This window comes from Ceratosolen solmsi, unplaced genomic scaffold, assembly GCF_000503995.2.
Source record: "Ceratosolen solmsi marchali unplaced genomic scaffold, CerSol_1.0 scaffold35, whole genome shotgun sequence".
Taxonomy (NCBI): Eukaryota; Metazoa; Arthropoda; class Insecta; order Hymenoptera; family Agaonidae; genus Ceratosolen; species Ceratosolen solmsi.
The window spans coordinates 8,409,481-8,550,206 of record NW_011948423.1 but is presented as its reverse complement, the minus strand read 5'-3'; the positions used below and the strand labels follow the sequence as shown (position 1 = coordinate 8,550,206).

At 29.9% G+C, this 140,726-nt stretch overlaps 6 protein-coding genes and 4 non-coding genes across 15 annotated transcripts; 3 read left to right on the top strand and 7 right to left on the bottom strand.

Annotated features, from left to right (window-relative positions):
- Positions 1 to 54,790: 54,790 nt before the first annotated feature.
- On the bottom strand, positions 54,791 to 58,675 carry Rab27 (RAS oncogene family member Rab27). Of its 4 annotated transcripts, none has more exons than XM_011499767.1 (5): positions 58,053 to 58,675; positions 57,777 to 57,847; positions 57,439 to 57,553; positions 56,874 to 56,986; positions 54,791 to 55,015 (listed from the first exon to the last, which is right to left on the bottom strand). In XM_011499767.1, the coding sequence occupies exons 1-5, from the start codon at positions 58,194 to 58,196 to the stop codon at positions 54,829 to 54,831; spliced, it is 630 nt and encodes a 209-aa protein (XP_011498069.1). In that variant the 5' UTR covers positions 58,197 to 58,675; the 3' UTR covers positions 54,791 to 54,828. The 4 variants fall into 4 exon arrangements, with proteins under 4 accessions (XP_011498069.1, XP_011498070.1, XP_011498071.1 ...); XM_011499768.1 differs by having other exon boundaries at positions 54,791 to 54,994; XM_011499769.1 differs by having other exon boundaries at positions 58,083 to 58,675.
- A 1,241-nt stretch (positions 58,676 to 59,916) lies between these two features.
- mal (molybdenum cofactor sulfurase) lies at positions 59,917 to 64,128 on the bottom strand. Its single transcript, XM_011499766.1, has 7 exons — positions 63,828 to 64,128; positions 63,218 to 63,374; positions 62,493 to 63,149; positions 61,442 to 62,406; positions 61,178 to 61,372; positions 60,892 to 61,109; positions 59,917 to 60,102 (listed from the first exon to the last, which is right to left on the bottom strand). Exons 1-7 carry the CDS (start codon positions 63,904 to 63,906, stop codon positions 59,917 to 59,919), a joined length of 2,457 nt encoding a protein of 818 aa, XP_011498068.1. The 5' UTR covers positions 63,907 to 64,128.
- A 562-nt stretch (positions 64,129 to 64,690) lies between these two features.
- Positions 64,691 to 64,772, top strand: TRNAS-GCU (transfer RNA serine (anticodon GCU)). Its single transcript has one exon. It is a non-coding gene; the product is annotated as a tRNA-Ser (tRNA).
- A 624-nt stretch (positions 64,773 to 65,396) lies between these two features.
- On the bottom strand, positions 65,397 to 65,470 carry TRNAT-AGU (transfer RNA threonine (anticodon AGU)). The gene has a single exon. It is a non-coding gene; the product is annotated as a tRNA-Thr (tRNA).
- Positions 65,471 to 71,983: 6,513 nt separating this feature from the next.
- On the bottom strand, positions 71,984 to 72,055 carry TRNAW-CCA (transfer RNA tryptophan (anticodon CCA)). The gene has a single exon. It is a non-coding gene; the product is annotated as a tRNA-Trp (tRNA).
- A 2,501-nt stretch (positions 72,056 to 74,556) lies between these two features.
- Positions 74,557 to 113,365, top strand: LOC105362340 (muscle-specific protein 20). Of its 2 annotated transcripts, none has more exons than XM_011499764.1 (5): positions 74,557 to 74,622; positions 92,178 to 92,259; positions 105,840 to 105,969; positions 112,399 to 112,519; positions 113,091 to 113,365. In XM_011499764.1, exons 1-5 carry the CDS (start codon positions 74,569 to 74,571, stop codon positions 113,280 to 113,282), a joined length of 579 nt encoding a protein of 192 aa, XP_011498066.1. In that variant the 5' UTR covers positions 74,557 to 74,568; the 3' UTR covers positions 113,283 to 113,365. The 2 variants fall into 2 exon arrangements, with proteins under 2 accessions (XP_011498066.1, XP_011498067.1); XM_011499765.1 differs by lacking the exon at positions 74,557 to 74,622 and adding an exon at positions 79,675 to 80,172.
- On the bottom strand, positions 77,399 to 77,480 carry TRNAL-AAG (transfer RNA leucine (anticodon AAG)). Its single transcript has one exon. It is a non-coding gene; the product is annotated as a tRNA-Leu (tRNA).
- On the bottom strand, positions 85,647 to 88,727 carry LOC105362339 (muscle-specific protein 20). Its single transcript, XM_011499763.1, has 4 exons — positions 88,593 to 88,727; positions 86,153 to 86,352; positions 85,964 to 86,084; positions 85,647 to 85,882 (listed from the first exon to the last, which is right to left on the bottom strand). Exons 1-4 carry the CDS (start codon positions 88,596 to 88,598, stop codon positions 85,700 to 85,702), a joined length of 510 nt encoding a protein of 169 aa, XP_011498065.1. The 5' UTR covers positions 88,599 to 88,727; the 3' UTR covers positions 85,647 to 85,699.
- A 5,798-nt stretch (positions 113,366 to 119,163) lies between the features above and the next one.
- On the top strand, positions 119,164 to 120,548 carry Taf8 (TBP-associated factor 8). Of its 2 annotated transcripts, none has more exons than XM_011499761.1 (5): positions 119,164 to 119,426; positions 119,511 to 119,797; positions 119,933 to 120,083; positions 120,161 to 120,313; positions 120,366 to 120,548. In XM_011499761.1, exons 1-5 carry the CDS (start codon positions 119,297 to 119,299, stop codon positions 120,521 to 120,523), a joined length of 879 nt encoding a protein of 292 aa, XP_011498063.1. In that variant the 5' UTR covers positions 119,164 to 119,296; the 3' UTR covers positions 120,524 to 120,548. The 2 variants fall into 2 exon arrangements, with proteins under 2 accessions (XP_011498063.1, XP_011498064.1); XM_011499762.1 differs by having other exon boundaries at positions 119,165 to 119,426; positions 120,369 to 120,548.
- Positions 120,549 to 121,663: 1,115 nt separating this feature from the next.
- On the bottom strand, positions 121,664 to 140,240 carry Vinc (vinculin). Its single transcript, XM_011499760.1, is given in 17 exon segments — positions 121,664 to 122,171; positions 123,749 to 123,839; positions 124,109 to 124,348; positions 125,271 to 125,395; positions 126,015 to 126,086; positions 126,455 to 126,560; positions 126,639 to 126,730; positions 127,176 to 127,604; positions 128,610 to 128,976; positions 129,834 to 130,066; positions 130,577 to 130,634; positions 130,636 to 130,824; positions 130,959 to 131,159; positions 131,729 to 132,005; positions 133,026 to 133,171; positions 133,247 to 133,354; positions 140,021 to 140,240. Coding segments are annotated over 17 exon segments (2,961 nt in total). The 5' UTR covers positions 140,078 to 140,240; the 3' UTR covers positions 121,664 to 122,001.
- Between the last annotated feature and the right edge of the window lie 486 nt (positions 140,241 to 140,726).

Genomic DNA, 140,726 nt, shown 5'->3' with positions numbered 1-140,726 from the left:
AAACTTACGTAATTAATTTGTAAATGAAATTTATTATAAATGATAAGAATACAGTAATTTGTACAATTCTCGTTCAGAAAACAATTTTTTCGATATTCTAATAATAAAAAAAAAAAAAAAAAAAAAAAATATGAAGAAATATTTTTTTAAATATCCATTACGAACAAATTAATTTATATATTCAATAAAATGAAATCATGTTTAAGCAATGATAGAACTGTATAAGCTCAAGATAGTAATTTTTGCTGTAGCAGTCGACGATGCAACATGTCGCAAGAGAGAGAGAGAGAGAGAGAGAGAGAGAGGGGGGAAGAGAGAGAAAGAGAATTGAAATTCGCTCTTCATCTTGCGAATACCTGAAAATATCGTCCTCCTATGAACATTGAATTGTACTGTAATATAACAGCTTGACTATATTAGAAACTAATACCAATACATCGTGGGGTTTAAAAGTATCAATACTCGTCGTTAAATCTCTTTTGTTGTATCAACATTTAAATCATATTTAACGCTTTAAAATGGTCAAAAAGACACGTCTAGTAAAGCGTAGAAAATGGAATGTATTGTAAAATATTATGAAGAAATTTATTAAAATTTAGGATATTTGAATAAAATGTAAAGAAGAAAAAACTGCCATTCATAAAATAAAATCATTAAAGGGTAATAGCGAATTCCTTTATTTTTAGCTGAGTTGATAAATGCTTTTGACAAGTTTCAAATTTTAAAATAACAAAATCTCTTGACTATTCTATAAGACATCAAATCATCTTTCTGCATATAAACAATATATACTCTACTTTCATATAATACGTGTAGACTCCAATATCTAAAGATTATATGTATATTACCAAATTCATGCTATGTTCCCAAAGAAGGTTTTGCAGCAACATTACCGTGTACTACTCCACTGATGGAGCTTTGCTTTAACATAAAATTGTTTGCATAACGCCACTTTTATCTTCCCTTAGTCACCAACTCATCAGATGGCGGGAAAAGGGAAGAAATGAGATGCAAAAGAGGTCTGAATTTATGGAAGTGCAATTCTAATGTTAAACCGAATTAAGAAGGCTCAATCTAGCCTCGCAAGTTCTTACGAGTGTGCATAGAAGAAGCCCTAGTCGTTTCCTTACCAACTTCTGCCACCAATGCAAACCTCGAGGTCTTGTAATGGTGGTATGTCGCTGTACGCTCGGGATGGTGAACTAAGCATGGTAAACATCAGGCTGGTCGGTTTCAACTAAAGTCTGTCGAGCAGCTAAATGTGCAAAGAGCCATAAAGCTCCATGAGTGTGTACGCTCCCTGTCGATCGTAGTGAATCTCGGTAAATCACGGATAAATTTAAAGAAAAGTAATTTCTAGGGGCCTCAACGGAAACTAATGCGCCGCATAATTCAGTAGGTATGGAGGGGAGACAGCAAAGAGCCGGCATTCAGTTCTGCACATCTAAAGGTTCGGCTCACTGGTAAAAAGCTTCGATTGCATGCTCGATTTGCATTCTCGATTCTTTTTTTCCAATCATCCCCACTCACTTCGATGCAGCTGCCATGGAAGGTTACTACACCAATGTTACGTACATAATGCCATTGAAGCATGTGCCATTTATATCAAATGTAGGATTTCATTAGAGTGTTTAGGAATATCGGGGGACGTACATTTAGCATTTATCTTGTTATACATGCCTCGTTATACTATGGTACTTGTTTATACAATACTTTTCTATAAACAATCTAACGATTCTGGACTTGTGAATTCTCAAACAAGATTAGACGTTCGCTGGTTACGAGTTTATAATTTTTGCAATTTATGAATAATAAGAGAAGACCTTAACCTTTTAAATATCTAATATTCCAAACTAATTTAAAATCTATATCTATAAAAAAATATAAATCCCATAGATTAAATAAAAATTCTAACCACTATTAATGTATAAATTATGACATTTTTAGTTGTAATTTGGATGTTAAAAAGTAATAGAGAAGTTGAAATCAGTTGGCAGAGAATTTAGCATATACAGAAAAACAAGTAGGTCAGTATAAATTATGCATATATTTAAAATAATAATTATACATTATAAAAAAAAATGCAGTCTTAATACTTTACCAAGGTCGTTCTCAGCCGCTTCCCTTTAACAAATAGGCCTTGATGCATCTCACTTTAAAAACTTTCAATGTCCTGCTCCAAACTGCCTTAATGTAAGCTACAATTTCTTAAACCAGTTTTTCAACAGTAATCCTATCCTTTTAAATTGTAATAGCATCTACTATCTCAGGATAGTGTACTATAAAAGCTCGTTTAGAAAATGTTTTGTATTATAAAATCAAAACGAATATATTGAAAAAGCTGAAGCCAATAAGACGAGAATGAGTGCGCTGATATTCGTGTTTCTCTGTATTTGCCGGGATTTCTCGCTCGCGATACTCACATCGTCAAGCGGCATCAGAGAAAAACCACATAGTGAGCTTTTTGCGTGGTGGCATGTTTCTACACATATTTTATACTGTCGTACAGCCCAAATAAAATGCTCCAACCAGAACTTCATTACCAAGGCCATTTTCCAAGTCAACCCATGGTCTGCTACCATACATTACGTTCTTCGGTTACCACAAACGTTTTCATTCTCGGCTCCGTGCAACTACGATTCAACGAGCTGCGCTTCGCTAAAATTTCATAAATCTAATTTTGTCGGAGGCACGATGCGTTCAATGTAGTTGTTTCGAACTGAAAATCACTATCGATCTGCAAGCGACGTTTCAATTAGATCATCTTGTCTGTATGAGTGCGTGTACTCAAAGAATAATAAAAGTACTCAATTGACTATAGTTTTGATAAAGCAAAACAAACAAATAAAAAAAAAAAATTACTCGAAAATTCAAGAGGATGATTAGTCATTTGATAAACAGTGTGTTACAGTGACAAATGTAATCATTTAGTAAATTCCACATCATCGATACATTCATAATCTTAATAACTGCATGATAAACAAAAAGAAACTCTTATAATTTTCATTTTTCTGTTTTTTTTTATTATTTTTTTTTTTATAAAAATACTTTGATGGAACTTTATTTATTGAATAATTTATCTAATTTATTAAATTTAATTTAAGTATTATTACTAAACTATATTAAAATTTAATTTTATATATATACACATAATTTCTGCAACAATAAATTTGCAATGACATTTTTCAAAAATAAAAGTTAGTCAAAAGAATAAGTGGTACATTAGTAAAAATTGAATAATATACTATTTAGAATATTTTAACTATTTATCTCAATTTGAAAATTGTTATATTGAACCCTTCCGTTTAAAGATGAAAATTTCAACGTATATTTAAATATTTTTCAAAATCAAATTTAATAAAGTAAAGTAGCAGAAACCATCAAAATTGTATTAAAATTTGCTACATAATGTAATTTCCGTTTGAGCGAAGTCATTTACCAGCTTGTGTTAAAACATAAGTATATTATCTATTACAAATTAATGAACATAAGCTTATGATTTACAATTCATATGGTTAATTTTACATATCAAACGATTTCAATAAATTTTTATAAAAAAAAAAGAAGCAATTTTTTCGAATTTAAAGCCTAAATAATCGATGTACTAATTTCATTATAAATTTTATAATTTATTTAGTAGCGGTAACGAATATTTTTATTTACCATCTTTTTTATATACGCTATCAACAATGTTGATTTTACATTTATTTTATTAAATCATCAAAAAGCTATTCTATTTGCTCTAATAATAACATTTTCAAAATGAAAAATTCACTTAAATATAGTATTAAAATTGTAATTTTGAATATTGTTAGATTATATAGTGAATGGAAACTTCTAATAGAAAGAGACTTTTCTTTGAAAATACCAAATATTGAAAAAGATTCAACAACACTAGTTTATACAACTTATTTTATAGCAGATGTGTATAACACGAAAATAAAAAGGTTGTATAGCATTCCTCCAAACATATATAAAGTATCGGAAACTTAAAATACTCGCATCTCATGCGGGCTGCCGTATAAGTGTGACTGAGATATTTCATAGATAACTCGAACAACGAATATTTCTAAAATAGATCTTAGAATATTTAATTAAATTAACTCATACGGACGCCCCTACTTATAATCCGATCGTTCTTGCGAAGATTAGGAGATTGGCTGGCTGCGTGACATGAGGCAGAATTAACAAGAGAAAAAAGAACGCTGAGAATAAAAGGGCGGAAGAAGAGGGATGAGGGGGAGAAAAAAGGGCAAGCGTGAGAGTGATCACCGAGCGTTAGCGCGCGACTTGTGCGTGTTTCCCTGCGCAAGTAGTGAGACACCGCCAGGGAGCAATCCGTCTTTGTAGCGCCCAAGCGGCAACTACTCCGTACGAAGGTGTCCGACGAGGCTTCTTTACAGGAGCGCAGTTTGGCACCATCAACTACTACGCGAGTAACGCAGGCAAACAAAAGCTACGCAAAATAGAGATAAAGCGGAGAAAACTCTCGAGAAAGAAATGAAGAGGAGGGGAGAGCGAGCGAGCGAGATATAGATTAGATAGTTATATAGATACATTGATAGATAGAGGGTGAAAGAGCGAGTGAGTGTGGAAGCCGGTGGTATGAAGGGGTTGACGGTGGAGGGATGGGGAGCGGGAGGTGGGTGATATAGAGAGAAATACAGGCGTGGATACATCTGGTGCCACTGCTCTCCAGAGTGTCACCGTAGAAAAAGAAATACCGGAGAGATACGAGGTAAGTGACCCTTATTAATGACTACGAGTGGCAGAGAACACGTCTAAACGTTCATGAGGCGATTTTGTTCCTATAAAAAAATGTACGTGGTCACAACTTGTTTTTTCGTAGAAAGGTTTGTTGGATAGTAGCACCTAAGCGTTTCCACACTTTCGTAAATACTTTTTCAGCCTATGATTTATGATGTGTAGAGAAGGTCATTTTTAAGCAACTTCTCAATGTGTTGCTTCCAGATATTGCGACCTTATTTTGCAAAGCGTTTCAAGCATTAAATATATAAAGAAAAGTATAATTGATACTGGAAAATCGAGTAAGAACTCACTTTAAACAACGTTTCCACTTTTCTCATTTTTTAACTTCAATTTTACAATTTATCGTATTCTTGCATTACTCTGATTTATTATATTAACCGTTACAGACACACACACACACACACACAAAACATAACTTTTAATCAAATTTGTATTCTTAAAGCTTAAAAATTAAAGAAGATAAATGAATAGACATTAATCGTTATAAATATAATAAATAATTAGAAAGTATTTTTTCATAATAATTATAAGTCGCAATCATATTATCATATTACCAAAAATTAAATTTATATATATTTCGATATATGAAACTAATATTTTGCTATTATAACATAATGGCTTTAAGTAAAAATTTAAAAATATAGGAAAATAAAAATGTTATATTTTTTCAACACATACTAACGTATGCAAGAATAAAACGCACAATTTACGAATAAAATAATAATCTTGTGACATTATCAGTTAAATATTGAATAAAATATATTAATAATAAGTAAATATGGCAATTGTTATAACTATATTATAAAATAGACTAGCTACCAATTTTCTTACTAGTTTTTAGTTTTCCATTATCTTATTTCTTTTAAATATAAAATTATATAAAAAATGATTACGAATTTGTCTTTATTTTAAAATGTTCTAATATTGTCGAGGCATAAGAAATAAATCACTTCGAATATTAATTGCTAAAATAAATAATGAAATATATTTTATTTTCCAATAAAATTCTATTGTAAAAATATCATTGTAAAGTAAAGAATTATCAGAAATAATTTACTTTACTTATATTCTGAAAGTTTCAATTTTATTCAATGTAATCATTAAATTATCTTTTCACAATAGGGTTATGCATATTAGGATGATAGTTTTTGTGATTTTATTCGAAAGTTTATACGAAATCAAAATAAAATTTTACTTAATCAACTCCTACAGTCATTTTATATTAATTTTATGTTTTTTTTAATAATATCAGCGGTACAGTAGTTCTAGGAAGTTTAAAGTGCGTTATTAACTTTTTAGCGAAATCTTAACGATAAAATCGCTTTAAAGATCATCTTAACTCGATCATAAATGGTTGTTCTTGTCGTCTCTCTTCCCTACCCCTTCCCTCTTACAGTTCCTCACTCACTCACTCTTTGTCCTTATTCTTGCGAATGTTTCACTACCAGGCATTCGATATTGCACGATGGCCTTCTGCAACGGACATAATTCCGAAATACGAGGTAGAAGCTGTAAAGCTCCAAAGCAAAGGGCCTTCCAATACTGTTAAGGGGGTAATAGTGTATTATATACATACAAGTGTGCGAAAATGTGCACATGCACACGCTGCATGCAGCTCTGAAATCTTGCCTCTTGCAAGTTTATGAGCTGTCTAAGCTTCGCAAAAGACGCAGTAAAGAATGATAAACAACCTTTTGAGTATTAGTTCTAACAAAGTCGAAGTGTATTCATCTTGAATTCTGGCCATATTAAATTTGATTATTCTTGAATAATATTTGCTTTAAAAAGTAAGTGTTAAGTGAACTATGATACAAATAAACCCAGAAATTCCATGTATGCAGCTATATGCATTCAATATTTATGATATTTCGTTGTTAATAATATTTTACAATAAAAATATTAATTTTATTTGACGAAGGTATATTTTCCGTTATTTGAAAGATATTTAACTATGTAAGTATAATTTTATTTTATAACTAAATTTCTCATTCCAATAGCTCTTATTTAATTAGACCTACTCGTTAAGATATCTACAATTTCAATCAAATATGTAAAATAGTATAAGAAGATGATAATAAAATACACTAACTTTTTAATTTAATTGAACGAGAAAAGTAATTGGTTTGATTTATTCTTTATTCATTGTCCAAAACGTGATTAATGAATTATCAACGCGCTATCGTCCACGGTAATTATAGTTACAAAAATGCATCAAATTAAAAATTTTTCGTATAATATTAAAAAATTAGATATTTTTTAATTATATTGTGAAAATCATAATTGAAGGAAGCTAGTTTTTATTAAGTATAGTTTAATCTATAGAAATTCATTATAAGTTTTAGTAATGATTAATTGTTAATCTTAATTCCAATCATAAGGTCGAATAGTCGATAGAATTCATTACTTTGGAAAATTTTCAAAAATACATTGAATTCGAAATATTGGCGAAATGAGTCGAATAAGTTATAGATTCGTATTCATATTTGAAAAATTGATACGAAGTGATAGAGCAAACATAGAGTATTATTATCTTATAATGAGTCGGAACAAAGACAAAAGTAGAAATAATATTTTAAAAATAAATAGTAACCTTTCAGTAATTGTAAGTTAATTGCTTTTCGTATCAAAAATACCTTTCAGGGGGATTTATAAAGAAAGCGACGAAATCAAGAAAATATCTAACGATAAAAGGGGCAGAAACTGAAGATAAGGTAGGCGAATCGAATGATCGCATAAGAAAGTGGGAAAAAGTTAGGAGACTGTCAAAGAAGAAAACGGAAGGAAAAAACTAAACTAAAGGAATAGCCAAGATTTTGTGTTAGTAGACGCCCGAGTTCGTTACTTCTAAGAGGGTACAGTAAACGAGAGAGTTTCGATGACTTAAAATGACCTCCGGTATTTTTCTTGTTTTTCATTCGATTATCGCAGATTAATAGCAGAGATTAAAAAGCATCTGTAAAAAATTTATCTTAATATGGATAATGTAAGCGTACGATGCCCTCTCTGACCTCTCTTATTTGATAGTTTTGAGATGACGAAAAATTAAACACAATTTTTTAGGTGGTAATCGTCTTAAAAGCTTTAGAACGAGTCGGCGAGCTTGTGAAAAGACAAGAATTGAAACTCGAAGAGCACAAAAGAATCAGGTATAAATACGACCCGAGAGCTCCAGACGAGAAAAGACAATAATTAAGGGTAAGTTTACAAGTTTGGACGGTGAAAAGTTTCTCTGAACAATAATTACAATAGATTTTGACCTCTTGCTGGAGACAAAAGCTTTTCCGAGAGTATTTTTACTTTTGCTTGGTCTTCTTCGCCACGAAGGGTAAAAAATTCTACAAATTAAAAGTAAAATTAAAAAATAGAAAAAGATAGGAGATTTTGATAAAGTGGAGAAATGAAGGTAAAAGAATACGAAAGTTTAGGGAGGAGAGAACAAAAACAAAGTAATTTTATTTCTAGCCGAGGTGTCTCGTTTGTCTAAATGAACGTTGCAGGCGCTAGTTGATGCTGATGCGGAGCAACTCGAACTCGCGGAGAGAAATCGAGTTCGTCCTCGTTCCGATCAGCAAGACAACACGTAACGAGGGTCTAGTCGACTAGCCAGTAAAGGTATAAAAACAAAAAGTAGATGAATAATATCATTGGTAATGGGGGGAGGGGGAGTAGGGTATTATAAGCGGAGGATGCCGACAACGAAGACGTAGAAAAATGGTCATATAGGAACAAGCTCCGTTCTCCAGCTACATTCTTTCTCGTCCCATTTTCCACAACATCCCTCCCCCTCTCGCCACCCCTTGGGCACCCAACGCCCCTACCGCCCCAACCACCCGCCTATGAATTTACTCTCCCGCGCGGCTGTAGAATTGCCTAGAGCCGACCACTCTTTTTACCACTCCTTCTCTCTTTGTCGTTCCAATCCTTTTGGCACGCGTTCAACTGCACTCCGGGCGTCGACTCACGCTGCTTGATAAAAGTATTCTGTTGCGCGCTCGTGCTTTTACCCTTTCCTCGAATGCGAATTTTGAAGATAGAGAGAAGTCGTCCCCATATGCCACACTTTCAACGAAGAATGTACCTGGGCACTGAAAAATTATTAACAATCAATATGAAAGTAATGCTTATTATGCAATACAATCCTGAAACTATTCTTTTTGGCCAGTGTAAACATTTTCTTATAAAACACAAAGACGCTTATCTACATGCACAATGTTATTTTCGTAAATATAATGTTTACATTGCAAACGTATTTAATCATAAGTGTAGTTATTCTGTTATTAATCTAAGAAGAACAATAAGCATGTTAAATAATTTAATAAAATGATTGGAAAATAATATAACTTACAATAAAAACAAACAAGAATCAATGTACGTACAAATTATTCAATTAATTCAGTATATAAAAGAATAAATATATACCAATATAAGAAGAAATTACTAAAAAGTATCTATTTATATATATTTTTTAATCCATGAATTTATATGGATATTAGAACACATTTACACATTAAAATAATTATAAAATTAAATAATATAATACTTTAGTAAGTTGACATTTACTAAATATTTACTTAATATTAATTCGTATTGTTTATGATATAATTTTATAACTATTATACAAAATATCTAAGACAATAAATAATATTTTTATATTTTATTTATTTTTCTATCAAAAAGGCGTTTTTTTTTGTTTTGTTTTTTTTTTTTGTTTATGATAATACTTAATTTTCTTAGGATAACTTATATATATATATATATATATATCGTATAAAATTTTTTTTTTAAATCTAACTTTAAGTTATTTTAACATAGTAATTATAAAGTTCTTATTAATTGTAATTATTGTTCACTGCTTTGTATATTCTATACTAATGAATTTTTATAATTAATAATCTGTTACTGTATTAATACGGTGATATTTCTGTTCTAACAGTTTTGATAATCAACATAATTTTGCTTTCAACTAACTTTAAAATACAAAGTAAAATATACGTTATAATCTCTTTAAATAACTTCATACAATGTGCAAATTATTTTTTAAGGCATTTTACAAAATTCCATAGCATTTCTAAAATTTATTTATAATACATTTGATGATAATATAATTAAATAATATATTTAAATAATATATTTGATAATATAATTGAAAATTTCTTCAACATTCATCATTTAGGTTGTCCAAATTGTTTCTATACACTAGTAATTTTTTTTATTGTAATCAAAATAAAGCAATAAATATTAGATAATAATTAATAAATTAACATTTGCTTAAGAAAAACATTAATTTTCATTTCAATATCTCAAGAATACATGTCTATAAAATAAAATAACTAAGTATTTTACTAATTAATTTCATTACATAATATATTATTAAATATATTAAATGAAGTCAATTTTATTATCTATATCAACTTGAAAAAACAAACTTAAAGAAAAAATCTTTACTATTTCCGTTCTCTAATAACCTGTAATATTAATTATAATAATATTTTACAATAAAACTTCACATTTGCTAAAATATATACATAAGTAACAAATAAGAACTTTTATAAGATTTGATAGATTGTAAAATATCTTCATATTCACATTAAATAATTTTTATTTACACTTCTTTTCATATATTTTTATAGAAAAAATATTTGAAATAATTTTTAAAATTCAATTAAATTGTTTTCTTTGGATTTTAGAGAAGTACGTGTTTTACATACGTACATGAATATAAAACTATGGTAATATTATTATTTTATAAATCCTAACGGTGAAATCACACGACATTAACCTGAATTTTAATGCCTTGATTTTATAAAAATATATTTCTTTAGCTTCTTTTTACTTAATTTTTATATATTATTATTCTCATATTATTTTTAGTAAAATAGTCTTTTAACAAATATCCAAAGTATCTGTTCACGTAATATTTTAAAAAGTATAACTCGAGTTATTTATTGTATATTAAAAGCTATATTTTAATTAAATTTTTTATTTGATTTAATGTATAGTATACTTTTACTTTTTTCATTCTAAGAACTAAAATTCTTCCATATTTTGAGATTCTATATTATTTAAAAAATCTATAAATAATTACTGCATTATTATAATATATCAAATGGTGTGAAATTTCAATCAGTTAGATTGTGTATCAATATTCTCATTGACAATTTTGAACAGTATCTTTTACATAGGATATTTCCTATGTGCTACATCGTGATAACCAAACACTAGATGAAACTTTGTAATATGCATTGACATATGATATCTATGTATTACTTTGTATAGAGTTACAAAATAACTTTTCTGTAATTAAATTTATATAATTCCAAACTATTCCTCCTTTTTTTTCGTCTTAAAAATTTTCACTAATTAAATAATTAAATAAAATACTTCAAATCCTTAAAATACTGACAATTTAGGAATTTATTATTCAATTGAAAATTATAATATGATTAGTGTCAGTTTTGTATTTGAATTTGGGAAAATTATATTTTCTTTTTAGCTAAAAATTTTTTATTTCAAATTTATTTTAGTCGATTTTTAGATTCAAATATATAAATTAAGGAACGCATGAGAAAAAAAATGAAGAATATAAATGTTTTTATAACTCATTAATAACTTGATTACATATTGTTCTAATTCTTGCCTACGGACAAAAATTTTATATCAATTGTAATTAAATTTGCATTTTACTGTTTAAATAAATGTGTATAAGTACTTTAGATTCATAATTAAAATCATAGAATAGTAAAAAAATATGCAAGTATCGTTATATTTACGAGGCTACTTTTTAATTGAAACATCTGAAACGCATACAATAATTACTACGTTGACCAGAGTGACATTGATAAAAAATTTTTTTCTGTGTGACATTAGAACATATCATATCTTCACCACCACCTCGTAAAATAAATCTGCATATTTCCAGATGAAGAAGACATAGCAAATTTCAATTGAATCATTTCACCTTATGAAACTGAAGATCACAAATTCTAAATAAGTTTTCTAAAGATATTAGGAAAGATCAACTAAATATAAATTTAGGAAATATAATCATCGCCATATATCTGAATTGCATTAGGAATTTTTCATAAATATAACTTTGTTAATTTATAACAATTATATACGAAGTGACACTTAAGAATTAGATATTTATGTACAATATAAAATGAACGATACAATTATTTGATGCTCAATCAATAACTCATAAATTTTTATACAAATGTGAAAAATAAAAAGTATAAGAAAATAAAACTTGAATTGTAAATATTTAATATAAAATAAATATTGATAACTTTAATTTGCGTAGAAAAAATTTATTCCCATTAAGATCATAGAATTTAAATATATTTTTTTTATCGTTATAATATAACTGTACAATATAAATTTCTAAAATTTATATTTTTCAAGCTATTTAATTACAATGAATTACTCCATAAATTACTTCACTCACGCAAAACATTTTTCATTAAATTAATAAACTCCTCACAGGTAAATTTTTTATTCGCAACTATATATTCTTAAAACATTTTAACTGTCTAATTCAACAGTGTTTATTTGAATTAAGTAATAATTTATAGATAGGGAAATAATATTAGGTTAATAAATTTTAAAAGGAAACCTTTCGCATTTCTTCTATTATTCAATTATTTCTAGTATTTTTTGCTTTTCTATAAAATCATTAGCAATAGTTTTATTTATACCTTATATTAAATTTAAAAACATTTAGGATATCGGCATAATTCGTAATGTCTTACATTAGTTACTAAGGACTCTAATTATGGTTTAAACTTAATTTGAACATAATTTGTTATTTAATAAGTATAAAAAAAGTTATGATATACCATAATATCTGTATCCTGATTATTATATCATGAAAATCCTTGACGATTAAACTTTAAGTTGCATTTTCCATAGAAATTCAATAACAATAAAGAAATAAAATACAATAAATTAAATAAAATAAAAGGAAAAAAAATAAATATAAAAAACCAAAATAAAATAAAAAAAAATCAAATAAAGAATATATCTGTAAGAAAATTAATAAACATTATTAAGTTATCTCAAAACTTGAATACTAAAGTTTAAATATATAAATTCTCCTATTATTACCACTTACGAAATAAAAATACAGAATAAAAAAGAAACAAATTACTGCTTTTTAACTATTATAGAAAACTTCCCAAAACCAAAACGATAATAAATACATCGATAAGAAAAATACGACTCGATATGAAATTCTTTGTTTAATAACAACTTACAATAATTACTTATTTACTTTTATGTGATTATCTAAACCTGTTTAAGATCACCGCAGCTTTAATGTTTGCACTTCTTCAAATGCATGAAAAGAAAATAGAATTTATTTCCATTTAAATTTTTTAGAATATATATTCTACTACTAAGAATTAATGGAAATGATATTAAAATCCAACTAATTATGAAATTCTATAAATTACATTGTTAATTTTAATATCATTCGGATTTATTAATTAACTTATACGTTGCTCGTACATAGTAATATATTTGAATTAACACATTTCACACTGAAAAATATAAAATATATACAAAAATATGTACACACAAAGAGATATAAAAATAGATTATAAAATGCTCGATTATAATGATTTTTATATGCTTATGAATGTTAATTTATATTAAAGTATTAAAAATATAATAAAATAAATAGATCGAAAAAAATACAGGAAAAACTGAGGATTTAACATTATTTTAATTTTATTGATCAAATAATCTAAATAAGCTGATTAAAGAAATATATGAATGTTATATGGGTTATTAAACAAAAAAGATAAATAATAATATTGTGGTCATGTACCTACAGCGAAAATATATTATAGATTATACATGTCATAGTTCATTAAATATATGACAGATTGAATTTCGTTACTGTTTAATACTTACATATTTTGTTTAATTATATATAATAATCTTATGTATTAAAATCTGTACTTGTATATTATATAAAATTGTAAAATAATTGTAAACTATATATATATATATATATATATATAAACATTAAAATTAACTCCTATTTAAAGTTATATTAATGGTGATTTTTTTATATTTTATATAACTATATTTTGTTAAACTATAAAATATAAATATTTACCTATTTTATGAGAGTTGAGAATAATAAAATACATAAAAAACAATCTATTACATACAATTTGAATTCACTTAAATAAATACTAAGAGCTAACGTAATTAAGTAATCTGCAATTTTTCAAGTTTTTGATTCAGTCTAAACTTGCTCCACGAGCAGCTCTTCACTTCGCTTTGAAACCTAAGCCTCAAATCGAAGACAATAATTAAATTAACTGACGCGACATTGAAGACGCGGCAAACCACGCGGCAACATATATGTTTAGAATATTTCATCTGCTTGTGCGGAAGAGCCTATTTCACGGGAAAATCTAAATTACACCGAGCGAGGTGAGGGAGAGGATACGGAAGACACTACGACGACGTTTATATAATCACTACTCATCACTCTTATTTAAGTGAGGATCCATTCACAATAATGATGTCCTGATGAAATTGCGCACAGTCGCGCTTTTATCGATTCGCCCTCCTCTCGTTCCTATCTCGCTTTACCTATTTCATTATCGCTTGTTATGAGAAGAGTTCGACAATTTTGATCGCAATTTTATTTAAACAGCTGTGGCATAAATTAAAGATGCCTCGAATTGACAAATATTAAATTATCTGTTAATATCACATTGCATATACAATCGAATAAACATGATCTGATTTATTCATATTAATTAATCAAAGATTTACATCAAATAATTTAAATAAACTTCTGAGCTCCGTATATTTTTTGTGTAGAATGAATATAAAAGTAATAAAAAAATCTTGTAAATAATTAAAAATTTTCTTAATATACTTACTTTATCATTTTAATTTAAGAGCTCTTCTTTACTTTCAAATAGTAACAAAACTTAGTAAATTGAATGTAATAATCTTTAGATGATTTAATAATAATTCCTTATTTGCTTGAATAAATAGAAAATGGCAAAATATGTTTTCAACTCGATATACGACAAGTTATAATTATCATTATCATTTATAAATAATAAAGTTTTACTATTATTAACTACTTAGTATCTTAAATCTGAAGAAATAACTACATTATTCCATAGGAAAAATAATTAAAATTAATAAACGTTTAAACCATAACAACTAATAAAATAAATAAATAAAATTAATGAACTAATAAACTAATAAATAAATTATTAGATATTAAAATTATTGTATACACATTTTGTTAGCTTAATAATATCTTACAATTACCAATTAATAATTCTAATTCAACATTATGCTTAATGTATTTTAATATAATATTTTTCCGATATTCTTGTAAATTCTATATAATTACCAAAAATAAATTGATGTTTTTTAAATTTTACACAAAACTTCATTTCCTACTACAATCTTTCTACAAAATTAGAAATAATACACATATATATTTATTGCTAGCTAATTACAATATTGTAATATTTTTTACCGTAGATAGATGAGATAATAATAGATGAAATTAATAGATAAATTGATGATGAAATAATTTAATTGCTCCAATTTTAAATTAACGTCATACAATTATCGATGCATCTTAAGTTATATACTTCACGAAAAATAAAGTGTTATTGCTATAATTATAACTCAGGATCTTCATTAATATAATAAATATATTGTTATTTTAAATGTAATAATTTGGACAAATACATGTTACGATAGATACAATTATGTATAATAATGATTTAATTAACAAGTGCTAAACAAATATTTTTCAGTATATGTCAGCACATCTCGTAAATAATGACATCAGTTTGTTCGAAGCATGATTATCCAGGTCATTATTTTTTGCAGAAACTACTTTGACGGATATTAATAACAGATTGTGATCATCAAAATGTGTTTAGTATTTGATGATGTTGATAAAGAATATATAAATATCTAATTAAACAAAAATTCTACCAATATAATTTATTTGAGTAGGTCATTAATTTTTAAGGCAATTTTTGACAAGAAAATCAATTTTCTCATCATTTACTTACTTTTTACTGTATAATTTCTACTCTTGCAATATAATTTTAACATAATGTTGCATTATTGTTATTCAAGAAATGTTAATAAGAGTATATAAATGATAATTCGGTTATTTATATTTTAGAAATTAATAATATAATTTTAACATTGACTTTATTGACTTTATTTTAATATTTACTTTAAAATTTTTATAATTTTGTCTAAATCTTATTCTAAAATAAATAACGTAATTCATTGGTTAAATATTAATATTTAAACAAAAAAATATATATATTAAAGAATTTCTTTAAAACGACATATTTTTAACATGTATATGCAGTAGCTAACAAAATACGGGTTTTTCGTCAGAATGAAATGTAAAAATGTCGATTCTTTTACATTCTTGCATAATGAAGAGTATTTAGTTTTTTATAATTTTATAAAATAAATTAATGAAAAGTCGAGAAATTTAATTTATCAAATAGAACAAAAATGTTGAGAATCCAGAAATCTTTTCGAAAATAATTTTATAATTAATTGTATTTCGTACCTTAAAAATAATCAAATTTATATGACAAAGTTATGTTAGTAATTTTTATTCCAAAACAACTATTATTTACTAGCATTAAGACTTACAAAGTATTTACTAACAAATTTCACGATAATTTTAATTAACATAGATTCTCAACTACTTTTTTAAAATTTACTTTTTTATTTATTACTTATTCAACGATTTCACGAAAATTTCACTTTATTAAAGAATAAAGAACGTTGGATAAAAATAAAGTTTAAGAAGATGAGCTCTTCCGTGGTATTACGACTAGATATATAGTTCATGCATACGTCAATTTAGAAAAATAAATGACAGGGCGAGAATGTGAAAAAAGGCGAAATCACAGGCCGCAGTGAATTAGCGTAGTCGAGCACAAGATATTAAAAAAGCACTTTGCATTCTTTACCCCACGGTGATGGTACTTATTTACTTAAATCTCATTCAAAATTTATATTTATATTTAAAATATCATTCATGTATACGGAAGTAAGAGGCCGAAGCGCACAAGGCGGAAAGCACAAACCATCTCGGGTAGAGATCGCAACTTTAATGCTGCCATCTGTCTCACGCAATGCGACCCCGGGAAAATGGAACACTTTAACAATAAAAGCGGAGAAATGAGAAATCCCTGCAACATCCATAAAAACACTAACGTAGAATGAGCATCCATTGTTTTTATCTTCTTTCTCTCGCTTTCTCTCCACCCCCGCCCCTCCTCCTCCTCCTTCGTTCATCACACAATCTCTGTCTGTCTTTATTTCTCTTTCACGCCCTTCATTGCGAGGCGTTGTGCGAATACGTATTATATGCCATCATCTTCGCGTCGATGACTTCACATTTCAAGCTACTGCCGCGGAAGCACACTCCAGCAACAGCGATCCTTTAAATGCTTCTTAGACCACACACAAGGTTTATTTTCCGCAATGAAACATCCGATGCATATATATATTGGTGTGTATGTGTCTTACGGCTCTTTTCTTTTTTCTTTCATTTTTATCTTATGTCTTCCTCTTCTCATGATTCACACATACGTATCCCAAAGACAAATAGATAACGATTTACGCTGAATTTCCGTAAATTATACACGAAAAATTTGTATGTATTTAAAAATACGTATCTGTTAATACAACCATCAAGAAAAATTATAGAAGCGTAAATATTTTTAGACGTTGAATCCATAATATTAGATGCCTGAAAGTATTCTTAAAATAATATTTCACTTGTTGAATTAGATAAAAGCTAGTTGCTTTCTGATGTACTTTTTAAACGTGTAAATTTGATCCTATTTTCTGTTTTCATGTTATTCATTTTCATAATGCAGTACAAAATATTTGATGCATACGAGCAGTATTGCTCCTTGAATTATGGATAAAATTCAGAGCTGTTAGTGAAATGTCAATTATGAAATTTGTTCCACAAGGATAATAAAGTAAATCATTACAAAAGTTAAGAGGAACGAGAAGCTTGAAACTATTATAACAATTATACCTAAAGTGCTTTATGTGATTTTGTGTGTGCGTATGTACGCGCGCGTGTGTGTGTGTGTGTGTGTGTGATACGCGCGTGAGTGTCAAAAATTTTAGAAAGGTATGTATAGAAATATTGTTAACTAGAACTATAGTAGATAATATATTATTATAAATCTATAAATTAAACAATGATTTGTTATTTTTTAAAGATTCATGTTATTACACAACCTCAATATTTTAGTTGGAGTTGTAATATTTTTTAATTATGCAAGAAACATAATTATTTAAAACAACCAGATTCAAACAGGCCAAGCAGATGGCAGTTCTGAAAACATCAAATTTGTTTATAATGTGGAAGTATCGTACCTATGTATGAAAACATCTCTATGTGATATAAAAGCAAAAATATTATGAAACAACTTCGTACGTTATAATATAACTTATAAATTAGAATTTTAATGCTCAATTGTTGTACTTAAACACTGATTAGTTATCATAAATGCTTCAATTTAAATTACAAAAAAATTATTAAAAATTTAACAAAATTGAATACATTAGTATCAATAAACAAGCAATTACTATGTAATCAATTCAAGCAATTACTATTATTAAAAGCAATTACTAGTTTCAGTTCAAGATCACAAATCTATTTAATAAATTCGAAAGCTTGAAACGCAATAACAATTCGAAAATATCGAATTGTGAGACTTATAATGTATAAGAAATTTAAAAAAATGGCGTTAAACAATCTACTGCAATGTTAACAAAGTTCAGAAATATGTTTAGTAATTATGTTGCATTAGCAAACTGGATGAAGGCCCTGTTGTTCTGCTGCCATGATGACTTTTACGTTTTAAACGATTCGTCTCTCTCTCTCTCTCTCTCTCTCTCTCTCTCTCTGTCTCTTCAACGAAATTATTTATGTGTAATTCATCCGCTTTGAAATGTTTATACATTTCTCAAAGGATTATAAAAATCTGCAGACTTTCTGTGAAAATGATAACCTTAACTGGAGTTATATATAAATTTAATATGTATTTTAAACATAATTAAATATATGATAATTAAATTTATGCAAATTGTTTGACGAAATATTAAATCATAGATTTAATATAAATAATTTTAACACTCTATTTTTACGAGATAATTAATATTTAAATTTTTGTTTTATTTATTCAATCTAAATTTGATAATAAGCATAGACTAAATTAATCATAACTTATTTAAGTATATTAAATAAAAGATTAATTCCAAATGTTAATAGTTAGTGATGTTATCATAGCACAATTTTTTTCCATATAGCTTATATTAATTGAATTAGTTTTTACTAATAATTGTAAAAATGTAAAAGAAAATAGTTTTTCATTATCAAAATAAATTTTTATTACTATTTTTAATGAATACAATTCCAAAATTAAAAGAATTATTATTTAACATCAACTACTTTGACAATATATTTTTATGAAATTTACACACTGAAAACCCATTGAAAATAATAAACTGTTGATCAAATAAAAATGATTTCTCTCTCCATTCTAAATTGAAAAAGCTTAATACATAGATATATTAAAAAATAAATTCTGAAATTACTGACAAATGTAAATCAAATATAGCAAAAAGTGAATATTTCATCCAATATCATAAATGTACTAAATTAAAGTTAAAAATAAGTTCATTTATATGCTCATAGAAAAATATTAAATGCACTAATATATTTTATTTTAATATTCAATATTGAAATAAGAATATTTAAATAGAATTTTTTCAATATCTAAAATACTATAATAATATAAATATTTATTACTATAAAAAACGGATTTTTCTAAAAGTAAGTATTTATTAACAACTCGTTAAAACAATAAGTTAATATACAAAAATATCTTACATACAATAAAATAAAATTTTGTATGTAAAAATAATATAAACTCATTAATAGAATAGAATGAATAATTACAGTCTCGCGTGCACAAACCGTATATTTAATATTATATAAAATTATTTTTCATTAGAAGTAGCTATAAATTAATAAATTTACATACGCATTTGTGTACATATACATTACATATATACATATGTATTTGCATGCATAGGAACATGCATATTACAAACTTAAATACATAATATATATGCACGACATAAATGCCACAAACATGCATTATACAAAACAAATAACATTATTATTTAAAAAGGTATTATATATTACAAAAATTATACCTAACGATACGTAAATAAGTATATAACATGCATAAATTCATGCGCGCAAACACAGCTACGTGCATAATACAAAATAAAATTCATATATATATATGTATATATATATATGTACAAGTTCAAATACAAATATATACGGCCTATGTAAATATATATACATATATTACATTTATGCGTTCACACGTGTATATATTCCTATAAATATAATAATAACAACAATAACAATTCTAATAATAATTGTGTGCGTGTGTGTGTGTGTGGTTGGGGGGGGGGGCAACCTACATACAATACATATATAACTCATATCACAATACTAATTGTCATCGATTATCATCGATGACTTTCTGTACTTGTTCATAATACAAAAAGGTTAAAGTAAAGATAAAAATGGAAAACCGGCTTAAATACGAGTTGTAGAAAGATGGTTTCTCTTATAAAAGATTCTGACTATTTGAAGTATTAAATTTACCTTTTTAACTTCTTTTTCCAATAACTACATGTAAAGAAGAAATAAAGACAGAATAAAGGGTAGATTTTTTCTGATAACAAGATGCTTTTCTCAATTAAAATAAATTGCATGTACATTAAGAATGTAATTTTACGACTTCATTGATTTTAACTACATCGTTTGTAAATGATTGATGCATACATAAACAATTATACCAATCGTTGGTGGATTAAAATGAATTCGGTACATTGACCATGACAAAATTGTCCATTTCTTGCACATTTTAATAATTCAGTGTATAGTCGAAATAATGCAATTAATAAATATTTGAATGTTAAAAAAAATAGACAAACGTTTTTGAAAATATAATGTTTATTCTTTATTGAAAATATGATGCAAAAATTATCTATCAATATAAATATCCTCATCTATAATATCAATATTACATAGAATAAAAAGCAATTATTTGGGACTAAGATAAATAATGATTTCATTCAATTGATACTCATTCGTTATAAGAGGTCGCAAATGAAAATAAATGAAAATATTTTAAATTTATTTTAAATTTTACAATACGTTATTTATAAGATGGTTTGAAAAGCATTGCTTTAAAAAATTCAATGCTCTTTTCAAATCCTACTTTATTGATAGATAAGTAATAGTATTTGAATCAAAAGTAGACATACTAATGAATTAAACCTCTTGCTTTGTAAAATAAACTATCTGATAATAACATTAATTTTGGTAATAGTTATACGATAAATTAAAAAATATTAATTAATTAAGAACAAAAAATGTTATGAAAATATATTGACTTCTTTTACTTTTGCAAAAAACTTAAAAGCATATCTTTGTACGTAATACTTTTATGAATAAATAAAAGATAATAATTTAATATTATTTACAATTATCAAACATACAGTATGTCTAAAAAATAGTTTTTAAATAATTAAATGTACTGAATCGATCGATATTGAAGAGATTACTCAATTTAACAATGAATAATTATGTAATAAAATTAATGCCTAATTTGTCAAATATTGCTTTTAACTACGGTTTCGTGGGTTATTATAATTAAGTGCGCCTTATCTGTACAAAACAAATAAAACATAATTATATTCTCAAAACATATTTGTTGAATATAATTAATTAATGATTAAACATTTATAAATTAATGTAAATATTCTTATTGTGATGAGGAAATTTGATATTATTCATTATAGTTTAGCGAATAATGTTCAGGTTATTATATATTTTCACTATATTATTAACTTTTCACTTACTATTTTCTAAAAAAAAATTCATTAATATCAATAGTATTCGTTATACTTGTATAAATTAATAGAATATTTATTGTCTACAAATATATTATTTAATAAGCCGTTAGAATTTTACATTTAATTTTCATCATGTTTTTAAAATTTTCACTTTAATTTTGTAATTGCAATATAATAATTCAATATGTTATATGGTTGATTTCAAAGAAATTCTAAAAGCTATATTAAAATAATGAATCTTATAGTCCATAACTCATTCTAATGAAACAGTTTCTCAAATAATTGCTCTATAAGTAAATAATATAAATTATAGCGTACTTCTATGTAGTTACTTAATACTATATTTAAAGAGATAATTCATTTAGAAGTAGTTTGTGTTAAAAAGTTATAAAAAAAAAATTTTAAATAATATTTATATTAAATAAAGTTTAAGGTATAAATTTTATACGTATGTATGTATTCTATCTAATACAAATTAAGCGTAACATTTACTTAATTAAGTATATATTAATTCGTTATATAGTAATTTCACACATTTTTTATAATTGCGATTATTCTTCGATGAAATGAAGTAAATAATTACATTTTCACTGTTGTATATAAATCACAATTTGTAGAAGTTAGAAAATTCAAAACTCTAAGAAAATCAGAAAATATTTTCAATTATGAAAAAAACGGCGATTTTATAAAATAGCCCAATGTATTTTTCATTTCTAAAATACTGAAAATTATTAATATACTTTTTTAACGTCAAAACTTTTTCTTATTTTCTTATTGTATATGTTATTAGTTATTTAATAGTTTGATAAGGTAAAAGTTTGATAACAACGAATAAAAGTATGCAAAAGTATAAAATAATATTATTGTTTTACTTTGTTGTTATGATAATTTTGACGAATATATCAACTTGATAGTTGTTTCTACATAAATATGAATAAAAAATACTGACTTTGTAAAGATTAACTGCATATATATTGTATATTTAGTATCATATAATCATTATATTTATTTGTACCTCAATATTGAAATATTTCTATAGATTATAAATATGAAAATTATTTTTCATAAAACAGAAATTTTAATACAAATAAAATTATAACAAAAATTACTGCCTGAATAGGAATGTACAAATTTTTACACCACATTTATATAAGTTGAAATTAATAACATTTCAAAAATATTATTTTGATCTCTACTTTCAAGATTGTAAAAAAAATTTATAATAATATATAAATCACTTAAAGAATTAATGCTGTTGTCAAATCAATTTGCCTTACTTTCTAATGCTTCAAAAATTATTGTTGAAATAAAACTATGAATTTGTACTAGAAAATTTTATAAATTAGCGTTAAATTTTCTTTCATGAAAATAGTATTTTCTAATGCCGTAATGCTTTTAATAAACCAATTTCGATCATTTCCAAACAGTCGTAAATAAAGACAAATTTTCCATTAAAACCGCAGAGCAAAATGATAAAAAATTACTTTACTTGCGTTAGAAAAACGCATTGATTAATAAAGCTGTTGGGATTAATAATTATCATACTTGTATATAATAGAGCCCTTTGCGATGTATCTATCGAGATAGTTTATATTATCACTTTTCCTTTGCCACGATAGTCTTCTTCTTAAGTAAATTGAAAATAAATGAAAAGTCAGAAATTATTGCAAAGCTTTATATATGCATCCATATACACGTATATGAGTTAACGCAACACCAAACGCGCACGTGTATGTGAAGGCTAAGTCGAGTAAAAGTATCATCATCTTTCTTATTGGCCGGCGCTCCTTCAAGTCTCGAGCAAAGTGGGATCAAACGTCAAAGCAATACGCGTCACTCCTCGATAGGAAAAAGGAATTCTCGTGCAAATGGCGACTGCAAAAAGTTAATTTAAATCTTTCGCAAACATTGCCTTAGCGGATGAAAATTTTCTCCTGATATACGCGTAGTAAGAGAACGAAGAAAAAGCGGCAGCGTTGGACAACGTTGCTGAGTATAGATTTTATATACGTATTTTAAGATGTCTCAAAGGAGTGCTTACTTCTGCCTTTCGTTTTTCCAAGACTAGAAGGAAGAACCTTCCAACACTTACTTTTTACGCCTTTATAACGGTGCCACAGCATCCCTTTTCTCTATTTTTTTCTACTTACTTTCTTTTTTCATTGCCAGCAATGTCATTACTTGTGTCGTTCCAACATAAAGTCAAATACTTATGTTTGCTCGAACCGGAACTTTTCGTCTTCTAAATTTACCTTGTTATACGCTTGTCCACTTGATAAAAATCGAAATTAGTTACTTTCTTATAAGATTAAATATGCTGCATGCTTGATGTGTATATTTTTTTACCTTAAAAACAATTATAAGAAATTATGATACATTAATACCCTTAGTCTATGATTCTTACAACACGACATGTAAATATTTCATAATATTCAATTTCATTCAAAATAAATATTAGTCTTCGTTTTCCTCATAATTTATTATAGAATAATGTTTAAATTTTTCAATATATTATGTTAATATTTTGAATTTAAATTATTTTAAACTATCTAAAATATATTAAATAAGATAAAAAATTTACAATGATATATTACATAAATTAAGCATTTTAAAAGAACATATGTTACTTAAAAATATTACTTATATTATAGCCACTATTGTTATTATATGAGAAGTTAAATCCCAAACAAAGTATATGTTTAAAATACTAATGATTATACTTCTTTTTTTTTTCTAGTAATAATAGAAAATTAATTTGTATCTCGGAATGTGTAGATAGCAAAAATTAAAAAAATTACTTATAAACTGAATGAAATTGCATGTTTGCAATAAACTGCTCTCTATTCTTAGCAAAATCTTGTATTGCAAAATATCCATTTTCAGTATAAAAGACAACTCCAATTACACTAATACTTTTATATTATCAAATGATGTTAAATAAGAGACATTGAAATGTAAATAGTATAGATTATTTATATTATTGTAACTATTTTCGTCTCTTGTAGGTCGAAAAATGAAATCTAACTAACTTATTACATTTATTTAATACTCATTAAATGCTTACGTATTTGAAAACATATATTGAATAATTGACATGAAAGAATTCATCAGATCCCATTGAAATGTAAGATAATTGTAATTAAGGCCTTTTAAATATATACGGTTAATTTATTCATATATATTATAGTTCGTATCCTCTTTCCTCTTTTGTATCTTTATTTGGAAATAAATAAGAAAGATTGTGCTTTAAGATACAATTGCATCGGCAACAAGAATAAGACTCTATAATAGAAGATCATGTAATTACGCAAAAAATTCACCATGATAGTTCTCATATTACTCTTAACTTTTTGCCTTAAAGCACAGCGTTTTCAGCTAATACTCGTCCGAGAGTTCTTAAGCCTCGATCAACTCATCATTGGCACTCGGTAACTCCTACTGCCTGTCCACCGCCTATGCAAAGCTCGTTCTAATTCCAAATGAACCAAGATCCACATTGAGCCCGACTGCACTTAATAATTCATAACCCTGGAGCGAGATTGAAAAAGCAATCCATCCTAGCGGAGGCGCTTCATTCCCCATCTGAGTCTGCGGTTCGTCCGGTCCGAATCCCTCGCGGATAATTTAACATTCGCGAGATGAGATAGTATATGGCTGCGGTCGACGACTCTCATCCGCGTTTTCCGAGTCCCCCCTCGAGAGCCCGATTCGAAAGTCTCCCCACGCCCTACTGCTGAATTACGCAAGGAATTTGCGAGGGAGCCGTGGTTATCGGCTCTCAGAATGTGCAAACGCCGACAAAGTAACGCTTCCATGAGGAGCGATCCCGGATTTCTTTTTGCATTTGGTGGTTTACTTACTGTAAAGATAGGAGGGCTTTAATATCCTTAGACTTTATTAACCTGTTCTGTCAGACAATTTCGTCATCGACATGACTGTGACTCTTCTCCAAGCTTTCTCTTTTCATCTTGAGAAATTGCCCCGAGAGGGAATTCATTATCCTTAATGTTTTCGAGCCCTCGATACGCATGATTTGTAGGGAGCGGCTGTAGCGCCTGTTCGCTTAAACTGACCCGAAAGAGCGTACACTTTTTTTTCTACAATAAAATGTTTCCCGAAGCTCGCTTTAAAAGTTAAAAGACTTTTAATTAAAACTCTATATTATTTATGAGCCATTGTAGCTGCAAGTGCTTAAAAATAAGTGATGTGCAAGTGTAGCACGATCATTGGCCGTTGAATTAAAAGCAGATTTTTAAATCGAACAAAAAGATCACTTCTAAAATGCTTCATTAGGAATAAATAAAATTGGAAAATTTTAATTATATTTAAAAGATGAAACAATCAGACGGTAGTAGTATATATATAGTAGTAATGATGTATAACATCTCAAGATTGAAAATCGTTAAGGAATTGAACGCATATTATTAAGATTGAATTCACAAGTGAATTATTCGTTAATGAAAAAATTTTAAAAAATTAAAAATAATTATTACAATAGTAAACAGTATTTTGTAAAAATGTAAAGAACGTTCACTCAGTCATTCTTACAATAAAAGAAAATTATGGAATAAAGTAAAATAAACTTAATACCGACACAATAGTCAATTATAATTTAAATTCAGCCAAATCAAAAACAAACTCTATTTAGTATAAATATCAATTATTAATGATTTTAATAGCTTCAAATTAAACAGTACTTATTTCAAGAAAATATTTTTTTTTTAATTTTAAATACTCTTCAATTATCTGAAATAGATATGAAATTTAAATACAAAAATCAAATACTCTTCACTTCACTATAAAGAATAAAAACAGTATTTAAAAAAAAGAAATCTATTTTCAAAAAAAAATTTTTCTCAAATATACCTAGTGTTTCTAAAATTAAAAAACAAATTCAACGCTTTAAATTAAAGATAATTTTTAAACTAAGGCCAATTATAGTAATTAGTGATCATAAACTTAATTATGTAATATATCTTGTATACCTTTACCGAGCTCTTCACTAAATTTTCATCTAACTACGTGTTTTACTCATTTGAAATTCTTATATTTCTCAAAGCTGAAGTGTTGAATTTAAAATAGTGTAATTCAGATTAAGTCTTTTATAAACATGAATTATTGGATTACTAATTCAGATTCAAATTTAGGGTAGTTTTTAATCTAATTAAATACTTATATAATTTAAATTAATTATAATAAATCTATATATTAACTATAAAAAATAAATAATAATAAAAGTATTTTCATTTATAATATATAATATATTAACAAAAAGATATCAAATAATATAATAAATAAATACATCTATTATCAGCTTATAGAAACTGAAGAGAAAAATTAAATTGGATCTACCATTTAAAGGCTTCAATAATGATGAATACCACAATCAAATTAATATACGTATTTCGGATTTTATTATAGAATGCGAAAATTTATATTTTCTAGAGTTGTAAGTTTTTTACAACGAAGTTATATATTTTTATTATAAACTACAAATATTCAATTAATACATACAATATATATATATATATATATATATATATGTAAATGGGAATCATAACTTTTAAAATAAAAAATTATTTACAATAATTAATTTAATAACAAACTAACCCACAATTAGATTTAATGGCTATCCTTTTCATTTTTTTTTTCATACAATTTTGTGTCGAGATGAAAAAAAAATAGCAAAGTAGGATAAAGTTTTGTTTGGGCTATGACGAGCTACTCAAGTTGAAATTTCAAAGAGATCTGAGTTCGACATACTACCGAAATAAATTGTTCAAACTATTGTACCAAGTTCAAGAATTTCGTATTAAATCTTTGCGTGGTAAGCAATTTTCTGAAACTATAACATATATATTTCAAATACTGCAACGTAATATAAAAATATTAAAAGTTATTGGATTTGTCTGATAATATTTTTCTGAAAAGCAAAAGAATTTTCTGCTGTTAAATAATGTAAACTCAAAACACTACTTTGTTGTATATTTAGTACACTAACTTAAAGCATACAGTGGAAAACTCAATGTAATGTCGAAAAATAAAATTCATATATAGAAAGAACAAGTAACAATATTTAAATAATTATCTGTATTATCGAATAATATTTTCTTTTAATAATTTAAAATTCAATTATTTAACGACGTTTTCAATATATTTTATTATTAGCTTAGTTAATAAAACATTTAATTATAAATTGTTCTATCGTTTTTAACAATCAATATCCTTATTCATAAAATTGAAAATTTATACAATGACAACAATATAATATTTAATGCAACACAAATTTTTTTTGTTGTAAAAATTCTTATAAGCTCTACATCATTTCATTACTGTGAAAAAAATCAACCATTAATATTAAATCCAAATATCGCTTCAATATTTCTTAAAGTCACTTAAACTAGTACACAATATTTAATTAATCAATCATAATATTTAAAAAATGTTTAATCACGTTAGTATAAATTCCAAAAATTTGAATACATAATCAGTATAAACAAAAGATATAAAATTATAATAAATCAAGAAGATAATATCATATAATAGAATAAAAATAATTATTACAAAATCATTTATATATAGTTAATATTTTAAAAATATTTAAAGATTATAAATACTGATGTTTACAGCTATATTTTTATATAACGAATTTTAAAATGGAATATGAAAGAATCTTAATTTATTTGATATTATGAAATAAAATATCAATGCATAATATGAATACTATAAAATGTATAAACTGTAAGCCGCAAACGAAAGACTATAAGCCAATTTATACGTCTTCTTTTCATAAAAAAAAAAATTACAATTGATAAGAAAAATATTATTAATAATATAAACTAGAATTTATGAATTTCTAGAGAGATAAAAATGTAAAATTTCTTCATATATTTATATACATATGTTTATATTTTAATGAATGTAGTATTGACTTCTATTAAACTTGATTATTATAACAAATTCATTTGATTAAAAAAAAATATATACATATATAAAGACATTCAAGACTGAATTATTGCAATTTATAATTTATAATTCTGCAAGATCAATATTACTGTGAACAATTAATTAGATACAATTAAGGAATAAATAGAATAAGAATTCTAAATTATTTTTACATTTTAGTTAAAAAATACAATTTGTAAAGTATTAAAATTTTTAAACGAATAATATAATTCTTAAATAAAATAATAATCTTAATACTTCATGAAAATATAGTATTTGTTACTACAAAAGAGAAATAAATTATATAAAAATAATAATATTATTAAAGTTGTGTTAATGCATTTAAGATTCTTACTTTGATATAAAAAAAATTGAACCCCTGATATCAAATAAATATTAACAAATATTTCAATTTTTGTATAAGAGCAACAGCTTCTTACATTTTTTTGTCCAGTTAAGCTATTAAATGGAATTTAAAATTTTATTATTTCGAAAACTACAAGAATGACTATTGTCTGTAATTTATTCATAATACTTTTTAAAAAATATATTTTTGCAATAATTATTGAAAAAGTCATTATATATATATATATATATCAGTTGGCGATATTTTATTCAAGCATAAAAGAATATTAAAATATATATTAAGTGAATATTATTTTTATTAACTATATTGTTATATAACTTCTAATAAAAAAATTCATAACAGAAACAGATTTTACAAAATTTATTTTTCAAATATAAGATAACTGTACTTTCCTTTATTTCGAAGCTATTGAGCTCTTTTAAAATTACTTATTTTTATGTAATTGAAACTCCAAAAGTTTGAATTTGAATAATTAAAGTTTTAATATAATGAAATTTATTGAAATTTAATGAAATAATAATGAAATTTTCTATAAACAGTTTCCCATGACATGCATATAAATGTTCTTAAATCATATAAAAAGAAGTTATTTGATGAACGCACATTTTTCATATGACTTGCATATTTAAAAATACAAATAATAGAAATAAGCCAATAAAGGAAATATAATCTTATAATTGATATAGTGATCCAAAGTAATTGTTTTAAGCCACATTTTTGACAACAGTTTCGACAAATGTTTCGAAGTGTATCTAATCGAAAGGATAAAGTGTTCCTAAATCATGGACTTGTCGTATAGACAGGAGGATCTATTAAATATAGCATCGCAATGCCTTCGATGTAAGCGTGGAAAACACTTTTGACAGATGTATGAATTGTGAGACGCAATAGAAATTAATCATCCCGTGGAAAGACTGTTAGACCAATCAGAAATGTCATCCATGGCCCTATGAACGCCTGCATCTCTTCCAAGTTAACGTGACTTAATCATCATTAAAGCTGGTTCGCACTCGTAAGAGATAACTTCTGGCTCGTGTATAACGAGACTTGTAACTTGTTTCGGGCGGGAGAGCACGAAGGTCACAGGCCGTCACTGAGCGAATGAACGTACAATCTGGTGTAACTCACAAATGTCGTCGAGCCTACTCTTCCTATCTTCCCATTTTGTTCATTATTGCCAGTCTCGCCAATATATCGTCATAATCAATTTTTAACGATCTGATTTCCCAATCCCAATGCAAGAATAACCGCTAAAGTTAAACGATTCTGATTAAACTTGATGTTCACTTTTTTGTATCTGACTTTAAGCTAGGACTGTTAGACTATGCGACAACAAGCTTTCAATCCGCTATTGCACCGTTGTGTATTGAAACGAATCAACTGTAATTCATGGCTATGAGGAAACTAGAAAATAAGGAACGAATCTATAAAGCTCGAAGATGCAGGAACAAATGTGCAGAAGCAGACGCCATTATTCGAACTAACGCGATAATAAAATGCGAGCAAATGGTTTTCACGAGGATACGAGTAAAATGCAAGTCGGCTTGTACGAAAACTGCACCAAGAGAGACGACCCTCTTCAAGTGGAAAGATGATCTGGCGATTTACGTTACGGCTAATCTAAGCTTACACGACCCGCGGAAAGTTTCTTTTAACTGTTGCTTTTTATGTACAAATTTCCTGCGTCCGCTGCTGTGGCGGATGGATAATTTTACTCTTCAGGCAATTGGAAAACTTTATTATACTTTTGTTATGACATCAAGTAATAAAAAAACGTATATTTATTTTAATTAAAAAAGTACGGAGTATCAAAGTTTAACTTTCTATAAAGTAAGAGAAGGCATAAAGAAAGGGAAAATGAAATGATTATACTATTATATTTATACTATCAAATTAAATTTAGAATTATAATGGCGCATAATATTGCTATAAAACATATAGAATTATAATTAATTAAATTAAAGATAACTGAATTAACAGATTACATAGCTACTTAAACTCAGTGATTTAAAGTGATTCTTTTCACTTCGGTACTTATCTTTATATTACATATTTACAAAAAATATCTAGTATTAAGTATAGATCGTGAATAAGAAAAAATTAAATCGCAAAATACAATAGCTCTTACATTAATTTATTGAGACGAAATTTTTCAAATTATATTTAAAATATCCGTATATATAATTATTGTCTTAATTAGTACATTTATTTAGGTTTGCAGTTATCTTCATAAATAATTCGATAATTAGATTTATGCATAAACCATCGAATTAGTTCATTTCGAAATTTCTTAAAATAAACATCTAATTCTGAAAACAATTTTCTTTCGTATTCTTTTAATGTATTTACAGAGCGAAGATAATATATTCATACTATAGATAGTATAAATTAATTAAAGTTTAAGTAGAAACATTTACTATAAAACATAACTATTTATGCTTTATTTACACTGAGTTAAAAGCTCGTTCCACTGCTAATATAAATCACACTAGTTATTTGAATATTTTTAAATTTACACTTTAAATGAAAGTGCAATAGATAATTGAACATAATTTATTTGTAATTTATATTTTTACTTTCACTAATAAAATCAATAAACTAATAATTACAGATAAATTAATTTTAAAACATAATTTTTACGTAATAATTTTCTATTAAACACACACACACACGCACGCACACACACACACACACACACACCAAAAAGACACATAAATTATGAAGTTTTTAAATTTTAGAGGCAATATTTAACGTAACAATTTCTTGCAAATATTGAATTCATAAGAAATTTAAAATAGATTATAAATATCGATAAAAGCATAATTTTCATTTTCAAATATTATTTAATTTAAAAGTAGTAAATATTAATACCATTATTATTTGAAATATTTATTTGAAATTTATTTTAAATTAAATTTAAAAATAATATATACACTTAACAGTGTAAAATAAATCTGTCAAATTCTTTCACGGTAAACAAGATGAAATTGTAAAGTAGTGCATGATAAAAATCAAAATATTAAAGATCGACCGATATACAAATTCATTAGTTGCAGTAAGAATTTCTATACATGAATAATTATAAAACATAAATTATCGCATATTGTAGATTTTATAAAATGGAAAAAGTTCTATTATTAATTCCATTCATCGATAAATGCAAATGAATATATATATATATATATATATATATATATTATTTTCTATATATTATTTTCTAATTGTATTTATAAATGATGTATAGTTTTATTAAATACGTATATATTCTGTAAACTAAAATAATGTATACATTGTTCCATTTTCAATATCGATTGTCAGTATAGAAAAATTCTCTATAACCTGGAAATATCTTCTATCTGACCTTCACATTAATGTTAATATAATTATTTAAATAATGTTGAAATTTTCGTTTTTGTATTTCATTGGCAAATGATAAAAAAAAATATAAAATACGAATTATTTATTTATGCTAATTTATATGATAAATATAAAGCATATTAGGTTAATGAATGAAATTATTGTACATCTTAAATATGGAAAATATAACTTTAAAAACGAATATTTATTTTGATCTGTTTAATTTTGTGCAATTGCAAAGTGCCATAATATCAATTTCTAATAAAATTTTACTATAACCTTTTGTAAATGTAGCATTTGAAATAATTTCGTGAGAAGAATTTAAAGACTATTGCTCTAATGGAATCCACATCTATGCAATTAATTATCATGATTTTAAAAACATCTAGGATAGCAAAAGATTATCCTTTGACATCGAATGCTTATTAATAAATAATTAAATAAATATATAATACATATATTTATACGTACATATATAACGTTAAATCTTTCTTTTTTATTACAAACAAACATTGAACAAATCACAAAAATATTTTTTAAAATAATCTCTTTTTAATATATATATATAAAGTAATCTCTTATATATATAATAATCATTATTATATAAAAAAAGATATATATTTTTACCTATTTATATACGTTAGATTACTTCATTATGATAGGATACATCATGGTGCAATGTAAATTCATTATTTAGCGAAAAAGAAATGTACTAAAGAGAAATAAATTAAAAACTTATTAAGTTAAAAATAATTAGAGCAATTATTTGTTCAATTGTTTTTACAAGGGTTCATTAATTTTTTCTGATCTGAAATATTTATAACAGCAACACCTGTTTTCTATTACATATACATGTTGAACACAATTTGTTTATTGCTTTTGGAAAACGTTGTTTTTCCCGTTTAATCATTGAATTCAAAATCAAGACTAAATTATTTCCAATGCAAACCAAGCGGTTAAAATATTCTCATGCCCTGCTCTATATTTGAAAGCGAGCAGCAAATTTTCTAAATCGGAAAATCGGAAACTTGATTAATTACAAATGCGAATAATAAATGCATGCAAAACGCATATCGATTTACTCGCAACAAAGTACTTGTTTTCTCCATCTGGCGCGAATACTAATTGAAAATTATGACTTTCAAAAGCGTAGCTAATACACGACGTATGAGCATAAGGGTGTCAAAAGGCATTATCCTCGGTATTACTGTTGCCATGTACGCTTTATTCACGAGTTTATCCCGTAGGCCATTCGATCGAAACGCCAAAGATATTAGCCCGCGTCCGTCTTTTTGGACAGCCGCCAACTCCTATAATCCGAGACAGGAAATTTAAATGCTGAAACCCGACGGGACGAGGCTTTTATCAAGTGCAAAAGACTGCGATCCAACCAAAAATTTTATATATGCAGGTGGCATCGATTTTAACACGTTCGTCCTCGAACTAAGCCTTGAATCCGAGCACAGCAATTATATTCGTCAATATTATGTGATAGGTATCCGGTCATCTTTATTCACAACTGCTCTCTATCTGAGAGCAGTCGCTTGTGACGTGGCTTACGCCATTCGCGCACGCGACTTCCGCTGTTTCCGCACGAATTCAGAGCCAAGTGACCGTGCCACCAAACTTTGCTCGTACTCTTTTTTCCTCTGATTCCATTTTGTGCAAACAAACAAACCATATAATCAGTGATGCGTTTAAACGAAGAAATGTAAAGCGCTATTGGCATTCAACACTTCATTTTATACTTTATATGCATTATGAGTCGAGAGCACTTTTAGCACATAGTAATGAAGTATGCAATTTTTGTATGAAATTAAAAAAAAACTTGGACCAAATGTCTGTATATACATATTATAAAATATATAATACATAAATACAATTTAATCAAATTTTATTTTAAATGGAAATTCATGTACATATATAATTTGTTGATCTAACAAAGAGGAATTTCGAAAGCAAAAGTATGAACATTTTTAAAAGGATTATTCGTTTCCAGCCAAAATATAATATTGAATGAGAAAACAATAAATTCGTCAACTATAATTATTCATTTAATTGTTTATTTAATAAATTATACAATTACATATTTCTAATATTAATTTGACAAAATTACGTATATAGAATACAATAAGATAAAATTTACATTTGAAATCTAATAAATGTCACTTCAATATGTACAAATTTTATTCTAAATACAAAAAAAAAGTTTTATTGAAATTCATATTTTATAAAAAAACACACTTATTGTCTCTGTGTTGTTTTTAATGTAAAATTTGTTATAGTGACTTTAATATTTTTATCTCCAAACGTTAATCTAAATTAAAAAAAAATATTCTATTTATAAATAATTTATTGCTATTAAATGTTATTCTTAAGAGAGAAAAATGTATTAGATTCTAAACAATTTTTAGAGAAAAGATGAGTTTAAGTGCAATTTCCATCTTATGGCTTCGAAATTCATGCCTAAAAAAGCGTGACATAACGCTTTATCCAAGTACATTGTTATGATTCGCAATATTATAAAAATTAATACTACGCAAATAATGAAGAATATATGTTAGGTAAAAGTACCTCTTTTATTAATACTTTTTAAATATTGACTAAGATTGTATTAACAAAAATCAAATATTAAACGTGCTTGAAAATCAATATTGCTACATATTATTCTCGAATGCATTTACCATAAAAGAAAAATTTGAATTTAAAATCTTTCTATTAAAAATACTGAGGTAATGAATATTTGATATAATACTAATAATTAATCTTGTAAAAAGAATCTATTTCAAAAGAAATTATAGCGATTCACTAAAAACAAAACAAATTCTTTTATAATGATTAGAACAAGTTAGCATTTCTAAAGACTTTTTAGCAAATGAATTATTCAATTCATCAGTGCCCGTTCTTTCTTTGAATAACAGAATTCTTGTAATAATGTAAAAAATCTAAGCTACGTCTAATCTAACGCCTGTTCAATGAGCCGTATTAGTAAGTTTAATTGACCTCGTACTTCAATGTCGGTTGCGTCTCGATTTCAAAATACAGATAATTCGAAACTGTAACCGATCACATCAATTAGTGATCATTTTTACCCCTGGAAGTTACATTTATGCCATTGACGCTTGAATATATCACTTATTTTTTATAAGAAATCTTCAAGATAGCAGTGCTTCTATGATATAACATTTTTCAAACTTTTACATAAATTTACAATAAAAATGATTATGAAATTAATTCAAACTTAGATGTATTTGGCATTCTTTAGCTTCATTTTGGATTTATTTCCTACGCTATTCAACATTTGTTGTTTGTATTTCAACAGCTCAATAATTCAACTATAATACATTGTGGATATTTCAATAATTTCAACAACAAGTTGTTACTGTAACTAATTCGCTGTTGCTGAGTTTTCGAATGTTTTCTTACGAATTTAATGAAAATTACAAAATTAACGATGATTTTCAAATTGATAAATTAAACATTCTTTTTAATTTCATTTCCTTCGCATTATATCTCTAAATCGATCTGAACATTTTTTAATCTATATTAACATGGATAAGTATGTCACATAATTCATTAAAATGCATGTAGACAACAATATAAACTTATATTTATAGTGAAAATTATCAAAATATTCAGAATTTATTATAAAACTAAGTAAATACAATTATTTATTCGTATTTCCGATCATTAATAGCTGTATTAAGATCTTTTTATAAATGGACACAATCATCATCATTATATTTTATTCCGATTCCATTGAAATTACATATCAAATTAATATTAATCTAAGCAAATACTATTAAAAATGTTTATTTGAAATCAAAATAATTTGATATATACATTTCATAATATAATTTTTATATTTTCTTTATATAAATAGTCCAGGGATAAATTTTATACATTCAAGTTTCAGATTAAACATTCTCTTAATTAATTTAAATTAATTGCACGTATGACGAACGCATCATATATGCATGAAAAATTTATTCATTTTAAACTAGAAGACGAATTTTAACTTATTTTAATATTACGGTATTTATTTTTATAAATACTTAATATTGTCAAAGAATAAGTTAATCATCGACATTCCGAGAACAGAACGATATTCTTCAAAACCATAATAAATATAGTAATGAAACAGCATAAAATAGCAAAAATGATAATAAACTTGATAAAATGAAATGTAATCCCTGTAAATTTCCATATCCACCTGCACACAGTTTTCCATATAAAAGCAGAATATCCTTTTTCCAAGACTTTCTCTTGTGCGGCAGTTTCTCTTCTTACAGATATATAACGGTGCAGTAGTGAAGCACTGAAGACTTTTTTATTTCGACATTATAAGCTATTTCACTTTGAAATGGGACAAATGGAATTGCGACCCTGTTCTTCAGCACAGATACATGAGCACGTATCCATATAATATGCATATGGGGGTACGTAGGTGTGTGTTTGTCTGACTAGTAAATGCAAGCACTATTGTCTTTCTTTTCTTCCTTCTTCGTCTTTCGTTTCCCCGCTGAGCTCGATAGTTCGAAGTTTCTTCATTCTTCGAGGGACGTAGCGCCGTTCAATCGGCCGTTCACTTTTGTCGGTATTATGACTCTACCGGAAGTACGACTCTTCCTCTCGTAAAATTAAAATTCTCGGTACTCATATTGCACTACAATTCCGACTATTATATACGTATAGATGCTTTGGTTCTAACGGACAAATTTCTTTCATCTGGAACAAAGTGGCGACTAAAAGATCGTCAATTTTCTTGTTTTCTATTTGACTTCTGCAGTCTATTTTCAATGCCTTCGTTTAAATAATTATTTTTTTTATTACAAGTAGTTGCCTCAACGAATAATTTTAATATTACTGAAAAATGAAGAACATGGCAACATTTATGATAATTATTAAGCTTCGATTGTTCGCAATCTTTTAAAGAGTAATAAATTTATAGATATAACAGCTTTAACGGTGATAACATTTTTAATTAATAAATATTTAAAAATTGTATAAACATATTTAATAACAAATCATATGAAGATGTAAAATAAAAACAAAATTTATTTAACATCGTTCCATTTCAAATACTTAAATTTATCATATATTTAGGAAAATTAATATTTTTTATTCTAAATATATTAAAATATATTATTTAGAAAATTGGATTAATTAATTTTATCAAATTAAGTAAATTAAATAAATGCAATAAACATAAAAATAATTTTAATAAATTATTTTCACAAATGATATAAGCTTATTAAAAATATTCATAAAATACAAAGAAACATCCATAAAGTATTATTAATTAATAACTATATTATAATAAAAGCTATTGGTATGATATATTTATCATAAAAATTTATTCAAATATAATATACCTCTATAATACAACTTTTTTGTGTGAATAAAATGAATTTTAATAAAAGTAATTTAATTAAAATTCAATTGATGATCTAGCCCAACCTCATACAACGATGCATTTATCTCTATGAGTGAAAAAATTTATTTATTAAAATTAAACATACATTAAATACATTCATTGCAAAGCCAATGCGCTTAGATATTAAATTAGAAAATATCATAAAAAACAGCAACTAGAAGCGATTTCAAAGTGCATAAAAATCTCACAGAATAATACTTATGCTTGATAAAATACTTGAGATAAAAGGTTTTTTGCAAATACTTTAAGAGCTGAGTCACGTTCATGCTATGCTGCAGGGCATCAATAACGACTTCGAGCCGCCTTAGTTGTTTGCTTTGTAAAAAGAAAAAATTGGACGATACTCTTTAAAATTTAATTCCTAACTCGACTTTTTGTACCATACTTTTCACAAAGTAAACTAATTTTCTCGTATCTCTATCACTATCTTAGAAAAATTTTTTTTAACAATTATATACAGCGATTATAGATTAACTTGAATAGACATCTTTCAAATATAGATTTGGGTATGCATATTTTGCATGATTTTTCCTTTCTACAAGTGTAGCAAAAAAATATCATTCTCATTGTATAAGAATTATATTTTTGTTATAGAATGCTCAAATATAACTACTGCACTGCCTACTGATGTTTAAACAAATTCTAATACTATATAATTATTAAATGTAAAATCAATAATAATATTATTAAAATTAAATTGCGAACACTTAGCAATAAACAGATTCATTTATGTTCTAAATTATTATAATTAATTTCTTTTATATCATTAAAATACCAAAAGTATTAGTATGACAGGTATCAATAAATTAATTCTAATAGTCTGGACGTTAACTTGGTAATTGTGAATTGATGAAAAAAGAAAATTCTATTCATTAAATTTTTCGTGAATTTAAGTTCATAACAAATTCAAAGGTGACCGCGTAAATTAATGTACAATATTTATATTGATATTTTACTTACTTTTGAATTAAGAATTTTTAAAATAATAATTATTCGAGTCGATTATTTAATCGACGGACGAATCGACATTACAAAATTCGTATGTATAAGTATTTTCTAATGGATGGTATAGATAATTTTTGCACAGTCCTTATTCAATGTTATCAGGAATTATTCGTAAAAAAATATTCATTTACTATAAACTTTTTTTTTTTAATAAAGGCAAGACAGAAATGGAGTCTTTGACAATGGTTTTTAGTAAATAATAAGAGTGTAGGCCTTGGTATTTTAATGATAAATTCGAACATTAGCATAAATAATGTCAATAATATAATATTAATAATAATTATATGCATATTATCTACGTAAATAATCATTAATTTATAGTTGATTAAATAATATGATTTTTATTATGATTGTAAGATGAGTTCACAGCTTAAATTATATATATGGATTTTTAAAAATTAATAGCAAGTAATGACTGTAGTCACTTAATGCCTGAAAAATACTATATAAATTATAGAAAATATATTTCATTTATGTATAAAATTTTTCCCAATTTTTTCATTCTTAATTTTATCAATAATAATAATAATAGTAATAATAATAATTTGGATGAAAAATTCATTAGATGAAAATATTTTTAATTAATGAATATTAATTTTAGTATATAGACTATATAGTGTAGAAATTATTATATTTTGTTCTTATTTTTCATATAATAAAATATATCATACCTTACAGAATTGTCGATGACATTAATAATGATTTGCTTTTTTATAAATACTTAATTGCTTTTAACAAAAAAAAAAAAAAGAACAAAAAAAAAAAGAACAAAAAAAATGACAATAATATCAACGTAATTTAAGCATACAAAGTAGTAGAGTAAAATTAAAAAAATTATACAGGGTGCTGAGCTATCATCAGAAAAAGCCGATCAGATTATTAAAATGGCATCAGTCGTACAAAGTCCGAGTCGTGTAGCGTCATCTGCGTGTAAAATTGAAGAAAAAAGATTATATTGAGCGGAATGGAATTGGGGTGCTGGTGCTCCTACCAAATATCACACACGAAGAATGGGCATCGATCGAACATTTTAATTTGATTAACTTAAAGTTTAGTCCCCAATGCGTATTGGGCCGTGCATGAGAGTAAGGGAGAGAAAGATGATTCATCGTTGCGTGAATGAGCGAGTGGTAGCGGATGCACGAACCCTCATCCACATCGGATATACGAATAAAGCGTAAATGGAGAGGAGAGTAAAGCTGACCGAGGAATATCATCAGAGATCCATAAATGGAAATCCACGGAGACGAGCCATGAATGGAGAAAGAGGTTGGTAGAGAGCGAATAAGTGTAAGAGAGAGAGAGAGAGAGAGAGAGAGAGAGAGAGAGAGTGAGTGAGTGAGGGGCGGTGGGGAGTGTGCGAGATGGGGGTGGGGGAATAGGGGGAGAGGGAGAGAGGACGTTTTGAAACGAGGGAGAAAGAAAGCGAATGAAAATGCAGATAGATAAATCAAAATCAAGCCTTCCATTGAACCGTCTCGGCTAGAAGCGCCGTAGCGGTGTATCTTTGTGCGGTCCTCTTCCTTTCTGCAGCCCGCGTTCGCATATAATATTATACGCCATGCGAACGAGAATCGCGGCCCAATGGCGTCGCAATGTATCTTAATGCCGAGTTATTGGATTCGTGAGATCTTAACGGCACGCCTTGCGAATATAGCAGCGGCTGCGGCCTCTTTGTGCGCCAGCTCTTCTTATTCGGAAAACCGACTCGCTTTGACGTTGTTATGGAGCAGTTGTGATGGAAAGCGGAAAATTGCGGCATTTCGAGCCAGAGCTTCAGCCCGTATTAGTCGGAGTCTTATCTAGGCATGCGGATGAAATTCAAAGACGACTGGGCAACTCCATGCAATTCTTAAGATTTTTGTTTTTAAAACGACTAACGCCTCTTGACGGCATGGATTGAACAACATTCGCAAGAAAAATATGGGCGGTAAAATTCTCGAAATACTTTTTATTGCAAAATTGTCGTTGAAACGACTTAATATCTTTCATAAGTTACTCAGCTTTTTGGCAAACAACATTCGCCTGACATCTGAATGTAATATATTAAAATAGTAACATCCACCTCAAACGTGAATACGTATAGAAAAATAAACATTATCTCCGAATAAAGCTTTGAAATAGATCAAACTTACATAAAGAAAGGTCGTTTACATATCGATTGTAAATGAAAAAGCGCACATGTTTTGTCTAAGTTCTTTTCCCTCATTTTCCGTACTTATCTTAATTTATTACCTTCCACATAACCGTGTAAAATCGGTCGTTAATCTTGTTTTGAAACTATAACTATAGAAAGTTGTCGTTGGTATTAGTAGGGTACGTATATCATATTTGACTCGCATCCAAAAGTTATTTCGCACGCGAGCAAATTTCCCACGTTAGTCATTGACATCTCGTAATACCGAGCGACACGCTTATGAGCTGAAAGGACGACGCCGAGACAGAGCATTCGATGCTAATTCGAAGCAAAGTTAACTTTAACGTGTACAACTACTGAAGTAATAAGTGGATATAATGATATCGAGATAGGGCAAGAAAAGGCAATCGCGCAACAAAGTACTTCAACCCAGTTGGTACAAAGGTTGCGAAGCTCCAGAGCTTGAAGAGATAGTGAGAAACTGAAATCGCAAAGTATTTTCCTCTTAGGATCGATTTAGATTTGAGAATAAAAAGACGAAATCGCTCGCGAAGTGCCCTTCTCTCAAGCCGAATGGATTTTAGTAAACTCCGGGGGGATTCCCCGGCTGCGGTAGCAACCCCGGCATCATCCCATATCCAATCCTCGCTCCTAAGCGGCGGCACATCGTCGCGTCGTTCTATTCCCCAGCAACGTAAAGCTCTTGCTTTCGCGCGAGCGCGCTTTGCCACCACAACCACCACCCCACCCTAAATACCCCGCCCCTCGCCGATCCTCATCTCTTCCTCGCGCTCATCCACACTCACTTACTCCTTCTTACTCTAAACCAGTTTCTCGTGTTTCACAATCTCGAGTGAAACAATTGAGTGCACCGCCGACGTCGTCGACGTTTTCCCCGGGGGTGGGCGCTGCCCGCCCAGATAGTAGAACATTCAACGAAACACGTAAACCTTCGCGTACTATTCATATGCTTTTTATAATTCTTTACGTGTATCTTGTGCCTTATGCAGGTAATTCATAGGCATTAATCGTATCCATTTTTCTCACGAAAACCAAAGGACGATACATCCTTTTTAATTAATACAAAAAATATATTTCTTAATCGCTTTTCACGCTGCTGATATTTTATGTAAATCGTGTTTAAGAAAAGTGTGCGATAAAGCCTTTTGCTGCCCATATATAATTTTAATTAATAATTATCGCAAGATTTACAGAGGAGTGTATAATGTTAAATATTAAAAAAAAAACTTTAAATTTGATTTATATTGGCTTCATATTTTAATGTTAACATTTAAATGTTCAACACTGGGACTAATATTTAACATTGCATTAATATTAACAACGAATGAGCGCCGATTTTATAATTGCATTCATTGATACATCTTCGGATCAATTATTAGAATTTCTCTACATCTTGACAATGATTTATACATCGGCTAAACATAAAAATTATTTAAAACGCTTTTATTTACTTTCGTAATTCTATAAATATCTGGGCATTATTATTTTTTGAATCAATAAAAATTTAATTCAAATTTTATTTATAATGCCAACCATACGGTTTTCTGGATTCGTTAATCAACCATCTGGCACAAATATAATAAAATTGAATGTATTGAATTCTAATTTTAGTTATTGAAGAGCTAATATACTTTTAAACTTTAGCATCCACCATAATATTTATCTCGACAACGTATATTCAAAAATTTTAAATATTATAAAATTTGAACAAAATTTCTAATTAAGGAATTAAAATTCAAATTATATTTCTTTATAATATTAAAAAAAAAATGAAATTTGAATTTTAATCACAGATACATAAACTAATGAAAGTAAATTTACTTTAAATGATGAATGCTAATATAAATTACGGAATACGAAATTTTATGCAAATAATATTTACTGCACCGACATGTTATACATTGAAAATATACATTCCTATAATTATATTTTACATTTGTAATCGTCAATTTTATAAACTATTAAATAAGAGAGTTAACAATGACAACTACGTGAAAACATATAAGTGGAATAGCAATAAAACATTTTAATATATTATAATCATTTAAAGTGTTTTAAATTATTTAATAATAGAAAATATATACATATATATATATATATATATATATATATATATATATATATATATAATGTAATATGAATAAATATTATTGTAATAAAATATGCACTGTTATTTTTAACCGTATCTCTAACTATCGTTAGTAAAATAATATTTGAAATAAATGAAATAATAAATAAATTTTATTTGTATTATGTATCAAAATTTTCATTTATTTTACAACTAATAGTTAAACAAAATAAAATAAAATGAAAAGTATAGACAATATTGATAATTTCGATTTTATGTACTTACGAATTTGCTTCTATTTTAAATTACAATATTTTAATTACATTTTAAAAAATAATATGTAAATATGGAGCAAAAAAAAAATTCTAAATTTCTACATTCATTTTTTCCAGAAAGATACTCCAAATTTTCAAAAGCTAAAAGTATCATCATTCAGTACAGTAATGCATTTTTAAACTTAAATTACTTACATTTCAAGTATAGAGATCTATGAAATGATACTATGGATAATAATAGCTTCCATATATATGCATAAAAAAATCTTCTACGGCGTTACTAAAATTCGTGAGGTGAAGACTAAATTGTCTCGTTGTATATTAATATTATATTGCATTATTATAAAATTTATATTCTGTAACGAGAATATACGCATTATGTGTAGAATACACTCAAATAATTAATACTATATGTGTGATAACTATGTATCGATAATAGAGTAGATACTGCTACATTACACCGAACGCAGTTAATTTATTTAATCGAAAAATTATTACCACATTGACGATTCTATAATATTTGTTTAGAAATTATTCGAATAATTAGGATTTTTAAGCTTAAAAAATTTATACAAAATACGAAAAATTTTTAAACCTTTTTCATTCCAATACTTCGTCTCTTTTCTCGCCTCGCTTATACATGAAATATAGGTACGATCCGATCCTTTTTTATCTCGTGCATTTCTTTTTCCGTTCATGTAGTCTCGTTCGTATGTGGTTCGTTTCGCTCAGGAATTTGCAAAATTCTCATTTCTCGTTTGACGAATATAAAAAGTCAATAATTGCCATTGCTTTTATCTTTCTCTATAACTGTCGAATTTGCCCGGTTTTTGCTACAAGCGAAATTTTATAGTATAAATTGCAATATTGTATTTAAAACTATATAATAACGATTTTTGTTAAATAACAACTACCTTATACAGAATAAATTATAAATAAAAATCTTCAAAAATTGGATACATAGTTTTGAAATTATAGAAAAAAAACTACATTACTCAAAAAGTTATTTCATTAAAATTGAAAATATTTTACCTCTTTGTAAGCTTTCCTTGCAATATTTGGTTTATCTCGTGCACATGCATGGCCAACTATTATTGCAAATTTGACAAAAACACAATTTCTCAAAACTACAAATGAAAATAATTTTGATGCGATTAATTGCTTAATGTAATGGTAGCTTTTCTGATATCAAATATAATATTAGTTTAATATTTTATTTAGAGAGGAGTTAAAAGTTTTAAAAGAACATATATAATTATAGATGAACATAACAATTACTTGACACTATTTCATCAAAATATTTTTATTATGGAGTTCAATGAAAAATTATAAATTATCAAATACGATAAAATGAATTAATCAATCGCTGTAATTCAATTTCTGTGTGATAGGTCATTTACAAGTGTAGTAATAACTTTTTCTGAAACAAATTATTGTTAACCTTTTCATATTATCGTAGAGACGGTAATATTATTCTTACTATCTTATAAAAATAGCGTTATGATGTTATTTAAAGTATCGATATATTAATATTTAATTGACGTATCTTTTAAGTGTGATTCTTATAATATTTATTAAAAAAAATGCATACTGGATATAACTGCCAAACGCCGTTATTATTACAACTTAATTTTGTCTAAATACTCTGTTTTTATATTCAATTAAAAATTTCTATGTAATTAAAAAATCTATTTAACAGATTGTCTCTAGTTAATAGAAAGACAGCGAAGTAATTAATTTCAGATCTGAAGTAACTATACTTAAAAGCAATATATTCTCATGTAATATACTTTGTAAGATAACATAAATAAAAAAAAATCAACTAAACAAATGACTTCAATTTGGGCTTTAATAAATTTTTTTTATAAAAAGTATTAATATTATCATATTAGAGAATGAGGGGAAAGTGATCTAATATTAATATTTTTTACAAAAATTATTAAAAAATAATCCGTGAAAAGAATTCAATGAGTATAATCAGATATGAAAGGTAAATTGCTTTATTAGCGAAATTTTTCATTTGTTTAATTTTATTATAAATCAAGTTTCGCATTCTAATCAATATATACGGTATACTAGTGAGTTATATAGCAAATTAATTAAATTTCAAATGAAACTCTCTAATAACTCGTCAGCAATTACTTTATATGAGAAGTAGAATATTATCTATTGATTTTATTTAAAATATACGAATTTGAACACTCGTGTTGAAATGAAAAATTATTGTATATTTCGGATAAAATTAAATCATTACTATAATTATAGAGCGTCTTTTAACTATTATCGGAGATTATATTATAATGACTAAATTTCCCGTTTATTTAAAACTTGATATTCGTTTGTTGGCATTACAAAACGTTATTATATTGTTTAATACGAGGTTGAATTTTAAATGAACCAGAAGAGAAAATTTAGCAAAACACTCAATATTTTTGTGAACAACAAAGCATTGAATAGGTAAATTATATACATGTGTGTGTGTGTGTGTGTGTGTGTGTGTGTGTGTGTGTGTGTGTGTAAACTTGAAGATAGATGAAGCCTGCAATACATCGCTTACGCATAATAACTATCAGTAACGCACGCATATCGGCGAGAGACAATCGTGCGTCCAAGCAATGAATCACGTTTCCAATGAAAAAAAAAATTTCGCGCATATAAAGCACAATGAAGTTTCCATCGAACGTCGCGCTCTATAAATGCGTGGACGGGGTATGCGGACAATATTGTAGGTGAGCAACCAAGGGGCGGGTTGGAAATGGGGTACTGGAGAGAGTGAGGTGGTCGTGAGGGGGAGGGGGGAAGGGCGCATTGTCAGCCCGGATCCGAGGTGCAGCGAGAAGCCAAGCGTAACCGAGGCTCGGGGAAAATCGCGAGATACCGGGCGGTGGCTGCTGCTGCTTCTTCTCCATGTCCGCTTCCAAAGCGGCCGAGGGGAAATATACCGCGGACGGAAGTTATAAATCACCAGAGCGCCAACTACGAACTAGCAGGGGCTAGATGCGACCTAGAAGCAGAGTCAAGGGATTCGTCGCGCCTTTGACTTCCCTATCGTCTTCCTTCCCTGTCTCTCCCTCTCTGTTTGTTTCACGCGTATACATATACTCCCCTCCCCTGTCTCCGCGCTATCGTACACTCCCTCACTCTCTCTCTCTCTCTCTCTCTCTCTCTCTCTCTTTCTCTCTCTCTTCCCTATCGCTCTTTGTATCGCTCTTTCGCGCACGCGCGCTCATTCTCTCAAATGCGCGAGATGTAATTTCATTTTATCTGGCAACTTTACGCCATCGCTATTGTATCTACAGGAATTCTTTCACAAGCGCGCGCGCGCACGCCTTTATACACATGCCTTTTAAAGAAGGAGGAGTAATTCAGCTAGCTATCAACGACATGACAGCGTCAATAAGGAATAAAAGGGGACGTACTTCAATTATGCGAACAAAGACATCGGATGAATCGTTAAACGAATTGATGGGCATTTGTTGCTTTTTCTATTTTCATTACCTATGTAATAGTGCTTTTCAATCTCTTGCATTTCTTCGAAATTCTCAACTGTTAGAATCCATTATTTGCTTAAATTCTGCACATATTTCAAATGCTCTGGTCAGGTGGTAGCACTTTCATCATTTTTAACATTACCTAATATATAATCTAAATAATGCTAGATAATGCTGTTGTACGCATATTCCTAGATTTATGAGCATTAAATCCATTAATCACAGGATTTTCTTTCACAATACAAATCTCGGTATATCCTACTCTTAATTGAGTGAAAATTATATTTAGTCATTATTCTTTCTTGGGGTAATAAAACTTTCTGCTTTTATTTTGCTTAGTATTTATTGAACCATAGTACCAACTTAAGATAAATTCAGGTTATAAATCAACATTAATAATATTCAAATAAAATATAATAACATTCTTATCAGAAAACAATAAATGATTATTATACATATTTTTTAATTAACTTTCAAGAGCTTTTTGTCCAATACACTTTTTAAGAATTCTATTTAAGCTTTTCTTTAATCGATTATTACTATAACACAAATTCACGGTGCCTGTCCAAAATTAGATAAATATTTATCAGTAAAATGTTTTTAAAACTATAATAACGACCGTATGTATTATATAATTTCGTCTATTTATTATATATTTATCTTACATATTAATCTTAATGTTATAATGACATACATAGAGATGCAATGGGAACGAATAAAAACAATCCTAATAAGTGCAAGCGCTTTATTTATAATTTATATTATAAATTAAATTAAATATAATTAAAATTATAATTTATTACAAAAATTAACGTGATTAAATGCAATTAACTCTTATGTATAAAGTTCTCTATTCTTTAAAGTAATATCGTTTCGGAGTTAAAGCTCTGCGAGCGACCTTTCCATATATGCATGCCATCCGCAGGTACAGCATATGAAGCCGCGCGTAATTTTAGGATTTTAGTGTAATAAATATTTTCCATTAGATTATCTAATTTCACATTATAATAAAATAAAATTTTTGCGCCTGTTTAAAAATATTTTTCTCGTTTTATGCTAAACTGCAAAATAATACGAAACAAAAATGTAGTCCATTTTTATTTCAAATTTAACGTAAATAATACTTTTATAATTTAGTTTCATGATATTTTTATGTTTTACATAATTTTTCTATGAAAATACATAATTATTTAACTGCTTCATTCGTAATATTTTATTGTTTGCATGACACAATTATCCAAATAGCTTATCTAAAACTTATCTAGACTAGAATTATCTAAATTTCTTGAATAATGAATTAAAAAGTGCTCAAAATAATTCTTAACTGTAAAAGTAATTTTTTTATAATTAGTATTCGAAGTTTAGACAATATAACTTTATAATTATCTATTTTAAAGGATTTAACTATTATTATTTGTTATTACACCAAAGTATATCTGTTTTAAGCAAATAAAATCTTTATATACATGGAAGAATGTACAGTTCACTGAATATCATGAGATGCTAAATGTCTCCCCAAAGTACTCACTTAAACGTAAACTGCGATATAAACTGCGGATGTGGCGAACTAAATGGGACATCAATGAGAGGTTACACACGTACAGAAAAAAAAAGACATTTACAGGTGTCAGTAGACTAAAAAACTTTAAAAATACTCAAATTTAAGGAGGCACGAGGTTTGTAGTATCGCAGACGCAAGTCAGTGGATTCGCGCACAATTTGTCGCGAAGCGTTAGAAATATTGAATATCCTAGCGATATTTCCACTCGAAGTATACCCAAGAGATAATAAAACAAAACGCAGTTAATGTTATTTAAGACAAAACATGCCAAACTATTCGCTTGCCTCGCAGACAATAACGATGGTCGAAAGTATTCGTCCATTCCCCAACCACGGCCAAGTGTGCACGAATAGCACACAGAGCGTAAGACGCCACTACCAAGCCAAGGTACGCCGTACTCTTGCCTCCTTGGCCGTTGTAAATTTGCTCCGTCTCGCCTCTTTATTTCCGCTCCATTATCCCCTTGTTCTATTTCTCTCCCGCACGCACTTATGTGGCTTCATCCTTTCCAATCAAGCGGAATGAATCTTTATTTACGTTTCCTGCGGCCGATCCTGCGCGCTTTAATTCCAATGTAGAAACACGCACCCCGCCTTGCTTTTTTTTGAGAGGTGCAGAGGCTACTTGGCAAATTACAGGACTTACAATCGTGAACAAAGAACAGTAATTGCTCCTAATACTCTGCCTCTTTAATTAGTTCCTATATTCTGTCAGAACGTAAAGAGACATAAAATAAAAAGAAATTCAGTTTCTTTGATCATGATAAAAATATAGGAAATTTCAGCTTTGTCAATAGATATACAATATTTCCGATTTTCTTCTTAATAACTCTAAATTTTCGTTCAAATAAGAATGGGTAGAAAAGAAAATCACGTACTGTCGCCACTGTCCGATAAATTATTAAAATATGTCAAATAATCAGAGATTTAGCACAATTTTTAATTATACATTAAGCCAAAAAATACATTTAATATATATAAAATTAATCTATGGAACTCAAAATTACTTAAATTAATTAAATGAATAAAACAACTAGAATAAATCAATAAGGTTATTTTTTACATTTAGACATTTTCTATTCGTATTAATGCAGTATCCATAATGTGCCTTTCACGATACATTCTGTCTATCTCTATTCTAAAATGTTGAACTTTATATTACGTAGATAAGTGACCAAATACAAATTCCTTATTCAATGATATTTATACAAATTTTTTTCATATACAACAATAGTACTTATAAAGACTAAGATATTACATCAATAGTGCTTCCATTTTTTTCTTTAAACGTATTTTTCTATAGTACAATCGCAGACAGTAAAATATTGATTGAACAAAAAATTTACTCAACGTTAACAAAATGCGTTCACTATCTATCACATCAGAAATATTTCTAAATTAAATATAATCAAATTTTTCGTTCATTAATATTTCAATTTTATTTTAAATTTATATAGATTAATATACATTTTTCTTCTATTTCAATAAGAATTACAAAAATTTATAAATAAAATAATACGTCAGATTCTGCGATTCTAAAATAGTAAATTATTTTAATATCTCGAAATTAATTTGGTAATGTTTTTATTCAACCAAAATGAAGTAATGCTTTCTCAATTAATATACTTCAATAATCTACTTAAATAATTAATCCTCTAAGTAATTTTACTTTTGATTTAGATTTATACTATTTAATAATTAATTAACTTAATATATCCTCGGTCTTTAACCTTTAATATTTATACATTTTTTAATATATTATGGATCAACAATTTATATCCGTGAATTAAAAAGAAAGGAAAAATACTTATATTTAGTCATTCTCTGTACTATAATAACATGATAATAACGTCAAACTTATTGAATTTAAAAGCGAGTACATTAAAAAACGATCGTTTATCAAACTTTTGGCTTGTATGTTTTATTTTTTATTAGTGATAATGGAGTAAACGATTATAGCCCTCGGTATACGCATTTAACGATATTGTAAATTAATTGTTTTTTTTGTATTACGTATGATATGTTAGACGATATTTACTATTAGATAATTTCTGCATACTTTTAAATATTTGGTAAACAAGCTTCCTTACATTGTGAAGTAGTATGAAGTAATAGATTTGTAAAAATTATTTTTATAAAGAAATTACACGGAATTAATTGCTTATTTATCGTAAAAAAAATATATAGAAAAATTAAAAAAGACATTCTTCTACATTACAAAGCATAATTGAAAATTAAAAATTTGAATAGAAAGCGACAATATAATAATAATGTTACTAATGATAATAAAAAACAAATTACCATTCGTTAATAAGAAGTTATTTGATATATATGATATATATATATATATATATATATATATATATATATATATATATATATATCATATATATCAAATAATGAACGTCCAAAGATAGAGAAACAAGTTTTTCAAATTTTCGGCTTCATTGAATGACAAATAAATATTGAACAAATAATAGCTTAGAGAATTGATTTCGTTTCTTGATATAATTAAATAATTAAGTTAATTATAATTATTAATAATTATTGGTTTACTTTATTTATAAAATAAAGTTTTTATTTATTTAAATAAAAATTTCATTTCTTATTGAAAATTAAGATTAAGTAAATAGATATATTTTGTCTAAAAAAATTTATATAAATACTAAAAGTGAAGAAAAAATTAAAATTTGATGTGCAAATTAGTATTATTGTCCACATATGCATTCGCGTTAACAATTCATAAATTGTTATTGTTAAAATTTTCATTTAACGTACAGATATCTATTTTGGAAAAGTAAGATCGCGAAAGTTCAGTTTTATATTAACTATGTAATAAATTTTCAATATTTAGTTCTATATTAACACCAAATATCTTTATGTTTTAAAATAATTATAACTGTTATTTTATAAGTTTAACTAAAATTGAAGTAACAATTACAATTGATATTATATAACATATAGTTATATTTATAATTGCTCTAATTACAGTGAATATTACAATAAACTATCATAAAAAATATATCTTTGCTTAAACGTTGCTTTCCATTGTTGAAAACCTTATCGTTACAAATCAAACATTTAAAAGTATGAAATATTATTTCCTAATTAATATCTATTAATAACATTTGAATAGAACATTATTATTTGTATTTTTAATTTTTCATTATGTAATCAATGTTAATATACATAGAGATACAGCAAGCTTCATTGTACCAATTAAATTTATAATAACATATTTAATTTTTTAACTATGAAAAATTAATACTTTTATTCTTAAATCCATATACATAGAAAAAATTTCCATTACTGATCCTAAAAATAAAATAAATCTTTAGTTTTTTTAGAAATACACAAAAATTAAATATGATAAAATGTTTAAGACCACCACGGTCATCTTGAACTCAAACAAGATTTAAATATAATGATTATTGCTATTCTTGTAATATCTAAAATTTTACAATCATTCTTCATTCTTAATGGCAGTATTACTACTTGAAACTTTTTATTTCACAATCTTTACGGTATTATTTTTCTTGTTCTCATTTACAAAATACCAATAATTAAAGCTTACAGTAAAATGTTTTAATATAATTTATTTTTATTATTATTGTTACTGTATTATTGTTGTTATTATTATATTTTATGAGGTGTAAATATTTAATTTTTTATCATCAAAGGATAATTGGTCTAAAATATGAATTTAATCGGACTTAAAAGAATAAATTGTAAGGGAATGGAAAATATTCTTTAAGGTATTGTTTTGAAAAAAAGGTAGAGAATTGTATTATAAAATGTGAAGCATGAAAACAGAAAAGTTATAAAATGAATATATATATATATATATATATTACAAGCTAATACAACATAAATATTGATTTCGATTAATTAAAAACGTAAATTTTAAAAACATACAATAAATGATTTAAAAATATTGTAAATACATTAGTTTACAATATTTACAGCAGTTTTTCCGTTATAAGTTATAAAGATGAGTGTCGTAACAATAAAATACAATAAAATTATATGGGAAATAATATTTGCTTATTAATTATAAAATTAAAAAAATTTTATATTTGTATTTGTTTTGTTAGTTACATAATCTAAATAGCATTTTCCTATAATTTTGACTAATTGAAATAGATTATACAAGTTTCGGTGACCATCTTAAACACTACTGTATAAATTTTTCTCAAAATTTTTCCTAACTGTTTATAAAAAAGGACTAAAATCACGGTTACGCTATCGAACCAACAAATATAAATTATAGTCACTGCTCAAGAGTACAATTTATTAAAGAAGCATAATCTACTACAAATCCAATAGTAAGGTGGTTCCATATTCCATTCATTCATTATGCTACACAAGGGCTGTTATCCCAACCATAAAGGCTAAATAACAAACTTGATATAATGCTCACATAACCAACGAACGAACAAGCACATCCATGTACATAAAATAGAGCATCGGTAAATTTTCAAAGTACATACACACACAAGCATAATCTATCTTTATAAGTGTACGGAAGAAGAGAGCGCTTGAAATATTTTTCAAGACCACATCAATCGCGTGCGATTAAGCACTGTGCGCATTTCATCGACTCTTTGCTGTACTCGCTTGTAATAAATATTTCGATGGAGCGCACGAGGTAACTTTGAGTTCATAGCCACAACATAGCTGCTACCCTCCCACCCACCCACCCCCCTAAACCGCCACACTCTAACACGCGCACACGCTTCTTCCTGTTCGACGGCTCCGTACAAAAGTCGCATTTTGCTGAGCTTCGAAAATAGAGACTTTCGTAACGGCTGCAACAGCAGCTATCGGAGAACATTAATACATACTCTTTTGGTAATTAAGAGTAAGCGAAAGAAAGGGAGTAAGAAGGCGCGTGCACGAAGAAAAAAAACTCGAAAAGTTTGATCCAACTCCCATAACGGCACCGAACTTTCACCCGAGATCCCATCTCTTTCTTTTACACTTACGAACGAACGATTCGAAATCCATTGGATTCGAAAACTTTGTTTCACACGGGAATTCGTGCAACATGCTGCATCCCGAGTATTTTTCGACGACTCGCTACTGTCAGTTTGCTTACCTAAGCCATTTGTGGATTTTTACTCTTACTGCTTTCTCTCCGTTCCTCAAACGAATGAGCCCCTTTAGGGGAGAGGGAGGAGAGATGGTCGCATCAGCAAGTGTCTGGATGCTTTAAACAGCTCTGTTGCCGTTGGGGTTCTCTTTATTGATTTCATTCAGAGTCTTGAGTGCCACTTTATCCGACACTCAATGGAAAATTATTATTGCGTTCACCAGGCCGAAATATACGGCAGCAAGAGCTCGAATTTTTTCTACAACACAACAGAAAGCGGCTGCTTAACCTTGTCTTTTGTTTCAGTATGCACGAGAGACTGAACAGAGATTAATGATCTTCCCACAAACAACTGCACGAAATTCATACAACTCCAAATGATTATAAGCATATGTAAATATTTTTGTTTTACTTTTTCTTGTTGCGAGTATTCATTTAAATATTTATTTAGAAATTCGATATAATTTTGATCATATTTCCGTTTTATTCATTTAATGAATCAATAATACAGTAAAGAAATTATTACAAATATGAACAAAATTGCAAATTGTAAAAATTATGCCTTTACACTACATATTTTCAAAGCAATTATAACGTTTGTATTGAATAAACAGTTAGTTGATTTAGATATTTTAAAAGTCTTTTTTATATAAACTTCTTCGAATGTTTGAGCTAGAACATTATTAAACAATTTATTGAACAGATTTTACTGATCTTAAGTACATATTAATGAATGAATTTAAAAACTCAATAAAACAACTCTCTTCATAGGAGTATAGTTAAATTTTAATATCCAAGAGAGTAAAGAGAGTTGCAAAATACAATGTAATCTTGAAAGTACATAGCATTATTGTATGTTAACAATGATATTTCGCAGGTAACACTACAAAAAAAGTAATTCCATCCCAATGTTACGAATTCCATAATCATTAAATACATATTTAATATATGGCATTGGCAGGCTAATATTTATTAATTTAAATTTCTTATGTCTAGCAAGTACGTCACTAAGTTAATAACTAAATATATATCTCGTATAAAGACTAATATAATACCACTGATAATGAATTCCATATTTAGGCACACATTTTATATCCTTACTCACCTTAATTTATGATCCATACATTTGCATTCAATTTTAATTGATATTAGATTTCATGAACTAAGTAGACCCCTGTAGCATTATTATAAGGTAAATTTAGACAAGTAATTAAACATACAGATTATTACCATTTTTAATTTATTTGCAATAAATTAATAGACTTACAGTTCAGTAAGCGTAAAAAGACGGAAGACAGCAAATGTTCAGCAAAAGCAAAATCTTTTCTTCTTAGTTGGAGCTTCAAGTTCGTGACACCTCAAGAGCTTTTGATGGGGAAGAATCGATCTATCCACGGTCGTGTCTATTCTCCTCATCACACGATCGAGCAAAATGTCAACGGCGCGTTCTACATTCTGCCCGGTAGATGCACTGGTCTCCAAATACACCAAACTAATCAATCAGTACTTAGAATTCATAATATATATATATATATATATATATATATATATATATATATATAATTAAAAATATAATATTTAATTATCATTTTAACCAAGGCGTCAACAGAATATTTAGGAAAAAAAGCAAAATTATTGTAGTGAAAATTTTTAATGGTTTCAGAAAAATCTGGTTAAAGTAAATTTTATTTATTTCTATAAAAAAATAATTAATTTTTATCATTTTAAAAGAATATTATTCAAACTATCAAATTCTTCAATTAAATGACCTATCATTAAACTATATTATTAGAACATTATTAACATATAAAAAAATATTAAATATAAAATATTTTACTTTTATAAAACAAATATAAATAACTCAATTAATTATTGATATATTAAATTAAAATTGAAGTAACATTGTAAATCTCTTTGTAAAATATTATTTTATTTCACTAATGAATGCTAATTTGTAATCAATTTGTAGAAAATTAGTAAAGTATTGAGTAAGATTAGATATAAATTGTTCATTATTTTTTACATAAAAAAATTAATTTTAAAAAGCAATTGAATTCCCTTGGAAATATGTATACAAGATTTTAAATAATTGGAGTAAAATTAGGAATACTTTAATAAAACCTAAATATACGTATACAAATACTACAATTTATATTATTTATATTAATATCGTTTAATATTAAATGTTTATTTACTATAATTTTTTTGAAAATACAAATAATTTGTAAATTATTTTTTGTACGAATTATAATAATCTGTTATTCATGCTGATTTAATAGATATATCGAGTATTAATATTTGCTTAATAAAATATACAATATTCATAAATAATTTAATTGAATTAAATATAAACTAAGTATTTAAATTTAATTTAAAAAATATAAGAAAAAATGTGGTCTCTCATTTTATAGAATTATAGAATTTTAATTTAATCATTTAAAATGTATTTATTAATGAAGAAATTCTATTTGTTTACAATAATTGAGTTCAACATTAAATGAATTTAATTTTAAAATGATTAAAATTCAACCCTTAATATAAGCCGCGATTGCAATAGTGGTTTTAATATAAAATAAAATAAAAATCTTAATTTGAATAGATTAATAAGATAAAAATTTAATTTAATTTGCAACCAATGTGGCTAATTTCGCTCGAATCGCACTTTCGCGTACATATATAAGTGAAAAAGGTATTGTAATTAGCCCACTGATAAAACTATAGTAAAATTATTTTTAAAATGTTTGACGAATATTGCAGTAGTCTCTATTCCATTAAAACGTAGGAATAAAATTATAGGTTTAGCGATTTAACAATAATAATAATAAAATAAAACCAAGGATAAATTAATTGACAGGAGAAAATAATATTTACAAACCGAAATCAATCATATTAATTAATAAAATAAAAAGTTGAAATTTTTAAATTGTACGGTTAAATATATTATATGAATAATTTCCAGCCCGGAAAACTTATCTTAAAGTAAAAGACCACAATTCAAAAAGATAAAATGGAAGTTATTTAGCAATACAGATAATAAACGGTATAATTGCGTATTATTTCATAGAATACAAAATTATATACGACAATAATTTTTAAACTTTTTCTAATTAAATAACATAAATATATATATATATATATATACACACATATATCTAGAATTAACCGTAACTCATTATAAAATGTTAAATACATATTACGTATATTTAAGTAGAAACATTCATGTCTTTAAAAATAAAGCATTTAAGTAGAGCATAAAACCCTCCCTACCTCTTGCACTTCAAAATGTTCTAAAATAAAATAATTCCACTTTTACCCTTAAGAGTCCACGTAATTTCGTTCTCTATACATACTTGTACTTTTCCGCCAACTCTCGAGCCTTCTGCTCGCTAATTATGCGTCTGTCCTCGAGATCCGATTTGTTACCGCAAAGAATTATGTCGGGCTCCTCGCAATAGGCATGCATCTAGACAAGAGTTTCAGCAGAAAACAAAATTAAAGTTTAGCTTATTTGCCTCTCGCATAATGAAAATGCTCGAATGTTGAAAAATTATGTAAAATTAGAATGAGCCTTTTTGACTGAAGCATTTTAACGTTTCTGGGTATATAATTAGCGTTTTATCATGCGATCGCTTGTTACAAACTAGACCTATCCAACCTTTACTAAATCATTGATATAAGTAAACAATAGCAATCACAGTTTTTAAATAAGTATGATCAGAACTTTTACTATTTCAATTGATATAAATCATTAAATAATTGATATTTGTTTTGTTTTGTTTTGTTTTTTCTTTTTTTTTTGTTCATTATGTTTATAAGGAATATTTTACGTTTATAAAAAATACAGTATTATTTTAGTGGAAATATTTTGCTTATACTGTTTAATTTATTCAAAATAAAATAAATTAAGATCAATACCCTAAGTTCATCCAACCAATTTCTTATTGCAAGAAAGGACTGTTCATTTGTCAAGTCGAATAGCAGAAAAAAGCCCATCGATTCTCGGTAAAATGCTGTGGTTAAACTTCGGAACCTAAATAATCAATTAAAATTGACTATTAATATATTATAGAGTAATTTAAGACCTACAATTAACTTTTTAATAATGCGCAAATCGTTCGGTTGAATTTTTCTTCTGCTTCGATCAAGCAGAAAAAGTCATTCATATGTATTAATAAGTTTCATTAATTTATTTGATTAGGTATTCAAGATAAATCACACTGTCGAATAACTAAATAAAAGAATTTATGCCTCGCCTTTCTTGCCCAGCTGTATCCCAAAGTTGTAAATGCACTCTTTGACTCTGTCCATTGGCTGACTCATATACCTGCATAAAAACAATAAAACATATTACATTAAAGCGTCACTGCGAATAAGACAGAGAAAAGAACGATGAAAAATAAGATTTTTAATAAACCAGATAGACTCGATGTGCGAATTCGAATTCGAAAGTTATAGGCATCGATAAAAATGCATTATTAAATCAATGTCAAGCAATGTTATTTAAGATTTGAAAAATGCATTCGTCTCACAATTCGCTTTTCCTTAAAGTCAATGCCAACCGTAGAATGAAAACGAGGATTAAACGTGCCATCGGTATACTGATACAGGAAGCTTGTTTTTCCAACACCTGAATTGCCGAGTGCGAGGAACTTTAGCAAATAATCGTAATCCATGTTTGAGCTGCTGTTTGGAGGGGATACAAAGAGAACTGAAGTTTTTTCTCCTCTCTCGACGGAGCAAATTGAAATCTACACGCTGCAAAAACGCACTAGCGAGCGAATAAATACGCTCACATATATTTCTAATGAACAAATCTTTGCAGTAGCAATATGCAATATGCGTACCGCCGAATTCGCAAAGTGTGCGAGGCTACCTGTTAGCCCTTGGCACTTCCTTATAATTCGCGTACGTGCTTCGTTCTTTTTTAATCCTTTTTAAATCATGCCCCGTCTAAAGTTGCAAACCTACGTATCGCCGGGCGCACTCACTCTCCTTTCGACCGCTCGCTATTTTAATAACGAAATTAGTAGCTCCCCAGCTACGAAACGACAATTGAGCTTTATTCGTAGCAACTCGTTTTGAAAAAAGAACGCACGTTAATGCACAGCTCTGACCTTACGAACTACTAGTAAAGTCTGGCACTAGTGATAATGCCGTGACTTCTCACGAATTTGTACTTTGCGCGCCATCTGCTTGATAAATACACAATGCACAGGTGATTGGAAATTTAGGTCATTATTGATAAGGCTCAGAGGTTTAACGAGCCGAAGACCTCTCCAGGATAACCCATACGAACTGCGAGAAGCGGCTTAACGTACAACGAACTTGCAACACGATACCGGCATTACTAATTGAACTGTCTATAACCGATATAATCGAAATAACGCATGACGCCAACATCATTTGATAATGTAAAAATAATGAAAATATAAAGAAAAATATTAGCTAGCGCAGGGTAATAATAACTTTTAATGAATATTTGTAAGAGTGCGACATTCGGATCTATGCGCCACGATACTTAGATATGATGAAGCCTTAACAAATAAATGCGTTGGATCTATCTCATCATCGTTGTGAGCTTAATAAAGTGCATCTTCGCCCTAATTTTTTATATTATTTAAATTAATGGGCGAATATATTGAATATATAAAAAAAATAAAGATGGATAAATTTCATGTAACTAGGAAAACACGCGATTAAATTAAATATAATTGAACGGCATTTATCAGCTGTTATTTTTCTCATTTAAATTGCAATGGAAAACCTATGGCCGCATATTAATATAAACTATATCTAAATATATTTATAGAAAAGTCTCGTCATATTAAGAATATAAATCGTATTTATTATTATATTGGTACAATATTATCGGATTTTAATAAATGATTGAAATGTAAAAAAAAAATTATTAATCACTAAACGCAGACATAATATATAAGCGGTAATTTATATTAACGAAAAATTAAACATTAGAAAAAAAATATAAGCCAACGAAAATTCGATTATTTGAACAAGGTAATACATTACAAAAGAAATTTCAACATACGTATCAAAGTAATGAATTGTTGAAAAATATATCAAAGGGTGAAAATTAAAAATTGCATTATGATTCTTACAATCAGTGTATAGCTATTAGCCATATATTTTATAATACTTAAAAATACAAAAGTTTTAACAAAAATTATTTATTTGTAGACATTTTAAACGGTTTATACATTATTATAAAAATATATTTAAGTGAATAGCCTCTATTAGTTGATAAATGTTATACTATATAGAGTTTTATAAAAAATAGTTCACTTAATGCTATTATTATTTTTACTTGCCATGCAGCTAATTGCACATATTTATATAAATATCATTTTCATATATTTTAACATTTCAAATTTATTTTCAGTCATAAAATACATCGTCACCTATTTTTAAAACATTATTTTCTTGGCTTTTGCTAACTAAATAAATACCAAATTTAAGCTTTCCATGAAATTTTTCACCTAATGTACGCAAAGGTTCTATAGTTTTGATTCCAGTTGTTTGATCAATGCATACCATTTGACATCTGGTACATACACCTTCAACCTAAAATCATCATATATAATCTATCGATAGAATGAAAAATTATTCAAAATTATAAATACTTTATTAAACATTGTATTTGGAAATTATTAAAAATTATCTTTAAAAGTATTGTCTGCGATTGTATACTAAAATTAATAATTACGATATTGTTATTATTATTAATTTGGCAGTTAAAAATAATCCAATTATCTATTACGTATAACTTAATAAAAAATTCATTCCAATTATATTAATAATTCTATTCATTTATAATTAATAAATTCTTATAAAAAATTTAACATATTATGATTTTATTTCACTGACATGCATTTAAGAGCGTAAGAGATGTAACTAAGTGAAAAAATCAATTTTCTTATATTAAAATTTAAATACATTTTTAATTTTGTCTGATTTTAGAAATTTTTGCCAAACCATATTATAATATAGCTATAATAACTATCGTTATGAATAATAGATAATTATGTTTTTTTTATGAATATTAACTTAAAAGAAAATGTATGAAATGTATTTAATCTTATATTAGTATATTTTCATAGTATATTCATATTAATAAATAGTTGAAATGTACAAAAAAAAAAAAAAGAAAATCATTCACTAAATGCAGAAAAAGTGTGAAAAAGTAATACAATTGTTAATTTATTATTAAATATTAGGTTTATTTATTATGAAATCAATTAATATTTTTAAAATTGATATTTAAAATAATATTTTTTCTCTATTCAAATACCACATTTATTATTCGTTATTTTTATTTATCTTATAATTATGTATTTATTTCTTAATAAATACCTCAAAATGACAATTTCCTATCTGAATTACTTTCCATTTAATTTCTTCAAAAGGTATATGCCCATTAATCAGGAAATTACCACGAAACCTCTGTAAAATTGTATTTTTATCACATTCTGAGTCTTCTGAAATTTGATCGGTAAGCCATAATACACTCGCTGTATTTATCAAAAGGTACTGGCTTTGACTGACAAAAGATAATTTTGGTTTACTGGTTTCTGTAAAGATTTAATTAAATATAGCTAATAAGAACACTCTTATTTTTATAATTTTATAGTTCTATTACGTTTTGATTCGGCTAATTCACTTTGTCTAACAAGTTTGATATTAGGCCTTCTTAAAGCTAGGCTTAACCATTCTGAAATTTCTGCACCACAATATTTGCCTTCTATCTTGTGTCCGCATATCTTCCCTCTACAAATTCTATCGTTATTAACTGTTTCTGATAAAACATTTAATGGAATTCCAATAGATGGCATGCCTATAATATATTTATAATGATTAATTTAATTACATTAACAACTATGTATTAATGTTAAACATTAATTACCAGGAAAATATAATTCTAGTTTATTATTTAGGAAATTAAAATCTGGTTTTATTAAGCATAGTTTTGGCTCTTGTTTTTGAGTTAAACACAGTCCCGAAGATGTCATGATCATCCATTCTCGATCATACTGCAATCCTTTTGAAGTTAATATCCATGAGTTTTGAACTTCGTATCCTCCGCAAGATTTAATTGGATAAACAAATATTTTAGATAGTTTACAATACTTTTTAGTATTATAACTTTTAAATAAATTACTGCTTGTAATAACAGAACATAACTGAGGAAACCAATTTTCTCCGGCTACTACATTTTCACGTTCATTTTTTGTAAATTCATTAGAAACTCCATTTATATCAACATTATTATCATAATTCATTTTAGAATATAGATTTAATTTAAAATTTGATAACCAAGCAGGATATTTTATAACTTCATGTCCATTTACAAAACACTTTTTTAACATGTGCAATATTACTTTAGCATCTTTTATTGTTGACATGTATCCAAAAGATACTCTTATTGCTCCTGTTGGCTTTCCATTGATTAAATCCGTTGTACCACCGCAAGTATATCCAGTATCATAATTTTTCAATATCTCCTTATCCGAAAGTTTTAAATGGCGCTGACAAGCTCCGGGATTACAAAAGCATCCTGTACGTAAATGAATTTTAAACAATGCGGCCATATTAAGAACTTCCATGTAACCTACGTATTCTCCATTTGATCTTAATACGTTAAAAGAAATAATTCCACCTTGTAAATTTTTATCTTCGTAATCTGAGTCGGCATAGATTTTAGTAACGGGAGCACCATTCTCGTGATGCAAAGTTAGCAATAAATGATAAAAATATCTAGCTAATGCAAACACGTGTGAAGATATGAGATCCATAGAAATATCTGATAAAATTTGTAATCCATGCTGGAGTGATATTATTGTTAGAAAAGAAATAGTTCCATCTTCGAATCTGTAAAATATTTTGCAATGAATGGTAGAAATCTAAACTTTTCGAAATCAACAGCAATTTAAATATAGGTATTTATTAATCTCTACCTTTCGTGCAAAGATTCTTTTTTCACGTGGTGCATTTTTGAGCTTAAAATTACATTCACTGTTCCACCTCCGTAATAAACTTTTTTTAAAATTTGTGCACTTTTATTTCTTACTAAAAGAGCCCCAATGCCAGTAGGATAACCAAATAATTTATAAAATGAGAGACATAAAAAATCTGGCTTAACAATAGAAAGATTTAGATCATTTGTTGCTGCATATGAAGCAATATCAAGATAAGTATACCAATTAGATTTATTTCCCACATACGAATTGAGAAGCCCATGTTTTACATTTTCAATCCAATTCAAAGGATACTTAAATCCTGAAAAATTACATTGCGCTGGGTATATAAATAACGAGTTATCTTCATACATGCTGATGGAATGATTTTTATCGGTATTCTGTTGTAAAACTTTAAAAGCACTATTATGATCCAGACAAATTACTTTAGCGCCTCTTTCGGATATTATATCACGCATGCCAAGAACGGATGTATGATTATCCTGAAGGTAAACAAAATTTCCAAATTCTTTAATTGATTCATCTTTTTTGTATGTAAAAGTAAAAGTCTCCGCTACAAGTTTTAACGAAGCAGTAGCACCAGACGTAAAAATAATACTATATTCATCCTGTGTCGTGTGGAAATGATCTAAAATTCTATTAAAAATCCTCATACATATAATACAAAGTCAGTTAACTTATATTACTATTTTTTAATATCTTACCTGCATCGTATATTATCGATTAACTCATCGGTAAGATTACCATTTACTCCGTGAGAATGAGGATTCGTATACAATGATAACACTAAGTCATCAAATGATTTTTTAATTTGATTATCAGAATATAAAGTGGCACCTGCATGATCCACGTAACATTCACCTGTAAAAAAATAATGAAAAATCACTCATAATCTAAGGATAAAATATTAACAACTAATTCATTTCACGCCAAATAGTTATTCATTAAATTCTACAAATTTTTCATTTTATCTTTCATAATAAAAAATACAAGAAATTGATAATCGGAAAAAAGAACATAGGAAAAAAATTTAATCTAAATTGCAATCCCATAGATGAATATTGCATTAAACTTAAAAATTATGTATTAGCTAATGGAATAAGCAAATTTTATACCACAAACATAATTCGTTTTAATAAATAATAATAAATTAATATTATAATACAATCGCTATTTAAAAAATATAATTGCCTTCGAAGCATATAATGTTAAAATAATTGGCAACATTATGACTTATCACTACAATTAATAAACCAAGTGCATTAACTTCATTGTAAATAAATTTTGCCAAATGCTTGCACTCGTAAAATTTACCTTTGATTCGAGAGAATTCTCCTTCCAAAAAGTGTGATATTTTCTCATCGTAAACTGGAGAATAAAGTGCTTCGTCCATGCCAACAGAAGGTTGATCGTGATATGCTGCATAACTCCATCGTTAAATAACGTAAGAAAACTTGTTATTTAACTTGCGACAAACGGACAGTATTTCCTTGTCAGTACTCCAGCATGGTTTTGTAACCTTTCGCCTGCACTCGCTTTATCGGCTTACTCATACTTCAAATGCAAACACAACGAGTTTGTATTAAAATTAATTCGAAACAATGTATTTACCTTGATATGGATATGCGCGGCATTATAATTCGTGCACGTAAAATATAATGAGTATATTTCAAAATAAAAATTTAGCAACGAGCGGACACAATTTTGTTAAATGCTTGCCTTCAATATTAAATTGCGGTTTGTTATCACGTATATAATAGATCGGCTAGTTACGTCGCGATAATTAATATACTTTGTCGACCTTTACGAATCCGCTGCCAATAGTAATAATGCCTACTCGAAGGTGGCGCTATTTATAAATTTAATAGCTAGTAAGCAATTATGAATCATTAGTAATGTAACGCAAAGTACGTATTGTTTATTATATTAAAAAATTTGTAAATATATTGTGAATGAAATTGCATTGAAATTTAAGTATAAAAGTATACAACGAATGTCTGTACTTTATATACATGAATTTACTAGATATTTAAAAAATTCTTTAAAATCTTCGGTCTTGATAATCAGAAAATAAAATAATATTGATAATATATTTTAAATGATTAAGAATAAATTGTCAGAGGGAGATTTAAAAAAATAAACCAGATAATGCACATTTAGGAATGACGTACACGTGGGACGAGGTGGCCGAGTGGTTAAGGCGTTGGACTGCTAATCCAATGTGCTCTGCACGCGTGGGTTCGAATCCCATCCTCGTCGACCTTTTTTCTTTTTGTTTATCATAAAATACAAACGCAACGTCATTATTTTCAATTCTTTAAAATAATAAACTAACTCTCACTCTTATCTCACTGTTCCTAAGCCAATGATTATTTGTTAAAAGTAGTTACTCGTTGTCGTCCTAACTACCATCGCCGCCGCCGCCGTCACCGCAAAGAAGAATATAATAAAATATAACATGGTGGTGGTGTTGGTGGGTGGGCCAAGCGATGAATTTTTAACGGCAAACTTCCTTAGATTACCAACAACAACGCCATAAAATAATATAAACATTACTGAAATCCTAATTATTGATCTTAATCACAAAATCCCCATTAATTATTATGACATCTCGCTTATTTAGAATATTAATTTATAATATTGTATGCAATTACGATTATACTACAAATAATGTTGATAATAAATATTGCTTGAAATATGAAAATATTGTGATAGTGATAAGAACTCTACAATAATGTTTTTCAGTAATCAGAAAAATAAAAACGAAACGGTAAAAAATGGTGATAATAATAGTCGATACATTATTATTATTGTTGTATATTATCAGAATAATTTATTAGAGTGAAGGAGATAAAAAAAATGGTATCTAAAACCCAAAAGCGAAGGCCCCGGGGGGATTCGAACCCCCGATCTCCTGTTTACTAGACAGGCGCTTTAACCAACTAAGCCACGGCGCCTACGACGATTGTGCATTGAATTATATGTGGATTTATATCACCGTTTAAATTATTATTTAAGAATAATTTGATGAAAATATTGAGTGTGTAATTGAAATTCCATCACATACAAAATAACGATAATGAACCTATGCCTATTTATGTACAGGATTAATAAATTAATGAGCTAATTACAAGTTTTATTGTTCATATAAAATTTTAAAATATAAATATGTACGCGATAGAGAATTACAAACAAATCGATGTTAAAAATGAATTATCGTTCGAGTTAGATGTAAAATTGCATTAAAAATTGCATTCGTAATAAACGTAAGCTTAATAACTGTGCCAATAATATACCATAAATCGGAATAATGGGTATCGAAAATTTTAAACAAATAAATTTCATAAGTATAGTGAAAAAAGCACTATGAAAGAATTCAAAGTACCGGTAGTTTTAATAATTATGAAACGAATAAAATAATTAATATCAATGAAGTATGTAGCAGTGCTTGAAATATTTTACAAAAAAGAAAAAATTCAGATTTAATCTATTTAAATCTTTCAATTTATTTTAAATAATCAGATTGAAGAAATATTCAAAGAATGTTCGGATACTTTGATATGCCCATAATATTATTAGTATAACATATAAACTAAAATAAGCTAGTAAGTGATACTGTTTAACAAATTGTTTCGCGAAAAAATTCCTTACGATGAATTTATAAATGATTAAGCCATTATTACATCTTTTTATTTTATAAACAATTAAAAATGAACTTTTTAAAGTTTCATATCGCAACACCAAATTTAATAGCACTAAAGCATTGTACTATGTAAACTTCTTTTGTTTTATTACATCTCTATAACATTGTGCTAACTTTTTACGCACAATATACTCCTATACAATTTATTTTACAAAATTGAGAATAAAAATAAATGATAATAATGTTTTATAGCCCTTATCATATAAATTATTTAAAACATTTACAAAGTATCTATTGTAGAACACCATTTTCCCATAATACTTTTACTTATACATAATACAGTTATTCATCATAATATAGTCTTCTTCGTATTTGAATATAAATAGTCTACATAATGAGATAGGCAACTTACAAATATTGTATAAAAATAACGATCGCTATCCCCTTCTGACTCTTACTGAACAAAGAATTCCAAGAAATTCAATTAATTTACAAAGCGCTATCAATATAACTTCGTATATAATATCTACAGAAAGTTTTCTATAATATTTTAATACATCTTAGCTTATGCATATTAATTAATTAAAATAAAAATTATACACGCATTATTTTCAAGAATCTCAAGTCTATTAATTAAATAATCATAGCTTAATTTATACACTGATTCCATTGATATTTTATATAAAACTATAAAAAATACTTCTTACATTAATAGGCAATTTTTTTATTTTTATTTTCAAAAGTGAATGACTAATTGTTTCTTTTACTTTATTAGATCATAATCGTTTTCAGTTTTGTGAAGTAAAAAATAGAGAAGCTTAAAATAAACTATGTTATAAATGTTGGCCGCTCATTATGTTAAAATTATTTCTTTGTTTAAGAAACATGTTGAATAAACTATTTAATAATACAAATATATATATATTATTGTAGACAATATGAGTATATTAATCTGGCTTATTGTTCTTATAATCAATGTAAACAAAACAAAAAAATATTTAAACAAACAACTAAATTAATAAAACGAAACAAGTATCGTGTAATAGATATACATTTGTACAAAAAAATTTATATTATTTTGATGTTTCTTTTAGAACAAAGTATTTGTCCACTAAAATTTGTCAAAATATTGTATCGATAAAATTACAATAAAACACCAAACAACCGTGGCATTTCAAATCATATTATTTTAACCAAATGAAATATCGCCACTTGTTTAGATAAAGCCATTTGCATACACTTTTGTTTAATAGTTGAAAAATAAACATTTTATTAATGCTTTTTATAGTGCATAAAAAATATTAGAGAACGTTATGCGTTACCAGCTTCTTATATTAAACTTTTGATAAAATATTTAATACAAAAAAATTTGTAAAAAATTTTCTTCATTTAATAAATGCATATATAACAGAATAACTGTATTTATTATAAGAAATTCTATTATTATAGAAAATTAACGATAATTCTTGCCTCTCTTCCGCAATTGCACGGTTATTTCTTAATATAAATTACTTAAAAATCGAACTAACTATTGTATAAAATACAGAAAAAATGTTTGATCGAAATTAAGCATTTCCATATCGACCAGTTCGAACTGGTCACTATTTGTCATAATAAAATCTTATATTCTTCCTCGTCTCTTTTCTCATACTTACAAATTAAATTGACCCTGATATACTTTTGAAAATACATAATAAATACAATAGAATATAATAACAAGTATATATAATAAGTAAATAAAATAAATTAATCATGATAAGTTATCAAAATTACTATTGATGTCTGTAATATCGATAATCCGTAATGTTTCACAAAAGTACGTACGGACCTTGGATTTGGAGTTATATTAATCGCGAAATGATTACTTGCTAATAAATACTATCGTACGATACATACTTAAAATTATTTTCTTGTAATGCGGATGGATGCTGATCTCCTATCCTCGAAAAGAGTACGTCGATTCATACTAACATGGAAATACACTGCGCCATAATATAAACTACTATATATTTATTTTTATAAGCATATGCAACGCAGACAAGCCGCAAGGACTAATTCGGCTTGGCTTTACCTTTCTAACATAGTGGTAAGTCAGGTTTGTGTATTTTTCAGACTGCTGCCTTCTAAACTGCTTTCATTTGTGGCCATGAGCAATGAAAATGCCTATCAGTAGTATTAGTTGTATAGATGCTTAATGAATAAGTAGTTTTTAATCATTACGTCTTTATTTATATTTAATTATTCAACATTCTAAGAGAAAGACAACATCAAACATTATTTTAGTTTATGCTCTTCGATTGCTCATCCACAACATTTTGAACTCGGTGCATAAAAGCAATCTTTAAAGAATATACATCTATTTAATTATAAACATTATAAAAGATTTTTTATACCTTCTTTAGGTTTATATTTTGTATATTAAATATACAATTATAAAAGATAATACCATGTTACATATTATTTTATTAAATTATAAAATAATCCATTACATTATAATAGCCAATTAATATATTTTGTATGAGTTAATGCAAAGAAACGTGTCCATTAGATAAAAAAAGTTCAATTGTTAATTGAGAAATTCTTTATTTTTTCGAAAAAAATTTTATGAAATTGCAAAATATTAATTACATCATATTAAAAATTTTTAATTAGAAAATGAAAAGATTTTAAATATTTTTATTGACAAACCATAAATTATCGCAATTTAACTATACTAAATAGAACTTTTTTACAATATTTGTGTGAATTTTACTTATACATATATATATATATATATATATATATATATATATTTCAATTTTAATGCCAAGTGATGCATGAACATTTAATATATTGAATTTTCTACAAACTTATTTTATTAGACATATCGATTCATTAAAACTATAAAGAATTTAATTAAGAAATGCATATATACACATCGTACAACTGATTCTCAGGTTCGTGTGTTGTATTACGCAACAACGTCCGTTATAATGCATACGGATAGTTACGTCAGCACATACATAACGATCGAACTTGTGGGTAAAACAACAAATATCCAAAGATATTAATTTCAAACGCAATAAAAATTGATTGGATAAATTACATTATATAATTATAGAAAGAAATAGGGTAAACTAAATTTATCAAATTTTATATTTATATTCATATTACTCATCCGTTGCTTCATGTAATAGCAAATTAGTCAAACAGTATTCATAGATAAGACGAAATAGTTGATGTTCAGTCAATAGGTGTCATCAATCAATCAACTTTAAGTCCGTGTACGGCACTTATCTCTTTTTCTATTTATTTTCATATTTGGACAGAATACGATGATATGAGTCTCAACAGTTTTATAATAAATAATTTATTTAAATTTAGTGCTTCATGGCTAAATAAACAATAATTGTAACAATAATTTGCAAAATACCTGTAGATAATAAATTATATAATATGTAAATATCCGATATTATTTTAAGATAATTGAAATGTTCTCGCGTATACCTTATCAATAAACTAGCAATTCTACCAAAGTTAGTTCAATGCATTGGCTGTTTACGAAAGAAATATTTTCTTTTCAGTTTTAAAATTATTATAATACCAAACTTATATAATTTTTTGTATAACAAATGAAAGCTTCGATCACATTGCCTACTTAGTGAATTAAACGAGTAATTAAATTAACTTTATTTTATTAAAAATACAATTTTAATTTGCACTTTCCATTTACTCTAATATATGTTAATAATTCACTTTATGAAGCAAAATAACAATTAAATTTAATTAGAAATAATTAAATTTTCATTTCATGTAATTTTAATTAACATTTTATGTACTATCGAATTTAACATAATCGTACACTGTATTACAATGATAATTTATATTTTCTTAATCAAAATCAATCTACGTCTAGTTCAACACATAAATAATATTTGCGAATTGCAATGTTTAAAAAGCAAAATTTTGTTGTGAGACACAAGACACAAAAAATATATATGTGGTCTCTAATTTTTTATTAATAATTTTAGAATATTAATTACAGGAATTATTACCAATGGCTTCGTAATATGGTATTAATTTGTAGTTTTTCACATTATATATGACATTTAATACGATAAATTTGGGTTCGAAATTTTTTCCTTCTTTGATAAAAGAATGTGATAAAATTTAGAAATATTACAACTAATTAATTCCTGATAAAATGGTTGCTTTTTATCTTATCAATTTACTTTGCAGTGATCACTGGGCACATAAATAAATATTTTATATTTATAGAAGCATAAAATAATTATCTAAGTTTTCTAAAGATCATTTTACACATTTGCTCTTTATTTGATATTTATACTCTAAAATAATCAATCTTTAATTACTGATTTCTCGTGTAATTTCAATTTCTATAATAAAAAGTTCCATAAATGTTAGATTCAAAAACATAAAAGTCCCATTAATATTAAAAAATTTATTAATCAGAAGTTGAAATTACTGACTCAGATAGTGAAATTTTTTAAAATCATTCATGAATTTGAATTTCTTGTATATTCTTTGTAATTTGTCCGTTCAAATTGATATAACATTAAATAATAAATCATAAATATAAGAAATCAAACTGTCGTATGCATTTACCGAATTCAATTATTGTATGTCTTAAATAAAACAGAAATTAGATTTGAGAGTTCATTTATCACTTCTATAGTCATTAAAAAGATTTAAGATAAATTTGTTTTTAAAATCATGATTAATGAGAATTAATGTGTAAATGATCTTTTGAATAAATCAAATGGAAGTTTAAAATGAAGAAAAATTTGGAATTACAAAAAAATTCTCATATTAAAATTTCTCTTATAAAGCATTTTATTAATAAATTTTGTATATTTATAAATTAAACGCGTATGTTTATAAAAACACTAAACATATCTGAATTTATTCTAACGAATAATGTTAAGATTCCTCTGTGGTACAAAAATTTCTTAAATTAAAAAGTAGAATAATAATAATAATAATAATAATAAATGAATGTATCGAATTAAATAAATTTTTTCTCACCATTAAAATTAATTGCAATGTATTTTGTATTAAATGTAATGTTCAAAATTATAAATATGAAATTAAAGAACAAAGAAAAAGGATTTATAATTGTGTTATCTATAATGTAAATTTAGTCACACAATTTAGGGCATATTATTTGTTAAAATTCAATAATCTGTGAAAAATCAAGTTTCACTAAAGCTGTTTTTATTTTATTAAAGTTATTTTGAAAAAGTAAATTTAATGAATAATTGAGTTGCAATATTATTTCATTTATTATTATTCTCATATTACTATGAGATTAATTGTAAATACACAATATGTAAATAGGATGGGATGAATTCGTGTAAGTTAAAAAATAATAATACACACCACTCTACACATACGATGCAGGGAGAGAGAGAGAGAGAGAGAGAGAGAGAGAGAGAGAGAGTGAGAGAAAGAGCTTAAATATATCTTCTAAATTAACCGGTGTACTTAATAATGCGTAATTTCTCAGAATTGCAATGGAATCCCCTATATAATACGTATAATATAATATATATAAAAATTTCGTGTAATAAATACGATGGCGACAAAATTTCTTACATAATGGCTGGCTGGCTACTACTGCTGCGCACACATACTTACTACTTGCTTATTTGCTTACTTACAAACACACACACACACACACACGTACGTACTACTACGCGCGCAAACAAACTGAATTCCGAAGCAGGGCTCAAAAATTTTGTTATTACCTACGTGTGCGGGGGGAGGGCGAAAGGATAAATAAAAGTTTTCTCGTACAGAAGGGTAGGGGGTAAAAAACTATAAAAATTGACCCCGACGTGATTTGAACACGCAACCTTCTGATCTGGAGTCAGACGCGCTACCGTTGCGCCACGGAGTCGTTGGAATCACTTAAACAAACTTTGCCATTTAATGCACCTATACTGTCAACCCTCTTATTTATTCTATAACATTATTTCATTGCAGATTTAAATACGCGATTAGACAAGCATGAGCAATACCGTGATCTTTCACATCCTAAAATGCGCTGCGCACTCGTCGCTCGAAAAAGACGTCGTGCGATGATCTCGGACGGCGGAGTGTCCGTCCGCGATCATTGCGACATCCCCGTCCACAGGTAGCTCGACACATCAGAATCCACACAGCTCAGGAAGGAGTCATTGTCCTCCGACTCTCAGAGGCCGCCTCGATGATACGTGGCTATTGCCACGAATACGATTCGTCAGCGACTCATCGTCATCATCCCCGAAGCGACGCAGTGGCGCGAGAGCACGACGTTCACGTGCGGACAAGCCTTTCGAGGGCCATTGGTCGCATGCACGGGATGCGTGCCCACATCCCGCATGCGAGCTCCCCAGCAACAGGCCTACACGAAGCGCCAGGAGGTGATCGCGCGCCATCGCCCGGGCGAACTTTCGCGCGGGTTGTCTCGCGGAGCCCCTCCTTGCACCAGGAGCCCACGAAAGCGGAGCAGCGGTGCCTCCAATCGCGCCTTATGATATTCTGTCATGGCACGACGTTTGCCGCGAGGAATTTTTTCACCAGGGACGCATGCCATACCGCGCTCGCGGCGATACGCCGCGGCCTTCGCCCGCCTCGGCGTCGTTGGAACAGGCGCCGACAGCCCGGTAGGAGGGAACGGCCACAGAGTCTCCCCACCTAACCGGCGACGATCAATTTTAGGGGAAAGCCGTAACTGAGGTCGGCGGCAGCGGCGGCGGTGGTCCTCCGCGATTTCGGGCGGCGTCGCGCCCACGAGACGGGGACCGGACGCTCTTGGTTCGCCCGGGTTTAGGGGACGTCGATCCGATGAAGGGACGCGGGCCACAATTGGAAGCCGAATCGAGCCCAGGGCGAATTACCGTCGGCCCAGGCGACGCGCAGGCGTTCGTCATTTTTGGGGAAAAACAGTGTCACTGTCCCGCGACCAAGAGGCTTCCGCGGTTGTAACGCGCGAGCCCAGGGCCCCGCCGTCGGACGATTCCGAACCGCCTGGCTATAGCGGAGACCACCAAGGGCGCGGCCGAGAGCTGGTCCTGCCGAAATTTGGCGCCACCGCCGGGCCGAGGAACCAATGGCCGATGGAAAGGGACCTCGGAGGACCAATCGGGCGTCTCGGCGGCGGTTAGGCGCTTAGGGCCCGTGCGGCTCTTCCTCAAAATTCTGTCTTTCCGATCGCCGGCGAACATGATGTCGGAGGAGCCACTGCCTCGTCACAGGCTCGACGATGGTGGCAGTGATGGTGGCGGCGGCGGCGGCGGCGGTGACAGCAGCGGCAGCGGTGGCGACTACTATACTCGGCTCGCTCGCGGCTTATGCTCGCCTGCTCACCAGACGGTTAAATTGTTGATTATGTCCATTCTCGCAGCGTGCTGCATGAAAATTAGGATAAAAGAGGGGGCGAAGAGACACGAAGGCGCAATACAATATGCGGACTGTGCGCGACCGACCGTCTTTTCGCATTCGAGCGCCTGTAAATAAAGAATGTCGCACTCGCGCATATCGGTAGGCGATGCTCGGCTAGCGACGAGAAGGACAGAGAATAATCGTACGATTATCCGTTTATTCCTCGGGCGCCAGTCCACGCTTGGCTCACAGCTTTCCTTCCACCTCGTCCTCTCTGGCCGACTGCCTCGGCCAGTCCAATACGGCCAAGTTGGGATAATTATCGCCCGAGAAAAGGGTATTATTATAATAAATAAACGGAAAGTGCCGGGCTCGAAACCGTAAGGTTTCGGATTAATTAGTAGTCGGAGGGAGGCATAGGGGTCCGGCGCTTTCGATGTCGATAGGCGTGATCGATGAGGTTGGTGGTATCCATCTGGGAGGCGGAGTGCGGCGGTAACGGAGGACGAGTTATTGGCTGACGAGCGAATGTCGTTACTGGTTCATCATTAGAATATAGTAGGTTTGACGAGATCGCGTATTTTGAAAGAGTCCGCGAGGTTGGTCGCGATGGCGTCGCCGTTCTTCGCACCTTCGGATCGCGTGGGTGTTTTAATGATTAACACGCCGTAATCATTTAGGCTCAATCAGCCGGCGTTCCTCATCAGGCAAACATAATGAAGCACGCGGTAGTCCAAGGAGTTAGCAGATAAGGCTGAAGATATCGCGCTGGAGTGATTAACAGTTAAGGGGAAACACGTTCTCTCGGCGCAGTGGCGCGACGCCGGCGCCTCGGCTCTCGACCGCGAAAGCGCGCTTGACACGCAGGATGAGACGCGCGAATTATTCGCCGCTCGCGCTTTCGCGATCGATCATGCGTTTAATGGAAATTTGCATAGAATGGACTCGTGTGATATGTAGTATTTCGGCAATCTGAGGAAGAGAGAGACAGAGTGAGAGTACGTTTCATTGCAATAAGAATGCGAATCGTGAGTGGAGCCAGAGTTGATGCGACAAATTTGCGGGGAAAGACAAACGGCAGCTGCAACTGTGGAAATGCAGGTAGAATCAGAAGAGATGTCGGAATGAATGAGTGAGTGCACGAGTGAGTGGTAGGTGGATGAGCAACACATGGTATAGAGTGGGGATTACGAATGGATGGCGCGCGTGTGCCGTCGAACGAGTGAGACCAAGCGAGGTAGACAGATATATATATATATATATATAGAAAGTGCGTGAGTAAGAGAGAGAGAGAGAGAGAGAGAGAGAGAGAGAGAGTAAGCGAGTAAGCGAAAGAGAAGGTGTGTGTTTGCGTGCCCGTATGTGCGCGTAGGTGCGTAAGAGCCAGTGAGAGCGAGAGAGAGAGGGAGACTGTAGTAGAGTCGAGTCGAGTCGTTTGTTAAGGCGGCGGGTAGGTAAGTAAGGAAAGAAACGGTCGGCAGCGTGCCCCCTCTGACCTTCTGTGCTCCTGATGAAAGGAGGGGCTGAACGAGGCAACCCGCGCGAATTTTGCTCTTGGCTGCATAAGAGAGGAGAAGGATAACCACTCGTGTTTTCCTGATACAACGACGTACGCATGCGGGATGTGAGAACAATTTTCGCGTCATTCCCAAGCTATATGAGAAAAGAAGTCCGCGTCTCAAGTTTGTCACAATGCGCGTGCCACGATCACACACGCATCATCCCGTGCTCTCGTCCTATTAATTTATCATTATAAATAATGAATATTTTTTGTGAAACTTGCAAGATTATCAATGGTTGGTGCTGCTGCTCGAAACGTGTCTCGTCGCATCTAAAATTACTTTCTTAAAATCCAAGTTAATAATACGATTGATTATAAACATTAAGTTTCGTTAATAAAATAGGCTACTATTGATTGATGTGAGGATAGGGATAGAATATAACAAATGCGTTTACGAACTATTCAAATTTAATTGTTGTTCTCGCATACACACGCGTATAATATTTACAGAAGATAAGCGGCATTTCTTGAAGAAGTCAAATTCGGACAGATGTGCCTTTGAAAATATTCAGGGGCGTGGCCCGGGGTGGCATCTTTCGAATAAAACGTCTATCAGGGCAGCACACCGTACTGGAGCCACAATCTCTCGCTCTGTCCTCACTCACTCTCTCGCTCACTCTCTCTCTCTCTCTCTCTCTCTCTCTCTCTCTCTCTCTCTGTCACGCACGCGCACGCACACTAACGCACGTACACATGGACACACACACACACACGCACGCACGCACGCACGCATACTCTCTCTCTCTCTCTCTCTTTCTCCTCTTTTCTCTTCGAGCTATTCATTGATGGTCGTTATTATAATTCATCTGTCTTACTTTCGCCTTTGTTCGTGCGTGGCGAGACTCGGACTCACGCGTGCATGCCTTGATGTATGCACAAAAGGGCCTTGTTGAAACCTTGAAAATAGGTAGGTATGGCGAGCCCCTGTAAACAACATTCGCAACAGGATCACATTCATATATAAGAGCTTGGAATATCCGCGGGTAAAGGAACTGCCTTTTCCTTAATTCAATCTACACGGCATTTTTATAAGCACGCCTGCATATTATAAGCCTTAGTACAAAATTCTAAATAAATTCCGTTTGCTTATTTAAAACGATGATCCTAAGCGTTTTATCCATGCCTAGGAGTGCTCATACGCATCGCTTATGTTTTTTGTACTCGTAATATTAATTACTGCTACTCGCTGTATCACTTATTCATTATAATAATAACAATAACAATTATATCGAATTTCAAAGGCAAATGCGGCCTCCTACATCGAACATTTTCATTTGCAATGAAACGAAATAAAGGATCGATGTATTTATTCGTAAAAGTTATAAATAACGTTAATTTGTTAAGCCTTTTATGTTATTATTCAACTCAAAGGGTAATGATATTAATGGACGTAAGAGTAACACTATATTTTGAAGTCACAGAAAGAATCATCATATTGCGGTAATATATATATATATATATATATATATATATATATATATGAGCAGAGCTCCGATTAAATTAAAAAGAAATCGTCAAAAGTCATAAAGAGCGACGACGATTGAACGCTCACCACCCACTCATCCATTCTCATGATTCTGTGGCAGCACCGTATTGTAAGTGAAAAGCGCCCATCTCTACTATTCTCCTCTTGCGGACGATGACGCGAAGCTCAAAAATAAACGGCCTCGTCATTAGCTTTTGATAAATCCGAACGCGTGCGGTGCGGCGCCACGCACTACTCCTTCCCCTACCGCTGCGCTTTATTGCGTGCGCAGGCGGAACGACGACGGCGGAGCGCGAGACTCGCCTGTTAAGCTCCTCGGACTTCATGGCAGCTTGTTAGGTGTGAACCACGGCGCCGCGTACCGACGCAACCCATTGGACCTTCGAAGGCGTCGCTATCAGTGCGCGGGGCTGTGCAATTTCCGCGGGGCCGCGATGCACCGAGCACGACGGGACAACGCCACGAGGGGTTTGCACTTGCCACCGACACTCCGGAGAACGACTTACACCGGCGAGTCGTCGACTATCGCGACGCCTGCGCCGCCATCAGCTTCGCTATATATATATATATATATATGCATACATATCCTTCACGGTGTCTCCCCCTTCCTCCCAGCTACCCGTCCACAAACCGCAAACCCCTTGCTCCACCGAGCACTGCCGACTGCGCAAAAAGGAATGTTGCGGCACTGTCGGATGGAGGATGCTCCTGCTTCGAGCTATTGGTGTCAAAAAAAAAAACTGTTTTGCTCACTTGAGCAAAAGGGTGATGACAGTATTCACACCTGCAGGGAGACGAGAAACTGTATTTTGAAATTATAAAAAAGAAACTGGCAGCGGTGGGATTCGAACCCACGCCTCCGAAGAGACTGGTGCCTTAAACCAGCGCCTTAGACCGCTCGGCCACGCTACCCCTCGAGCTTGTTAGTACTATTGACGCCCCAGAGATGCCATTATGCCCAAGGATAATGTTTTCCTAATTTTCATGCTCTTTTATTTCGATGGGCCATTTAAAGAGCCTTTACAAAACGTATAGTAATTGACATTTGCTAGTGATTACTTTCTATTTATGTACTGTGATAAGAAATTCTTTGCTTTAGCCTTATTCTTAGTTCTTTGTAACGATGTCACAAAGAACGACGAACTTGTCTTTTTTTTCAGGCTTTCAACTTTTCAACTACTACTAATCTACCACTAACACTACTTTTCCATTTTACCTTGATTTCTAATAACTGATAAATTCATTTCTGTTTTATCCGCGTTTATATTCGCTATAAACAACATTTTATATACATTTATTTGTATAGTAAGTATATAAAAGCTTATATTTTCGTTTCAGTTGAATACTCATGTTGCAGAAATATTAATGATGATACTACACGGAATTGTTGATTTTGACTAAATTTTTACGGATTTTAAACGATTATTAAGAATATTGAAACATTCAATTATTTGCTTTTACTAAGCACCATTCATAGTAAAGTAAAGAAATTTATTGAAAACTTTATCTTGGGTCAATTTTTGTAAAATCTGTTATTTCATTCAAATGAAATCCTTAAAATCCTGTACATTTTTCTGCAACAATATCTTATAAATAAGATAGTATTCAAGGTTCAATTGATATTTAACGTTCATTATTAGAATGCATACATTATGTAATGATTTATTAAATGTTTGCGAATAAAATAGGTAGTTGCATAGTTCGTTATAAAAAGCCTTCGACCAAAGACATTCATTATTGATTTTTTATTTTCCTTCGTCGTCTTTGATACAATAAATTTTGTTTCCCAGCCAAAATCTCGCACATAATAATCGAGTATTTTAAGTAATATTTATGTATTTCTAATAATTCCTGTACTGTACAAAATGTATAAATATTATTATGTATTCAAAAATTCTATGAAATATGTTTATTTAAGAAATATTTTCATTGGATATTTTGTGAAAAAATTTTACTTAAAAGTATACGTAGTTAAAGAATTTTTCAATTTTACATACAAATTCCAAAAATCATCATATTATAAATAATACAATTAATAAAATACAGAGACTAGGCTATATTTGATGGCACAGGATAATGAAAATCAATCCTATTGTTTATTATCCACACATACTGATTATTTCAATAATAATATATGCAGCAGAAACGCATAATGTTTCAATATTATAAGCTAAAATATTTTACGAAAATTTTTGTATACTTGAAAGAAAAATGTATTTTATACAATGTCTGATTTTGTGTCATTGGTAATTATTTTATAATTTCTCATTTAGATAAATAGTTATTTCGAAATATATTTTTAATTAAAAATCCTTTTTTAAAAACTAATTTGTAAACTTTGAAATTTAATCAATTTAGATTTTCATTACATTCTTTTAATTTTAATTTTCGTTTTATTCTTTTTAATAGATTTTGTTTGAAATTTTAAGGCTGCTTCAATTACTGTATACAAAAACTTATTTCGAATGGTCAAATTAGTTTATAAATAATACATGTAAGAATGCCAAATAAAATCTCTGATGGATTTGAAATTAATTATTTCGATCGGCTATTCTTAATTTGATAATGATAATCAAAATTACTATACAATTGATTAAAAACTATTTATAGTCGATGTGAGTAAAACTTATTACATTATTTTTAATTTAATATATGATATAAATATATTAGCATTATGACCTTATTAACGTTAAATTCCAAGAATATAAGACGCGTATAGGATTTTTACAAATTATACTTCAACTTTTATATTTTAATTTTTAATTTAAGTAATCAAAATATATTTGTTAATATTTCAGAAATACACGTTTTTTCAAAGTCTGAATGTAAAATATAAAATTTCTATTCTGTTGTTATCTATCAATCATATTTGAGAATAAATTATTTTACAAAAGCTTTTATGCATTTTATTTCATGAGAGTAACGGAGTTGACTGCAAAATACAATAGTGTATTAATCCTGGGGAAAAAAAATAATTTTAAAAGTCAATTGATTCAAGTGCTTAACTAGTTAAGGGTGAACTTTATATAATGTTATATCCACTTTTAAAAATAATTATCAATATATTACATAATTATTCGAATCGCCCGCTAAAATAACAGATAGAAAGCGCGATCGGAAAGCTTACTGTGGTCTCTCTAAAAGCTTCTTCTCATTCTCTCTTTCTATTTTGGTTCGATGCTTCTAAAGCCGCAAGCTAAATTTTAAAATAATCGAAAGCAGACTGAAGGCGCGTTTTTAAAAGCCACAAGCTTTTAGCTCCGCTAGATTACGATTTTTTTGAAATACAAACGCTAACCACCGAAAAATATCTCCAGTTACCCGTCGTGCTTTCGATGTATAGAAAGAGATTTTCATATGTGCATGTGTGCGGGCAACCAAGTGATCCATATATAGAAACGCCCCCACATTCACTAACACTCACGCACAATTGTCATAGATATATACTCAGCCACGAGCCACAGATCGCACACTTTTTCTGTTTGAGCTACAAAGGAAGAGCAAATTTTACCAATTCAAGTAACATCGACTTTTGCTTTTTTTGACCTTTATAAATACTTATTTGTACAAGACCAACGTCATGCCAGGACGTCCGCTATGGCAGGTAAGAGGACTAATAACGGTGCAAATATTTTTAACATATTATATTTTATCCTAAACTGCCAATAATATTACGGTATTTGCTTATTATCCTTGCCTTTCTACTGTCTCCTCTTTCGTACTGTCAGCGTTTTCAACTTGGATTGAAAACGTACAACTGCGAGCTTCCTTTATAATGCTTCGTGAAGACAAACACATAAAAAAAATTTTAATTGCATTTCCAAACTTGTTTTGCGTATTCTCAAAGAAAACAATTTGCAATATTTTGACATTCTTTCGGTTCATTTATGCGTTTGTGCATGAAAATTGCTTTCAAAGGATTTACTGTCGAATCCTGTGAGAAATGCGGTTATCACTATATCCATGTGTGACAGTTAAGCTGCATTTAACAAGATAAATTTTAGAAGTGAATTGTGCCTTAAAATATCTAATTCATAACGGATTTATTAATAAATTAAATTGGACAATAGTAATGCCACTACGCGTCATTTCAATCAAATAACTTGATTGGAAGCAATTTGCATGTTGTCAAAGAACTCTCTAAAACAGTAACTATTGTTTTTGATTAAATAGAATTTCTATAAAATTTTCTGCACTAGCCGACTCATTATTTATTATATTATTTCTTATACTCTTTATATTGACATTAATTTGAGTTCTTCATTTGAATGAATGAATTTGAATTCATAATTTATATTACGATTTTGTAATAAATTTCATTTTATAACATGTTACTTTGTGAAAGATATTTTCAATATTCTCGCCGATAACAATTTCATAAAATTGTTGCTGATTTAAAGTGGTAATATTTGTAATTTTACTTATAAGCAAGTGAATTTCATCGCGTTCTTGTAATGAGATCAAAAATAACCTTGACACCAACTCGTTGTTCATGAATCACTGCTGACTCATCAAATTTCAAGGGAGGATGGGAATCACGAGCGAGCAAGTATAATTTTTAGTTATTTTGGTTTATGTTGTTGTAATGAACAACAATTATATTATTTTTTCCTATAACTTAATATCGTGAGTTCTTTTTTCATTTTGATATGGGTTCGAGTTTCAATTACAAGGATAATTTTGTATTTTAGAGAAGAATGATTATAATTTGTTCTCATATAAAACAAAATAATCTGCAAATGAATATTAATGACGAAAACAAAAAGTAAAATTAAATACTTAAGCGAGGATATCAAAATTATGAGATATAACAATTTTTTTTATATTTATACAATATACAGGACAACTAAGAAATATGCAAGATATAATTGCGTAGCAATTTATTGAACAATGATTTCTGACTTCTAAGTTCGCGTATCTTCAACATAGTTGATCCAGGAATAACTTGGAAAAGTGACCTCGACTAAATCATTAAGAAACAGAACAGTTGAATCAGAAACCTCAACGCGGTAATGTTAGTGTGTTTATAGTGTCAAGAACATGTAAAGTTTCGCATCGGAGACGAGCGTTCTACATAAAATTATGCAGAACCAAGGAAATTTTGAGGACGTGACATTGCCTTTGAGCCGAACGGCTTTTTCTGAACGACCCTGTTCCATATCGTAATATAAACAAACCTTGGAACATGTTGAAAGAGAAACATCGTCAAATGCGAAGTTTTAAGCTATTAGGATTAAAATAGATATCAAGTATTAGAATTAAACTGTAACATATTAAACAGGCATTCACTGAAATGAGAAAATACAAATAAACTTTCTTTTTCGCATATTCATTTTGCACACAATTCATGCATTAAAATATATAGTTACAGCTGTCCACCATAATTAATGAAAATGTTCTAAAATTCAGATATTATTGATAGATTAATCGTAAGATCTTAATTTAAAAGACATTCAGTTATAGACTGATTTACGTACATTTGCTAGAAATTTTTTGTTAAGATAATAAAAAAATGATTAAATCCTTTTTTATTCTATGCATTTTCAAGACAATACAAATATTTCATGATGATTATTAACAGAAATATTTTAAACGGAAAAATATTTAATATTCAATTATAAACGACAGAATAATTGAAATCTATATAAATAGTTCACGCAATTTCTACATATGATGATTAAAAATTTTAAGTTATTACGTTGATTAAAATATCTTTTAAAGTAATATAATTCCATAACAAAACTTATATTTCTAAAATTTATTACAAATATGATTATTAGAATTCAATATTAAATACATATAATGTCGACAATACATCATATAAATATAAAAATGCAAAATCTATTGTCACCTATTAAAAATTTTCAAAAGAAATCATTTTCACAAGATACACATCCTACTCATTTATGTTTACTTTCTTAGTCTAGAAATTTAGTTTATTAACATTAAGTATGAAAATGATATTGGGAAAGGAATTAAACCCACGAAAAAGAATACTGAAAACTATGGGAACTATTGAAAAATATATAGTATATATGCTTAATAATGTCGAATGAACAATATAAATTTGCACTCTGAAGCTTCACAAACATACGAAATCGCATAGTTTATTAGAATTTATAAATTTAATGTACTCTAACATGTATTCACATACTACTATCAAAAGTAAATTTTATATAGTATATTCTAAATTTAGAAATGTGATGTAATCTGATTGATGTATAATATTGATATATAACAGTTCAATAAACAAATAAATAGCCATCTTACCGACTTTGTAATATTAAAGCTCAATATCTACATTAAAAAAAAGATTCGTTTCCTTTGTAAGAGATGGCGTTAATATCACCAAAGCCAATGTTGACGGAATAGATTATATTTAAACCAAAAATATATTACAACTAATTTCATACAGTCGATGAAATTGAGAGTAATTTTTATTATTTAAAATTTCCAATAGAGTGCCATGAAAGTGAATATATAAATGCATGCGATAATTCTCATAACTTATAAATTAATTTACATATGCATCAAACAATATTATTTGCTTTATTTAAACAATAAAAGGTACTTTTAGTTAATGAGAAATATAGAAACAATCGAATCTGAAAGAATTAATTTACGTAAGCAATAACCTTGGTTTCAATTTTAATTTTTCAATTTATTTTCATTTTTTATAAATTAGTGATACGCCTTGGCGAAGATCCAAGGATTTGACAATATCCAAATATAAATGCGTAATTTTGATTTATTTAAATTAAAAATTCAACATTCATAATATAATAAAGATATTGTTATGAATATTGATAATTGAAATGGTAAAAATATGTTTTTAAAGTATTTAGTAATATAATGCTTTATAATCCATTATGTTGCACAAAATTTTCCATAATCAGTCGGAAAATTATTCATAAAATTAATCATATTATCCTTCAGCAAATTTATTTTATAATAGTAATATTTTCAATTAAAAAAAAGTCTTTTTTTCAAGTGTAATGTTAGTGGGATTAGACTGATTGTATTTTGGCTTAAAATAATTATTTTTCAATAAACTATCTATTCATATATTTTGAATTTACGATATAAAAACAAACGTTAGAAAAATTGGTGAACATTAAATTGCATCTAATTTCATGAGATCTATATATTATTTGTTATTTATTCTTGTATATTTAAGAAAAATTATTTTATAGAAATAAATAATAAATTGTTAAAAATGTTTTATTCTTTATATTGTTTACACGCTTTGATTACTATAATTACAGTTTATTATAAATTAATGTTTTTTTTATATTAATTTGAGATTTATAATGTATTTGTTCAATTATTGTTATTTTCATATAAGTGAAAATATTTTAATTATATGAATTAAAATGTTTTCAATAATAGGAAAAGTACCTTTCTTTATTTTAAAGTTTTAAATGAGAATTTCGTCTATTCCGTACTTATAAATTTTTGTTTATTGAGATTTTATGTTCATTTTATATAATGAAGTTTTAAGAATTATTTTGAATTATTATATTAAATTATTTTAGCCGTGTTAATTCGTAATAATAGATAGTTATAATTACTATTTTAATGAACAATAAATATTTATGTGTATAATTAATTTTTATTTTAATAATAAGTTTTAAAAATAAATGTAAGATGAACAAATACTGTTTTATTGAATTAATTTACAAATTATGATTGAATAAATTATGCTTAAAAATTTTAATTAGAAAATTAAGTTAATAATTTGTCAATAATATTTAATAAACTAATAGTTTTTTTATATAGTAATAAAAATAGTCTGTAATGTGTAATAATATTATAGAGTTAATTAAAAATACTTGAAAAGTCGATTTAATTAAATTTTTTATACGATATGAATTGTAACTTAATTTTCTAACGAATGTGTATAATATACAAGTCTTTATTATATGTTGAATAAGCATAAGCATGTTTAATTAGGACTCTATTATGCATACTAAAATTAAAATGAATAAATTAAGGAGTCTTTATTATTGAAAAAATTGTCAATAACGAACGTTCGGTCTTGTAAGTCAACCTACTAGTATCAATATGAATTTGGGGCTAAGATGACGTTATAGACATTGATAAATAATAATATCGATATGAAAATTATTTTTAAAAAATTCATCGCTCTGTACACACTATTTATAATTAGTTTATAATTATATTAGCATTTACTTGGTAAATGGAATTTGTGTATAGTAATTTTTTCATTAAAAATTATTATTTTAATTTACAAATCCAGATAACTTATAATAAAACTGTAATTTAATTAGAAATTATATTATTAATATTATTTCTTAACAGAAGACATATTATTAAATATCAAGACATACTTAATTTAGCTAACATCGATTAAAATAAAAATAAACCTCAGTCATGTTACTAACTACTGTAATAGAAAATATTATATAAAATATAAATTAAATAAATGATACACAAATGCACGAGACGGTCCTAGAGTGTACAATGTTATACATCTTTTGGCGTTAATCCAAAGTATGCTGTACAAACCATGAATATGAGACAGTGGACTTGGTTGATGCATTTTGACATCTAAGTGTCGGACGTAGGACATTGGATTCGGTCATTTCACTCAGCATGTTGCACTGTTTTGATTCCGACTTTCCATAAAATCTTTTTCTCCTAATATGCAGTTAATAATAAAGTAGCTTGTAATGTCATACAATTGACCTTTGAAAAGGAAGGTGAAGATCAAAAGCTACATTTTTAATAATATATTATTTTACTCTCGTAAGGATGTCTCGTTGAAATGAATAAGTTTTGAAATTTAGAAATACTACTGATATATTTATTTTATTTTTTTTTTTACAATCGTGTAAGCATATATGGGCCAATGTGTGTAATATTATAAAATGCCGTCTATATACAATAGATAACATTAAAAATGATATGTCATTATTAATAGTTTCTTCGCGAATTTTTTATTTCTATTATTCATAATTCTAATTATTTGCAAAAGATATGAAATTTTGAAATTATTGGCTTTTTATTATTATTATATATAAGTGTATCTGTGCACACACGCGCGCACGCGTGTAATAAAAAACCTGGTGCTGAATATACAATATATAGATGATGTTTTAGTACAAAATTTACATATGTCTCGTATTTCCAAAACCCCCATGTCCAGATTGACTGGCACCTTTATTGAAGCCCATTTGCAAGTTAAGATGTCCTTCGTTTGCTTTGAGCTGTTCTTCCGTGAATGTTCTTTTATTTTCATCAGCCATTTTGGGGCCTAGTCGTGGTCCCGTGTATTCAGGGTGTTTTTGAGTCTATATAAAACAATAGATTAAACAACGAGTAATAAATGAAATTGTATCTTGAATATATAATAAAATAGTTAAAATTCATACTATTCTGGCCAAAGAATATAGGCAAAGTGACACTTGAGGGATGTTTCTTCTTTCGAACAAATCAGCGGTCTGGAAAATTTCTTCCTCCGGTACGCCAAACTTTTTAATAGCGGCTTGGAATCTATTATACAAATATTAATTATATTTGGCTAAGTATTTTCTGTATGTTATTAATCACTGAATATGTACCTTTGAACATTTTCCATAAGCTGGAAATTAGTTCCTTTGTTTTGAATTTTTTTTACTGAACCTGGAGCAATCTTGTTAATCAGTTGGCAAAGTATAACACCATCCCTAAGAATGTCCTCGTAATTGCCAGGGGGCAATTTTTCTCCCAAAACATTCTGAATCCAATCAAGAATTTCTTGTTCTTGTTCCTTATTACGTGGCTGCGAGGAAAAATTTTATTCGAATAAAAATAATTTTTCGAGAAAGTTCGTGACTCTCGAATAAGTCGCTCAAAAGCAACATCGCATTAAGTTGGGTAGAAAATATGACGGTGTTAAAAATGTTTCTTTATACAAAAATAGAATGCGTTAGAAAGCGCTGAGTTACTGGTATGAATTCTTCGAAAATAAATTATATTTGCTATAGATATTAAAAAGCCTTTTCATGATTTATAAGATATTTTATTTTCTATTTTTTAAAGAAATTTTTAATTTGCTAAAGTATTGTTCACTTATATACTCTTTCGCATTATACTAATATCACAAATTAATACTATTTAAATTTATATTTTATTTAAAAATTAGTTATAGTCATCTAATACTTCACATTCACTGTACTTCAAGAATCCACGGAAAACAATGAATTTATTTTTACACATAATTAATGTCATTACTTACTACGAAACCGATAAGCAATCGATAATCATTCAGCAATCGTATCATACGAATTGATGTAATTACCATTTTGACTTTAGGACGAATGAGATTAACTATGTATTTATAGCGGAGAAAAACTCTTACTGGATATGTGAGATAATGTATGTACACCTATATATGCATCCTGGTCGGCATACATTACCCACATCGCAAATAATCTACGCGCTTTGATAGTCTAGCTTCATTCACTCACGATTATTTTTGGAAATAATGTTTCATTTAGAGCTTACAACATCTTCCGATATTCGACGATTTTCATAATGACAACGATGGCATTCGCTATTTTCACAGTAAACCGTAACTAAATACTACTTTAGCTTGATTATTATATATGGCATTTAAATTCATTGTACTTATATAGTACATTTATTGAATGGTAACACTAATTAAAAATTATAAGTGCAATTCATGAATAGCATACAATTCATTAAAATAATAATAATATTAATATTTTTTAATCAACGGAGCAAGCAATGCAAATTGAATTAGTTGCAATACTTAATACGTATTTTTAACTAAACTAATTAAACTACAGCGATTTAATTACACTGAAATTAGACAAATCGCAGTCTATGTTATGTATCGACTTCCAGTGGTTATTTGGCATAATGTCAAAGTCGGCACCTGTCTAGTTACATCAATTTCAAGGTGGTTGAGTGACTTTCTTAACTTACATCAATATACTTTATCGATTATCGACAGATTATCGAGATTCAATAATTTTATTTATAATTTATATTATGTAAAATTATAGAAAATATGACGATCGGTATTGTTTTACGTGTAATCTTATAAAGTGAAAGCTATATGTTTATTAATAGATAATGTTGTCGCTTAGTCGAATGTTCATATTTTTAAAGCTTTCAAATAAGAAACTAAACTTCTAAAATATAGTTTAACTAATAAAAATACAGAAGAACATAAATTAATTTAAACAATATATTCTCTTGGAAAATTAAAAAGCTTATCGACAGTTACGCATATGTTATACAATTATTTAGTTATTAAAATTGTTGTCAACTATTTGGAATGTCAATTGAAAAATATCCGTTTAGTTTTATTCAATATTGATGATACATTGATGGATAATAATTAATACTTGATAAAGAAATATTGTATAAATGCATACAATTTCATTTAATTTTATTTTAATACATACTTTAAAGTATTTTTTAATCACACATAAAATAATGAAAATAATATCAATGTCGAAATTTATTTTAATTAAAGAAAAAGTTTTTGTTAATTTTGCAGTTACAGAATGAATACGCTTAACCTGGGTTTAATATTTATGAAGTTATAAAAATGATTTTAATTTAAAATAATTAGTTAAAATATGTGGTGGAATAGGTTATTGCTTAATAATACTAACAACAATTTTTCATCAAATAAATAAGAAAAATAAGGATGCCATATAAATAATCATATTTATAAGGAACAAGTACTCAAAATTAAATGTTAATAGAACTTGTAACATAGAATTTATTTCAACAACTATTTTTATGATATTTATTTCCGGAAAACACTTAAAATGTTCTGAAAAAACTTTTATTATCCATAACGAACCGAACGATTAAAATTAAAAAAATTGTTTCTCTATTAATGTGGTTCACTCTCCGATTTTCTAATTCACTTTTGAAGCTAAACACCCCAAATTGAGCAGTTCTTTTTCACACAATGCAATCAATGTGATTAATCGACGAATTTATCATTTGATGTATATAACGTAAATATGAGAAACATACCGGCATTTTATGTAGTTAAGTAGATGTGTAGTTTGGTGTGGATAAAAAATATCTCGATAGTGAGATTAAAAATTTTAATGAAAGAGTAAGATTTTCAATCAGTGCCCCAGTAGAGTACAGACTAAGTAAAATGCCGGCCGTCGCGACGCTATATGGCATTCTCCCCTCCTTAGGTTCATTCTACCGATCTTCTAGAACCAGAACCTTTTTGGCTCCTTGCCCATTAGTTCTCACACCCTCACTTGGTTCCGTACTCTCTCACTCACTTCCTCTCTCTCTCTCTCTCTCTCTCTCTCTCTCTCTCTCTCTCTCTCTCTCTCTCTCTCTCTCTCTCTCTCTCTCCCTCTTTCTCTCCTCCCTATAGATATAAATATATATGTATATATACCACACGTATACAGACACATGTCCATAAAGAAGACGTTCTTATTTTCATAATCGACTTTTTTCAACCTATTCCCCTGTTGATCATAAAAATATAAAACAAGTTTTTTTTCTTTAATCTTTTGATTTAATTTTTAAAAATGTAAAAATTTTAATATTTATAAAGACTATTATAATATTTGTGTTTATTATAGTACAGTACCATTAACTGAATATATAGGTTTGCAATCATAGATCTAGGATGAGTATTTAATGCATATTAAACAAAAATATATTTAATATAAGTCGATAATGTTGAAGTAACAATAAACGTTTATTTTTTTTATTTTTTAAAAAACTTAAAATTTATTGAAAGTTATTAGTATTGTACATTAATTATTAAAATATGATAAATAAGCTATCTTATTGAATTCATTATGAATGTCCACTATGAATATACCAATATTCAATCACAATTTTCAGTGCATAGTTGAGAGATGTTTTTCAGTTGGATTAATATTACCGTATCGTTAATACTATCATAATTGGTATTAATCAGTTAAATAATTAAACTAAATTATTTGCTTTTAATCATTTGTTTAACAATTTATATATATATGAAATTTTTAATTTTACAAATTATAAATTATTGGTTAAAATTTCATATTCTGCATTTTAATTATTTATATAAAACTTATTATTGGTATTAATTAAATAAAACTTAATACCATTTAAATTCATTATGTAAAACTTATTTATTACATAGATATTAAATATAGAACGTACAAAGTGTAATTTGAAATCATTTCAATTATTTTCAATTGTTTATAATTTAAAATAATGCATATAATAATTAATCTCACGTGAAAAAATTAATATGAACCATTCATATCGTTTATCAAAATTTATTTTCGGACTAATTTCATTTTGTACCTGAATATATTGTTTAATGACAATACATAAAAATTAATTTTATGAAAAAATTGTTTTTCTTCATAGTTAAAGAAAATAAAGTAGATGACGAAAATAGTATGAAAATTTTAAAAAATTATAATGGAGCAGATTTGTGTATACAAATATCGGTAAGTACCTAAACATGTAATTGGCCGTTTTTATGAGAAGTCTGCCAGAAGACCAATGTGCAAAAAAGATTTACTGAATGAAAATAGAAGTTAAGCGAAGACATTACATTACTATTGGGAGTATGTCATCTTGCGAGTGGTAAATTTGTACACATTTACAGCTAGGGATTGAATAAATAAGGGAGTATTTGACATTTTTATAAAAACTGATAAATGTGCGTACTATGAGGTGAAGAGAAAATGAAAATTATAATAAATGAAAGAGAGATAGGGAGTGAGTAGAATAGAGGGAATAAAGAGAGGGAGGAGGAAGAAAGAAAATAAAAAATTAATGGATATACGCCAAATAAAAACGCCGATATGCTTTGAAAGTATCGTAATTCTTGGATAGAAGCCATTTTCAAACGTGATGCGACAGATAATTATAGATTTCGTCAATCATCGTGTTTCCAAGTTTATGATCAATTGCGGAAGGACGGTGTAACGTACGTTGCACAAGTATATTAAATTATTTTTTATAATATAATTTACAAAACTATATTATCAATTTTTAATGTCCTTAGAATACTAATTAATCTACATTTAATGTAGTCCACAAAAAACATTTCATGCATTTATGAAATGATACTGTAATAATGATATTTTTAATATGAATAATAATGAACTTTGTACAAATTTATAATTGTAAAAAATTATTTTTTTTTTTATATTTATTATAAAAAAGAAAAAAAAGAAAATAAAATACTTTTGAATAAAGAGATTAGATTTTGAAGTTCGCGGTTTACCGACTGCGTTATCGATAGTTGACTTATGAACCGCTATGTGGATTCCTTATTTTCTCTATTCGAATGAGGAATGGCATTTCATGACTATTAATATGTGTGCTGTGAGTAAATATTTAGCTTTGCGCAGTGGCGATATCGTAACCAATGAGGGAATACCGAGGTGCGATTATTGCTAGTTGAAAACTTTTACCAATACCCCGCCATGACGATGTGAAATATCATCGGCTAAGGCAATTTTTGAAAGTTTCTGCGGAAACTGCAAATCAAGTTAAAATAAATAAATTTTTGTATGAGTCAAAAAAAAGAACAGAAATTTTTACTTGGTTGTTTACAAATTTTTACTAAGTTTGTTGTGTGGTGGCCTTGAGTTAATTTCTAAAATAATGTTTTAATTTTAATTATATTTAAAAATTAAACAATCACGAACCGATTCAAATGAAAATATAAAACTATAAATACATATGTTATTATATATAATATATAAATGGGATCAGGATTATTATAAATATTTTTTTAGTTTTTAACCCTCGTTTTTTGAACGTTAGAGTCAAATTTATTAAGGCATTAAGAAATTAGTAATAATAAAGTTATTGTATAATGAAACTTATAAATAGGTATAAAAAATTATATTATCATTTATAAAAATATTTTTTTATTAATTAGTGGAGTAGGATTCGTATCATAATTCATTTTAATAAATCAATCATTAAAATAAAGAACCGACCGACCAAAAAAAATTATTCCTTGGGTTATATAATATATTGATTATTTTATTTAATTGTATAAAGGGTATCTTTGAATAATTGGTGGTACCTTAGAACTTGTATACGTGATACATATGTATATTTTTTTATGTTTGATTATCAAATTATGTTATCAGCCGACAAGTTGTAATAAGTGTATATAAATTATTTACGTATTAATTTTTTGTATTAAAAGACAATGGATTACAAAGTTTTAAAAATAAAAATGTATCTCTTATTTTACAATTTATTATAAAGTTGTATTAATTAACACGTAGGTTTTAATGCTTGATGATGCCTGTTTTTTTTTTTTTTTTTTTTTTGAAATGTAATTATAAATTTTTATATCCATTATTACAGCTGATTTATGTTTCTATTTTTTGCTCTTTATAAAATACTATATTCACATAAGAGGCATATTATTAATTTAGGATATAAAAGGAAATATTTGCATATAATTTGTATAGATTGAACATTGAATTGACTGAAATTTGGTGGCGATTAATTGTGAAAATAGTGGCACGGCTACTATTGCTTAACCACGGCTCTAGTTGAACTTAATTTCACAAAATATTTTACGAGACCAAATTCTTTTTTTTTTTTTTTTTGCAGGTTGCTGGAAAGCGTGAACCGGAACAAGAAACCGAGGCTCAACAATGGATTGAACACGTGATTGGCTACAAATTCCCGCCGGGTAAGTTAATCGAAAGCAACAGCAATGCTACACTACCCTACCTACCGACTGCTGTATCGATCCTCCACAGCAACCCTCGATAGGTACCCCCCTCGAGGGGGAGAGGTGGTGGTATGCTATCGAACCCCAACATCGAAAGCACGCACTATTCATATGAGACCCTGTTCATCGGAGGCGGCGCAGGGTTGCAAGTCCAGACTTGTCTCCTTCGAGTACACGGAAGCGTGACTCTTTCTCGCGTTTATTGTCACTAAAGAGCCTTTGAATCAAAGCAATACATTGAAATTTGTCATAGCGAGCATGGGTCCCCTTCTCCTCAAGGTGCCCGGCCAAACCATGTTGGAACTTTAAGTTTGAGAGTGGCGTCGCGCTATAGATGCCCATAGATTCCTGATCAACCAAGGTGGCAGAGGTCTGCAAGCATTTTTAAGAGCGCCAAACACCCACGATACTCTATAATCGATGGCGGGGGCGAATGAATAAGGGATGTACGGCCTCCCTATATTACATAGTGTCCGGATACCGGCGTCGGGGCGCGTGACGTCGAAAAGGTTAAATTCCTTGGGTAGGTCAGTAATTAACGTCACGCGCGTCTCATATTATGATAAGAGAGAACGACGCCAGGGGGTAGTCTCAATGTCCTCTTATGACTCCTGTTCCCCTGGCAAAAGGCGCGCTTCGTTACGTCACGTTGGGCAAGCGAAAGTCACCCCTCGACGACGTCGAGATGAGCGCCACGATGTCTAGCGTGTTCAAATAACCCCCTGTGGCGTGCATGTAACCCTGATGAGGGAAATACGCCGGGCATCGACGCAATTGTAAATTGTGAGTCCCCCCATTAGAGCCTCGCCCAAGGCTTTCATGATGCGACAGACGATTAGTATTTATTTTGTATTATTACATTACACTGGTAACTGAATGTACCTGAACCGAACCAAATAAAGTGATGATGGAAGAAAATAATTGGATTCGTATTCTCCTAGTCGTATCAGTGGGGTTGATTGATTCGTTGATTTAATGATTGATCAGAAGTTTGTAAAAATATTATTATTATGTTTCATGTTTAAATATTAGTTATTACATTATTACTAATACAGAATCTTTCTTTTCGTAAAGACAATAAACGTAAATTTACATATTTACATAGAGCTGGCTTTTGTTTTCACATCAATTACAATTCAATATAAATAAGATGCATTCTTAAAAATTTTCTATAATTACAGCTAATTAACTTCATTCGTTTCTAAAAGTTTCGTTTCATTTTTATAATATCATATAGTAAGTTGTTTACCCGTATTTTTATCTCATCATATGACTGCATCTGCATCTAAATATACATACTTTATAAATATTCAAAATTTGAAGAAAAGAACGATAATTAACAAATAGTTAATAATAATAATTTAATTTCTTATTTACTACTAGATATTTAATAATAATGTTGGAATTGAATAAAATTATTAACATCTCAATATTTATATTTTTATTTGCGCAACAAATATTAATAAGAATTGTAAAAAATGATTTAAAAAAAAGTAGTTTTAAGAAAACGATTCTGCTAATATTACTTAAAATTTCATTAATTATGATTGAAATATAAAATTTATATCCAACATATACTACAATTTCAAATAATTTTCTTCCTAATATTGATTAAAGTACGTATTGCACATGCATAATTTATATCTAATTATGAAATTGAATTGTTGGTTTTAAAAACTTATTTTCAACATAATTTAAATTTTATTTCATGTTTATTTGATTTCGAATTAACTTATATTGCATAATAGAAAAACAAGCAATTTTATTTTGCTCGGGAAAACAAAAAGGCAGTCATCAACTAAAAATAATGCACTTACTTCGTTATCTATAAATGATTGTTAATGGCTATTCCTGCAACATGCCTCCATAAAAGTATAAATATTTAATAATTTTTTATTAATTTAATTAATATGTATTTAAATTATAAATATTATATTAAATATATATGTTAACAGGATACAATCATAGGATGTTTTAATTTAATATTCATTTTACAATAATATGAACATTTAATTGATATGCAAATAAAGATTTCTGCAATATTATTAGAATAATATAGTAATACTAGTTACTATATATAATAATACTAGTAATTTTAAAAAGAATAATCGATATGTATCTTAACTATTTATTTGAGTGAAAATTACATAGATTTTTATTGTTTGAGTGTGATAGTAGAAAAAAATACTCATACTCATAAGTTATTAGTAATACAGTTAAATCAGTAATTTATTATAGCAAATTATTAAAAGATCAGATAGAATATAACAGATTTCATGCCTGGGTCTATATTAGTTAAAATATCATAATTGATTCATAAAATAGACATTTGTCGTATTTATTTAGTAGTCTAGCCTTGCTATTATGATATGAAATTTCTGTCTAGCCACTTCAAATAAATGTTATCCCACGGTACATGCGCACGAATACACACGCGCGCGCGCGCACGCACGCACACACACGTATGTAATTATTAACATATTTAGCAAAATATATTTTTATTGTACTTTGAACATTGAATAAGATATTTAATTTTCTTGTATACATAAGCATTTTGCAAATATCTATAGTATCGATTCTCTTTTTATGTCATATTGAAAATCGAGCAGATTAAAATAGTACTTCGTACAAATTAGCTAGATGATTTCATCGGCATCGAAGCACGTCATGATGTTATGATGAAACGCAAGGGGCACGCGAATCTCGTGGAGACGCGCACGAGATTTACCGGCCAGACGCAAACTAGCTCGTACTACTGGTCTTAGTGATCGACGCGTGTGACAGCTCGAGTTGCAAGGGCAGTGACAAGTGCATCCCCGGCCAATTGGCACAGGCCCCCCGAGGCGGAAGCTCAGCCAGTGGGAGAGGGATGGAAAGAGGCATGGAAGCTTCTATCGTCGAACGCCAGCCGGGGACGAGCCTCCAGCTCCTCACTGGCAGCCTGGTGGGCTTGAGGACGCGATGGAGGTGGCCAAACGGCGAGGCCACCCCCACTGCCAACGGGGGTGGCTACCGTGGGAGGAGCGCTTCGGCAGCCGGAAAGCTCTCGTCGCGAAGTAAGCGCCTGGTGTTGGCGGATCGTGGGCACACCTGTCGGGAGACACACCGGCGCCAAACTCTATCATACCCCTTATCATGGTCTCTCCTCCCTGTCCGAAACTCAAGCGATCGCACCTCCGCCTCAGAAATGCACGCCTTATATTGTGCAAGGAGTGCATCGTGTGTGTGTGTGTGTGTGTGTGTGTGTGTGTGTGTGTGTGTGCGCGCGCGCGCGTGTGCGTGAAAGGTAACGTTCTTTAGTTTATTTGATTTGGTATTGAATGTCTGTAAAGTTGAATTTCGATTGATGCTATAATTAATTGGTTGGTGCCGTGCAACTGCCGAGTTGCAAAGTTGCAAAGTTACTTTACTAAGTAAACGATACGTACTTCTTATCTGGGTATCTAAGACGCAGTCGAAATAAAGTTCTGATCAATGCAAGTAGGCGCTCATGCACCTGCAAAAAGTGAACTACTTTTCCGGGTGAGGGCAGTTGAGCGACACTGGCGACGGGCTATCGGAAAAAGCGGAGAGCGATTAGAAGAGAATAAGAAAAAAGCTCTGGAGGACGACACGGTGCTCCTGTTACCCTGTTCCTGCGACTAGGAGGCGTCTTGGGTACCCCTCGTCTAGGCCGAATAGAGCTTTGTTCGCAAGCTCCCCAGCTAAGACCAGCAGCATTGGCTGCGAGCCGGATAAACCGGGCTTTTGATGTTACTGGCCCCTTTTAACTCGAGCCTCGAAAGGCCGAGCTTGCAAGGACAGAAGTCTACCGGAATAAAGCCCTGCGGGCATGGAAGCCTGGTCGCGAGAGCTTGCGAGGCATGCCAGGCACGATCTTTGTCCGATGGAGCGCGAATGACAAGTAGCCGCGAGGAGTCACAATCGGAAGTCTCCAGGGTGTCTGGCTTGTCGGTCCCGGAGACTTCATCGATTAGCCGTCACGCGTCCATCATACGACGTCGCGGGGACGCCTCGTTACCAGGACCGCATACAGCTCTACTCGGTATCTCGCGATATAACCCCAACCTCCGACCTACGCGAGACAGGTGTCAGCATCGCCCGGACGTCAATCATCTGTCTGTCACGAAGGCGCGAGATGCTCCGGCACACCAGGGCAACAGCAGACGTTTGAGGGATTTATGGCGCCGGACCGCGACCCTGCGCGCGCACAGCCAAGACTTTTTCCGCGCTTTGGGGCGGAGAGCTAACCGTCTTACTCTAGTACTTCGAGATAGTCGATGGGTGTTGCCGTTGTAGATCGGAATGGTGAATGATTGGAAATTGAAGTCGCGGTCACAGCTTGATAGGGGCACTCCGATGATAAGAATAATGTTCGATGTGAAATTAATTGGGGATGATTTGGAGTTGGTTATTTTGTCAGAAATTTAGCCTGCTGCGCGCTGCTCTTCCACTTGTCTAAGCGCATTATATTGTTTGAATGCTTTTATATTCTATATTTTATATATAATATTTTATATTTGTCGAGATTGGGAACGACAGGAATATAATTAACGGTAGTTGTATGAATAGAAATTAATTTGACGACTGGAAATGCAACAACTAAGCGATGAATTATGTCAATTTTACCATTTTATGAATATTTATTGTCAATTGGTTAATTCGTCCTCTCTCTGGTGTCAAGTCATAAATCCAAATATAAAATTTTGCGAAATACATTAGAGTAAACGGTCTTTAAATAATGTGAAATAGTCAATTTTTATTCTGATTATTTGCATAATGACTAAATCTTTGTCTTAACATCGATTATGACATTAATTATTACGAATTATGACATTAATCCTAGGATATTTCCAGCACGGCATTATAGAATATATATTTTACAAACAAATTTTTATTAGAGCATATTAATATTTATTACTTAATTAATATCGAATCCTTTTAATCCTTTAAAAGCCACTGATTTGCATTATAACGCAATCCGATATTCTAATACGTATTAATTTATAATTTTTTATATCAGATTTAATAATATATAATGTAGTGTTAAAAATATATAAAATTATAATTATGTTTTTACCGTGAAATTATCTCATTATTATTCGAACATTATAGGTTTAAATATTACCATAAAAACTTTTTTATTATTAGATATTTTTTTTATTCTTTTAAGTTACAGAAAAGTGTTGCAACATAGATTGAAATATTATGTATATTATTCGTTTATACATACATGGTGTACATACATTTTTTTAACATATTCGATTGATTAGAAATTTGTTGCACTACTTTTATTATAAATAGTTGAAGGAATGTGTAGTTATTTCTATTAATAGAAACTGTCTGTTTATAAGAAAGGAAAGTAGAATAATAATGATCGCATCGTCAAACAATGACACAATAGAACAGCTCCGGTTTTAAATTTCCTTATTTTTAAAAATAATATTTAATAATAAGATCAGACCAAATAAATAAAATAATAAATAACAAGAGATCGATTGGCAAGCGATAACATTGATTTGGAATAAATGAAGAATAAGAGATGAATTGAAAATTAATTTATTGTTATTATGAAAAACGATTAAGTTAGACGAGAAAATTCTTTAAAGAGTGTTTATTTTTAAATAAGTATAAATAATCAGAAAATAGTGTACTAACGATAAAATAGATTTTAAATTGCATTCATATATCATAAAAACGTGGTAATAGTAAATAAAGTTTAGTTAGATTTGCTTTAATAAGTTTCGCTGCCAAATAAAATTGAAAAATATTTTTCATCTCATATATTCAATTTTCTAAAACATAAAATGATGCTACACGCATAATGTTATTAATATATAAAATTTGAATTTTATTCGAATGTAAGGTACTAGTATTCCATTCGAGACATTAAATTATTTTTATCATTTGCTTTAAAGCATGTACTTGGGCTTTGATAAATAAAATAAATAACAGATTTGAAATTATAGATAAGTAAGTACTGATTTCGTCCGAAACAAAGAATTTCGAGTATAGTGTTAAATGTTATTTATTATGCATTTGGCAATGTATTATGATAATAACAGAGAAGTTTTCGTGATAACAGTTTAAACATAAATTGACTTGTTATATTGATCAATTTTTCAAAATTACGTACAACAGCCAAACAGCTAATTTTCGACTCGATTTCATTCCACTGGTTATCATAGAAGCATCTGCCATATAATTTGTCATTTTGCGGTAGACATTATCGAATTCAACAAAATTAGATCTAACGAATATAGAAATTACGAACATAAAATTAAATTGGTTATGAACAATTTGCGTTGGAGCGATTTTAAACTCGAAAGCTCAAAGAGAGTAATAGCGATGATTGGGCGTTGACGCTGTACCGCCATTTCCAAGCTTACGTTGATATCGAAAGTGGTTCGTCAGGCGCCGTCACGGAAGCTCCAATGTATTAGGAAAGCAAAGCTCGGCTGTGGATTTACGACCCCGCACACGGTCAATCCCTTCTCCGAGCAACCCCATTTTCAGCCGCGGTTTTGTCGTAAGAAACGTTACAAGTAGAGGGGCAGTCAAAGGATTTCCAATCGGGACTATGACAAAGCGATGGTATTGACGGGAGACGAGTGTCGGAATCCTCGATGCCTGTCAAACGTTCGTCAACGACGTCAGTCCGAGACAAGTCTACCAGGATTACAGCCCCGAGGCAGATTTACGAGCTGACGCAACAGGTTCATTCTTCTCCCTCGTGCTAAGCCCACATGGTTTCGCGCAGTCGCAACCGCCGCACTTTTTAAACACCAACGCTTACAACAGCATTACGAAGCGCTTGGCTCATAACTGTCGTGCATTACACGCTTATCTTTTTACAATAAATTTACTCTCCTGTCGGCTTTATTATATGGCTTCCGTTTCGTGTACACAAATGTTATAGTCATTTTGACAAACTACTTTACGAGCATGCAATATATAATCCGCGCTCTGTCTGTTTTGTTTCACGCAATTTCAGTAGCCGACACATAGAAGTGTAATAAATTAAGCGTTATAACATTAAGAAAATGTAAAGGAACAAAAAAACAAAACAAAACCAAAAAAAAGTAGCAGCTTATGTTCCATTTTCTTTTTTTTTTTTTTTTTTTTTTTTTTTTTTTTTTTTGTCAATTTTATTTATTCATTTATTTATTTGTTTATTTTTTGTATTCTTTTCATAACTATGGAAGATGAAAATTCATTACTACGTAAGATGAAAATAGTAATAAGTATTATTTTTATTAGTTAAACTGTGCTGTGATAGTTTCTAAAATTGAATGATATAAGCTAGTTTTCGTATTTGAAGAAGAAAGCATTTTAAACAACATGAACATTTAAAATGTTAAAGGCTTGCTCTGCTTTAGTCAACAACCATTCTTTATCCAAGGTAAACATTTTGCTCAGTTATATTTAGTCGCGCGAATAAAACACAAATAAAGTGAGGGGAGCGGTGAAAATATTGTTTATTACAAGATAGCTCGTAATTTTCATTATGCATTTTGTATATTTATATTTATTAAGGCATTAAAATTATTGAAATGCAGGAATAAATGTGAAATTAAATAAAATTCACATTGTTTCACAGATCAAATAGAAAGTCAAAATTTATAAATATTTCGTTTACTTCGATGTCATTGAGTGTAAGAAATTATTGTTTTCGTAATCTAAAAATGCCAAACGGACGATGATTAATGTTTATGTACGTGGGATGGATGTAAATTTAAGTTGCCATTCACGAATCCATGGTCTCCCATGAACTAGAGTCATGCGTATTGTGCATACATGCGCAGTAGAAACGAGGTAGCGCGAGGCGGGACTTTGAGAATTCACGTGCGCTTGGCGTTGAAATGGCGGGGAGGGGATGGGGGCTCGATATATCTCGTGGCACCTGTTGCGCACCTCGGAGATCGTAAATTCGAGCGCAGGATGTTGTCCTGGTGAAAATCTTGCCTTTGACGTCTTTATGACGGACAGTTGACGTTTAATCGATACGTTAAGCTGGCGCACGCGCCCTCCCACGTCACTCCTTCAGCTTCATATCCGAGGGTAGACGCGGTGGGTGTTTATTTCCTCATTAAAAGGACACGGCGGACGGCGTAAAAATTGTTCGAGCGGTTAATTGTGACGTAATAATAGGTAGGCCTGCCTAGTGGCGCGATTCATTAATTTTCGTTGATTAATTGAAATGCTTGATTGGCCGGAAAACTAATAAATGTTGCAATATTGAAATTAATATCGAGGTTTTTTTAAAGGGAAATTTCTAGAAAATTAATTTTATACGTAACTTAATAGACACGAAAGATTATTACGGCTATTATTATTATAATGTACAAATGATAGATAGTTAGATAAGCAGATAGACTCACAGGCAGATGAATAAACATTTTAAATATTGATAATAAATTATAAATACAATGAAACATTGATAAATAAATATATAGACTAATGAAATAAAGTGAAAAAATAGTTTCGACAAGTTTAGCGTGTCATCTTCAGTTGAGAAATGCAAATTTTTTTTCCTTCAGAAAAGAGATCGATTGAGTGGCTAGAAAGAGATACGGTCAAATTGCTCATTAGCGTCGATACGAATAAAGTATGGCCATTAGCAAATAAATATACGGGCAAAAAGGAAATTATTAATAATATTAGCCGATTAAAAGTATATTTTTGGACAAACTGAAAAGCCAACTCGACGCTTACACGAGTCGATTGGTAAAGCGAGCGAGGTAGCCAAGTACGTAAAGCGTCTGGTGGCCATCTGCCGAAGACCGTTACCGTAGGAATCAAAATAAGATCCAAAGTAATCAAAATACAAATAAAAAATAATCAAAACCCACAAAACAACAAAGAACAATTAACCAAAACAAAATACAAAAAAAAAAAAAAAACAAAAAAAAAAAACGAAAAACAAACAAAAAATAAGCGGCAAATTAAAAAAACAAAACGAAAATAATAATAATTATGAGATTAACGTCGGAGAAAGTAGCTAGCTGCGGCGACAGAGCGCCGATACGTCTGAGCTCATCGCCGCGACGACGTGTCACCGTAGCAGGAAATCATATTCATCGGGTTGTTCGATTCTGCGTCGATGTGTCAACGCACACACGGGGGCATCTTTCGTGATACGTGTGCTACCTATGGGCTGGCACACAGGCGCGACCGAGCGGCGCTTTTTTTCCGCTTATCCATTTTTCCGCAATGAGTCAGGAGAGATAAAGCGCGTATACGCGGCTGCGCGCGCGGCTCGAGCACCGACACGATACGTCCAGCGTCTGAAAAATATCCGGCTAGCATATGACCGATCGGGTTCGAAAGAAACGCCCGAACAAATCGAAGTCCCTCATCGATGCCTTATGATACCTTTATGGATGCACGGCCGCCGCAGGGGAGTGTCCGCATAAGGCGGGGCGGCGCCGGGGTCGCGGTCGAAGTACAGCGCCAGTTATAATAAGAAGGCGTTGTCCACGCAATCTCGCGACTGCGATAAGGAGTTTGTGGGGAGGGGGTTCGCGACCGCGACATTCGGCTTTGGGGCGGGGGAGGGGTGGGGGGTAGTCGAGTAGCGCGGCGCGGAGGAATCTCCGAAGACGGACTATCGATTTCCCGTCACCTCTTTGCGTTTACGACATCTCACGGAGGCCCGAAACTATCAGGGACGTATCAAAGCCGCGAGTCCGCAAGTCCCCGCGGAGGGCGCACCTCGATCCGCCGCCAGCACGTTGCTGCTTCCTGAATAGTCGATTAAAAAAGGCGAGTCGATGGCGGCAACAGGCGAGCAGGATGAGCGCCGCTAAGCTCGACGAGCTCGGTAACGCGGTCCTATTAGCCTGGTAATCGAGCCAAACACTTTTACAGATCACAATGGAATTTTTCTAAAATTTCACGACGCGTTTTCGCCGCCTTCTGGGGCCCTGGTAAGTGAGGAGACTGGGGGAGTCCCTAGGGATAAGTCTGCATCAGCCGTTGCGGAGCTTCTATGGGGAGAAGCTGTGCTCCTTCCTAGTCAATGCTCTTGGCGATGCCTCCCGCGTGTAATTCGGCCGTGCGAGGCCCGCGCCTCCTGGTCTCCTAGACGCGAAATAGTTGATCGGAATTACTATGATCCGGGGGCGAAACTAGTCCGTCGCGGCTCAATCGGCTGTCAATGGCCCGTCAATCGAGAATCCAGGCGCGCGACCAGTTTTTTACCAGGCGAGCAGATGGAGCAGCTGGCGCCCAGTGGCCGTGAGCGGAGGCCGAGCAATCGTCGAGGCGAAGACCACGTGATGTCGCGTCCTTGCAGGATCAGGCTGCCAGTCCTGCGAGCAATTGGCCCTAGCGAGCGTGTTGCTTTGGCTCCCGAAATTGCGGGAAGCGCCCATTAATTCTAACCCTTGGCGCATCTCCCATTTCTTTGTCGACTGCTGGTTACGTCCGTTGCTATTGCCGCGCGACCATCACCCGGACATCGGAGATAGATATCTCCGAGCCAAGCAGCTGACTCGGGAATATTGTTGATGTTACGAGTAGCGGTCCTCCTTCCATCCAATATCTGGGGACGAACTCCAGCTGATTTATATTCATACTCAAAGCGAATTTGGTCGAGAAAACAGCAAAACGGCCGTGTGTCGATGCATGTAGTCTGATCCAGCTATCGGCAATATCGTCAATTACATTAATCAACCTCGTTTCTTCGACCCAGATCGCGCGACTTTTTCTCTCATTACGGACGACTTTAGAGTTTGATTTTTAACAAATATTGATTAAAACGAGACATCCATCTTCAAGACAATTTTTATTTTTCATTTTCTGCTGCTACTACTATTACTACACTACTGCTACTGCTACTACCACTAAGACAGCATACAATTGCTAGGTAAAATTGCACCAATTATTTTTTAATTTTTATAATGAACTAATTATTAATTTATAAATGAGTAAATAAAGAAAATTTGAATAAAATAGTCATCTACAAATGAATTTTGTATTTAATGATGTGAATGAGGATGCTATTCATTTTATTCAAGTCTAGCAAATGTCACAATCACGACAACGAAAATATATGCATACGTATATATCTGATTCGCTCTCTCTCTCTCTCTCGCCCCTCTCTCAGTATAAATTTTTCATTTAATTGAATGCACAAACTTCCTTTAATATATATATATATATATAATATCAAATAAATAATACGTTCAAATTTTCATCTTTATGCATTTACAGGCTGTTGCTTTTCAACAAAATAGTATCGACAAACACGTTCCATAATCATTCTGCTTTGCAAAAAGGCGCGCATACTTGCACAGGCAAAAATTCAAATTTTGCACTAAAATACCTTCCGAGCTATAAAATCGAATAATCGCGTGGAGCATCGTTCGAGCTCAAATTAATAAAATAAAGATTAAACTACACGCGAATGAAATATCCGTTTAGGCCGTCATTTAAGCCAACAATCCTCGGCACAGCGAGCGACATATTAAAAAACATAAACATTAATCGTATTGGTTTAGCTTGATTTGGAAATATAAATAAATGCTCGATGGATAATAATTATTCCTCTCGTACTTAGAGGGTGGCGACTCCATTATTTTCCTTTGGAGGATGTAAAGCCGCGGTTGGGAATCGAACCCCACTGGCAGCCCCGATATCCGAGTCCCACCAGACTGCCGGAGTCTCGACCGCGACGGTAAATATAATAAATCCCATTCGGTCGCGCGTATACGAGGTGCCCGCATAGGCGCCTGATGCCCCGGAATCGCGTATCCAGTGTCCGCCGCCGCGCGTGTGACCGGCGCGAAAGAAAGCGGCGTCGATTATCTCGCGGCGCTCGCGGAAAAAATATGGAGGCCGCATCGAGCTCCTGTACTCTGCTGGCGGCCTGGGAGCTCGAGATGCGTCTCGTCTTCCGAGCAGCGTCTCGCGGCATCGCCTGGACTGGCTCCTTCGGCTCCCGTCTTGGGACGACTCCTTTGCTTCCTCCTCGCGTTGCCTCCTTCGCCGCGGAGTGGACCCCCGAGTCCTTGGGGAGCAGCGCAAAAAATGCGATGCCCCCTTGGCGAGCCTCTTGGCATAGCGGGGTGCCATAAGCGCGCGCTGGTGGTTGAGGGCGACCCTTGGCCCCCTGGCTCGCGGGCAAAAAACCCGTGTGGCGCACCAAGAGAGCGCGATGATGCCGTGAATTGAGCGCTCGCGTCGTTACACGGGACGGGGGGTGGGGCGGCGGCGGAGTGGTTGACGAGAAGAGAGAAAGAGAGTGTGAGTGAGTGAGTGAGAGTGAGTGAGAGAGAGAGAGAGAGAGAGAGAGAGAGAGGGATGAAATGCTGTAGAGGGGGTTGTTACGGGGGGAGGGGGCGGGTAACTAGCGGGCGGAGCCTTCGCCATGGAAAAAGGTTGATAGGGGGTTGCGGTGGGGCGGGAGTCGATATTGGATCGACGCTGTGAAGCCGAATGGTTATGGATTCGCGAGGGGGTGAATGAATATTCACGAGCGTTATGACCGAAATGCGGATGGAGTCCCCCTGCTCTCATTACGACCCTTGCCTTACGCATTTGACTTTATGTATATTTAACGCTGAAACATTTTTACACTTGCTTAGTAATTTTGTCTTTAAATGGAAATGTATCATATTTAATCTAATTACTTATGATTTTCAAGCAACATGTGGATATCACTTTGAATGCTTTCATATATTCGAGTATAATGTATTTATTATATTAGCCTTCGTTCGGTGAATATTTAGTGCGTAATTTTTTATGGAACGAAATACAATGAAGTAATAATTCTATAAAAGTTTTTTTACTTTAATCATAGCTTATGAAATAATAGATCGTGAAATTTTGTAGTAATACAACTGCTTAGTCTTTACGAACTTTGAAAAGTTCTCTTATCTTCGAAAAGTAAGAGGGTTTCGCACTTCCAAACAATTTAACTCTCATAATTTTCAGAAACCACGGAATTTTGCTGGAATATCAGCGTAGCAACGCACGATTGAAAGATATAGAATATTAAATAAATTATTAACAATCTAAATTTATCATTAGCTGTTTTTTTTTCGTTGACAATACTGCCATTCAATTATGTGCTTATTATTGATAATCATAATATCAAAATTTTTCTAAAAATTCTTTTCAATTTATTTTTACGTTTGAATGGGTATTAGTTTGTAAATTGAATTAATAGATATTAAATTTAAAAATAAATTTCCAATATTATCTATGCTTAAAGTACGCGAGAAAGAGCAAATTGTAATACACGTATAAAATTAATGGTAAATAATATGATTTTAAATGTTCACCACCATTTTTTATTCAATTCGGAAAATGTGAACTCTACGTAAGATATCTCTACCAAGAATATTCTCCATTCTACACTATTCTAATTATTGTCAAATCGCTTGTTATTATTTAACTGATATAATACCAATAGTATCAATTGTAATTAGTATATATTATTTAAAAGCAAAAAAAATAATGATATTCGAAAGGTCTTGTATTGAAAGGCTTATAACGCGTAAAGTTAAGAACTATCATAACATTATTTTCAGGGGTGAACTATGAAGATGCTTTAAGAGACGGTGTCATACTATGTATGTTAATGAACAAATTGCAGCCGGGCATTATTCCTAAAATCAATACATCCGGCGGTGACTACAAGATGATGGACAACCTTAATCAGTAAGTAATATTATTATCATTACACCTGCATATACTTTTAATATTATTACGTATGCATTTATAGCACACGCGCTTGTCTCTGAGAGAAACAAATAGAAAGCTACGTACAAAGAGTAAAGATTAAATATTTAATTAAATATTGGAGCTAATATTATTATTTCGTATAAATTTTTATCTCATAATTATAACAATAATAATAATAATAATAATAATAATAATAATAATAACAACAACAACAACAATAATAATAATAATAATAATAATGAAAGAAAATGACTAAATTACTGTTATTCCATTGGCAAATATTAATTTAAACATATTTTAATTCCAAATAGTTTATATTTATATGTTTTTAAATTTTTTTATTAAAAATTATGATCTATTTATTGGGCACCAAGAGTATAATTTTAAGATTTTATAATAAATTATTACACATCTGTATTTAGTTATTTAATCCGGAAAAACATTAAAATATATATTTTATCGTTCTATGCCGATACTTTGTAATGTTGAAAAATCTTAAATAGCTTATGATTATGATTTTTCTAATAATCAGTTTTCTAAATATTATATAGAATTTAATATTAAATCATTTGATTGTTTTCATGGGCAGTTAAGTAAATATTATTAGTTCTTTATTAGCTTAGTCGAATTGACTTATTCAATTCTTACTACATATTTTAATATCTATATATTACATATCTTAATATTTTTGTTATTGTATTTTGGAATTACTCGTTTTATTTACAACAGCGTTTGGCTAAAAATGAAAGTAAAATGAAGAAAATGGTAAAAATGAAGAAAAATAAAAATGAAAAATGTAAGTCGTATACATCTGCATTATGACCAAATCAAGTAGATTAAAACATAGTTAAATTATAATAATACAATTGATATAATTATAATTTGTAAATATTACTTTCAAATTTACGCTTACTAATTACGAAAAGTTTATTAATAAAACAAAAAATTAATTTTTTTTACAAAACTTTCAACAAAGCTTTTGCTTTATTTTATGTTATTATTTTATTAATGACAATCATCTCAGCTATAATATACATATGCCACTTTATCGAAACAATTTCAAAGCTCGATTACCACTGATACTGTTTTACGAAAAAAATTATTAAACATTATTATACAATATCTCAAAGAACTAGTCAATGAAAATTGAGCGATTATTGTTATTAAGCTAGAATAACATAAAATGTCATATCTATTGCATGGAATAGAGGCATTTTATAATTTAATAAGATAAAGCGTAAGACGTCGATTGTACGATGATGGATTTTCGAGGCGCGGCATCGAAAGCTGATAAATATTAGTTACAAAAACGTAGTCGTAATCGCTGGAAAAAAAGAGCTTAAGTAATGAGTAATAAAACCGCGTTCATCTGAATGCTAGCGGCGGCGAGGTGGGGCAGGGCGGGGCGGATTGGTGGCGCGGGAAGGAGGAGGAGGAGGAGGAGGAGATCCGCATCCGAAATCGAGATACACGTTATGATTAACTGCTTTTAACACTGTGCTACGACCCTGATGAAACATTTGCATTGTAGGAGGTAATATTAATCGCTTATCGGAGACAAACTACATTTACCGATCAAGCGCTGAAAGTGTACTATACGTGGCGCTTGGTGTAGTCGCACATGCGACCGTGACAGAGGAGAGGCTCGCCCGAGCAAGGCCGATCTTAAAGATTTTCTGCGGGCGGTAAAAAGGTGGCAAGGGTCGCTCGCTGGTCTTGGGCCGAGATAGCCAAAGCCGTCTCCTGTAAATTACAGCGAGCCCGGGCTTGAAGCTCGCGCATAGCTTGTAACGAGGAGATATGCGCGTGCGTGCGATTAAAATTCCGCCTGCAGCGGCGGCGGTGGAGCGACGGCGGCGACGACGGCAGCGGCGGGCGCGCAAAAATGTAACGTTTGTTATAAACATCGGGCCACCTCCTCCTCCATCCTATTTCCTGACTGCGTATAAACAATTTTCGCAAAATTTTCCAGAGCGCGTTGCAAATCGGGGCCGTGGAGCTTTTTGCAAGTGGCCGTTGCGCGCGCAGCCGGGGACCGGCGCTCGATCGGGGGCCCCGGAGTCCCGGGCGGGGCGGCGAGTGCGCATGTCGCTGTGGCTCCTCGAGCTTTTTGAATTTTAAGAGAGCTGCACGAGGAAGATGGCGAGCTCCGAGACAAAGCGACAAGACAGAGACGAGGAGCCCGCGGCGCGCTCCGGAGCCGCTTCGCGGAGGTAGTGGGGCGAACGATGCGCAGCGCGGCCACTCCGCACTACTCCCTTTCTACGCGAACATCATGAAGGTGAAGGAAGTCGTGGCGATTCGCGCACGCACGCGCCGCGAACCTCGCGAGAAGAGAGAGAGAGAGAGAGAGAGATAGAGAGAGAAACGCGACGCGTATTACACACATGACCTTTGCGAAACTCATGATGCTCTGGTGTCCGGTGGAGCAGTGAGCACTGGCCTGACTCGGGCTACGCGCATCCTGACAGTGCGCTTGCGGGATAGAAGACGCGCGATTTGCGTTTTAGCACCATTCACGCCTTCTCGCGCAGATTCGCTCATTCGTTTTCATAATCACCTCCAAGTCGTTCCGTACTTCCCTCTAAACCTAAAACGCGGGCTTCCCGTTCCCAACTACGGCCTCGTTACCTATGTATTTCAAAGAGTCACGTGTCTGTGCTATTAATTTTTCACACTTAGCAAACCGATCGTTAGTGCGAGAGATAATCGAGTGGTACATAAAAATACTAATTGTTAGAATAGAATGCTCGATCTGCTTGGTCAATTTACACAGAAAATGAATAAGTTATCTTAACATAGTGTAAATGAGCAAACAAATGCCACAATATACCTTAAGAGCTCATAAAATATGAGACATTTATCATTAAGGATTTAGGCAAATACTTATAAGTACAGCAGATTTCAGGATACAGATGACAATTACGTTTCAAGTAGTAACAGCCGTTCGGCTCCCGGTTCATGGCTAGCATGACAGTCTGCTATGTAAATGCCACGCACTTTCTATATCTTATGTAAAATGAAAGAAGATAGTTGTAAAAAAAGGTTGACTATGGATTAATGCTAGAGTTTTCTTTTGTCTTTTTCGTTTTCGAACGAAGATTGGGTTGTTAGTGGCGGCGCAGTTGCGCAGTGCTCAATCACCAGTGACCTTGGGTAGGCGACTACGAAGTCGCGCGCACGCACGTACGCGCTGTTTGGTGCTCATATGCGGTAGACGCGCTGCTTATTGGGAGAGCAGAAGCCTGAGCTGCCATTTGCGCATTCCATCGCGAGTCGCTTATGTTCCGACACCTGCGACGTCGCTTTACCTCCCTCCCCCAGTCGCCCATCCACTATCTCTCTCCTTCCATTATTCCGTTCCTCCCTTCCTCTCTTCCAACCTTCCACCCTTCCAACTTTCCATCATTCCTCCCTTCCTCCATTCCACCCTTCCTCCCTTCCTCCCTTCCTCCCTTTCTTCATTTTGCTTTCATTCGCTTTCTGGCATTCCCTTCTCTGTATGTGTATCATTTGTAGGCACTTGAATATTTATACAAAAGGGACGACAAAAGGTACAAAAAGGATGCGATTATATTCTAAACTGACGTGTAAGCGCTAACGTCGTTGACTCATTTTCCAATATACACGACACGCGTTTGTATAATCACTTGTGTCAACAAGAAACTTAATTTGAATTGTTTCATTAGTACATAGTTCCCTTGATTTCGTACTCTAAAGTACTATAAAAGTATTGAAGTATGTTTGCTTTGTGTAGTCCATAAATGTTTGCGTCGATTATATTGAATTTGTAATAACTGCGGTTTTCAGATTCATTCTATAAAAAACGTAATATTAATACATTTTGTAAATAGAAGAAAAATTATACGAGATAAGTTGTTAAGAAAATTCAGTTATTCTCTTAAAATCTGCTTTTATCACATTAGTCGAGTTAAATATTAGTAAAGTTGTGTACCGCCAAAGTATAAACACACATTAATAAATTTGGTTTGAATTTAATGAGAAAATTTATTTTATAAAGTCAATTTTGAAATTTACTCATTAATCTTAAGTTTATATTCACATGCATACGTACGCACGCACAACACATGTATTTATAACCTTTTTGTTATATTAAATAAGAAAAATTAATCAAACAAATTATGGTTCGAACTAATTAAAACATTAACATTAAAACAAAAAGAGCCTTTAGGTAGATTTATAAAAGAATATTACATTCTAATTTTCTACATATTCGAAGCTTAATTCCAAAGTATATTTATGTAATTCGTTGAAACTATATGATATCAGAATGAAATAATTGATTTATGTGTATTTTTATTAATTTTCGGTTTAAATTTTTCATTAAATGATATATATTTTAGACATTATATGAATGTAAATTTACAAACCTATGGATAAATAATACAAAAAATTTAAATTGAATTTAGTAGTCCGAACGTTCGAAACAGATTATTCATTTATACTGAATATATTAAAATTATACTTATAATCATATTATATAGTTTTAAGTCATAATCTGAATATATGTGTATGTTTATAGGTATTAAATGGGATTGATTCTTTTCTTTAAAAAAATTTTTTACAAAAAAATCAACTGCAAAAATATAAACTACAAACAATATATATATATATATATATATATATAAACATTTATCAACAGTAATAAATATTTCGATAAAAAATTTTACATGTGAGTTTGCGTTTGAAGACATTTTTTTAAATCTCTATATCCATCTAACATTATTAGTTGAAAGATAAGACTTTTTATACTAAAAGCTACATCCCAAAGATTTCGGGCTTTAAATGTTTTTATTACACTAAAATTTAGTTAAATCCTTTAATTTTTAATAACTAATTTAGAATTTTATATAATTATTATCAGGAATAAATAAAAATAAGCCATTCGCTATTATGTATAGATTTTAAACATAATCCGAACAACTTACCTGATCATGTATTTATACAATTTATACTTAAGTACTCAATTTGAGAATAATCATAATTGTCATAATTATTAATCATTGTAATAAAGCATAACGAGTATTACAAATATTTTCATATTTATGAGAAAAAGCTAAACTGAAACTCCTGGCAGAAGGGATTACATCCTATTATAATTTTGGGCAAAAAAAGTCTTGGAGGCAAGTTGGTAGATAAATTGCATAGAATTAAATTAGTCTTTATTCTGAGAAAATTCACGGGGGAAGGGTGAATCGTCGGGAATAGGGTTAAAGGCCCAGACAGGAGCGTGTTGGTTGGTAGTCGCCTTCCAGGCAAGATTGAATGAGTTTTATGTATATATATTGTAGGTATCCATATATAGGCATATTTTTATCTGCCTCTCTCGTCTCACCCTCCTTCGCTCAATCATTCTCATTTCTCCTTTTTCTTTGCGGTACTTCTCTCTCTCTCTCTCTCTCTCTCTCTCTCTCTCTCTCTCTCTTACAAACACTATATATATGCATATGTATAGAAGTGCTATCAAGAACGCTGTCGCGAACTACCCTTTAAGCTTTGTTAATTACTCTCCAATAATCTCCCTCTTCCGGACAAGATCCGGAGACTGACGCTTCGGGTATTCTGCGCTCCTGTTGTCGCGGCACACTCGCCGCTTCATTTGTGCGAATAGTTTCGCGGAGTCGCGACCGCGTTAATTAGTAGCCCTCGCTGATTAACGCCAAGACAATGGAAAGACTCGACTAAGCGAGCGCCCGAACACGGCTAACAGGTCGGCGAAGGAGCTCAAACCACCTTCCCGACCTCCTCTCCGCGTTCTCCTTTGTTTCCGGTCTTTGTAATTTACGGTTCGGCGCTGCCGACTCTCGTTCCTTTCGTCACCCCAGCATACCCCTTTTTCATTACTCCCACTCGCTCATTTAGCCCTTGGTTCGTGCTATTCGGAGCACATAAGAGCCACGATAATGCTCAAGGCCTCGCTCCTCTTGTTTGCTTAATTAGCAACTATCCGGATACCTATCAGGCGATTGCGAGTAAACATGAAACGTACTAATTGCCTCGTGAAACTCCTTCTCTTGAAGCGCCTGATCCCTCCGGGGGACACTCGCCAGTGCTTTTTTCTCAAACTCTTCCCGGATATTCTATAGTCAACAGCTTTGACGAAAGTGTTCACTCAAAGTTTTTGATTGTGATTCTCTTCGCCGTAGGATAAAATATATGAGAGGCTTGAATACATAGAGATCTCTATGCGAGATAAAAGAGTAAATTGCATTAATGTGAAAATAATTAATTTCATAATCAATGTGATCTATCAAGGTCTGTTTGAAACAAAATTACATACATAAACGACTAATTTTTTTTGGGTATGAACTTTTTTTTTTATTACCCACCCCTATTTCATTATATTCATTTTTTCTTTCTTTCTTTTTTTTTTTTGTTTTATAGATTTCAGAGAGCTTGTACTATTTACGGAGTTCCAGATGTTGATCTCTTTCAAGCTGTTGACTTAATTGAACGTAAAAACATCGCACAAGTCACGAACACAATTTTCGCTATCGGTCGCACGGTAATATTTACTTTTACAATTAGTAAAATTTTAATTTTTTATCTCAATCTTAATAAGTCTTAGTTAGAACCAATGTGTAAGCATAAAGATATATCAAAGATATATAATTCTACGGAATATTTATATGTCAAATCAGCATGTTTTTAACTGTTTAGTGAACACATAATGTTAATATAATACACGTGTTAATATAATAAAATTTCTAAACGATCGTTAAAATTCTAAATGCTATTTACGTTTGAAAAAATAATTATCCTGTATATATTGTGTCAAAATAATCAGTCGCTTTTCTTCTTGTAGTCATTGATGTTTTATTTCTTTATTTATTTTTTTTCATGATTTTTATGTTCCGTTCAAATATATGCATGTCCGAGACTTTGTTAAATACAAAATAAAGTCGACGAATGTCTAAGATATTAATATTTACAAGGCTATGGAATATTGGACTAAAAATAAACAATAATCATGGTAAATGTGTTTTTTTTTTTTTTTTTTCATAATAGATGAATAAGATGAACCGTTAAATAATGAAAGAAATGAAAAAGTAATACTTCCAATGTTGTTTTTATAGACATACAGACATCCCGAATGGCAAGGACCATGGCTTGGTCCAAGACCTTCCGAGGAACATAAGAGATACTTTACGAATGAGCAGCTACGAGCTGGTGAAGGTATGATTGGACTTCAAGCAGGTAGCAACAAAGGTGCTACGCAATCTGGACAGAGCTTCGGGGCTTCCCGGAAAATCATATTCGGAAAGTGATTTCTTCCTAATCACATGACATTTATCAATATTTCGTTTAATTTTATTATTTTTACTCTCTCTCTCTCTCTCTCTCTCTATATATATATATATATATATATATATATATATTTATAAATCAACGTAGGTACAAATTTCGACAAAATGATTCAAGTTTATTCGCATTTTTCTTTAAATATAAAAGCAAATATTGCAGTACATATAAAGGTTATTAGGCAATTGTGCTTATATAAATAATTAGTTACAAAAACTCTAATGATTAATACGAATTGGAAACTATCAGTTGTTTAAATATTCAAAAGAGGAAAAAAAGATTTAATAAATTATATTTGATGAAATATATTTAATGTTTAATCATTGTAAAATGAAATAAAGTCAATTTTAAACGTGTGCAAATATAAATTATATAATATAAATAAAAGCAAAATTTAACACAATTAAAATATGCTGAAAAGTATTTCTTTACTACTTCCTATAAATTCCTATAATACTAATTATAACATTAGCTATTGTATCTAGTATATTTTGTTATAATTGTGTCCAATTTATGCACATCGTAAATATATATTTTCTTGTTTATTATCAATAAAAATACAAATGTTAAGTTAAATAAATAAAAACCGATGAGATAAATTGAAAATAAAATTTTCTCTACGAATATCTATTACAATATTGCAACATTAAAACAATAATCTATTCATTCAATATGCAAACAGTATAAACCAGAAAATTGATAATTTTTCTTTTAAAGACGAATTTAAATTTATTTTAAATTAATTGTATTTAATACTTTTATATATTCTAGATAGTATGATGTGAATAAATTAATATAGAAAAAAACTTGTTAGTGAAATAAAATGTAAATAGAAATATAAAGCTATATTATATAGACAGCCGTCAAATTATTTTTAAACCTTACGACGTTGAAATTAATATTAAATATGATATATAATACTGTATAATTAACAGAAATAGTTTATGTAAAGAAAATTTTATTTATTTAAGATGGTAATTGATAGTAAAACCAGAAATTGAATCGATTTTTTATTGGATATAAGCGAACTATTATTGTAAGTTTAAATTTCTTTGATTTGTTCGACATTGTTTATTATATTTAATATAAAAGAAATGTTTAAAATTATTTTTTAAAATTATAAAAATATATTTTTGGTTAATTTTTAATTAATTACTAATATAGATAATAATCATAATTATTAAAAAAATTATTTGAGATAGTTGTATGCGTATATTATATAGTACGAATGTAATTGAGATAGTAGAAAAAAAAAATTAAAATTTCAATTCCAAGTAAAGAAAAAATTTTCAATTATATGCAATAATTATTTGAAATCTTATTTAAATAAATCATTTACGCGTTAAAAAAAATTAAACAAAAATAATTTAAGGTTTATTTATAAAAATTTAACTTTATGTCTCACAAGTCTTAATTATATGCTTTATTTTATCACTACAAGTTTTCTTTCTGTTTGTGAAAAATATCGACTTAACAGTATGAATAAAATATGAACCAACATTTCTCTCCAACGGTTATCATTATTTCTCTTATTCCATATTTTTTTAATGAAAATCCTCAAATTTAAGTTATATAGAGGTTGATTTTTATTTTCTTTGTTTTTTTTTTACTCTTCCTCTATAGGTTTAGGTGGATATATCTGGCAAATGTAAAAAATGACTCAGATGAGTCAGTCGTGGAGCTAGAAAATGAGAGTCGACGTCGACTTGATAATTAGTCGAACTTTCACAACTAAATGTATTCACGGTATTTATACATTTAATATTAATATATTAATATAATATTCATACAGTTTATATAACGAGATTTTTTTTCTTTTTTTTTTCTTTTTAATAATGTTTAATGAATTAAATATTCAATATTCTTAAAATTTTCATAGCCATAATTTATTATAAGTATATATAAGATTTATATTTTCTATATACACAAAAGAAAGAGATTTTATATCGCCGTTAAACTAAAACTTTAAGAAAATGTGAGAGCTATTATTCTAATATGCAGAGATCACGATCTCCAGGGAGTTTGTATATTAAAAGGTTATTTGGTGTGTTTTGATAGTAATAATCAATTTCGTTTATTAATTCGGTTCTTGATGTGTAAATTGAAGTAAATATATATATATATATATATATATAGAGAGAGAGAGAGAGAGAGGGCGAAGAAATGCGTTTTGGAGACAATGAACGTTTGGATCAGAATATGTTAATAAATGTAATAATTAAAAAATAAATTGGAGAGTAAGTGCACCCGTAGAAAAGGGTGAAGAGAATGGAAAAAGAGAAAAAGAAGGACGGGTGTGAAGAAGTTGAGCAGGAACGCAAAGGCGGACTCGAGGCGCCGAGTATCACGTATACAGAGAGGAGGAGGAGACACGTACGCGGGGTCGGTACGTCCGTGATGCCGGGGTCCCCGTAGACGTGACGTGTACGTATACGCATTACACGCATTCCTTGACCGGTTTCTACACCGTCAAGCTCCTCGCGGATCAGGCAAGCATCGCCAGACTGGGGCCGGAGCCACGCGCCAAGTCGCAATTGCGCGCCATCGATAAGCGCCGAAGCCCCTGGGGAGTACGACACGACCGCCCTTCACCACATTCTCCTTCGTCAAAGTTTTGCCAATGCACCGGCGCCTACCGCTTTCCAGATTATCGAGGGCCTTTCGAGGACGTCATCGGACAATCATCGGCGCGTATGACAAATAAATAACACTGCCGCACATTGATACACACGGTTTAATATGAGAAGCACATGCCTAAAAGAAGGGTGCAGCGAGAGAGAGAGAGAGAGAGAGAGAGAGAGAGAGAGAGACATTGGCCATTATGCGTCAGCGATCGATGGAGCAGACCGTCGCAATGAATGAATGAGCCTAAGTTACGTATGGCACAGTCGCTTAGCCGAGGCCAAGTTCGTGAACAAATGGAAATGGAAGGCATAGTAGTAGGACAGAGAGTGAGAGAGAGGGAGTGACGTCGATGCCGACACTGACGTTGACATTGACGTCGATGTTGATGCCGACACGGTCGCCAACACGGATGCCGACGCCGACGCCGACGCTGACGTGAGGCGCGTGGGGCAGGCCAGTTCCGGGGGACCCCCTTGATCAGGGAAGCAGCCGCCAAAGAAGTTCACGAGCTCGGATCGGTTGGGTACCTCTTCCCTTCTCATGCGCTCCTAATGAAAGGGGAGCGTCGCGGAGTGGCCGCTTCGCGCATCAGTACGCCCCACTTTTTTCCTTCTTCTCGGCCCCGGCTCTCTGCGCCGCCCCCTCCCCATCTGCTCCGCCACCCACTCCACCACCCACTCCAACGTGGACCAAAGAACCGCCCACCCGCCAACTACTTCAACTAAGCTTTTTATTCTTCACGGCTTTGTTCCGAGCAATACTACTGCATATCAACGATGTACTACTTACTACTACTTCTTCTCGATATTATTATGATTAATCGATTAGTTAATATTGGCGTAAAAGGGAATAAAGTTTATTCAAGCTTTATTCATTCGTAAAGTCGACTTCTCCCGTTTGCTTTTTTTTCAATGCTCTTCTTTTTGGTTTTATCGTAAGACACTTCTCTTGTTTTAACGCATATAATATAATAATAATATTATACGATAACATTTCATAAAAGTCACATTGTTTTATTAAAGCAATTTCAGATATCGGCTGCAATAAATTAGCAAGCAACTTGACGACAATTGTTGTTTATCCGCTTGTAATCCCTTCGTTACTACTTAAATTAAGCTTAATCAAGGAGTCCTCGTACACACATCTCATTCGAATGGCTACCAAATAACTCGCTCAAACGTCCCCCACAATATAATATCGCGTACCTTCAAAAAAACATTGGAGTATTAAAATTTCAAAGTCGTTGCTATTATTGTTATACTTGTGCATTAACGACAATATTGATTAGCGAATTGCAAAATAGCATTAGAATTTTGACCATTTCCTAATGGTATTCATAATTGATCGCCTGATTATCCGTTGGGGTAACGCCTCCCAACGTGGTAAATTAGCGACTTGTGGAGTCGCGAGGAGAAGCGCGCCTTGACTCATCCCCGAGTCTGTTTCGTGAATTCTGGAAGCCTAGTCTCGAACCGTCGACCGTTACGTTTCCATGGTGCAGTGTTACGCGCGGGTGTATCCCAGCACCGCACACGGGTGCGGCTGCAACGACGCTCGATTGGTTCAACAAGTGCGAGAGAAAGGGCGAGAGCGTCGAACGGCAGCTACACCAGCTGTAGTCTCCTGCTCTCCCGACGTTTAGCCGACTCTATTCGATCGACAAAAGTCTTTGGCGACAAAGGGTTAGGTGAAGTCATGTTAAAAGTGCCCTCGCGCCAAAAGAAGAATAGAGCAGCAGAGTGAGAGGTGCGAGATATTTGCCACGGGCGCGAGCAAGACAAACCTCGCGAATGAGGTTAGACGCGGCCCGGCCGCATCTAGGAGATACTTTCGCATTCGATAAGGCCGATAGATTATGTTTGCCTGATTCCTGTACCTCGCGCTTTCGGGCTACAAACTCGATTATTCTCGCCCGTGTTTTCTCGCTCTTACCACTCGCCATTCCCATACATCCATCCATGCGATCGCGCGACTAGCGTTTACGAGCCATGAATCGAACGAATACCACCGGCGCTTCGATTCCGAGTTCGATTCGACATTATGCGATTTACTCATACGACGATCAAGAACCCCGTACACATTTAATTGCTACTCGATTCATTTTTGAAATTCTGTTTTAAATTATTTAACAGATAAGTTCTAAATATTATACGACGTTATTATTTATTTTTTACGAAAATTTGAAGCGATATACCCACGGACGAAATGCTGCAGTAGTAATTGCGATTGATTAATGTCACTCGTGCTATTATTCAAACTTTGTCTATCATTTTTCTAATCATCATTCTTGTTTTTGTTGTTATTGTTAAGTAGTAGTAGTAGTAGTAGTAGTAGTAGTAGTAGTAGTAGTAGTAGTAGTAGTAGTAGTAGTAGTAGTAGTAGTAGTAGTAGTAGTAGTAGTAGTAGTAGTAGTAGTAGTAGTAGTAGTAGTAGTAGTAGTAGTAGTAGTAGTAGTAGTAGTAGTAGTAGTAGTAGTAGTAGTAGTAGTAGTAGTAGTAGTAGTAGTAGTAGTAGTAGTAGTAGTAGTAGTAGTAGTAGTAGTAGTAGTATTAGTATTATTATTATTACTATTATCATAATCACTATTATTATTTTTATTATCATTATTATCATTATTATAACTATCAATATTATTATTAACATTATAGTCGGTGTTGTTGTTGGTAGATTTTAGAAAAGTAAAAACTATTAAAACAAAAGTCGATTACAAAATTAAATTACGAGTAAAGTTTAGAAAATGTATAAATGTTGCAATTACTTTTTGTTAGTTTGTAAAACATTACAAACAATAAAAATAAAAAACCAGAAGATATACTATAAAGGACATATAACTCAAGTTTTTTTTACTTAAATTTCTGCGTTTGAAATATTCAATGTCAACGTATTATACTAATTATAATTTTGTAAAAAGGAGTATACTTATTTATATTGTTAATATATATATATATATATAAATATATTGAAACAAATATTTACGAAATATAATAACGATTAAAAATTCTTACGGAAATTATTAGTACAGAATACAGTTACATGTTAAGTATATTAAACAATTTGATTTTTAAATTCGCGCCTCTCATTCTCATGTTATTTTATAATTTTTTTTTATTCGTCAATATTACGGAAACTTGACGAGCATACTGTCGTATCTCAGTATGTTGCTACGATCTTAACAAAAAGATTTTAATTATTGGATGCTACTTAATGGTGGATTTACATCCATATGGGGTTGGCAATTGTTGTGTTTGAAATGTTTTTAACGTATTTCATTAATTGATTGATATGAGTTTAGTCAATTTGTGATTGTGCGCTTGTAAGGCTTTTGGAATTGTAGAGATAAATTTCGTAAACAAACATGGATGTTCAAACATCAAGTACTCGAAGAAAAATATTAAGTCATGCAATTTGCAGTATATTAACCGAGTGCGGTTTCGAATCATGTGAAAAAGGAGCGTTAGAAACTCTAACAGAAATGTTACAATCATGTATACTTTGATTTTATAACCTCAAAAGTCATTAAGTTCATTTATCTTTTTAAATATCTTATTGCAATTTCAATTTTTTTTTAGTATTATGTGAAATTGGCGAATCAGCCCGAAATTATTGTGAACTCTCCGGTAGGACAGAGATACTTGTAGCCGATGTACTTCTTGCTTTAGTTAATGCAGGTATCAGAATGGATAACATGCATTTGTACGGACTACGAGCTAATAGAACACTATTACCTCCTCTTCAACAGCAAACTCTAACAAAGCAGTTAAATATATTACAAGCGGGTGTTAAACAAAATCACCCATCTCATATACCTAGTCATTTGCCACCGCTACCTGATCCTCACGCATATATTAGAACACCAGTATGTATTTTAAAATGAGTCTATTATCTTATAAATATATATATATATATATATATATATATATATATATATATATATATCTTAATGCAAATGAAATATTCTTTCAATATTTTTTATTATCTTATTTTTACATAGACACATAAACAACCAGTAACGGAATATGAAGCTATAAGAGAAAAGGCTGCAACGCAGAAGAGAGATATTGAAAGAGCATTAACAAGGTTTACAGCAAAAACTGGAAAAACACATAGTTTATTTCTGAAAGATGATAATAGCATGTTCCCTTGTAAGCAATTCATTTATTTATATTTGAAATAGTTTTTTATTAACTGTGACTTTTAATTCACTTTTACAATTGTTTAGTAATAGGATGTGTACCACAATTTCCTAGCTATCTTTCTGCCCTTCTACCACAAGATCAAATCTTTGATTCCGATAGCGATTTAGAAGCAAGTCCTGTTAAGAAAAAGAAAGAAAAAGAGCCAGAAAATAAGTCGAAAGATGGAAATAAAGAAGGTATACCATATAAATACATTTTTTATTTATTTTTCTACATAATATTTGTTAGCAGGAAACAATAATCAAAAAGACAACGTTGAACAAAGTGAAGAGTCTAATACACAAGCGGATGTGATAGACAATCCATATTTAAGGCCTGGGAAAATTCCAAAAAATAAATTGCCACATATGTCAAGAGCAAATGAAAGTGGAGTTTTGAGTTTTTAATGTAAATAATAAATTGTACATATGAGGAAATATCGTTAAAATAATAAATTTTATAATATTTTATTTTCTAAAATCGTGAATTAATAGTCTCTAATAAATATCCTTTATTTAATTAAAAAAAAATCAATATATAATTCCATAATAATGTCGAAAAGTTAAATATATTTTTAGCAATATTTCCTTGTTAACTTGTAAGTATTGTATAGATATTTTTATAAGTAAGAGCATAAGAAATTATAAAACCACGAGTCGATTAATTTATTAAAATGTTTTATTACATTACTTGTATCTATAATAGGTTACAATGTATTTCATTATTTTTATGAACAATAAATATAAAATTACGTTTCAAAACATTCCTATCCGATCTGTGGGGACGGATATTTGATTGGTCAAAATTGTAAGTAGATGAAGGTTTATTTTATTCTGCAAGCTTGATACAAGTACACGTTTCTACGATTAAGCCTATACGATCGATTTTTACTATATCGTAGCACCATATTTTTATCGGTAATAAGGCTTCTGGCAAAGGAAGTTTTAATTAACTTTCGATTGTATTGCACATTTGTCAAAATAGAAAAATAAATAGTCGATTATATCGAACTATCACTTGCATATTTATAAAAAATAGCGTTCTTACATTTCAAGAATAAAATGTACTATTATCATCTTATTACTAAATTCACGTGTGCCCCTAGATTGTAAGTACATGAAAATGGAAGCATCGCGTAGTTCGTGTATCCTATATTCGCATTAGTACTCATTCATTCAATTAGTAATAACATCGAAACGAAATTGGTTATATATATACATTTATATATATATATATATATATATATATATATATATATATATATATATATAGATAGATAGTTGATTAAATTGACCGCAAATCAGTTCTAATTAATATTTTCAAATTTACTCGAGTCGAGCACAAAATTAAATCTAATTCATACAATCTTGTAATATTTAGAATTATTTGGAAATTAAGTTAAAAATTTTAATTGTGCTGAACAAGAAAGGTACTTTTAATGACTTGACTATTTAAAACAACAATATTTACTAAAAATATTTCGATATATTTATCTACATATTGATTGCTTTCTTTTAATTCTCTATACTCTTACAATTAGTACTTTTGCAACTAGTACTCTTGCTTTTAATTATTCTTAGTATTGGCGCTGATACACCTTATCAACGGAATGTTGAATACTCTACGATGAAGCATATATCGTTACTCTTCGAATATATAAAGTATTCCCCTAAAAGAATCAACATAAAAATTTCTTGGAACCTAAAATTAGGAACCTATTCAGCGGTTAAAGGATCCCAACTCCGTCTCGAGTATCAAGAAACAAAAAACTCATTATCAAAACAATTATCTAAAATATCGCTATTCTTAATATGGCATGAGAAAATTGCTGTGAAATATATTAGACAAGACAATGCGAAGTCGGCAGTGGCGAGAGGAGATAGTCTTAATACTGGTACCATGGCTGCCGGCGGACCCAACGTAATTTCATGCCCGAAGCTGTTCTAATCTTAATGCTTGCACACTCAGCCGCACGAACAGTCTCCTTGACACTTTGCATGAGATTCTGAGCGTTGCCGACGAGCATATCCGTTGCCTCCTGGTCCTCCTCGGTACCTGCATTTTTTTAAACAAGGCACTTTAGAGTTGGAATACATTGGAATGAAGAGCTCTCGATTATGTGCAATTTTTTTTATTTTGTGCAATTGGGATGAAGTTTTTATGTGTAATATGTATTACAATTTTCGTTTTTTTTTTAATTTTGCAGTAATGAAAGTGTTTTTAAATATTCAGACAATATTAAGATATATTAACCATTTAAAAAAAAAACAAACTTTTAATAATATTATTTTGTCCACTATTAGCAATATATTTTAATGTGTAAAAATTCATTTTTTTTCTCGGAAATAGAGACATGCACAAGAAAAGTAAACGCGTATAAATTTTTATTTTTTTTTTAAGCTTTTTCTACATTTACATTTAAAAATGGAAAATTGTATATTATTTCATTACGTATAAATTATACTACTTAAAACTTATTAAATATTACATGCTATTAGATCACTCAGCATCAATCAAACTACACCCAGAATATAGGCAAATAAATAATTTTATTTTTATATTTTGTAATATAAGCAAGTCCTGTTTTGTAAGCTTGATACACAGGACACATTACTATATATTAATGGAATTTTTGTATTAAATAATTGGAAATAAAATATACGTAAAATTATATTAAAATATCTAAGCCTATTGAAGCTATTTGATTGTATAGGTTTATATAGGGATGTTTACATGCATATATATTATAAATATTAATATAACATTCACGTGTTACTGAAATCATAGATTCAATAAAAATTCAGTCATAAACAAAAAACTACGCGTAATATAAATAATTACATCATATGGGAAAAGAATATGTTCCTTGCGTCAAGTCAAATCATAAATACATTTATATATATATATACACATATATGTCATAACATGCAATTACTATTTTTATAAATCAAGGAATATGTAATACTGAAATTATCAATCGTATTTAAATAAGGAATAAATATATCTAATTAAAACAATGTTACGATTCAATCTAAATTAACTGATGTCATAAAAAGATCATCTACAATTATATAATGATTATAATTAATATAAATTAATTTTATTAATGAAATCTGCAAATAATTTTCCCAAAAATTATTAATTCAAATTCTCCAAAATTTTAGAATGAATTTAAATCAGACGTAAATTAAAATATAGTTTTACATTCAAACTGTTTATTTATGTGTGTTAGAAATGAGTAGACAAATGTCTACTATATAAATTAAACAAAAATGTGTGTAAATTATTTGCAGTTTTTAATAGAATCGACGTATCTATACTTTCAATTTCCAATTTACACAAAAAATAATTTTTCTTAAACGAATTATATTATCTTTAAACTACAATTTAATTATCTAAATACTAAATATGCAATATACGAAATTAATACTAAATTTTGTTTAATAATCATTTTTCAACTGGGCTTTACCATATAACATCAGTTCTTCCCATGTGGGGAGCGTTTCTAAGTATAAAGAATTAATTTGTTAGTATTTATTAATTAATTATTTAGTTGATAGCTCTTTTTAATTCTTTTAGTAGATTTGCCGTATCGTTTCAAATTATTGAAATGTATCTTTTAGTCAGGTTACCTTGAGCGCCGAGCATCGTTGCTTTAACGGTTGATAAAATTTTAAGTTGGGTTCCAATAGTTGGAATACGTTCGCAAACTTGAAGAAGGTTCTGTATAAAAAAAAAAAAATAGGTATTAGATTCTCAATTGAATAACAAAATTAAACAATTTTTACAACTAATTAATCTTCCATAAATTCATAAATATGTATCTTTATATTAAAAATCTATGCGTATAGTAAACGGAAAATGCTTAAAAATGAATATTTGTAAAACTGTTATTTTATAGAATAATAATAATAATAATAATAATAATAACAATAACAATAACAACAATAATAATAGCAAGAATGAGAGTAATAATAATGTATTATACTAACAGTACGAATACGTTTGTCGGTACATTCTCTAGCGAGTTCTTTGGCCAACCGTGTAACCTCCTGAGAAGCCTCTGCGATGGCTTTAGCACAAGCTATTAAATCTCGCTTATTACCACCTTCACCTCTTACAAGACCAGACAATCTTCCCATCAGAATGGCCATTTTCTTAGCAGCAGCGATGATTTCGTTATCCTTACTAGACCACTGTCGAACTTCTTGATGAAGACCATGAGCTGCCATCTATAAATAAAATATTTAATATTATAACTTTGACTAATAATCTTAAGCATCCTTAAGACAGCCCTTAAAATATACTGTATCCAATTGCATAATCTTCATTGTAAAAAAAGTAAGAAGCCTGTAAAAATACAAAAAAAAGTAATGACATTTTTTTAAAGAAAAAGCCTACAGTTTTTCGTCGGGTGTGTCGAACAAAATATATATTACATATTCTTTGATATTTAGGGAGCTTTTTAATAGCACAATGAATAAATATGTAAATATTGAAGATATATAAAAAAATTAATTTTTAATTCCTTGTTACTTTTATAATATTTTGTAGATTGATATTATTTGGAAATAGTAATAATCAACATAAAATCATTATTATCTGATATACAATTAAAACTTTCTAAAATTTATTATTTATGAGAAAAATTTATGTAATAATAAAAATTAAACTACGGTATATTGTACATGAAATTGAATAGAAATTATTCAATTGTATATTTTTCATAAATCAGCTAATCTGAATACTTATATTTCGTGCTATTGTTTGCTCATAAATATCATTTATATATATATTTGAATTTTTAATAGCATAGGGGCAATACAAAATTGAATATCTCGATTTATACAATTATTTATATAGATTCAATTAAAACTTTTAGAGGGTAAAGGGTATTATAAAAAATTTATAGCTATATATGAAATGAAATTTCAGATGATGTTTAAATTTTCAAATGAAAGATAGTAAACATCGATTATTAAAAGTATCGATTATCATAAATTTAAGTTTAAAAATATTAATGTAATAGATATTTAAAATAGTAGCCTGGATACTAGATTTGTTGTATCATGATGAAATAGTGGTATTAATTATAGTAAATGCTATGATGGTTCAAGTATTTGTTCTCGGCAAAATATCTCTTTATTAATTCACCATAATTGGTTGGTTTGGCTGAGGAGCATGCATGAACATTTCATCTTCATCGTCGGTCTCTGGTGGTGGTGGTCTAGGTGGCGGAACTTCTCCACTAGGTAATGGCGGACGTGGTGGAGCCATGTCTGTCAAATATACATTTACATTAGATTAAAATTTTTTTGATTTCTGCACGTATATGATTCAATAGATTAAATATAATTATGGTATATATTTATATCATTATACGTTACAGCTGTCTCTTATTATTAACAATAGATTTCTAGATTGATACAAATTTCTCCTTTGGCTAAATTATAGCCACACACACACACACACACACACACATACACACACACGCGCGCACGCGCGCACATCTTTTTACAAAAAATTTGAATTTTAAAGTATTAGCAATAATTGGTGATAATATTATTCATGATGAAATGATAATTATGTTGTATTCATAAATTCGGCAAAGCTATAGATCATTTAGAAGGTTAATTCATGTTTTAATAAATATATTCTTTTCGGTTATATAAAACACTTCAATCGTTACCAAATGTTTTAGTTAATATAAATTCATTGATAAAAAGCAACTAAAAATATTGCATAACTGTGCTATATTAATATGCATAAATAACACAATTAATTAAAAAAAAAAACACGTTAAATACAATTACGATTTTGCATAAGTAAATTTCTTTTCATGCCAATGAAGATATCAATATATTATATAATGCAGCGATGTTGTTTACAACGAATTACCTCTATATCTATTGGCCCTTTGACTTTCATCTCTAGGTAGATATTTCTGGTTCGCATAGTCAGGACTATCTCCTGATAAAATATTCCATTAATTTTTAAGATAACTTAAAATTTCATTTTATACAAATATATTGTATAAATATCAGGTTTTACAGATTATTTTAAATTATAATTCATGTACAATGTAGTTTTATTTTTTTTTTTTAAAGATTTTATTTATTATTTATTTTCTTTGCATAAAGTATTTTAATTAATTTAAAATAATAATAAAAATATATAATTAAACCAAAATAATTATAATAAAAAATTACAAACAAATTTTTTTTTAAATGTTTAAAATTTTTTTGAATTTATTCTATTTAATGTTACGCAGATATCGCTTTAATCGTGGGTATTTAATATCGCGGCAAACAGGGTGAGAATAAATAAAGTGACAATACCTCCATCATTGATCCGCAGCTGTGATAGATTGGGAGGCACTGGAGGCACAGGTGATACTCCTTCTGGTTCGATTGCATTTCGCACCTGACCCACACCTGCCAACAGCTATATACAAAACCAGCCATGTAAATCAAATGATGGAAAATCAAATGGTAAAACATGTTTAATCAATGGTGCACTTACCGCTCTGTTACTGTCACGCCAACGTGATATCGACGGACCATCGTTTATATTCATTGCGACGGCCTTGGCGTCCTGGACCATTGGTGTTACGCCTGAAAAAAGTCACGCAACAGGTATTTTCTTATTAGAGTTGAGAAAAGTAATTTATTATATTTACATTTATAAATGGAGCTTGCCTGATATTTTTGAAAGATACAAAAAATTTATTGTGTATAAGCATACACATACGAGCAACAATACATTTATGTAATTATATATTAATAACAAGATTTCTTTAAGATAATGAAATACAATAAATAATAATAAATTCGTTGTAATTAACATTATAATCTATTTTATTTGGTTAATGTAATACTTAGAATTAGGTAGAGATAGGTAGAGAATTTAAAGGAATTTTAACGAGTTTAGACCTTTCAACCAGCTCACCTCAAATTGATAATGATAATTGCATTTAAAAGTCCTACGAAGCATTAGATATATTATCATATTTTAATACATTTTCCAAACGATTCTAGCAACTTAAGAGGCAATGCTTACAATTCTGTAGAAGATCAGCTGCATGATTGACCCTCTGTATAAATGATAGATCCTCGCTATTGTCGCTCTCCTGTTTGGCCACAAGTATAACTCTGTTGGCCAATCTAGCAATTGCGGAGGTATTATCCACCATTTTTTGAGGGTTGTTTCTAGCAATTGCGTCTTCGCACAGAATCGTGTGTTTTTTCATTTGCTCCTCTGAGGCCTTGATAAAATCTGCACTGTCGGTAGCCTCGTCGCAAAGACCCCTGGCACGCTGTATCGTATCGGCATATTGTTGGCGCAGATTCTCAAAATGCTCGTCGGCTGCTTTGCTCTCCGGATATGTCATTCGGATGCGACCGGCGTTGATCAGTTGAGGTGTTAGAGATTCCAACTGCGAGGCAGTAGCCGTAAGGGACTCGGCGAGTTTCTTGTTACCTCCGCTGCCTGAACATTTTAATACCACTGAATTGAAGTTATGTATAGAAGTTACATAATTGAAATTATGTAGGTTGGAATGGATACTCTGTTAGTATAATTGGTTTTAATACTTCAGTAATTGATTTTTATTTAAGAAATATTGTAATTGCTTTCGTATGCGAGTTTCTTGTTACCTCCGCTGCCTGAACATTTTAATACCACTGAATTGAAGTTATGTATAGAAGTTACATAATTGAAATTATGTAGGTTGGAATGGATACTCTGTTAGTATAATTGGTTTTAATACTTCAGTAATTGATTTTTATTTAAGAAATATTGTAATTGCTTTCGTATCATATAGTTTATATATATATATATATATATATATATATATATAAATAGTAATGTCTTAGATAAATGTGCATCGAGGCAATAACTTGGAATACTTTAATTACAAGTTTATGAATACAATCTTTTAATTTGATAATTAGCACTGTTGATTTATTTATATATTAATTTTGATAAGCTTCATAAAACAATACGGCGATCATATAATTATTAAATATACTTGGACCAATATGTTTAAACATATTTTATGGTTATAATTTGTAATTAGAATAATAATTGAAATTTTGCTACCTTATGTAGTAAAATAAATGTAAATCTATTGTTAGATAAAACTTATTTTCAATGTTTTGGCACACGAGACATTGTATCGATATAGTAATCTAGAGAGGCTTAATAAAAGAACAAAAACAAAAAAAATTCGTTTGATCTTAAGTAATTTAAAAATTTTCAGATATAAATAATTTCATTCGTTTTAATGAACATATTGGAGAAATATGTTGGAACTGTAGTTGATGGAATTGAGTATAAGCTAAATATTTTCGAAACAATTGAAATTCTTGGAAAGTAATTATAAAATTCTTCACTTCTCAAGAGGAGAATAACATATAAACAAAACATATGAAAGTTACCGTATTGGCATTATTGTTTCTCAGGTATGCGATGAGAAGGAAAATGCTAACTCACCACCAGCAGCTACCATTCTAGCAGTCTTGGCGGCTCTGTTAGAGAAGTTCTGCAATGCCAAGGTTTTATCATTGAAGTTCTGCTCGCGTCCTGGTGTACCTTCCGGCGCCAATACGGCTTCGGTGAATTGTTTCAGAGGAGTGGTGATGTCAATGAAGTCCTCGACTACGCGCGATACGACCGCCTGCTGTATTTTATTCTTAAGTTCGTGGAGTTTTTGTGAAAGTTGGCGGGCGATCTCCTGGGCGCGCGGACTGTTGCCTTCGCCACGAGCACATAAATCGCCCAGTTGGTGCGATAAATTGTCCACCTCATCGCATAACTGCAGGATCTCGGCTTTATGTATGCCGGGTAGGCCCTCCGCGACCTGTGCATAACGCCTGATTTTTAATATACCGTTCTTAAGAAATTTAAAAGGTCCTTCATTCCAGAAATGTACGGGATCTTTGTTTTTATGAAATCGCTTTGAGGATGAAATAAATAATAATGTTTTTAAATGACTTTTATAACTGAAAGATTGTATTTTAAATAGAGTGATTATTTGATAGATACTTTTTGTAAAATTAAAATGCTTATCACTTGAAGAGATTAATTATGTTTTAAAGATACTATATTAAAAAATGTTTACTTCATTTAAATTGTAATTAAATAAAATAAATAATTAATTGTTATATATCGTTAAAAGTGTTTCTAAATCTTTATTTTCAAATAATTTTTTAATTTAGATAGTGATGATTCAATCAAAACATTCGTAATAATAATAATTATAATAATAAAAGAACGTAAGCTTATAATGAGTTGCGTACATTGGTAAGCACTGTCACGGGATGTAAATTTGGAAAAATATGTATTTGCATTATTTTTCACTGCTTATATTATTTTTAATCGCAGTACATAATTGCAACTCCCTTTAAATTAAATTAAAATTATTTTATACGGATAATATTCTAATAACATCAAATAAATTAGAAAAAATAATATCAATTGATATTTCAAGTAAAACGATTATTTATTACACGTATATTCCCAAGAGTAGCATCGATTGGACGACTGAAGCTCTATTACCAATACGATTAATAAAGTTCCAAGGCTTATTTCACATATGTAATCGTGATTCTACGTTCGACACGTGGAATACAGAATAAAATTAAAATTGCCAAGCGACTTATACGTTAGAGTAGCTAAGTGCAAAGTATGAAATGAATTACCCTTTCAAGCAGTTACCTTTTTCCCCTCGTGAATAATTAAAGCAATGGCTTTTTGGCCAAGACCTTTGTCGTCGTGCTGAGGATTCAGTAACCACTTATTAGCTTGTTCCAGTCTACCGGCGACGGTATGGGCGGTCTGCACTGTGCCAGACTTATCAGCCGCGACAATCGCTGATGAGATGTTAGAACGTAGCTCGTTGACCTTCTCTTTAATTCCTCGAGCCAGAGCTTCACCCTGAGGCGATGTTCCTGGACATGCGATTAATAACGAATTGTGTATTTATGCATCTATTTTTATTATGATTAAGTACATGCACATCTCTTAATCATTAATGTGAGTCTATAAGGAGTCTAATCCACATTTTATAAGAGTTTTATCATTTGAAAATTCAAATTTAAAGACTATATAAACGTTATATTCTTACATTTTTATATAACTAATGTGTGTAGATTATATTAATATATATTATAAGGGTTTTATTCTTATATTATCGTAGACATGAAAGTAGACATTAAAGTATCGTGAAAACATTTACGTACGTTGTCCAAGAAAATATGAATCATATGTTCAAAGACGTAGTTGAAATTCTATTAAAATACTTGATTAAACATATAAAAATAAATAGCTTTTTTTATTATTAAAATAATATATTAATTGATCGATTGAAACTTAAACAATGCTTGAAAGTATAATAATTTTAAATTTATCGGGATAATTTGCATATGTAATTTGAATATAATGCAGAATAAGCATCGTACCTTTATCATTTTGACGCAATTCGCAAAGAGCGTCGGTCATTGTGGTCAATTGTCAATTGAGAGGATAATTTCGAGATTGGATCAGCTTGGGAAGGTGGCAAATATCGATTTGCTAATCGTCCAGCTTGCTCAATTATTTGCCTCAAGCCCTTTTCGCCGACTCCGCCTCTTAATGCATTGCCATTATCCAGCCAATCGAAAGCCGGTTTCACGCGCGATTCTATTGCGCTCTGAGCTTTTTTCAATACCTATAAATTGATATTAAAATTTTGCTCACTCTCTCTCTCTCTCTCTCTCTCGCTCTCTCACTTATATAATAGTTAGCAATTTTTCTCAGTTGGCCTACTAACGAATGATTTCTGCTGTGACATAAATATCATACCGTCAATTGATCGGCGTCCCATTCGTCCTCGTCATATGTTGTTAGCTGGAGTACGCGAATAATTTCATTTATCTCCTCAGACATTCGACCAGATAAGTAATTACGGTTCTCCGCAGCCTCTTCAGCACCTTTACCGCCACTCGAAATTATATGAATAAAGATTTTCATTGAACATATGAGAATTGGCGCTAGAGTTTTTACCTATGTTGTAGGAAATGTAAGAAATTTATCTATCGTAAGTCAAGACATATTTAATCAAATTAAAATTAAAAATTAAATTATTATCTATCGTTGATTAATTGTTATTTTATTTATATTATCGGATAATATTATCCTAAATGGGTAATATGTATGTTAAAATTTACATAAATAATTTGAATATTAGAAGAGAAGGTAGATATTAAGCAAGACACAGTATAATTATTGACACCTCGTTAAATATTGAAAAAACAAATAAAAAAAGAGCGCTTGTTTATCATCGCTATTATGACACGAAAAGTTGAAAAATAAAGTGTTGAATCGAGAATAAATTATAACACGTGAAATTTTGCTGATGTATTTTATTTGGTTGAATAAATAAAGTTCTCATAATAACAACAATAATAATGACGTTTTATTTAATATTAACAATTATTATTTTATTGTGAATTTAATATAAACATATTGTTATAAAAATAATTAAAAGATTATATATTTTTTAATTATATTAATATAATAGCTACTCATTATAACATATAAAAATTTACTAATAGAGTATGATAAAATTTTACCTGATCCAAACATCTAATGAGAATTTCCCTATGCACTTGATGGGTTAATTCTTTTTCTCGAGCGCTTACTTCTCTAGAAACTTTGCTAAGGCATGGACTTAAATTTTTTAAGAAATGTACTAGATCTTCCATTGTTTCAATAACTTCGGCAATTGCCAAATAGTCGAGAACACGTTTGCACTCTCGAATAATTTTACGAACTTCGCTTTCGTCAAAACATAATAATAATGAACTTGTGCCTTGCAGTATACCTCGAGAACCTTCTATTAATTTTTTTCTAAAAATAAAATATATATTACAAATTAAATAAATTTGTAAATTAAAAAAAGAATAATAATATTTAATCATTTTTAGAGCTATATAAAATAGAATTAGGGTTACAAATCAGTTTAAATCAACTCTTGCTGCTTCATCGTCTCAAAAATCTATTGTGAGCGGCATTGATGTTAATCATTTATATACTTTACTTTTTAGAGGTATATAAAATATAATTAAAATTATTAGATTAGATGTATATTATGTTTTATTTAAAGTGCAATGTAGATTATTTGTGTCATAATGTTTTTAAGTAAAATAGTAGAAATGATAATTGACTTTTGTTTATGTATTAATAAAAATTCGGCATAAATGTTAATAAAAAATTTTTTGACTGAAATATCTGATATAAGGTCAAATGAATTATCATGTAATTACTAATGTCTGAGTCATGTATTTGTTGTCATCATGACCCACCATATGTCACTTTCTGTTATTAAATGTTTAGCCACTGTATTTACATTTCGGGGTCAACTGAGTCGCTTGTCTTTCTTAAATGCACGAAAGCGTGTATTTTTAAAGTTTAATTTATTAATATCGTTGGCCATTTATTGATGAAAAATATAACATTCTGTGTATCAACATCGATAAACCTGTTTAATCATGCAATGTCTTGAATTAATAAAAATATACTGTTAAAAATAAAAAAAAACTACTCAAACTAAGACATCAACCTTAGCAATAAAGCGTTAATAATTCAATAATAATTCATTTTTTTCATAAACATACCTGTATGACATTTTATACGTGTAAGTAGTAGTAATCGTACTATACTTGTAGAAGTGATATAAATATAAAATAATAAATTTAATTAAAATTGAGAAATTGTTTATATAGTGTTATATAATATATTCTAAAACTTATATTACACGCAGTAGTGTATTTAATTACTACAGTAATTTAAATTTACCAATACACCAAATGTGAATTTATAATTTTGACTTTAGTATATGTAAATAAAATTTGATGATGAAAATATTACCTGGCTGAACTGGAGTAAGGATCATTTTTTAACATTACGGAAGCTTCTTCTAAAAGATGAGAGGCACCTTCAACGCGCTTTAATGAACCTGGCATATCTTGTTTAAGCAAAGCATCATCCGAAGAATTAATTGTCTCCTTACCGACCTAAAAACAAAGATTTTTCAAAAAGTATTTCATAAATATTTCAGAAATAATGAATAATCATTAAATAATTAATACCTTCACAAGATTTGCAACAGCCATACTGACAGCCTTAACAGGTCTTTCCAAATCTGGCATTGCATTCCCATCTTCAGCCTCTTCATGTAATATAACTAGCCTCGATACCTGAAATATAATGAATATAATGAATTATATTATATCATTATATTTATATTCCATTACTTTAATAATAATTCAATGGTTATTTTGACATAAAATAAAGATTTTTTATGAACGATATATTTTATTGGAAATATATTTTTCAAATTAGGTATTAATCATCTGCTTTAACAAATCCTTATCAAGTTATAAATTATCCATTGTATAATAATCATTGTTAAAAGGTAATTTTCAACTCTTAATTTTTAAACTTATTCGACGAATTGATAATGTATTTTATTTTTCAATTCAAATACAAATATTTTTAAAACGGCTGATATTAAATTATTGCACTTAAACAAATTCATGTATTATTTGAGTAAAATGACCATTTAAGCAATAAAGAATTATAAAATTGATTTTATTTGTAAAAAATTGAAAAATTATTTAAAATTAAGGCATTTCATTCTTAATATAGTATTATTCTAAAAATGGTGTTATAACAATATAATATAATAAAATTTATATTTTACTTAAAAACGACTTTCTAAAGACTTTAACTTGTATTATTATTTATTTATATTTTGGTTTCTATTTTACTTTATTATATTTGGAAAAATGACAAAAGTATTTGGATAAAAATTGTAAAGTAAAAATAAATAACATTGATGGTATTTTTATAACCATATCTACCACGTTATATATTCATAAAAGAATGAATTTCAAATACATTACCGAATGTAATATGAAGCAAAGCTTTGTAAGAGGAAAGTTCTAATTTTCAATTATATTGCTAATTGTTTGTCGTGTACGATGATTGGCTATTTTATGTACAGAAAATGTAATTATTTTTAAATAATTGACAAGATAACATATTGTACTTGTTGTTCATTAAGTATTCAATAAATATCAATATAAAAATTTGTCACTACAGAAGCCTAGTAATAAGTACAAAAGATTATTATATAATAATTATTATTATATTAAATGTTGTTATTGGTAATCATATAATAATGATCAATTGCAATATATTTTTATGCGATACATTTTAATAAATAAATTTTAATTTTAATAACCATTAATAATTGTGATTACTTTTACTTCTACGATAATATTGTTTATGTTACTTTCAAAGTTCTTTAGTCAATTGACAAAAACTTTTAAAAACCCTATTTTTTCTTCTCCTTCGTTTTAATAAAAATTAAATGACAAATGCTCTTCAATTCTTAATTTTAATTTAAATTTTGTTTATAATACCTGCATAGGTAATAATTGAATGAAAAAACATACGTGTATTTATTTTTTTTTTTAATATTACGTTATTAAATAAATAGAATATTTCCAGAATTTCAATACAATTGCATTATATTTTTGATATTGATTTATTTATTTATAAAATTATATTGTTTTATGTTTTTTATGAATTTTTCTTATTGACTTGTAGAATTTAAATTATCGAAAACTTATAGGAACTCATAAACTTTAAGAAATGTCATAATATATATTATTGTAAAATAATATATTGTTAATATAATATATTCATAAAATATTTTGTATTAATACTTTATATATTATGCGATAAAATAAAGCATCAATTATTTCCTTAACATTTCAACGATAAGAACGCAGAAAATAATGTGTTATATTAATGCGAAATAGGACAGAAATAGATGAATTTCTTTTTGTAAATAATCAATGAGAGCTATTATATTATTATATTGTGATATATTTCTAAATAACCGTAAGTATGCACTTATATATATATATATATATATATATATATATATATTAATATATGTTTGTAGAAAAATGAAGAGAAAAAAGGGCATATATATGTACATATAGAATTGCAGAAAATTGAGTAAAATCGAATCAAGAACATAACAGGAAAAGCACATGTATATATAGATTTCTCGTCTAACTTGAGCATCAGTGTTACCACTTAACAAACTTATTAGTACGTTGACTAAATTTTTTCCTATACCGCGATTGACAATTAAAACAAAAAGAACGAATAAAAAATAAAGAATAAGATATTACTTTTGATTTTAATAAATATCTTTATATAGATAATATTTCGCCAATAATAAAAATATTTACAATAAAATAAAATGTTTTCATAGAACTTAATATGAAGTTTATATTTGATGTGAATATTGTTTTATTATCAATAAATTATTAACACAATGTAACGATAAAAATATTCTCAAGAAATATCACTTTGAGTCTATTAAAAAGTGATTATTTTTGTATATATTTGTAAAGCATAGTATAAATATAATAAACATTACTTCATTAAAATATACTAAATTGGAAAATTTCATCACTCGCGATTGAATTTAATAATTTATTCATTTTTATGTAAAATAAACAAAATTAATAGACTAGGTTCTAAATATTATAATACGTGTAAAAACAAACATACTGGTATAAACAACAATAAAATGCTAAATTCATTTATATTTGCAGTATTGGCCCTTTTCATAAATTTACTATCGTGCAAAGTTAGTATTAGTCCGAATAATAATATTGGCGATAAATTTTACTACTAGTTAGAAAGTAATGTTTTTGTTATAATTTATTAATCGTTATTTAAGTGACTGTCAAATTTCACTACTGAGTACATTTTAAAGGTCTCTTTAATATTTAATGTCTAATTCAAACAATGATATTTCATAACCGAAGAAGTCTTTGCAATAAAATATTTTATATTGTAAATATTAAAAACATTATATAATATTTTTGCTTTTTTTTAAATTATTATAAATGAAAATATATTCATTGTTAAATGAACATTCATAATTAAAATCAGATTAGTGTTTAAATAAATCGAATTAAGTAAAAATTTTCAATTAAATATAATCTATTTATTTATTTTTGGTAATTTATGGTAATTATTTTGTGGTAATCATTTATCTTAATTTTATATGAATTTATTGTAAAATATTCAATGACCAAGTCTATAGAAAGAAAATTGTTTAAATAATAATTATTGGAAGATGTAAATTACAGCATTAAGATAACATTTGAATGACTCCTTTAATCCATATTTCATGAAAGTTATAGTTTCAATTAATATTTCAAAAGTTGAAGGCAAAATCAAACATTTACTGAATATTAATACGATCAAGAAATGATATTTTAATTTATCGTTCTATAACTAATTAGGCTTTACATATCCATATTTATATATTAAATAATATTAAGATTTTTAATAATTAATTTAATAGCAAATATACGGCATATGAAGCTTATAAATATTTATCGAAAATTAATTATTAAAAGATTTATAATATTTTTATTTTATAAATCATTTATTTATTTATTTCATCGATTATAGGTAAATTTCTTTAATTATCTATAGAAATATAATAATATTTTTTAGAATTTAGTTCGATTACCTTCACTTTTTACAGCTCTAACATGTATTATGTTTCATTATTAGATTTTAATGTTAGATATCCTTAAGTAATATGAGAATTTTAAAAGCTTTTGAAATAGACAATTTTTCAAATTAAAGATTTTATATTAATATGCTCAGAAATAATGATTAATTACCAACTTCTACAAATTTCACATCAATACTCAATAAAAATGAAGTTACGTGCTGTGCTATAAATACATTTGCTTATAAAAAACGCGCGCGCGCGCGCGTGTGTGTGTGTGTGAGTGAGCGCGCGATTAGTTACTATTTTAGAGGTATTTAAATTTAAATTTATTTGTTGTTTTTATTAATTTATATCAATTTATATTTTAATGTTTTTTTAAATATCATTATAAACGATAACTAGGCTAACTGCTTAGTATATTGTAACATTGAATAGCCGATTTTATGAAAATAATACTCTATACTATTTTTTAATTAACTATTAAAATTAAATTAATATGCATATATTTTGAAAATATGTATTTACTTATATTAATTTTTACAATAAATAAAATTTTATAGACATTAAAAGTATATGACTTAACGATTGACAAATAAATATGTTGTATGTATAATAAACAAATCAATCTTTGGAATTTGTAGTCTCTGTCATACTTTACCCAAAACAATTTTTAATTTTTACTTATATTTATTTTGAAGGAAGACTCAATTTTGTAAGAATTTCATTTCCTTATTGTTCAATGAGTTTATGTGAAATTAATTAAATTTACATCTTTTACAAAACAAACATATTAGAATTTTCTTCGGCACAGTGAATAAAACAATTATTGCTTATCTGTTTGATATTCTTAGTGGAATTCTATTTTTATTTATGACATTTAAGTAATATCTGACCTTTTGTCGAGGTTTCTTTGAATACGCAATCAGAATTATAATACTCTTGACATAGATTAATCCAATTTTAGTTTTAAAGAGCAGTATTCTACTTAAAAATACTCTTTCATTACATTGCCTATCGCGAGTATATTTTCAACTGTAGAGGAAAAATATTGCATTTCCTAACAAATAACTTTATTATTTATTAAGTTATTGAGTTTAGAATAATTAGAATTAACGATTCATTTAGTTTACTAATGTAAGATGTAAGTTTTCGTTCGTATGTTACAAGTTGAAATATCCAATGAATGAAAAATAAGTATTATTTGCCTCCTCCTTTACGAAGCCAAATGGAAAGGAAAGTTATGACATGTCCATATAATTCTCTTGCTATGGGAATCGTAGTTCAATTAAATCATCATAGTAAAAATTATTCATTAATATTATATATCAGGTGGGCGAGATCAGCGATGTGAGTCGAAGGCTTGTTTACACCTCTCTGACAGGGATCACACATATCTATCTCAAGCTATAAGTAAAAGATTGGTGGATTAACAAACGCACTCCGTTTCTCACTCTATACGCATACATGCGCATGAGGATATACGTATACGAATTTATAGCCGAGTAAACCCACATTTGCCAATCCATTGTGTAATCGGTTCTTTGGCTTCCACCAAACATTTCTCTCTCCTCCTCTCATGCCTTTCCTCTTGCGCGCGCACGCATACACAAAGCAGATTGAAACACAGAGAGAGAGAGAGAGAGAAAGAGAGAGAGAGAGAGGGGGGGCATGGATACAGCGGCATATACAAACTATTTCGCGCCTTTAAGAACCCAAGGTGTCTTATTTTAACCCCATGTATTTTTAGAGCCCTCGTGCTCACTCATAATTACAGAATTTCCAATTTTAACGACCCAGCCGAAAGCGGGTGTGGCCCTTTCCGAAGTCCATACCGTCTATCGTTTAACGTCTATCTTTCTTTTTCCCAGGCATTGGGCAATCGCCAGACATCAACCCCACACCCACCCACACACATACAAATGTTCTTTCTTTTTTTTTTTATGCAGCGACGACAGCATGCGCGAGAAAACGACGTTCCTTACTCCCCGTCAAGCAATTGCAAAAGCCGTAAGAGAACGTGGCGCTGAATCGCGCCTCGTCGAATGCAGTTGCGGCAGTTGTATTTTAAAGAAATATTGCGAAATATCGCGTGGTGTCGTTGGCTTTCGTAGCCGAATAACCATTTTTAGACGTGCCTTAGAAAGACGGACAGCCTCAACCGAACGAAACTTTTGATCGTCCTTCTATCAATATTTCGAGGAGATTCTACAGTAATATGTTTAAACGCTTTTGAATATTATCATTATCATCATCATCATCATCACCACCATCATCATTATCATCACCATCACCGCCATCATTATTATAAAAATCAACGTTCGCAACAACAGTAGTAGCAGTAGCAGTAGCAGAGTAGCAGCAGCAACAGCAGTAGTAGTTTAGTAGTAGTAGTAGTATTAATAGTAGTAGTAGCAGAAGCAATAGTAGTAAGAACAGTAATAACAGTAATCAGTATTAACTTAATTATTAGTAGTAGTAATATTATTATTATTATTATTATTATTATTATTATTAGTAGTAGTAGTAGTATTTGTATTAGTTGTAGTAGTAGTAATACTACTAGTAATAAAGGTAGTTGGAATAGAAGCAATAATAGTAGTAATTGTTAATATTTTGTATAACATTTTTGTATTACATACTTTGTATATAATAAAATGTTAATAAATTAATATTGAGAGTATTTATAGTATTGAATAATGCGGCAATAACAATAACGATAGTAATAACAATAGCAACAGTAACAGCAAAGGCAACGGCAACCAAGGCAACCCTGCTGCACTAGTAGCAACGGCGGCAATATTCAATGTTAGTTGGCTTTTCAGTTGAGCGCGCGACGACGATCTACGTGGAGGGCATGATGTCACTCTCATATGTGTGTATGTAGCGAGCGTATGTATCATGGCACGCAAGGCATAGATTATTCGGTAAAAGATAAACAGGCACTGCGTCTTTTAACATTGCGCCGAGAATAAGAGACACTACTGGCGAATGGACGAGCAGCTACGGAAATTATGCATGTCGTTAGAGGGTCTAGTACCAAACCGATAAGGGACAATGTGAAGCGATTGGCAATTGAGTTAAAAAACCAGCCTCCCCCCCTCCATTCGCCGTTGCGCGTAACCCCCCGTCCCGCCCCGCGTCCACCGGCCGTCTTCATCGAGCCGTCTGTCTGCTGACGGCTGGACTGGCGTAAACAGAAGTTTATACAACACTGTGCATCAGCATCCGTGGAGGCGCGCACAAGGTCACGAGGAGCTTTATCCTCTTCGTTTGTTAGATCTGAATTTTGGTTAATTGCAATTACCTGTTGTGCAACAGGATCGAGGATGCTCTCGATGGTTTTCGTATGAAAGACCGGCATTTTTCCAAATCAGCGGTGCAAATCCTGTCTGCTCAAGAAGTGGGCTGAACGAGCGAGCGAGCGAGCACTATCGAGCGATCCGACGCCAAATTGTGCACTAATAAATGAACAAACAAATCAAATATTTAGCTAAAAACGGATAACGAAGCTAAAAAATCAGCGAGCGACGGGCGCGCGTTTAAAGTGACGACGGCGGCGACGACGACGACGACGACGACGACGACGAAGACGACGACGACGACGACGACGGTGACTACTCTTTAACCAAACGTCCAGAACGCTCGACAAACGAAAATCAACTGCTCCCAGACCTTGTATATTACTGTATATTGTGTCTCGGCGCGGCCATGTGTGGGTCTCGCACTCGGCGGTCGGCACGTGCACGTATGTATATATAATCGAACCGGTGTGGGTGCTGCGAGCGTACACACTGTATAGGCATACCGTGGGCCGAGTGTCGTCGAGCCTCGTCGGCGAGATCGAGGAGTAGCGGAGCGCCGAGGCGTGTACCGGAGAGACGATCGTAGCGACAAGGTGGACGCGAGCCGAATCAGGAAACTTTTCTCGTTGCACTCTGTAATCTGCTTGGAAGAAAGTGTTTGGCTTTCCTTACTTATCAGCGCCGTATTCTAATGCAGCGTCTCTACAT

Bases quoted from the DNA above. Each gene is read 5' to 3' on its own strand.
- Rab27 (XM_011499767.1), bottom strand. From the start codon at position 58,196: ATGGATTACGATTATTTGCTAAAGTTCCTCGCACTCGGCAATTCAGGT. The intron at 57,848-58,052 runs GTGAGACGAATG...GTTTTTATGCAG, and splicing joins ACTTTAAGGAAAAGCGAATT to GTATATGAGTCAGCCAATGG. The intron at 55,016-56,873 runs GTATGTATAGAG...CTGATTGATTAG, and splicing joins GAGTTGGCGGAAAAGTACAA to TTTGGTGTATTTGGAGACCA.
- mal (XM_011499766.1), bottom strand. From the start codon at position 63,906: ATGGACGAAGCACTTTATTCTCCAGTTTACGATGAGAAAATATCACAC. The intron at 61,110-61,177 runs GTAATAGAACTA...AAATCTTTACAG, and splicing joins TGAATTAGCCGAATCAAAAC to AAACCAGTAAACCAAAATTA. The intron at 60,103-60,891 runs GTATTTATTAAG...TGATGATTTTAG, and splicing joins TAGGAAATTGTCATTTTGAG to GTTGAAGGTGTATGTACCAG.
- LOC105362340 (XM_011499764.1), top strand. From the start codon at position 74,569: ATGCGACAAATTTGCGGGGAAAGACAAACGGCAGCTGCAACTGTGGAA. The intron at 92,260-105,839 runs GTAAGTTAATCG...CATTATTTTCAG, and splicing joins TGGCTACAAATTCCCGCCGG to GGGTGAACTATGAAGATGCT. The intron at 112,520-113,090 runs GTAATATTTACT...TTGTTTTTATAG, and splicing joins TTTTCGCTATCGGTCGCACG to ACATACAGACATCCCGAATG.
- LOC105362339 (XM_011499763.1), bottom strand. The intron at 86,085-86,152 runs GTACATATTCAG...TTTGTATAATAG, and splicing joins CTTATGGAAAATGTTCAAAG to ATTCCAAGCCGCTATTAAAA. The intron at 85,883-85,963 runs GTATGAATTTTA...TGTTTTATATAG, and splicing joins TATATTCTTTGGCCAGAATA to ACTCAAAAACACCCTGAATA.
- Taf8 (XM_011499761.1), top strand. From the start codon at position 119,297: ATGGATGTTCAAACATCAAGTACTCGAAGAAAAATATTAAGTCATGCA. The intron at 119,427-119,510 runs GTATACTTTGAT...ATTTTTTTTTAG, and splicing joins AACAGAAATGTTACAATCAT to TATTATGTGAAATTGGCGAA. The intron at 120,314-120,365 runs GTATACCATATA...AATATTTGTTAG, and splicing joins GAAAGATGGAAATAAAGAAG to CAGGAAACAATAATCAAAAA.